This window comes from Macaca nemestrina, chromosome 1 (genome assembly GCF_043159975.1).
Source record: "Macaca nemestrina isolate mMacNem1 chromosome 1, mMacNem.hap1, whole genome shotgun sequence".
In the NCBI taxonomy this organism is placed as follows: Eukaryota; Metazoa; Chordata; class Mammalia; order Primates; family Cercopithecidae; genus Macaca; species Macaca nemestrina.
Window position 1 is genome coordinate 84,878,491 of NC_092125.1, and position 143,382 is coordinate 85,021,872.

General features: G+C 48.4%; 1 protein-coding gene and 1 long non-coding RNA gene across 4 annotated transcripts; one reads left to right on the forward strand and one right to left on the reverse strand.

Moving 5' to 3' along the window:
* Positions 1–3,831: 3,831 nt before the first annotated feature.
* Positions 3,832–9,060, forward strand: LOC139359142 (uncharacterized). Its single transcript, XR_011614936.1, has 2 exons — positions 3,832–7,164; positions 7,468–9,060. It is a non-coding gene; the product is annotated as an uncharacterized lncRNA (long non-coding RNA).
* Positions 9,061–13,259: 4,199 nt separating this feature from the next.
* LOC105478632 (inositol-trisphosphate 3-kinase B) lies at positions 13,260–121,030 on the reverse strand. Of its 3 annotated transcripts, XM_011736143.3 has the most exons (8): positions 120,731–121,026; positions 117,198–119,331; positions 30,421–30,520; positions 28,911–29,124; positions 23,724–23,928; positions 21,308–21,409; positions 19,222–19,293; positions 13,260–16,462 (listed from the first exon to the last, which is right to left on the reverse strand). In XM_011736143.3, the coding sequence occupies exons 2-8, from the start codon at positions 119,124–119,126 to the stop codon at positions 16,247–16,249; spliced, it is 2,838 nt and encodes a 945-aa protein (XP_011734445.2). In that variant the 5' UTR covers positions 119,127–119,331; positions 120,731–121,026; the 3' UTR covers positions 13,260–16,246. The 3 variants fall into 3 exon arrangements, 1 of the variants encoding a protein (XP_011734445.2); XR_011614923.1 differs by lacking the exons at positions 13,260–16,462; positions 19,222–19,293; positions 21,308–21,409; positions 23,724–23,928 and adding an exon at positions 29,297–30,122 and having other exon boundaries at positions 29,039–29,124; positions 120,731–121,029; XR_011614926.1 differs by lacking the exons at positions 13,260–16,462; positions 19,222–19,293; positions 21,308–21,409; positions 23,724–23,928 and adding an exon at positions 31,583–31,876 and having other exon boundaries at positions 29,103–29,124; positions 120,731–121,030.
* Between the last annotated feature and the right edge of the window lie 22,352 nt (positions 121,031–143,382).

A 143,382-nucleotide genomic window follows, 5' to 3' on the forward strand; every position in this document is an offset into this window, starting at 1 on the left:
TTTCTGCATTTATTAATATCATATGTATTTTTTAAACAGTTGATATGATGAATTACATTGATTAATTTTCAAATCTGGAACAGTTTTATATCCCTAGGATAAAGTCTATGTAGTCATAAGTTGTTATCCTTATTACATATTGCTGGATGTGATTTGCTGATATTTTGTTAAAATTTTTTATTTCTATGTTCATGAAAGATACTGGTCTGTCATTTTCTTATAACATGTTTGTCTGGTTTTGGTATTAGGATAGTGCTGACCTCATAAAATGGATTGGAAAGTGTTTCCCGCCTTCTACTTTCTGGAAAAATTAGTATAGAATCATATAGAGAATTATGAATAAGAACTTTTTATGAAAAATACATATTGCAAAGGAAAAAGTAAAATTTTCTCTATTTTTAGATGGCATTATGGTCTACTTAGAAAATCCAAAAGAATTATACAAAAAAAAAAAAAAAAAAGCAACTAAAACAAGCAATTAGTAGAATTTATCAGTGAAGTCATCTGGCCCTGGTGTTTTTTCTGTGGAAAGATTTTTGACAATAAGTTCATCTTCTTTAATAAATACAAAACTATGCAATTTATGGATTTCTTTTTGAGTGAATTTTGGTAGTTTGTGTCTTTGTCCATTTTATCTGAATTGTTAAATTTGTGAGCATAAAATTGTGTCTAATATATCTTTATCATTCTTTTTAGGGTTACACTGTTATTCTTATTGATAGTTACCATAATCAATTTTAGAATATTGCACCACCCTAAAAAGAAACCCCATACCAATTAGCAGCTCCTCCTCATTTCCTCACAACCCCCCAGGCCTAGGCAACCACTAATCTGCTTTCTGCCTCTGTGGATTTGCTTATTCTGGACATTTAATACAAATGAAGTCATACAACATGTGGTCTGGATCTGTTGTGTCTGGTTTCTTTCACTAGCATAATGAGTTTTAAGTTCATCCATATTGTAGGATGTATCAACGTTTCATTTCTTATAATTCCCAGATGATATTCAATTGTATGCATATACCAGTTTTATCTATCCATTCGTTAATCATCAGATATTTGGGTTGTTTTCACTTTTAGTCTATTATGAATAATGCTGCTAGGAACATTTGTATTCAAGTTTTTGTGTGAACATATATTTTCATTTCTCTTTGGTATATATCTAATAGTAGAATTGCTGGATCACATGGTAATTCTGTGTTTAACCTATTGAGGAACTGCAAGACTGTTTTCCAAAATGACTGCACCATTTTATATTCCCACCAGCAGTGTATAAAGTTCCAAGTTCTCCACATCCTGGCCAACACATTGAATTATCTTGGCACCCTTGTCAAAAGTCAATTGAACATAAATGTGAGGAATTATTTTTGGATCCTCAATTCTATCCCATAAGGATATATGTTGGTCTATATGTATATCCTTATGCCAGTACCACTTGATTACTGTAGCTTTGTAGTAAATTTTGAACCAGGAAATGTAAGTCCTCCAACTTTCTTCTCTTTTCAAGATTGTCTTGGCCATTCTGGGTCTTTTTGTTTCCTCGTGAATTTTAAAAACAGTTTGTCAATTTCTGCAGTAAAGCCATCTGGGATTTTGATAGAGATTATATCAGATTTGTAAGTCAATTTGACATATATTGCCATTTTCTAACAATATTGCATCTTCCAATCCATGAACATGGGATATCTTTTCATTATTTAGGTCTTCTTTACTTTCTTTCAGTAATGTTGTATAGTTTTCAAAGGTAAGTTTTGCACTTCTTCTGTTATATTTAGTTCTAACTAACAACTTCATTTAAAGAATACTTAACGCCATTTTATCACAAATTCTTCCTACAAATACAAAAGGAGGAAACGCTTGCCTCCTGCAAGAAGGAACTGGCCTCTGCGGTCCTTGGGCCCATAATGATCTATCCAAGTCAGAGGGTCCACCCAGCACCCTCTGCGGAGCAACCTCTCATCCAGACCACTGGACCCTTGGCTCACTCTCACCTTTGCTCCTATTCTTTCCTTCTGGAGTTTTCTCATAGACCTGAGCAGGGCTGGAGACTCCTCAGCCCCCAGGTGGACCCGAGCACTGCTCTGCCTGCTCTGTTGCTCTATCCCAGCCACACAGAGGACATCAGCGGGGCTGATAACCCCCTACTTCAGTTGGTAACCCACACTCCAGTTGGCGACAGCCAGGAAGGCCCTCTCTTCTCTGGGTTCCCCAGACCCTCACATCAGGGGTTCATCATTGTGTCTCCCCCACCCCCTTCCTAGCCCTGGCAGGCAGGATGCAAGACAGGCAACATTCAAGCTCTCCCCACCCTCGGCAACTCCAGTGCTGAGATGTTTACCTGTGGGGGAGGGGAGAGGGGAAGGTATTTGAATGCAAAGAAAGCACAGAGAGGTCATTGAGCGCCACTGACAAAGCTCCCAGGAGGCACGGGGGCCTTCCCCAGCAATGAGTGAGGTGGCTCGGGGATACTCCCATCTGTGACAGTGTGCTGTGGTTTCTCGGGTCCTCTGAGCCTCTGAGTGCCTGTCTGACCCCCTCCTCCACCACCCAGGCTGCCTCAGGCCTGAGCCCCAGTCCCGACAGACGCGCAGGCCTCGGAAACTAACACCTGAGTAGACCCCAAAATCTCAAATGACAAATGCTGTTCTCAGAGACGACAATGTTTGGCGGCACAAGCCCGAGGGAGCTGGGCCTGGGGATTGCGAGGCCCCACACCAGCAGCAGGGGAGCTGCAAGCCCCCAGGCCCAGCAGGTGGCAGGAAGTGTGCGGGAAGGAGGTGGGGGAAGGCAGTGTTCCAGACAGCTTTGAGGCGGAGAACGTCGAGGAGGGTCTCTCGCTCTATTCTAGGAGCGCCAACAGAATTCCTGTCCACCCGTCTGGGCCCTCACCTTCCAGGTCCAGCACTCAGCCCGCAGGCCCCAGAACAGCCCATCCCTCCCTGCCCTCGGCACTCCTCTGCTCCCTGGCCCCGCGTTGTTTTCAGTACCGCTCGCCTCCGGTCGGTTCCCCGGATACCGGCCTCCCACTCCCCGGGACCCAGGTCCCGTTTCTTCCCTTAGATCGCACCCTGGGCCACTTTCTGGCTGCTCCAGGTGGTTCCTGGGGTGACCCGGGCTCGGGAGTGAGACCCAGAGGCCCCGACTGCGGGCTCCAGGGGAAGCCATGCACAGGAAATCCTTTGTGGCTGTGTAGGGAGGCCCTGCTGGACTTCAGGGCTGCCAGTCACCCAGAAGGTGCAGGGGGCTCCCTCCTTCAGGGTGCCATGAGCCTGAGGTTATCCCCATAGCACAGGGAGCGAGCCGAAGCTCAAAACCACAAGGCGCAGAGCGGCTCCAGGGCACCACATCACATAGCCGGTGTGAGTCTTCTCGCACAGGTCAGAAAAATGAGGCGGCCAAGAACTCGGGCAGGTGAGGGCCAGGGGCTCCCCGTGACCCCTCCATCCCTCCCTACCTTCCCATGAGACTATCTAGTGTCCGTAGGTCCACCTGCTCCAAGAAAATGGGAGTCCTCAGCTAGCTCTTCCCATGACCCATTCATGGGACTGCAATGAAAAGAGGCAGAAACGTCAGACACTGCACAATTTCATTCAGAACAAAACCATGCGAAACGAAACAATGAAACAATTCCTTCATCTTAACTTTTTCTTTTTCTTTTTCTTTTTAGACAGAGTCTCGCTTTGTCACCCATGCTGGAGTGCAGTGGTGCAATCTCAGCTCAATGCAACCTCCACCTCCCGGGTTCAAGCAATTCTCCTGCCTTAGCCTCCCAAGTAGCTGGGACTACAGGCACCCGCCACCACGCCCAGCTAATTTTTTTTTTTTTTTTTTTTTTTTTTTTTTGTATTTTTAGTAGAGACGGGGTTTCACCGTGTTAGCCAGGATGGTCTGGACCTCCTGACCTAGTGATCCGCCCACCTCGGCCTCCCAAAGTGCTGGGAATACAGGCTGAGCCACTGCGCCCAGCCCATCTTAACTTTCAAGAGAATCGGTTAAGATACAACAAACAGGCTGGGCACGGTGGCTCACACCTGTAATCCCAACATTTTGAGAGGCTAAGAGGAGAGGATCACTTGAAGCCAGGACTTCGACACCAGCCTGGGCAACACAGTGACACCCCCCATCTCAACAGAAAATAATTTTTTAAAAATACCCGGGTGTGGTGGCTCGCACCTGTAGCACCAGCTATTGTGAGGCTGAGGTTGGAGAATAGCTTGAGCATGGGAGGTTGAGGCTGCAGAGAGCCATGATTTCACCACTACACTCCAGCCTGGACAGAAAAAAAAGATACAACAAACAGTTGTGCTGCTGCTAGAAAATGAGAGAGGTTACTTCTTTTTTTTTGAGACAGAGTTTCACTATGTTGCCCAGTCTGGGGTGCAGTGGCACAATCATGGCTCACTGCAGCCTCAACCTCCCAGGCTCAAGCAATCTCCTCACCTCAGCCTCCCAAGTAGCTAGGACTACAGGCTCACCACTAAGCTCAGATTTTTAAATTTTTTTTTAGAGATGGGGCTCTCACTATTTGTCCAGGCTAGTCTTGAACTCCTGGCTTCAAATTATCCTCCCACTTTGGCCTGCTTTGGCTTCCCAAAGGTTACTCCTTCTGAGCAGAACTTTGTTTGAAAGGGGAAAACATACCATTGATATACAGTGGTTTACTATATATCTTTGGCTATAGCCTGTGATAAATTGTGTCTCACTACTATTTATCTTACTCTATTAATTTTTTCATATAGGCAGTACCTAGAGGTTTGGTACAAAACTAAAAGTAACAGAAGGACCCAGTTTGGTGGGAGGAACTCCACCTCCCTCCTCCCCAATTCACCGATGGGTCTCCTTTCCAGAAACAAGGGTCCTTACTAGAGAATTCCTTGCCATCACAAACTGTTACCAACCTAGCTTTTTTTCCAGTTAACAATACAACCTGGGGTGTGCTCCTTCTCAGTGCTGACAGCTGCTTCATTCATTTAAGAGCTGCACAAGGTGGATGTATGTATTTAACCAGCCCCCACAATGACACAGAGGTCATCTTCAATCTTTTACTGTCCCGGAAAGGAACATTCTTGTACCAATGTCATTTGACCTGTGGGTCATGGTATCTGTAAATAAAAAACCTGGATAGTTTTGCTGGGCCACTGAGTATGTGCTTAAAAAATTTCGAATGCTGGCCAGGCACAGTGGCTCACACCTGTAATCTCGGCACTTTGGGAGGCCAAGGTGGGCAGATCACCTGAGGTCAGGAGTTTGAGACTAGCCTGGCCAAAATGGTGAAACACGTCTCTACTAAAAATACAAAAAAATTAGCCGGATGTGGTGGTGGGTGCCTGTAGTCCCAGCTACTCAGGAGGCTGAGGCAGTAGAATCGCTTGAACCCAGGAGGCAGAGGTTGCAGTGAGCCAAGATCGCGCCACTACAGCCTGGGCAACAGAAGTGAAACTCTGCCTCAAAAAAAAAAAAAAAAAAAAAATTGGAATACTTATTGTCAAATTGTCCCTTACAAAAGTAGCATAGCTTTTTAAACTGGCTCACTGATGTATGTGTTGATATATTATTCGTTATTGCTCCTTAATTCATGAGTTTTAGCATTCACAAATAGTTAGATTTTTTTTTTTATATAAACAGATTTTACTAAGAATTTGTGAGCTCCATAAACAGCAAGTCACTGCCCCTGCCCAAGCCCAGATGCTGTTCTAATCCTGACAAGGGCACTGTCATGGATCCTGGGTGATGGGGAATGGAGGTGATCCCAAGGCCTCTCATCTGCTCACTGGAGTACATGGGCTGTGGTAGGCCTTCTAAATTCTATTTTTCCATTCATTTAACTAACATTTTCCAAGTTGCCACTATGTACCAGGCCCCAGGCTGCAGCTGGGGACGCCAAGATGATGACTACTTACAGTGTGGAATAAGTGCCAAAAGAGACGGGCTCGGGGACACGGAATGGGAGCCCATCTCTGTCAGGAGGATTCCGAATGATTTGGGCACAAAGCAGTAACCAGAACAAAATCCTTACACATGTACATGCTTCTGATTATGAAAGTCAATTATGCTTGTTGGGAAATTTTTAAGTAAGCAAAAAACTGTAAGGTAGAAAAGAAAAACCTTTGGGAGGCCAAGGCGGGTGGATCACAGGAGGTCAGGAGTTAGAGACCAGCCTGACCAACATGATGAAACCCCATCTCTAACAAAAATTAAAAAATTAGCCAGGCGTGGTGGTGGGCGCCTATAATCCTAGCTACTTGGGAGGCTGAGGCAGGAGAATCGCTTGAACCTGGGAGGCGGAGGTTGCAGTGAGCCAAGATCGTGCCACTGTACTCTAGCCTGGGAAACAAGAGCAAAACTCAGTCTCAAAAAAAAAAAAAAAAGAAAGAAAGAAAAGAAAAACCACTCATGATCCCATTATCCCATCACTCAAACCAATCTCTGTTAATAATCTGATGTTTTTCTTTTAATTCTAAAACTTCAGGACTCACTGGCACATCCACTTCTGAATTCTGCATTTCTCACTGAGCATGGCAGCGTGTGTCTGCCTGCCTGCGGCGCCCCTGCAATCCTCTGATGCTATCCCCATGACTCCTGCCAAGGTCTGTCTCCTGAACTCCAGGCCCACATGTCCAGCTGGCGTCAGAGGTGGATGTCCCACAGCCACCTGTAACTTGATATGTCTAAACTAAACTCATTCCTGCTCCCCTGCCCTCCAGTCCTGCCTTTCCTCCCATGCTTCCAGCTCAGGGAGGGCCATTCCCATGCTTCTGGCCTATCAGTCAGTCATTCTCGGGGCACCCAGGCCTACCCTGTCACAGCCACAGTGGAAGGGCATCCGTGCGACCTCATCAGCATCTCCCCTGCTCATGGCCTTAACCTCACTTCAGGACCCCATTATCTCTCCTCTGCTTCACCTGACCTCCTCCTAATGAATCTCCTCGCGTTGTCTTCCTTTCTTCTAAGCCACAGGCAGCCAGAGTGACCCCATCACATGCAAATGTGATCTCATCATGCCCCACCTTGACAACCTCCAAGGACACCTGCTTGTCACTGCAGGAAAGTCCACGCCTCACCCTGGCTCCCCAGGCCATGATCCAGCCCTGACACCCTTACCAGCTCCATGAGGGTCCTCTGCTCCCACTGCCTGGAGCGGCTCCAGAAGAAGCATGCTCTAAAGGTGTGTCTGTGACTTTCATGTTCTGCTCCATCCGCCAACCTCTTGGTGCCACATCCTCTGCAAAGCCTCCCTTGAGTGACCTTCTTGTCCCTCTCCTTGGTCAGGCCTCCTCTGTGCCCCGTGGAGCCTCATGTTTACCCCACCATGGCCCTCTTCACACTGCATGCTATGTGCCTGCAAACCTGACCACTGCCACGCCATGCCCTATATCTGGGTTCTCTAATCCTGGCTCTGGCATTCACTAGCTGTGCAAACTTGGTCAAATTATTCAATCTCTCTGAGCATGTTTCCTAATTTATACAGGTATTTATGACAACACTAATAGCACCCCCTCAACTGGCTGTTGTACAGATGAAATAAAGTAACCTGCGTACAGTGCGCACCACCCTGCCCAGCACACAGGAAGCCTTCCCTAACCTTTGGTTTTGGTGATTCCTTCATCATTGCCATGGTCACTGCCTTTCTGCCAGGGCAAAGATGTAGCCAGGCTGGGAGAAGCCACGAAAGAAAGGGAGCTTTCTCTTCTCCAGGACGTCGCTGAGCTCCCGACCCATCTTCCTTTTCTTCGGGCACCTTGTAATGCACCAGACCGTCCAGAAGGGGGCAGCCTCTGCAGGCGGCGCCAGGCTATTTCAGACGTCTCTGTAGGCGGCGGTCTTGATCTCACTCCAGCACGTGTTCTCAGAAAGCATGACTAAAATTGGGCATTTTTTTTCCCATTGAAATAAAAACAGGGCTGCTGTCGACAGCAAACTGGCTCTGTGAGATACTGTTTGTCCATAATTTGCAGAAGCTATTTTTAAAATAACCCAAACACGTGTTGCCACATTGAAAGTCACAGAAATTAGCATTGCACCCCCCCCCCCCCGCCCCCCGCCTCCGCAAAACTGCTTTACTCATTCACAAGCTTGAAAAGGTACAGGTTGGAAGTTAAAAACCATCCAGGATGTTAGTTAGCAACAGATGCACCATTATCAACTGAATGTTTGTGTCCGCCCCCTACCCCAAATTCAAATGTTGAAGCCCTAACCCCTCATGTGTATTTGGAGATGGGGCCTGTGAGGAGGTGGTAAGGGTTGAATGGGTCATAAAGGTGAGGCCCTAACCCAATAGGGCTAGTTGCCTTATAAGCAGAGGAGTGTGCTCTCTGCAGTGTGAGGACGTAGTGAGAAGGTGGCTGTCTGCAAGCCACGAAGAGAGCCCTCTTTAGAAACTGAACTAGCCTAGCATCGATCTTGGACTTTCCACTCTCCAGAATGGTGAGAAAATACATTTCAGTTAAGCCATGCAGTGCGTGCTGTGTTGTTACGGCAGTCCAAGCAGACTGAGACAGGTGTCTGATAGCACTTTGGCCCTCTCTTGTATTACTATTATTATTATTATTTGAGACAGAGTCTCACTCTGTCATCCAGGCTGGAGTGCTGTGGCATGACCTCGGCTCACTGTGAGCTCTGCCTCCTGAGTTCATGCCATTCTCCTGCCTCAGCCTCCCGAGCAGCTGGGACTACAGGTGCCCACCACCACGTCTGGCTAATTTTTTGTATTTTTAGTAGAGACGGGGTTTCCCCATGTTAGCCAGGATGGTCTCAATCTCCTGACCTCGTGATCCGCCTGCCTTGGCCTCCCAAAGTGCTGGGATTACAGGCATGAGTCACCACACCCGGCCCCTCTCGTGTATTATTGTTGTCATTATTACAACAACTAGTTATTTTCTTGTTTTAAAAAAAACCCTGCAAGCCCTCACATCTTGCTAAAGCATGAAATCCATCTTCTCATTCCTGGTTTGCCATCCCCTTTCACACTTGTTTGTTGAATTTGTCATCTCAGGCCCATGCATGGCACTTGAAATGCCAGGAGCAGGCCACAGTTGTTGCAGTAAAACAGCAAGAAAAATGACTTGTCTGCTGTTTCGATGTGTTTGTGGGAACTAGGATAATGTTCCGTGTTTCTGTGGGAGGGCATGGGAGCTAGCCTGTGAGCTAAAGAGTAAACTTGGTTCTGCACAGTCAGTCTGTGGTGAGGAGAGATGACTGGGGTATGGGGGGGTGCCTAGGCTGTGCTGCCCTGAAGGGTTACAGAGATCCCAGAACAAACAGTGCCTCCTTAGAGAGACCCAGGGTCCCCACCTGCATTAGTCCATTTTCACACTGCTGTAAAGAACTACCTAAGACTGGGTAATCTATGAAGAATAAAAGGTTTCATTGGCTCACAGTTCTGCATGGTTGGGGAGGCCTCAGGAAACTTACAATAGTGCCAGAAGGCAAAGAGGAATCTAGGCACGTCTTACATGGTGGCAGGAGAGAGAACGCAAGGCGGAGAACTGCCAAACACTTTTAAATCATCAGATCTTGTAGGAACTCACTTATTATCATGAGAATAGCAGTGGGGAAACCACCCCTATGATCCAATCACCTCCCACCAAGTCCCTCCCTCGACATGAGGTGATTACAATTTAAGACGAGATTTGCAGCGGGGCACGGACACAGAGCCAAACCATATCCCCACCCCACCCCAACTCCCCCAGTCCTACTGGAGAGCAGGTCCTGCCAGTTGATCTTGGGGGCTAGAGCCAAGGGTTGCTGCAACTCAGCTGTCCATACTTCACAGGGCCTGGCCAGGTCTCAAACGAGGACTCAGCTTGACAATGGCTGTCTCAGTAATCCCAGAATAGTGCTGGTGCTGGGGCAAAACCCGCTGCTGGGGAGACCTCCTGGACTGCTCAGGAGTAAGGTGCAGAGTCATGGAAAGGTTTTGAACCTTGTTTCAAAGCCTGCATCTGTTGCCTACCAGCTGTGTGATCTTAGATGAGTTACTCACCCTCTCTGTGCCTTTGCTTTCTTACCTACAAAATGGGGTCGATGAAGCTCATCATAGAGTTTTTTATAAAGATTAAACTACTTAACTTTAATCACCTGGAACGGTGCCTGGCACAAAGCAATCCTTAATTGTTACTGGTTGCCATTATTCTCAGGCAGGAGTTGGCAAACTTTCTCTGTATAGGGACAGATAGTAAATATTTTAGGCTTTGCAGCCGTGCAGTCTCTGTGACAACTACACAATTCAACTCTGCTATTATAGTACTAAAGCAGTTATAGACCAAACATAAGTGAATGGCATGGCTGTTTCCAATAGACTATTTAGGAAATCAGGCAGGCCGTATTTCTAAGGTGACACCTGTTCAGAAGCTGGGCGGTTAAGGGAGTGGAAAAGAGGGGGCTAGGGGCCAGGCAGGTCTCTGATGCACAGAGATGTCACACACTAGAGGGAGCAGGGGAAGGGGCCACTCGTCCATGATGTCTTACCAGGTAGGGTTATTACAAGCCAGGGCCCATACACCATCTGGGCATTTACCAATGGACTTTGGAGGCTGGGGGGTGTCCGTGGGTCCCTAAATTTGTACATAGTATCATTTGTGTATATGCATATGAGTTTTTCTAGAGAGATTTACAGCTTTCTCTAAATTATCTAAGGGATATGTGACCCAAAAGGTGAAGAACTACCATGTTAACACAAGCCACCATCTGGATGTCAGTGAAGACCTCCCAGAGATTGTGGTGCCCTAGCAGATGTGGGGAGGAGAGGTCACAGGGCTGACCTGGCCTACAAGTGCTTAGAAGCAGGCGTCTCCCAGTGCCTCTCCCAGGGTCTTCTCCTCATCGCCGATTCTCAGACTGGTTCGAGGAGTGTTGTTCTGGTGTGCCCTGGTATGGAGATGGCCTCCCCTCAGCAACACCGCTGAGCACTCCCCAGTCAACCTACCGTGGCACCCCACAGAGCTCCTTTATTCTCAGCTTCTCTCCCCTCCCCACACCAGAATTGGGGGGCAGTCCCATGTGACCCCAGCCTCCTGCCCAATCGAGTAAAAGGGTGAAGCCCTCAGTCGAGGACATACAAGGGGCAGAGAGGACCGGCAGGGGCTGGGGGCCGGATGGATGCTGCCCTGCTGGTGTTTGCTGGAAAAGGTCTTGTCCAAACTTAGTTTACACAACGTGCCAGACTGCAGCCACCCAGCCACGGCTAGTATGGTGCCTGTTGGTCTTGAAACCACATCGCCAATGCTGCCACCACTGCAGGGACACGTTATGGGGGTGTGGCACCTGTGCACAGGCTCGGGGCCCCATGGTTACTGGAGAGGCTGATGGTGCCACCCCAGAAATCACACCCGCCGGGAAGACTGACCACTGGGAAACAGAGCCAGCGGGAGCTAGCACAGGTATTTCCATCCCTGCCTCCCCTAGGAGGACTGTCCCCAGACACGGCAGTTCACCCAGTGTCTCTGAAGACATCCCATAAGACTAAGGAGTTGGTCACACTTGCTGCCAAGCAGTGGCCATGGTGACCGGTTTCTAGGGGCCCAGGCTAAGGCAATTGGTGCCAGCAGTGGTCCTGGAAAGCAACTGGTGACTGACCATCCAGGTTTGCAAGGACACAAATGGGACAGCTCATCTGCTTAGAAAACAGCCCGCAGGGTGGAATTCTGCAGTTGGATGGCCCACCAGTCTGAAGGCAATAAAGGGCTCCATTGCTGGACATTGGTTGGCACCTGCAGAGCTGGTTGCTGTGGCATCACCAACAATACCATGTAAGTGAAGGCACAAAAATCTGGAGGGAGCATAATTACCGCATGCCAGTCTGGGGAGAGCAGGTGAAAAGACCCTGTGGCTTTCATCATCTGTACTCCCAGCCTATCACCTCTCAAAGTGATGATAAAGGAAGGATGCAGCCAGGCGCGGTGGCTCATACCTGTAATCCCAGCACTTTAGGAGGCTGAGGTGGGAGGACTGCTTGAGGCCAGGAGTTTGAGACCAGCCTAGGAAATATGGTGAAACCCCATCTCTACAAAAAATGCAAAAAAGTTAGCTGGGTGTGGTGGTGCATGCCTGTGGTCCCAGCTACTCAGGAGGCTGAGGTGGGAGGATCACATGAGCCCAGGAGGTGGAGGCTGTAGTGAGCCGTGATTGTGGTACTGCACTCCAGCCTGGGCAACAGAGGAAGACTAAAGAAGGGAAGAGAAGGGAAGGGAAGGGAAAGGAATGGAGGGGAGGGGAGGGGAGGGGAGAAAGAAAGAAGAAAGAAAGAAGAGAGAAAGAGAGAGAGAAAGAAAAAGAAAGGAGGGAGGGAGGAAGAGAGGGAAAAAAGAAGGAAAGAAGGAAGGAAGGAGGAAGAAAAGGAAGCAAGGAGGGAAGGAAGGAGGAAGAAAGAAGGAAGCAAAGAAGGAAGGAAGGGAAAAAAGAAGGAAAGGAGGGAGGGAGGGAGGAAAGGAAACAAGAAAGGAGAAAGGAGGAGAAAGGAGAAAAAGGAAGGACCTCCATCTCCAAATAAAGAATTCTGAGTTCTGCAAATGAAGCCCCCAGCAATCCAGAGCTAGGGAGAGGCCTAAAGGAAAGTGCACAGTAGCAGATGATGAAGCCATCACGATGTGTGGCAAGGGCTTTGCCCCCAAAGGTCTTTTCTGGACGCCCCAGCCAAGCAGCCATGAACTAGTTCTCCAGACCCTCCCTGGGCTGCCACTGTGTGCCAAGTAAGGGGCTTAGAGCCTGGGATCTGGGCCAAAGATAAGACAAGCTCTCTGCCCTCCAGACACTGCTCCCCATCCCAATCCCCACCCCCAGTTAGGAGGACGACAGAATTGGTTTTCAATCAACGCACATTCTAGATTCAAATCCCTGCTTCCCACTTAGGTCAAGTTGCTTGATCTAAACCTCAGTTTCCTCATCTGTAAAACAGACACTATAAATCTTTGTTCAGGGAATTGATCTGGGTAAAACAGGAACTTTGATGGGCGCGTTCAGCCCCAGTCTAGCTTGGAGTAAGGCCCCAGAAGCGATCGCTGCACCGGAGACCCCCGGCTTGCGGGCAGTGCTTCTCGGTTGATGTTCTAGTCTCTGAGCTACTATTTCAAAGTTTTGTAAGGGTTAAAAAGACTCGTTTTGGAGAGTGGTTTATATTCTTTACAAGTTAAAATGTTATCCAATCTGACACCCACTCTCCTAACAGCCCCCATGCAGGCCCTCTAGCTTCCTAAGACTCCCCAGCCTGCCCCTCAGCCAGGTGTCAAGGGTTGGGGGCCTGAAGGATCACACCACAGACAGCGCTGGTCTCCAAGGCTTTATTCAGGAAGGTTTGCATCTGTTTGACAGGCACTGTGCAGGGGGTTTGTAACAGTTCAGTTTTCTCCAAGGTCCCATGGGGAGAGGGGTGCAGAACAGAAAGAGCCTCTCGGCAGGTGTTGGGGGGGGGTCCTCTCCTCCAGAACAAAGGCCACTGATGAGGTGAACACCCCAGAGCCAGGGGCTGGGTTATATACAAAAGGGGTGGACAGATGCAGAGAAACTCAAAGCTAAATACAACTGAAGGAGGAAAGAGTCCATCTCATGGGGTCAGGGCTTCTTCTGGGCTCTTTCTACCAAGTGGAAAAGGAAGTTCAAAATAAACGCAAAGCTTTCAAGGAGAAACAAGTCCAGCCTTTCGGTCTTAGTGTTCTGTGCAATTTTAAAACCCAACAAAATAAATATAATTTAAAAATGCCTTACATGACACTAAAGGCAAGCATGGGAAAAGCAAGCAGTTGAGGAAACCTTCCGAGAATGCTAAGCAGTGCTGAATGCCAAGAAGTCCCTGGGCACCCTGGAGGACGGGGCAAGAGGGCCCAGCGCCCATCCACCTGGGCACAGGTACACAGAGTTTGTCCTGCCTGCTGGCACCTGCACTGCCAGGACCCAAGGAGTCCCTGTGGCGATGAGGGCTGGGCAGGCATGGTCTTCCAGGCTGTCAGGGCAGAGGTTCTGGGAGATTCCATTTCAGAATCCATCTATCCCACTGAGACAAAGGGAAGGGCCAGATGGCAGGGAAGCAGCTGGCAGAATGGCTTGAGAGACAGAGTAGGTGTGGAAGAGAACTAGCATGGTAAACACAGAAAAAGAAAAAAAAAAACAAAACCAGAAAACAAAAACCCTAAGTAACAGAATAACCCTAAAGTGATGCTATTTCACACACTTTCACATATTTAAGGTAACCCACAGCAAAGTATTGCCAGTAAGAGGCCCCATGGGCCTCCATTAATAAGCACATCATTTGCATATTAGCACATTGTTTGCAAACAACTGGTGTCTGCCTAAAGTGCTTGGAACATTTTGTTCTCTTAAACAGGCCCCCTGTAATTTTCGTTCATATCATGATTTGCTTTAGCAAACTTCTTTCACAGATGGAAGAGGATAACTTTTGGTCAGTCCATAGTCATATAATCTTTACGTCTGAATTAATGATGCCCCTGCCCTGCAGATGGCTGAAGCACAGACCACCAGGGTCCCTTCTAGCCCAAAAGTCACTACAGCTCCAGAGGCCGAGTTGACTTTGGCTCCCCAACGCCCCCGTCCTGCTGCCTCCCAGATCACATGCTGCCACGAGGTCTCTCGTGCTCCACCGGGTGCGGGTGTGGCCTTTAGCAAGTCAGCCCACACAGGAGCTCACCACTGTTTTAAACAAGAGCCAGGAAGTTTAAGTGATTTCCTTTTTTAAAATCTGTACTTATACATCCTCATGTGTCCCACCCTCCACCCCCACCAAGTGTCACTCACACTTCCAGCACAAAAGGGGAAATGTACGTGGGCAGGCTGACAGTTCCCCAGAGACCCTGGGGCGGTGGGGTGGGCAGTGGTTACTCCAGACACACACACCTTGATCCACAGTCTCCCTCTGTGTCCCTAGCTCCTGGACTCTCGCAGCTCCTGTACCTCTGACAGCAAAGGAGTCGGTGGCAAGCCCCAAGGAGCCTGGGACAGAGCTTGGGGTTTTGTTCTTAAGAAATCATGTGAATTTTACATTCCCCTCCATAACAGACTCACTGGCTTTCAGTTAAAATTGGGCTTAAATAGGTCTTCCATGAATCTTCAAAAGCAAAGACTTCAGGAAGAGGTGCCTGGAGCACGCCCTGGCATCCACTACATACCCTGCAAAATACCCACACTACATTGGAGAAGCAGGAATCTAAGCCCTTTAGGCGGTTAAGACTTATTTCAGAGGCAGTAACAAATGATGCCAGGAGGCCACCATGGCATCTCTGGAAGCCAGAAGCCTGCCTTCTTCCTGCCTGGCACGGACCTGAGCTCCTCCCCTATTTCTAGATCTGCAAGGGACTCTGGGCCCCATGACAGGAGCCCACATACGCAAGCAGGGTTGACCAACTAGCATCAGGTAGGTGAAGGTCAAGAAAAGTGTGTCCCTCCCTGGGGCCAGGGCCCAGAGACTCTATAGGTCCCATCTTCCCCTGGTCGCACCCCTGGAGCTCAGCGTGGCACAATGTGCCTTCTGAACTCACGGGTTGCAATTCCAAATGGAAGAGCACAGCTTCTGCTCGCCTCCTCTGGGAAGGCCTAGATCAGAGAACACAGCCAAGCTGGCTTCAGCCTTCTCCTGGCTCCTGGGTCTGGCCTGGAGCCGGCGGTTTCCATACCAGATGGGTGGGGGGCCTTGCCTGAGCAGCCCTGGAGAGGCCACCAAGGCATCCCTGAGGCTGCTAATTGGAAGACACTTTGCTCACAGTCAACATGTGGTTCCCTGATGGTTTTGTGCCCCAACTACCAGAAAACCCTGCTCCCAGCCAGGCACCAGGAACCCGGCCGGCCCCCTGGGCTCTCAGGTGGGGAGGCCCTGGCAGAAACAACACTGTGCTTGGCAGCACTCTAACAGCACTGGCCGCCAGGGGGCAGCAGGCCTCCGCAGGTGGTCGGTCCAGGCTGGCGCTTCCTAGGGGGCTCCCAGAGGCAGGGCTCATCTGGTAGGGTCCCCTCAGCACCCAGGGACCCCCTTCAGTTCTACACCTGACCCACCTCTCAGACGGGGCATTTCTCTTCTAGTAGGTGACCCTCTCTACAAAGAGCAGTCCAAACACCACCTCCAAGCCCTGAAGTTAGGAAAATGACTAGAAACTCTCATCTCTTCTACAAAGTGTCTTGTAGTGCAGTTCGGGAGGGTCAGTTCTGGGTTTGAGCCCAGGTGGAAGTGAAGAAAAGTTAGGAATGAGAAAGGAAGCACAGGGGGAGGAAAGGAGGCCCAGGCGAGGGCCAGGGAGGGCGTGGGCAGCTCAGGCAAGTGGGGCATCCTGGGACATTTCTGTCAGGATGTCGATGAGGTTGTTCAGCCCCGAGAGGTAGCCATCCTCCCGGTTCCCCTCCTGCCAGGGGACGTCATGCTGCAGGGTCTGGCCCTCAGGCAGGGGTGTGGTTTTCCCAAAGTCGATCATCCACACTTTGGCCTGTTCCTTCTTGTCATGGATGAAGAGGAGGGAGCTGCCAATGACCTGAGGGGAACAGGGGGGTGAAGGGTGAGCTGGAGCCCCACCCTGCCTTTCCCACTGCGGCCTGGGGCTGGGTGACCAGGTGGGGAGGCTCGCTCAGGCCGGCGCCTGCAATTCCAATCCCCATTTTCAGCCAGGCAGCAGAGCTGGCCCAAGAATGGCCATGCCTGGGCAGAGGGCACTGGGTTCCAGGGTTGGTGACCACCCTTCTGTGTGGGCAGCAGCAGGCACCCCTTCATGCCCCGACTCTGGCCTGCACACTTTCCACTCCTTCCCTCTTTCTTTCCTTCCTTCCTTTCCTTCCTTCCCTCTAGACAGGGTCTTACTCTGTCGCCCTGGCTGGAGTGCAGTGGTACAACCTCCCGGGCTCGAGCGATCCTCCCACCACAGCCTCCCAAGTAGTTGGGACTACAGGCATGTACCACCATGCCTGGCAAATTTTTTGTTTTTCATTTCTGTAGAGACAGGGTTTCACTATGTTACCCAGGCTGGTCTCAAACTCCTAAGCTCAAGCCAACCTCCTGCCTTGGCCTTGGAAAGTGCTGAGATTAGAGGCATGGATCACTGCACCTGGGCAAAGTTTCCACTCTTTCTAGACCACAACCAAACCTGGGGCCTCGCCCTTCCCCCTCCTAGAACCTGACTCCTCCCAAACACTCTGGAGGGAATCACAGTGAAAGGGAAGGTGCCCAGAAGAGTCCAAACTCTCCAGGGGTGGGGGTGGAAAAGAATCCATTTCAAATGCACACAGCACCCCACCGCAGCAGCACAATCCCCTGCAGATTCAGGGCGGACAGGCCCTATAGGGCCTTCCCAGCCTGGCCCAGGGACAGTGGGCACCAAAGAGCCTGCCCCTCCTGGGAGAGCTCAGAGCCTCTGCGTGGGAGCGAGGCGCTTTCCCAAATACGGCCACACATACCCCTGGGTCACCTGAGTGGGGCCAGAGGAAGGCCAGGGGGCACAGAAAGGGCTGAGGTGATATTCCAGCTTCCAGCAGTGCAGGGCAGGTGGGGCCCCTGGCGAGGCTGAGCCCAGAAAAGGGGCTTCCTCTTTCCAGGTGGAAAACAACAGACCCCAGCTGATTTGGCCTCTTTCCAGACCTTAAGGGAGACTCCAAAACGTGTAGAACAAAATGCTTTTCCAAGAAATGAAAGCAGAAGTGTTGAAGAAGGGTGGGAACGGCTTTGAGCCAAAGCTCTGTGGCCTGAAGTCCTCCGAGGCTCGGCCCCTGGGGTCAGGCAGCCAGGCAGCACCCCCATCCTCCAGAAAGGCAGCTGGGACAAAGGGGGCTCTGGCAGGAGGCACGAGGATGCTTCATCAAGTGGAAAGGAGAGGCCCCAGGAGGAGCTGAGGGTCGTCTAGGGGACGAGGAGAGCAAAGAACATTCTGAGAAGGACCGAGCTCCCTGCTAGGGGCAGATCAAAGCCTGAGTCTCCTCTCTAGGTGTGCCACCCCCCTCCTCGCAGCCATCCTCTCCAGGTGCCCCGAAGGGAATGACATCCAGGAGCAAGGTAGGCCATCTGCCTGAGAAGGGCCGGTGGTGTAGTTTGCAGAAAGATGCACCGCCCTGCTGGGTGCCCCAGGGCTGACCCTATGAGTTCCTACTACTGGCTCCGCAGCCTTCTCTGTGGGCAGGGCATAGGCTGAGGCCACCTCCATACAAGACCCCATACAAGAGGGCCTCCACAAGACAGGCCAGTGAGAGGGGCTGCTTTCCTGAACCACCTACACAGCTGCAGGGAGCCACAGGATCCCACTTCACACCCATGGGGTTAGGCAGCCTCAACACTGCAGCTGTGTGTGTGTGTGTGTGTGGGCGTGTGACTGGTAAAGGCATGCATGTTTGTGTATGAGTGGGTGTGCACACAAAAATGTGTATGTAGATATATGAATACATGTGTGAGTGTGTATGTAGATATATGAATACATGAGTGTGTATGTGTATGACTTGTGTCAATGTGTGATGTATCAATGTGTGTGCATGCATGTGACTGTGATTTGTGTGTGTGTGAATGTGTGTGTGATTTGTGAATGCATGTGGGAATGTGTGTGCATGTAGGGTTTATGAGTGTGATCTGTGAATGTGTGTGAATGTGTATATGCACGTAGGGTTTATGAGTGTGATCTGTGAATGTGTGTGGTATAGGATTGATAAGTGTGGGATCTGTGAATGTGTCATGTGGCTGGGGACCCGGACTCCCCATGTCAGGGTCTCATACCCCTCCAGGGAACCTGCCGATGCCTCCCAGAGCCTCTCTCAGGTGTCTCAGTTCCCCACCTGCTGCCCGCCTCCCCTGCCAACCAACATATGCAAAGGTGGGAGGTTCCAGCCCCGCCCGAGAGTGACACCTGAAGACCTGCCTGCCCTCCTCAGGGTCTCATCTGAAGATGTAGGTGGTGGTCGGTGGGTGCCCGGCTATTCTAGCAGCTCAGAGAGCTTCTGCCCTAAGACCATGGGGTGTGTGGGATAGAAGTCCTGCCACAGCTGCCCAGAATGGACAAGACTCTGGAGCTGGAAGGACAAGGGAGGAGAAAGGGGGCAATAGCCAGGGGTCTCAGGCAGGACAGCCTGTGTGGTCACCCTAGGGAGCATTAAGACGCAGCTCCCCCATGCAGCGAGGGGGCTGGTCCCTGATGGCCTGCCTCTGGCTGCACCAACCTGAAAATGCCCGACCCCACCCCGCCCCGGGCTTCTGAAAGAAGAAGGCCTGTCGGCATGCACAGCATTCTGCTCAAGAGGGCAAAAGTTTGCCAATATCTACCTCGTGGCACTTGAAGAAGGGAGAAACTTCTAGAGTGGTTCGAATGGCCTTCAGCCGGTCCCGATAGGCGATCTGGGAATAAAAAGAGGACCATTTTTAAACACTGCGTAGGGGGAAGGGGTGGATTTTAGTCCATTTAGCTCATTAGAGTCACCTACTGTAGAAATGGCAGTGACCTTACACCCTGATCATTTATTCCAACCTCCTTATCTACAAATGAAGATACTGCAGCCCAGAGGAGGGGCTGCAGCTGGGGCTCCGCTGCCGCCCTTTCTCCCACCAACCTTTCTCCATGAACAGGAGGCGTGGGGAGGGCAGTATCAGAACACCCACACAGCCTCTAGCGGTTCCTCCTGTGAGTGTGGTTCACCCTGAATGCCGGACGTCTAGACGCATCTTCCTGCAAGCAGGGCTGCTATGGCGACTTTCTCAGCATAAATGTCAGTACCCTTGACTTTTGAAAGGACAGAGTAAGAGGGAGAACCACAAATATCTCTCCCAGTGGCCTCTCCATGGAGCCCTATAAACTCGTGTCAAGCTGTGTTGGCCTTGGGGGTGCCCCATCCTCCCCAGAGGCCAGCTCTGTGGGTCTTACCCGCCGGCTGCGTTGGGAAGCCCGTCATACACAGGTACAGAGTTCCTCAATGCCTGCTGGAAAGCAGTGACAGCTGGCAGGGCCAGCCGAGCAGCCCCCGGAGTGTTCAGCACCAGGAACAAACCCCTGTCGATCTCAGGCATAGGAGGCATGTTCCATGGTGGCCACTGCTAAGGGGCTGAGATCCTCCCCTGCAGGGGACTCAGGAACTGGAGGACTTGGGCTACGAAAGAGTCAGGTGCATTCCCCGTGCCTGCAGCCTCAGAGCTTGCCAGGAGCCAAGGGAAGCCTCCCCAGCTTGAAAAGGAAGATTTCCCAGTTCCAGTCAGTACTGAGTCTCCTTGGAGAAACGGCTACCTGGTCCTCCCCTACTTGTTCTGCAGCTGCTGTGGCCTGTTCAGAAGGTGCTGTTCACAGGGGCTCTAGGGCCTGTGTCCCAGATGTGCCTGGATCTATGACTGTCCCGGGGAGCTGTGCACTTGGGCCACAGTGGCACAATATTCCCTAATTCAGCTGGAAGGGTCAGTGCTCTGGTCCCAGTGGGCAGAACGTCTATCCAGCCTGTGGGTCGCTGCAGCAGCAATACACAAGACAGAACTTTGTCATGAACTTGCACAACCCACACCCCCAGACTTGGAGACAGCATGCCAGCTCTCCCTGGCAGGGGGCAGTGTGACCTTGGGCACACAAGATGGGGACAAACAGGTCTACCCACAGCAGGTCTGCTGTGAAGATTTGCCACACACTTGGCATGACACCTGGCAGACGGCGGGCACTGTGGAAACCCAGCAGTTCTCTCTCAGGGGATGGGAAATGCTCTCTGGAGCTATGGGGCCGATGGCTAAGGGAGAGTCAGTGAGTGTCCACCAAGCTTCCCCGCCTACCCGACGCGTGCCTGGGACAAGCACATTGCCTTCCTCTTCACTTTCCAAGCTGAAGCCTGGGGCCAGGATGGATACACACTTTCCTGGGTACAAACTTCAGTGCCTTTGACCTTTTTTTTTTTTTTTTGAGACAGTTTCACTCTTGTTGCCCAGGCTGAAGTGCAATGGCAAAATCTCAGCTCACTGCAACCTCCGTCTCCCGGGTTCAAGCAATTATCCTGCCTCAGCCTCCCAAGTAGCTGGAATTACAGGCATGCGCTACCATGTCTGGCTAATTTTTGTGTTTTTAGTAGAGACGGAGTTTCACCATGTTGGCCAGGCTGGTCTCGAACTTCTGACCTCAGGTGATCCGCCTGCCGTGGCCTCCCAAAGTGCTGGGATTATAGGTGTGAGCCACCACGCCCAGCGTGCCTTTGACTTTTGAAAGGGCGGAATGAGAGAGCCACAAAAGTCTCTGCCAGCGGCCTCTCTACAGAGCCCTACAAACTCGGGTTGGGGTGTGCTGTCCCTGGGGGTGCTTTGTCCTCCCCTTAGGCACCTCCAGAGTAGACACAGTTGTCCCTTCCTGGCTGGCTGGAGAGACCCTCTCTGGAGGTGCCAGACTCACCAGGATGTTATGGTTTCCTTTAGTGAACTCTCTGAAGGCCTCGGTGACCTGCTCCCTCGTTTTGGTCTTCTTGAAGTCCCGGTTCACGGTGCCGTCTTCTTTCTGAGAAAAAGAACAACACCCCACCCCGAAGGGGGTCAGCAGGGACCCTCGGGCAAAGACTGTTCTCACCCACCCAACACCACAGAGCAGGCGAGCCCCATCTGGACCCGGGGGAGGGCCAGCGGAGGCACCCAGGTGTCCGCATATGGCGCATGGAGGTGGCATGCACAGCAGAGGGGAGCCTGCCCTGTGCCCAGACACAGGGGAACACAGAGGGTGGCACTGACATCCCTAGACAAGTGAACAGTGGTAGGAAAGGCCCGGAGATGTGAGGGTCATCTGGGCCAAGGATGGAGTAGCATGGCCAGGGTCTGGCCCGTCCTGAGTGCAACAGCAGGGCCGAGACAGAGGGTCGGCCTCAACTTCCCACTCCGGGGCCTGGGCCCTGAAACCGGTGCCCAGAGGTCCCTGCCCTCCAGAGGCACCTCCCCCCAGCACAGGCAGGAGAGACTTGCTCCTGCCCTGAGCTCAGGTTGACTTCCTTTATAATCTATCATCTCTTCTTTCAGGTTTTCTGAAAGCCAGGATCCAATACAGCCCTGCTCATCTCTGCTCCCTCGCCCACCCCACTCCCATCTTCTTGGCCCCAGCACTATCTCCGTTCAGTTTGTCCTGGGCCCGCATGTGGGGCTTTGCTGACCTATGAGGAAATTTGTTCTTTAGGGACAAAGGGTGAGAAAGGAATGCTCTGCCAGGAGTCCCAACAGTGGGCCGTGTCTGCCCTCAGGCTGGAGATTACTTCAGCTGCGTCCTCACTGTGGCTGCCTTTGACAGGACTGGCAGGACCTGGGGACGAGAGAGCAGCCCTGGGTGCAGAAGGGGCCGAGAGCGGGGGACCACAGGCAGCGCACCCCAGGCAGAGCCTCTCGGCTAAGGCTGGGGTGGGCAGGTGACGGTGAAGACAGCTGGCTTCTCTCTGAGCGGGAAGACAGGCTGTTGGCCGTTCTGATGGCTGGACAATAGGCAGAGACCAAGAGCACATCCTGCTTGAGAGGGAGAGGTGAAGGGAAAGTGGATTGTTTCGAACAAATAAAGTAAGGAAAGCAAGTGCTAAGGAGAAGGAAGAGGGGTACAGAATTTGCATCCAGTCTCAGAGCTGGATGCAAAAAAGAGGGAAAGGCTACAAAAGACAAAAAAGGGGGCAAATGCCTTTCTCAGCCCAGAGCTCGCAAAGCAGCTGTCCCGGGGGAAGGTAAAAACTTCCCCCACACGCCACTGTGGGCAGCGAGCCATTGACAACTTTGGAAGCATACGTCTAAATGCCATCTGAAAGGAGGCTGAGGGGAACCTCCCACCAGGACCATCGGCTGCCCAACCCTGACTCCAGGCTGGACCCTGGAGATGATGTAGACCACGAATGGACAGAGAATGGGAGACCTGACAACCCCACAGGGACTGCCATCTGCTCTAGAGGGACAGCTTCTGAGACCCTGAGGGGCTGGCGCCCCAAAGCCCTGCTCTTGCAAATTTAACAGCAAGGGTGCACGCAGGGGCCCAGGACAGGGAGGTCAATTCAGACAGTGCCAGTGATCAATCCAGACAGTCATCAATCCAGACAGCGCCAGTTCCCCAATTTATTCTGGGGAAAGTAAACAAACGTTTGAGCATAATCACATATAGGAAGCTTCTGTGTGCCCATAGCCAGAGTTAAGAACTTTTCTGCCAGATACACATAGGTATAAAGGGATAGAAGGGAAAGAGCTATCATTTTGTAAACCACGAACACAAAGTAAATATATTAATTAGGGGAATATTACTTTTACTTACAAAGTTTGTCATGTTTATTTGGGGCTTATGTTTCTATTTCTGTTCCAATAAATATTTTGAAATTTCAAAAAAAAAAAAAAAAGAAGAAGAAGAAGATCGAAGAGCAAAGAGGAGAGAATGCGGTTTCTGAGGGACCCTGGCTCCAACATCAAAGGCGGCCAGCATGCTCCTCCCTTCCCTGAACTGTCTGCCAGTCCCGGTCTGCAGCCACAGCAGAATGAACCAGCTCCTCCACAGGCATCCCGTAGGCAGCTCTCGCCTGGCTCTTGGTGCCAGGCACCGTCTGGGCTAAATGGAGAGTCCTCGGCAGAGGGCTGACAGCTGGGCAGGCTGGAAGCCACTCTGCTCTGAGGCCTGAGCCCCCTACACAGCTATCCTGCCTGAGGAATAGGCTGAGGTCTCCAAATGTCTGGCCTTGGGGCGGGCCACCCACACTCTGAGCCTATGCTTGGAGAAGCTTACAGCTTCCAAAGGGCCCTGAGAGAAGCCAAGCCCCCCGAGGTGGGCACGGGTGGGGCCTGAGGCTGCGCTCACTTGCCGGCCTCACCTTGATTCCCTCGATCCTGAACCCCAGGGTGGCCGTGGAGCTGATGGTCTCCCGCCACTGCATGTACCGCGGCTTGGTCACAGCCCGCTGTGCTTTCTCCTCCTCAGTGGGGGCCTCGGGGTCCACCTCGATCATCTTCTGGTACATGTCCTTCCGCAGGCTGGGCTTCTTCCGGGCCTTGGTGAGCTCCTCCTCCAGGTAGGTCCTGTGTAGGAGGGGAGGCGACATGAGGGCTGCGGCCTGGGGCAGGGCTCACCAGCAGCTCCTTTCCCGCCTGGTGGATGAACGTTCGGGGCGTGTGTTGCCCGACAGCCGCAGTCAGCTCAGCGCCCTGAGTCAAGGCACGACCTTGGGAGGGGGCGGCAGACTCTGTTCCAGCTGGGGCTGGCTCTAATTTTTTTTTCTTTGTTTAGATAATTTTTTTAGTAGATAGGGGAGTCTTGCTATGTTGCCCAGGCTGGTCTCAAATTTCTAGCCTCAAGTGATCCTCCCACCTCGGCCTCCTAAAGTGCTGGGATTACAGGTGTGCACCACTACCCAGCCTGGGGTTGGCTCTTGATCCAGGAGAAAAGGGGCAGCCTCACTGAATCGGACTGCCTTCACTCAGAGCCTCCTCAGGAGACCCCTCCTCAGGAGACCCCTACAGGAACCGGCAGAAGAAGGAAGACGGAGGCAGGGCAGTGGGGCGGGGGGCTTGTCCTGATCCTGCTGCTACAGTGGAGCTGAGAGAGGGGACTTGGGGGCAGGGTCTACTCCGGGTTCCACTGTACCCCCTTGGCTGCCTGGGCCCTTCCATAAAGTGAGGGCTTCCAAAGCCAGAAGCTGTCCTGGCGGGAGAAGTCCGTCCTCCTCAAGCCCCAATCTCTGCTGCTCTCAGGCAGCCTGAAGGCTGAGCCTGCCCGTAAGTGTCTCTGCTCTTTCCAAAGAGGGGAAATCTTCTGGAGCACAAAGTTCAGGTCAGAAGGTGGTTTCGGAAGGGGCCCCAGTGTGGATGGAGAAGCCCGTAGTGTGGGGGAAAGGCAGGGAGCTCCCTCAGCCTCTGCTCATCCTGGAGACATGCTGGCACACCCCACCCCATCGACACCAGGCCTCCTCATAGGTGAGCCCCCAGCCCAAAAAGCCTGAGAAAATGCTTCCAACTGAACTGCCTCATGGCCCTGGCCTCCACACAAACAGCTCCAGCTGAACTGGCGGGGACCACCTAGAGACGGGGAGGTAACAGGGGCAGGGGCAGCAGAGAACCTGAGCAGCCTGGGGCTGAATCGCTGGCCCTGAGCTACCGGGACACAACCCCTCCCCCAGCACACACCTCTGTGCTTCTACCTTCTCCAGAGCAGAGGTGGGGTGAGTCATCCCACCCCCGCTCCCCTGCTCTCTTTTTAGAGCCCCAGTCTCCCTACACAACAGGCTCAGAGGCTGCCCACAGCCCTTGAGGAGGCAGAAATCAGCAGTGTCAGTTGCAGGATGGGGAAGTTTTCTCCCCTTTGCCCTGTGTGGGTGGGAGCTGCCCACAGAGGCCCCGCCCACCTGCCCTCCACCTGACCCTCCACTCTTCCCACATCTGTCTCCCAGGCCTTGTTCCAACACTGCCCACCAACTTCTCCAAGTTGCTGGTTTGGGACCCAGAACAGACTAAACAAAAACTACAGCGTCTTAAAAATGACAGGCTTTAGAAACCACTGTATTAACTGAAATTTGCAGTGAAAGAAATGGGAAGAAAAAAACAAATCCTTTGGGTGTGAACTTAGGCCTGGCTGGTTAGGACCTTCCAGGAGGTGATGAGGGCTAGAGGGGGAGGTCAGTAGCTTTGGGTTGGGCCCGGGCATGCACACACACCCATGTGCGCACATACACACACACACATGCTCATGCACACACATGCACATAAACACGGACTCCTGTGCACCACTGCACACACAGGTGCACCCATGCAGGACACGCACAGAGTATACCCCTCACATCCAGAGTCAGGTCAGTGGTGACGGGGGCGCTGAGGCAGAGGCTGCATGTGCATCCGTGTGTGTACCATGTAGAAAAGGGGCAGCCAGGCTGGGGGAGGGACTCCTGAGGGTGCTATAGGGGCCCGCATGGTGGGTATCTGCACTTCTGCAAAGAGCTCTCAGCACCTCCTTAAACAGGAAGCAGACCTCAATGTGAAATCCCTTTTCGCATGGCCTTTTCTCCAAAAAGGGCCCCCGTGGCTCAAAGAGCTGCCCAGGAGAGGAAAGGGGCTGGGGGGGAGATGCCCACAGGGGGTGCCAGCTGGATGGTGGAGCGGGAAGCCCACAGGGAGGTAAGGTAAGGCTCAGCTCCTCCCCACACTCCCCTGCCTGCCCGAGGCAAAGTCAAAGCTCCAAGCCATGCAGAGAAGCAGAGACCTGCTCGCCCACTCACAGGACGCTGGGGGAGGAGGGGACTCAAGACCAGGTGGAGGAAGTACTCCTTTGAGACAGGCCAGCCCAGGGAGCCAACAGGTGGCAGACAAAAGCCACCCAGAGCTCCTAAAGGGCAGAGGTGCTAGGGATGGGCTTTCACCTGCACTCCCCAGGCTGCTGGTCCCGATGTCAGGAAGACAGTGCTGACTCTCCAGGACAAGTCACAAACCTCAGAGCATGCCCCAGAGCCACTGAGCCTGTGTCGGTGGGAGCCAGAGTCCCAAGAAGCCCCGAGGTGCAGACACCACCAGCAACTGCATCACATTCTCCTTAGTGCCACCCCTCTGCCCCCGCCATGCCCAGGACTGTTTGGTGACCAGCCCTTCCATTTCTCTGTGACATGTCTCAAACCCTTGTGCCCTGGGACTCAGCATTTGAGGTAGCCCTGGGCTCCAGCCTCCTCACCCTGTCATGGAAAGGCCACATTCTGGAGGTGACCATGAGCGGCCAGTCTTGGGAGAGGCTCTGCAGCCAAGAGTTCTGGATGAACGCATTTGGGGGAAGGCCACAGTCCACAGCCCAGATGGAACTAGCCTGGCACCTCAGGGAAATGCCATGGAAGCTGGGTCCCACACAGCTCCCTTGGGAAGGGCTGGGCTGCAGCTGGGGGCCTGATTTGCAGTCAAGCAAGCCTGGTGCAGAACTGCACCAATCTGCTGCCTGGTTGGGTGGCCTTGATGAGTCACTGAACCTCCTGGTGACAGAATCCTCCTGCTTATACTGGAACATGACCCATCTCCCAGAATGGCAGTGAGAACCCAATGGGATAAATAATGGAAGCATCTAGCACAGCCCTTGGAAAAAGAAGGGTCCTTAGGATTTGTGTGCAGAAAAGATGGGGCTGGGTGCACCCTGCTTCTGGGGAGACCTTCCTCTTCCCCTCCACACATACTCTTCTCTCATCCTGCTCCCTCTGCCTGCCAAGATGGGTTCATGGGTACCATCCACGGTCACTTTAGGTCTCTCCTGAGAGCGCTAGGGTGCAATCAGTGAGAAGCTGTGGAAGTCAAGCGGGTGGGTGGCGGCAGCCCTGGGGCAGGAAGCGGGGCTCCTGTCCCCAACAGGAGCAGGCAGGTTCTGGGGTAGCCTGGCCCTGTGCTTGGCTGGCTCTGTCCTTGGGACAGCCGACTTCCAGAAATGCCCAGCCAGTGTTCTTCACACAGGCCATACATTTTTGGCCAGGTCTGAGTGGACTCCAGTTGGATTATTCTCTGTGTGGTCATCTGAGAAGTCCTGCTGCTATCTGGGTTGGAAGGAAGGGCTGGGCCTCCCCTGAGAGGACACATTCTGGTGCGCCAGGGGATGCCATCCTGGGTCAGGAACCAGACTTGGGAAAAGCAATGGCCTTGGGCTGGCCGGGGGCATGTTCTGTCTCCTCCCTGCCCTATCCCAGGTCCCTGTGGGCTAAAGATAGTAAGGAACTTGGATGGTGGGAGGGAGGTGGCCAGAGATGGCGCAAGAGCAAAGAGTGGGGCCTGTGCTTCTCCATCCCCCATTCTTTCCCTGTGGGTGATGGTGAGGGAACACAATAGTCAGTGGCAGGGGCTGATTTTAGGACAGAACTCCCAGGAGGAGAGAGAAGGAAGGAAAGAAACACTGGCTGGCTTAGCCCACTTCTCTCTTGGCCTCTCTCTCTCTCACACACCCCTCTTTCTCAATCTCCTCTTATGAGAAATAATCCGGTTAAACCAGTCACAGTGGACACAGCCTTCTGCTCTGAGCTGAGTCTCGGTGCCTGGCCTCCCAGACAGCCCTGCAAGGCAGCATGGAGGGGCCCGGCATGTGGCCATCTAGCCCAGGTGCTGCAACCGGGGCCAGCCCCAAAGCATGAGCACCGCACGCTGGACACCACGGGGGCCAACAGCCTTAGGGAGGTTCACCAAACCCGCAGAGGGGAGAAGGAGCCATGCTGTGGATGACTCAGGGTGGAAGGGCCGCAGTTTGAGAGGTAATGAGAAAACCCGGCCACCTAAAACTGAGCCCCGAGATCAGGGCAGCCACCCTCAGGCATCCCCGTCTGCTCTCTGCCCTGCCTCCTCAAGCCCACTCTTCCTTTCTCCTCTTCCCTGGAGTCCTCTCCAGGCTTATCCCCTGGGCAGGTGTCAGGGTGAGCCTGAGCCTGTGTCAGAAACCTGGGGGTGGGAGTCAGTCCTGCACACAGGCCCAGTGACTGCTCCAGGCTCACCTTGGGCCCCTGTGGCACCCTGCCATGTGGGTTTCTTGAGCTCCGTCAGGGGCTTCCTCCTCCTCTTAGGCAGGTACAGGTCTTTGTTAGTAAACCAGCATGTTCTACTAGCCACTCTCTCTTCCCACTCACCAGGGCTGAGGAAATGGAAAGACCTCGATTCCCATCTCCCCCGGCAGCTCACACAGCAGGAAGTCACCATCCTGCGACCTCCCTACCTAGTGCTCCCCACATCCCTAGTGATCCCACCCGAACCAAGGGCAGCTCTCTCTTCCTTCTCTCTAGGGGGGCTCAGAACCCAGCCAGTGCCCTTTTTCTGATTCTGCCAGCCCCTGGCTTCTGCTCACTGGAGAAGGAAAGGGGCCATCATGGGCAAAGCCCAGGTCCCGGAACCCTCTGCACATAATGGGAGATTCCTGGGGATGGGGAGGCTCTAATTGGTCCAACAGCCTCCTCAGCCTGCCCTTGCACCTGTGAGGCCTCCTGGAGGCCCTGAGTGCTGTGCTGTGCACTTGGCACGTGGCTTGCAGCAAGGCAGGCATGTGAGGTGTGAGGAGCCTGGCTCACCTGATGCCCATCTTGCAGTCCATCACACAGGGCGAGTCAAAGTCGGCCAGCAGGTCGTCCATCTGGTTGTAGCGCTCCCCGTCCTTCACCACATCACCGTGGTAGGCAGGTACGAAGGGCCTCAGCACATCCACCATCAGCCGGTCCAGGCAGCGCTGCTCTGACTCACAGTGCTTCTTCAGGATCCTGCCATTGGCAGCCGCCTTGAAACTCCCTGCAGAGCAAGTGCAGAAGGTTCTTGGTCCCCAGCTGCAGGCAGCTGGCAGAGGCACCCTCCCCGGCACAGGGCCTGGGCCTCCCTGGGGATAGCTGACGGTGTGCCTATGTCCCTGCTGTGGACTGAGCACCTTAAAGGGAGTGGGTTAAAGACCCAATCCCGCACTCACTAACTGTAGTTCTGGGCTGGTTCCCCAGCTTCCTTGACTCCAGACTCCTCCTCACCAGTGTTCCCTGCTGGAAGAGTACAGAGCTAGGTGAGAGACCAAGGTGCCATGACTCAGTCAGTCCTTAGTGTTGCTATTTTCATCCTCACCTCCATCATCAGCCCTGCTTCTCAGCAACGAAGGTGTCTCCTGGCCTCAGTAGAGAAACCCTGATTGGACAGGATTCAGAGCCAGGATGGGGAGATACAGCAGGCTAAGAAGTGGGGCGGGGGGGGTCTAAGGCTTGGCCCACCTGGGCGGCACTTCTTCTGAGCCAGACCCAGTAAGTATTCACACAGGCTGTTCATCCAGGTGTCTTGGGTTGGGCCAGTGTGGTCAAGGAGGTAAGCGAAATGCTGGACCCAGTGCTGGCCTGCAAAGGACCCACAGGCTGGTGAAGTCATGAAGGCCAAGTCCACAGACAGCTCCTGACATGTCTCCAGATGACAGTGCTTCCAGAGGGTCCCACGTGTGGGCTGGATGGCTCTGGGGCCTTGGCTCCAGATGTCCCTCCTCCCCGGCCCTGCCTGGTCTCAGCTCCTGGCCACCTTCCACCCAACACCGCACACCGCCCTGCGGTTATGGGGTGACTTGGCCACATCTTCCACCAGCTGCAGGCTTCCTCGGGGCAGAAACTACGTCTCCATTAATGCTGCAACCGCCAGGACCATAGCAATTTGGGCACACAGTAGGTGCTCAATGAAGGGGTTAGCTTTGCCTCTTTGTCCAGGGTGACAAATGGCAGGTAAGCTATAAAGACTGATGGCTTCATCTGTCTTATTGAATACAACTGCAAGAGAGAGAGAAAGAGAGAGACTGGAAGAGACAGAAATAAAAGCCAGAGACTGAAAGAGGGAAGGATGCGTGTTTTGGAGGAACGGAGTGACACAAACTCCAGAGAGGTCAGTTGTCTATGGCATTTACAAGGCATTGGTAAGGCCGCAGCCTGCAAGTGTGGCTGCGATTTCAGACTACAAAGTCTCGGAGGGAACTTGCTCTGGAGCTTTGATCCCCAGAATGCAGCATCCAGGGCACCTCCCCAGAGGGCTGAGCATCGTGCCAGGAAAGTCCGGGAGACCTGTGTCTACCTGCGTGTCCTGCCAGCTGGATCCAGGGGTACTTCTTCTTGAAGGACATGACAAAGGGAGACCAATGCACCATGTTTTTTATTTTCCTCCATGATTTGCTCTAGAAACAAACAAACAAAAAGCTCTACATTAGAAAGACAACCATTAATTTCTGGTTAGGACAAATTCATTGCCTGTGGCCACAAGATGGGAAGGGCCCTTGGTGGGCTCCGAGGACCTTACCGGCACCATCACCTATGCGGCACGTGGTGGGAGGTGGCTTTACCCCATTTAACGAACAGCCTGAGCAAAATGCTCAGGGGAACTCCCCTCGTCCCAAGAGCAATGACCTCTCCAAGGAAGGCTGGAGAGGACACGACCACCCAGCCGCACCACATTAGTTCATATTCAATTTGTAGATGCGGAGGCAACAGAGGCACCTCTTGCCTGCGAGTGGTTTGGAGACTTGAAAGGAATTCCTCAGAACAGAACCTGCACCAATGGCTTCAGATCACACAGGAGGGAGCAAGTCCACAGCTCTCTCCTCTGCACTGCGCTCCGCCCTCTCAGGATGTTTCTTCAGTGAAAACAGCCAGGGCTGGGAGTGTGCGTGTGTGTGTGCATGTGTGTGCATACGTGTGCATGAGTGTGTGTGCATATGTGTGCATAAGTGTGTGTGCATATGCGTGCGTGATATGTGTGCGTGAGTGTATGTATGTATGTGTGTGCATGAGTGTGTGCATGTGTGTGATATGTGTGCAAGAGTATGTGTGCATGAGTGTGTGCATGAGTGTGTGATGTGTGCATGAGTGTGTGTGATATGTGTGCATGAGTGTGTGCGTGCACGTGTGTGTGTTTGGGGAGAGCAGGCCCTTTGGGCAGAAAGGAGAACTAAGGTATATTGAGCATCTTCTTATTTTACTTTTTCAATGAGCATGCAAGTCAGTTCTTTCTATTTCCATCTGGTGGAGCCTGAGCCTGGGAGAGGTAAATGATGAAGCTGGGATTTAAGCATTCATCTATACAACTACTTGAAAATAAATAAAATTCTTTTCTTTCCCAGCAAAAAAAAAAAAAAAAATTTAGAAAAAATATCCTTAAGTGAACTTTAATAAGAATAGGCTGCGGAGATGAAGATCAAGTGTCCCCAAAACACACCCGCCCTGAGGGGGGCGATGAGAACCTGAATGAGAAGCACTGTGAGTTCCTGAGAAAGCAGATCCCGGACCAGCTAAACCACGGAGAGCAGAAGCCATGAGGCTTGCAGAGGAGATGAGGGTGGTCCCGCCTGACAGGGGGACACGCTGAAGATGTGGTTCCCACTCCTTGCCCTGAAGCACCCAGCTGCAGCAGCCCTCAGGGGTCAGTGGTGGCTGCTGGGTCCCCAAGGTGAAGTCAAGGTGAAATCAGCTTCCTTTGTTTTTTCTCTCTTTGCTGAGACTCAGCCGCTTCTGTCATCAGGTTTTCAAGTTAAAATCTATTTAAGGAGAGGAATTCTTCCTTACTAAACCTGGTAATTTTTATCCCCATCCCAGAAACCCTCACCCCACCGCCAAGACCAACTCTATTCTTAAGAGAGGGCAGCACCCCACGAGGCCATGTGACAAAAGGGCCAAGGCTTTACTGACAACGGTGTTTTTCCTAGATCCTTCTGATGGAGATCGCCAAAGAAGGCTAAAGCCAGCAGAGGCATTTCTTATCTAAGCACCCAGAAGGCTGCATAAACAATCAGGGCACACAATGCATGAGGGGAACAATGGAAAAACCTCATTACATAAGATGAGCCAGCAGTGGCTTGTGGGGGATGCCCCTGCTCAGGGGGAAGCCATTACGGTGGGTCCAGGGGGAAGGTGCATAGCCAGTCACCACCCCACCTGTGGGTCACATCCCCACAGCAGAGCTCAGAGAGGACAGGGGCTGACAGGCTTCGGGGATGGTGTGGGAGGAGGGGAGCCCAGAGTGGTCTCAATCCAGCGCTCGCCCCATCCCATGCCATGTCTCCACTGGGAGAACCCACACCGCACTGCTTCACAGCCCCTCTTGGGGCCTCAGTTTCCTGTGTCCGGTGAGGAACAAACAGCTGATATACCAGTCTCCTTGGATGGATGGACACTCTAGGGCCCTGGAGAGTGACCTTCCCTCATCCCAACAGCAATGGCCCCTCCGAGGAAGACTAGAGAGGGCCACTCTCCCAGCTGCAGCAAGCCACTTTACCGGTTATGTATACAGGCGGAGGCAAATGAGCATGCATGGAGGAAGGGTCCCAGCATCCTAGAGGGGCCGTGCAAGGGCAGCTCACTGCGGAGAAGGAGGGAGCTTATGGAGGCTGCACCCACCAGAGACAGTTGGGGGCCAGACTCAATGGAGAGAAAAAGAAGACTGCAGCTGGCAGCGGAAGTGTGGGGACAAAAGGCCCGGGGACTGGGACTGGGAGTGGTTGGGAACCAGACCTGCTATGGGCATGGGGGCTGCAGGCAGAGGGAGACAGGTGAGCAGGCGAGGCCTTGGGAGAGCGTGGGGCGGGGAGGAAGGCCAACCTGGGCCCGAGAGCCGGCTCCCCTTTTCCTCCTCAATGACTGACCTTGAACAAGTTCTCAGTCCTCGCTTGTAAAAAAGACTGACACATAGATTCCCGTTCTCCCAGGAGACAAAGTTGTCAGAAGATGTGGGTACAGGGGTGTCTGTGGGAGGGTCTTTAGCCCTCTATGTTCAAGGAGGGGACCCAGGTGTCTCTGAAGTTACTCCAAGAATGGTCAGTCCTGTGCTAGGCGGAGTTGCCGGCCTAGGTTCTGAACAATAAAGACCTTGGAGCCTGGGGCAGGGTCAGGCCCACCCTGTTGGAGTGCAGCTCTCCCGAGACCCACAAGACACAGTGAGCAGGGGCCTGTGACCCAGGAAGGTGAACAGATGCCGGGCAAGACAGTGTGGCTCAGCCTCTGCAAGGCCATTTGAAGCTAAGAAACTTCTAGTTCTTGGACTTCTCCCAGAGGCTAAAGACCAGGGGTCCAGAAAGGAGGGGGTGCTCCAGGGTGGGGGTCTTCTGACAGTTCAAGGGATCCACAAGCCTCTCACATTGCTGAGCTCTGACGAAACCAGGCACCTTTACTGCTTGGCTGCCCTCTGCCCACACCTCCTCCATTTCTTCACCATGAAAACAGGTCCCACGTGGCCAAGGCCCTGAGAGTCCCCCGATCCCAAGGCTGCCCTGCCTGGATGAGGGCCGTGGAATATTCCACTTGTGAGAATGCCATGCACTTGCACTACAGACCTCTTTTCTCTCTGCCAGTGGCAGCACACAGGGTTTCCCCGTGGTTTTTAAATAGCAGCACCCAGGCACTGCCTAATGTCAGTGCCAAGCAGTAAACAGAAAAAGCCATTTCCAGGTCCAGGCTTGGGGAAGGAGGGCTGCAGGGTGACCCCAGCTGCCCCAGCCCAGCCCCTAGGAGCAGAGAGAAACTAAAGGATGGGAGGAGAGTCCAGAGAATCAATGTCCTTGCGATGATTGGGGAGACCACAGCACCCACCTTAGGAACCAAATCCACTCCAGGCACACGCCACTTTCCAGGAGCAGCCAGGCTAACAGCCCTCCCTCCGAGCATGGTTGGAGGAAGCCCCAGTCCTCAGAAATGGACTCCGGGCCTCATCCGCCAGCTAAGACAGGTAACAAGGCAAGAAAGGAGGACAACCCAGAAGAATCCCGCCCGGAGGGGTTTATCTCCCGCCCCTCCGGCCCTCCCCTGTGGGAGATATTCAAGAGTGAGCTCTCCATGGCAGCCTCTGTCTCTTCTCTGTCTGAAATCAGACCCAGTCCCAGGTCTTCAGCCTCTCAAACCAAGCTCTAGGAAATACAAAAGCAGCCTTCAAATGCCTTGAACGTGGTGTGGCAAAGGGAACCTGGTCCCCCGCCCAGGGCAGAGCTGGCCACCTGCTCCTGCATCACCTCCCAGTCGTCAGGGGAATCGGGACATCCCTTGTGGACCCCTCCTGGAGTGCTCCCAAAGCTCTCTGTGTGTGGCAGGTCCCTGCTGGCCTCCTGGGGCTGTGAACTGCTCCTTGGCAGACCCGGGGCAGGTGGCAAGCTGACTGTGGCCAGCCCTGCTGTGACCCTTACTTCCTCACACGCAGATGTGGGGCCGGCCTATCCAGTGGATGTGCTGGGTTTCTTCCTAAGCTAGCTGAGTAGTACTGTGCAGGGGGACTTGCTGCTGGCTGGCATTGCTTTTGTCATCTCTTGGGGAGATGGGAGGGCCCATTTCTGCAGACTTGCCCCAATACCATGGCACGGTGTGTGCACTCATACCTGTTACCATTTATGGGGCTCTCGCTATATGACAGGCCCTGGTTAGCACATTATGGCCTTGTTCCTATGTTCTAGTTAGGAGCATTTTCTCCATTTTACAGATGAAAGAGTCTGAGGCTCGGCAAGTTACTTCCCCAAAGTCATCCCATTCTATGCCCTGCCAGTAGGTACCACGCACATGGGGAGCCTCCAGCCAGTTTACCCACTTCCGTGCCTATCAACGAGTGAGGGCCCACCTCCAAGTGCCCCTTCCAGTCTCAAGACAGCCGGATGAGGGGACAAGAGGCAGAAGGCTGGGCAGGAAGGACAAGAGCAAGATTCCTCCAAGGCGGTTCCCCTGGACAGTCAGGATGCCAGCCCAGGAAAGTTTTCTGGCTGCTCTGTTAGCAGAGGAGCCCAGGGCCTCTGATGCCCCTAAAGCTGGCCCCCAAAACCCCAGATATGTCCCTCTCTGGGGCTGCTCAGGTGCCACTTCCAGTGCAGCTGTCAGATGACACAAGGTTTAAGCTCACCCACGTATCAGATCAGAGCAGCCAGACACTTCTAGACTCTGTGGATGGGATTCTGCACTTGTGATGTTCTTGGGGACACTTTGGTGGAAAGGAAAGCACCACGATGCAGGAGTGCCCCTGGGCAGGTAAAGGGCAGTGGAGTGGGCTGGAGACACACAGCTTTTACTTTGGTTCTGGGCAGGGTGGTTAAACCAACTGAAGACCAGGCATGAGGTCTTTCAGGTAACCTCCGGCCTCACAGGCTTGGATGCAAACCAGCTGGGGAACTCCCTAGGTGGCTGCGCTACTGGTTACATGAGCACTAGTCTGAGCTTTGCTTAGCTGCTCCTCTGCAGGCAGGGTGGGCAGTGCCTGCTGCTGACTTTGTCACCCCTGCCTGTTGCGTCCTGGACCCTGCTCTGTAAGAGGGTCTCGTGCTGAACTCCAGAAGCACAGGGAAAGATGGAGCTTCAATTCACTCAGAGAAATGTGGAAAGAAAAGATCAGAAAACAGCCAGACCAGGGTGAGGGAGGGGTGGTGGTAGTGGTGGTGGTGGTAAGGGGAGTGATTTCTTAAAACTCAGAGAGGCCTGGAGACCTCTGGTGTGGTTTTGTCCCCTGGCACCTGACTTGAAGGAGCTAAAATATTCAGAGAATGTGGAGAGATTTGTAGTGGGAGGGAAAAAATCTGACAACAAAACCCCAACCCTCCTTGCGCTGGAGGAGACAGGAAGTCAGAGGCGAAGGGAGCTTGAGGAGCTGGCAGACAGCAGCCACATTCCCCCGCAACAGAGAGAAGCCTACCCCAGCTCCCAATTCTGCTCCCCACGTCACCTGGGAGTAGGAAGCCCTCGCCTTTGGGAAGCTCAGGGCACACCACGTTTTGTCTCCCTTTTCCTCTTCCCCTTTTCCCAGAAGTTCCTCTGAAGAGCAGATAGGAATCTACTCCCTGGAGGCCAAGGCCCACACAGAACCATCTCCTCCTGCTCAACACACACAGCCATAAAACAGACCCGGGGTTCTGTGGCAGGGGGGTGTGGAGCCTTCCTGGGCAAGCAGTTCCTCCTCCCCACCTCCAGCCCATCCTTGGAGCTGCCCGGAGCCAGTGGGGCTGCCTGGGCAGGGTCTGATTCTGTGTGTTTTTCTGGATCAAGTTCCAACCCTCCTGTGATGCTAACGGTTCCTGGGTGTCGCCATCCTCCCCGGGTCCTTCCCATCAGGCATCCTCAGTCATGCTGTACGGAAACACTGCCTTCAACAAATCAAAGGGCAAACGGGCATAACATCCAGGTCTAGCCTTTGTCGTTCATAAGGCAGGCAAAAAAGGACCGCTGGGGGCAGGGAAGGAGGAGGAAGGAGGAAGAGGAAGAAGAGGAGAAGAGTAAAGGGGGGGAGGAGGAAGAGGAAGAGGAGGGAGGAGGGAGGAAGCAGAGGAGAGAGAAGGGAGAGCAGGAGTATAGGAAGAAGAGAGGAGAAGGAAGAGGATAGGGAAGAGGAGAGAAGGAGGAAGAGGATAGGAAAGAGGAGGGAAGGAGGAAGAGGAGGAGGTTGGGAGGAGAGTAGAAAGAGGAGAAGGAGGAAGTGGAGGGGGGAAGGAGAGGAGGAGGAGGAGGTGGGGAGAAGGAGGAGAGGAGAAAGAGGAGGAGGAGGAGGGGAGAAAGAGGAGGGAAGGATGAAGAGGAAGAGGAAGGAGGGGAAGGAGGGACCCAGGTCTACCCTACTCTAGGCTGTGGAGATGTGTGGGCTTCTGGCCACCCCACTTACAAAATGCTTTAACTATGATCAGGATCATCTACATAACATGCAAAACGAAAATGAGGGGCCCCTTGTCCAAAATTCAGTAAGAATGTCATGATGGGGAAAGCAGAGCTTCACCAAGCTCGGGGTCCTTCTCAGGCCCTGTGACTGCTCAGCCAGGAAATGAGCCCTGCCTCCTGGGGAGGAAATGGCCCCCCTGTTAGGAGACAGCAGGTGACGCCAGGCCTGCAGGCCTATGTGGCCTGCTTACAGGCAATGACCAGAGGCTCCTCAATCCTTGGGCAGGGGAAGGCTCAAGGCCGCAGGCACCTGTGGCTCTTCTTTCGGGGCTCGGAGAGGTCTCCTGGAAAGGCTGGGCAGGAGGGGTGAGGAGGCAACTAGACCTCAGTCTTCTGCATGTTCTTCAGAGTCTGGCCTTGCTTCCTGTCCCTGCAGTGCTGTCTGAGCCGGTCAGCGGCCACTTGCCCAGCCCAGCCTTCCCCACCGGAGGCCAAGCCACCCAGGGCCAGCACTTCCGATCCTCAGCTCAGCCCACACGCCCTGCCAGGGTCTACTTCCTGTCTTCTTTCCAGCCACTTCCCGCCCCTCCAAACCAATGTTATGTTTCTCAATGCAATTTGGGATGGGTGGGAGAAGAAAAAGTTGTGATGCTGGGGGCAGACACTTGTGTGTCATGAGGACTGCATGTCACTGGCAGCCCTGGTGACATCCACACATGGCACCATCTGCAGCACACCTGGGCTCACATTCTCTCGGGCCTGTGGAGCTCTGCAGGCAACTTCTTGCTCCACACACCTGTCCCCATGCCACCTTAGGCCCACAAGGGTGTCAGCTTCTGCTATTAGGGACTTTGCAGAAGAATGACTGTGGATGCTCAGGGCTTAGCTAACTCCTGTGTGGACTTTAAAATGCAACCCAGATACCCTCTTCCCAGGAAGCCTTCCCTTGCCTCTCCTGGGTGCTTCCAAAGAGCCCTGGGCACGCCTCCATCCCAGTTCTCTTTGACACAAGAAAGAGACCTTGGTTTACCCTGGTGGGCCCTCAGAGACCCCCAGCAGGTTTCCTGAGTGCCTGGCTGGGCAGGTGCCAAGCCTCACAGGATCCAGGAGGAGGGAGATCAAACTCAGCAGGTGTGGGAGGGGCTGTACTTGCCCATCAGGAGCCCAGTCAGAGGCTCCTGAAGAAAGTTCACATTTTGGGCAGGCGTGGGCTCCACTCCATTTCCTTATCAGGGCCCTGACATTCCTCTCCTGGAAGCCACAGCTGTGCTGGGACAAATTCAGAGAAGCAACGAGGACTTCGGGAAGGCAGCTCCTTCCAGTCCCAGCGTGTACCCCCAAGACAGCTGCCCTTCCTCCAGCCCCCTTCTTGCTGATTTTGCCAGGCCCACAGTGGTTTCATCACCTTGCACATTAAGGGCTGAAGCGACATACATACTTCTGTCCCCCTCCATGAAGATCCTAAAAGGCAGCCCATGGAGTTGGATGCTGTTCTACAAGACAGGACGATGACGCAGAACGCAATTCAGGTTTAGAGGTTGGAATGAACCTTTGTTCTGCCGCCTTCCAGCTGCGGCATAGGCAAACCTCAGTGTACACTGGGCACGGCAGGTACCAATGCACACACCCTGCCCTCCCCATGCAGTCACTGTGAGAGCCTGAGCAGGTGACAGGCACAAGCAGCTGCTCTGTAGACTGTCACGGATAGGCAAACCTTCCAGGCTCACTTCGGTTTTTTGCTTCTGTGTCTATTTTCTTAAATTGAAATAATTTTTTCCTCCAAGGCATAGCAGATTGGCAAGCATCCAACTAGGCACTTTCAGAGGGCCTGATGGTGGCCAGTGGCGATCAGATGAGTTAACTGTGTGATTAATTGCTTACAAAGCTTCTCATCCATGCCCACGGCAGCTCTGAGGATTCATGGGGGCAGTTCCTCAGGCCCCCAGATGTGTAACTTGGAAAGAGTCAGAGCCCTGGTGAGTCAATATCAGTTTCTGGTTCAAGTCACTGACGTTGCAAAAAGAAGAATGATTTCCCAAAGCATCTTATTTCACATATGTGGAACTCTGCTAGGCACTGCCAAAGAAAGATACTTTCGAGGTGAATAATAAGATTGCTTGGCAAATTTCATTTTCTAAAGTGGGTTTACATTCTGTTCTTAGCCTCCTTCTCACCTGACTTGTTCCCCCAAATTGCTACTTTTTCCTCCAGCACTTCTCTTTTTATTTAAACAGTTTGATCACTTGGCTTTTATTTTTAGATAATCATAAAGAAAGAGTCTCCGTTTGTTGTTGTTTTTGAGTAAAGAGATGAGGGGAAATCTCTAAAATATCAGAAATGGGAAATGATCTCTAGACCCTCTAACACTCCAAAAACAGTATTGCCAGCCTAACTCTGCTGCGTGTGTGCAAAGAGATCACGTTACATGTCTACCATGATGTTAGATACTATACTAACAGCTCAGGTAACTCTCACAACACTGATGCAGTTGTCTCCATTTTGCAAATAATGAAACATGTTCAGAGAGGTTTAGTAACTTGCAAAAGGTCACACAGAGTCCAATCACACAGAGTCCAGGTTTGTGCCACTTAATTCCAAGGATTTTGTTTCAGCCAAGGATTACTGGGCTCCTATCATCTCTCTCGGACCTGGGGCTATCTGCTTCTCCCCTAGTTATAAAATAGCCTCACATAAACAGCAAGGGCTTTGTCAGAAGAGTGACCTTTCAGATGGGGGAGGCCTGAACAAAGGCCTACTTTCCCCTCCCTCCAACTCTGTTCCCAGAACGTCCTTACTGACACACACTCAGGGAAGGCACATTTAACAAAGCCCCGAAAGTGGATGAAGAACGCCCCTGCCCGGGGAGAATTTGTTCTGTGTCAAAGTCTTTGTTCTGCTCTTGCAAAAGTCTGAGTGAGAGTCATTGAGTTTTCCATGTTTGGAAAAAATCCTTTTTTCCTTCCTTCTTCATTTGGTCTTTCTAAAAAAGCAGTTAGGGTTTCCCTAGTGATCATTATTTCCTTCACTGGGGAAAAGCCCGGTGCTCCTCCTAGGCTGCAGAGTGGAGGCGGTCGCCAACTTTGTTCATTGTATTCCCCCTGGCAGGGCCCAGCTGGGTTGGCGGCAGCTGGGTACAAGCCCAGGCAGGTAGGGGCCCCTGGCTCAATAGCTCCCTCCTGTAGCCCTGCTTAGAAACCTGGCTGGGGCCAAAAGCGAAACCTGTCCCTGCCAAAAAGGAGCTGGGAGGGGAGGAGGGGAAGGGCTTTCAAAACCAAGACACCAAGGATCGGAAAAATTAAGCCCAAAGACTTGGCAGGACAGGTAGCTCCGGCTAAAAATAAAAGTCTGGATTTAAGACTAACTGCCTTTCCCCCTTTAGCAAACAAGAAAATCCCCCTAAATGCCAAATGCAAAAGCACTTTCAGAAAAGACCGGAGTAAGGTTTTATTTCATCCCCCGTCTCCACCCACCGTGTGATGTTCCCGCATGCTGGATGGCACAGAACATCCTCCATAGCGCTGCTCACCAGGCACGAGGTTCTTCTCCCCCGCCCTTTATGGAACCCATGAGCGTAGGGTAGGGATTACTGAGAGCTGTCAGGTGGGTGAAGTCCCTCCTTCAGAAGCAATTGCTGGGCCTGGGGCAGGAGAACGAGTATGGTGGGTCCTTACCAGCCCCTGCAGACCAGGAACCCCTGCAGGGGCCAGGACGCGCAGGGGCCACACGAACCAGCTCAGTGAACTAGCTAAACTAGCTCCAGGTAAGCGCTCTGTCCTCTCCAGGCCCAATCAGGTTGTGAGGGCTGCCGGGCCCCTGGTTTGCAGTGTGTAGACCTGGTCAGGCTGAAAGCTGGAGCTCCCCACCTGGCTGACCCTTTTTGAGGGATGCCACCATGTTCAATCAACCCCTAGCAGCACATTCTGGCCAAAGCCGGGAAAACCCTGAGTGACTGCCCAGCTGTCTCCTGTTTAGCTGCCTTCTTCCTGTTGCAACTAGAGGCCCAGTTTCTAGGCCAAGGGCAGCACCCAGACTGGCACCCAGGGGGCCTCCATTATGGCCACTCTTTCTCTTCCACCATAAGCCCTAAACCCTGCCAGAGGAGGCTGCCCAAGGCCCAGCCGTCAAGGACAGGGCTCCAGGAACAGCCCAGGGCCTCACCAAGGCTCATGACCACCCATAAGAGGGAACAGGGTCCCTCCAGGATACACAGCCACCCCCAGATACTGCCCCACACTCACTCTCTGGTGTGCCCACTCCAATCTGTCAGGGCAAGACATCCCATACCTGCCCCCCCTCCAGGTCTGCTGTGCAGATGCTCTGCCCAGAAAGCTCTCCCTTCTCCCTTCTGTGTATCCACATCCTACCTCTCCCTCCAGCAGATCCCCTGGAATCTGCAAGCTGGCCCTACCTTCTCCCTGAAGTCTCTCGGGCCACTCCAGCCCCATGCCATTCCTGGAATCCTCCCTAAAGCTGGAGGGAGATGCAGGATGTGGATATGCAGAAGGGTGGAGGGAGAGCTTCCTGGAAGGGCACCTGCACAGCAGACCTGCAGGTGGGGCAGGGAAGGGACAGGAAGCTGGAGTGCTTCGTGATTCTTGTGTGCCATACCACGTCTCCCAGTGGCAGGAAGGCTCCTGGGGAACTGGGGATTTGTCCTAAACTTCTGTATGTCCCCCAGGCTGGACAGCCAGCGGGAATCCAATACTCCTGGCATCTGGCTGATAAGAGGACCCTGCGGGCCCACCACATGGTAAGCGCCCAGGCCTGGAAGATAAAGCACACCTACACCAAGGCTCACACTGCTTTATGTTCACCTGTCCCACCTGGATTTTTCTAGAGACTTCTCCAATCAGCAGGAGGGGGCATGTTTGTGGGAATTTCCTGTTTTGTCTGCCTGGGTTTCTCTCTAGGACCCCATGGCTGGCAGCCTGGCTGGCCCCGGGCCTCAGGGTTCTTTTTCACTCAAGGGTTTGGAGGGCAACCTTTCACTCAGGTTAGTCACTGTTTGTTCACTCTTCCATCCCTCAATCTGGGATGCCCTTGCTGGCAGGCAGGGAACATCTCTTCGTGGGTGTCCCCAGTGTCCTGCAGGAGCCAGGGACACTGGAGACACCAGCAAAGAATGCTCTTCCGTTAGCGACTCTTTCAGGTCCCAACTCGTTCCCTCATCCACACTGTATAGGAGCTGGCATCAAAGGGGCCCGCAATCTTACTAAACCAGAGTCTTTTTTTGATTACTCAAGAATCGAGGTGTCCTTCACCCAAAATGGAAATGTTCCTAACCTTCCCTATTGGGCAAGGCCCAGCAAATGCTCCATCTCTGGTGAGAAGGTCATTAACTTGGCTCTTCCCTCCTCCTCCCTCCTGGATTCCATCCCCTTAAGAACTAAAAATAATGAAGGGCTAGAGGAGAGAGGCGAGAGAGGAAGAAGGCATAGGAAATGCTGTGCTGAACAGAGGCCTGGCAGAGCTCACACTAGGAGCCTCACAGAGCTCACACCAGGGGCCCCTCCAGGCCTCAAAGGCTGCTGGGTCCGGAGGCTAGGACAGGACCAACAATAGGAGGAAACAGGGAGTGGCCAAGGGGGCTGGGGAAGAGCACGAGGAGGGTGGGCAGCCTTTCCAGGCTGACTTCCTAATGGATAAAGCTCAGAGGACAGAAGGGCTCAGCCTTTCCTCTGGGAAAGGGCGCCTAGGCTCTGCCCAGCCGGTTAAGGGCCACCCCTGCAGCAGATCCCCTCCCGCCCTGCGCTCGTTCACTCCTCCCCAGAGATTTTATTTTTACTTTTGTAAATGCAAAACAAGAAGGCCAAGTTACAGAGGGTGGAAATTTACCGAAGGCCTTTACTGATCAGCAGACAATTGGCACTGAAGTTCTGGAACCTCTGAGCACCCACAGACTCCATCTTGGGCCACTCTCTCAGAGGGGCCATCCAGGGGACTCAGCCCCATCCCCACCCCCTAGTCTGGGGAGCTAGAGTTGCTTAATCCTTCCTTTATAGCCCACAGAGAGGTAAGCAGGGCAGGAGCGCAGCCCACAGCATGCGAGCTGTTCTAGTGTCAGTTCAAGAAATAGCTCCTGTGCTATTTCTCCGCCAGACACAGGGCTGAGTATTTGCTATGGGTATGTGGTAAGAGTCTCTCAACCTATCACAGAGGTGCTGTCACTGTCCCACTTTACAGATGGGAACACTGAGACACAGAGTCATGAGACAACTTGCCCAATGTTCTGTACATGTGTAGTCAGGCAGGCTGGCTGCCGGCTCCAAGCTCTTCATCATTCTGCTGGGCTGCCTCATTTCCTGTCATGTGGAACAGGTAACATTATGGCCAGATAAACTCAGATTTAGATCCTGCCTCTCCTGGCTGGTGGCACTAAGCAAGTTACTAAACCTCTCTGAGCTTCAGTTTCCTCATCTGTAAAGTGGAAATACCATGTATCCTGAAGGATTGTTTTCTGGGTTAAATTAAATTCTCTGTATGCAGTGCCTGGTACATATACAAGAGCACTCAACAGAGGCAGATACATATTGCATACCTCTCACGTATACTGTCTGGTCTGACCCCCTCAAGGTCAAGAGCCTATGGGTCAGATGAACTGTACGGGAGGCAGCTCTGTATGGGCCCAGCAGATGTTAGCAGTAGGGTCTGACCACCTCCTCCTCTATCCCTGATCCCAGCCTTGAATCCCACCTTTCCACAAGGAAAGGGCAGAAGGTGAAGGCCACAGCCAGGAGGAAGTGGATCCCCAACAAAAAGTCCTATTTCCTGCCAGAAACAGTCTTTCTGGAACTCCAAAACGTCCAGGAGCTACTTTCTAGCCAGGTGTGAGAGGGAGTGCATGGACGATGAGGCAGCCTGGCACGGGAGCCACCAGAGGCTCTTGTGTTTCCCGAAAATCCCCTCACCCAAACCTCCCGCAGGGAGCTGGGATCTGAAATAAGGAACTCTGCCTGTTCCCCGGGAGACTGCGCTGGGCAACAGGGACACAGGCAGCTCTGCTAGGTGGCCACAAGTGGAAACAGACGTTTTCATCCCATGCTGGAGGATGACATTTACAAAGCCAGGAATCTAAAAGGAAGTTTTCTGCAGAAAGTTCAAGAATCTAAAATGCCATCTTCTCTCCCCCAAGCTCTCTCAGGCACAGCCCTGCTGAAGGAAACACACTTACTTCTGTGTGAGCAGCTTGCTAGTAACCCCTGGTACTTTTTCAGAGATTCCTGAGATTGAAAAAACTTCAGGTTACACATTTTAAAATCTTAGGATACTACTGGATATAGTAGAAGGGACAAGATTTCCTCAACCTCCAAATGCTAAAAGTTTACCTCCCTAGGCCAAGAACATTAATGGACAAAATACTGCCTTTTAAGTAGTTTCTGGGAATGCAAAAAAGATCTTGTAAGAGATTTGGTTAAGGGGGTCACCCTGGTCTAACTCCAAAGCCAAGAGTTTTGGGAACTCCCACTTAAGGAATTTCTAACACGGAAACTTTTGAGGAAGGACTTGAATACCATATGATGGCTTATAAGCAGTTATCAAGCTACACTGGAACAATTCATATTTCTGACAGATTATGCTGATTTGCCTGTGGCTAAATGGCACTCAGTGAGTGAGAATGCAGACTTGCAGAGAGAACCAGAAACCCCAAGCTGCTTTCCAAAGAAGCGTCTGCAGCCCTGCCCCAGCAGTGGCCAATGCACAGCTCTGAATTCTGCTATGAGTCACCCAGCTTCCCTCTCCTCACCAGAGCTGTTCAGGGCAGAGACCCTGTGTCTCAGTTCAGCAGTCATGCATCTGTTCACGTGCAGACCTCTGGAAGCACAGGAAACAGGTTGCCAAAAAGGGACACCAGAGAACCCCCAAGTATGAGCAAGACTCATCAGCTCTCAGAGCTCAGCTGTCCCCCAGGTCATCTTGACGGTATGTGTGACGGCATGTGTGATTTTCATAAACAGATTGACTCATCGCCCTTCCCCGTGCATCTCTGTCAACCAGGCCCTGCTAGTGGCAGTGGGTGCTTACGTAGCACTTTCCCCATGCGACAAGAGCCTCCCAGGGCTCCTGAAAGGCAGGCACCAGTCTCGCCTCCAATTCCCAGAGCGCAAACAGGGGCAAAGGTGTGCCCCCAGGTTTGTGTCCCAATCCAGGGCAGACCTTGGGGTCTTGCCCAAACTCCTACCCTGGAAGCCTGCACGCCCTCCTGCAGCCAGGTTCTCCCACCCACCAGGCGCAGGGACACCCTGAAACTGTTTCCTTCACTTCTTGCTTCAGGCTACAATGATTAAACATTTCTTCCTTTTTTCTTTTTTATGAGACAGGGTCTCGTTCTGTCTCCCAGGCTGGAGTGGAGTCAGTGGCGCAATCATGGCTCACTATGGCCTTAACTTCCTGGGCTCAAGCAACCCAGCAATCCTCCTGCCTCAGCCTCCCTAGTAGCTGGGACTATACGCATGTACCACCATGCCTGGATAATTTTTCTAGTTTTTCGTAGAGATGGGGTTTTGCCATGTTACCCAGGCTGGTCTTGAAGTCCTGGACTTAAGGTGACCAAAGAAGTGATCCACCCACCTCGGCCTCTCAAAGTGCTGGGATTACAGGTGTGAGCCACCACGTCCAGGTTAACATTTCTTTTATATTGAGGTCTTTTGCAGCAGCTTTTGGGATCATTACAGACAGCATGGGTTTTCACAAAAGTGAGGTGAGGCTCTCCTATGAGACAGGGGCAAAGAAGGGCTGCACCTCAGGTCCTTCCTGTCTTCTCTCTCAGATTTACAGAGAAGCAAAACCAAGAAACAGAGCATCAACATCCGTAGAGGCTGGTCCAGTTTTCTATCTAAGGGATCTTAAAGCTTGGCCCCCACAAAAGTCACTCTCTTGCCTGCACAGCTTACAGAGGCTTCTGGTTCTCTTAGACTTGTTTCATCTCCTTCGTACTGAGTTAGAGGAAATGAAACATTATTGAGGGAATGCAAGCGGGTTATCTGAAAAATGTATTCTGGAATGATAGAGGCTGAAGAACGGGCTTAAATGACCTCTGGGAGTCCTTCCAGTCAGTGAGCCTGAACACAGGCACGAGAGAGGCACTTGGAGGAATGGTCTGCTTTGTGCAGTCAGGGTTTAGGTCTCACCAAGCTTGGGGCCTTTAGGCTCAGGAGGCAGGAGCTGAATAAGAGCCCCTGACCATCTCTGAAGAGAGCAAACCTCCTTTGAAATGTCCATCTGCTGTGTGCCAGGGAGTACACGTGTCCCGCTGGGATGAGGGGAGAGCCTTGGGGACTCTGTCCCAGGGAGAAGGACTCCAGACTCTAACAGTGACCACAGCCCTCTTGCAGGCTCAGTCCCTCCAAGGTCTCCAGGGAGAGCTCACATTTAGGAACTGTAACATCATTTCTAGGGAACAGAACCAGCTGGCTGACTTATTCCCCTTAACTTTCAATGTTATTATTAGGGCACATCTGTCTCAGAGTGAAGTCACCAAGGAAAAACCCAGCTGAAGAAAATATCTTCAGGCAGTCGTCATTTGAATCTTCGGAAAAGGAAGTGAGCCGATAAACTGCCAAAGAGCCCCAGGATTCAAGGTGGCCAAAGAGGCGCATGGAAAGTATTTGCCTTGGGAATGTGGGCAGCTGAGCTATTTACACAGTGTGTGGCCAGCACGATGCAAATGGACCAGAAGCTCCTAGAACTGTTTCCTCTTCCCTTTCCTCTCCCCCTTTCCCTTAACAGGAAAGCCAGCCAGCAGAGGGTCCCCATAAGCCTGAGTCAGAAGGAAAGGCCATGGGTGAGTGACCAGCAGCCGGGTGATGTAGGACAGAGGCCAGCAGACTTACTTTGTCGGCTGCATTTTTTTTTCTAAATTAGCTGCCAACATTTAAAAATCAGATTGCACACAAAAATCCGAATTCCCAATTTCTCTTTCAAATTCTGGGCCTGTAATCCCGGACAGTGGCCCCTGCCTGGGGCTGAGCAGCAGCCACTTAAAATGGGGCCTTCTCTTCCCGTCACTAGGCCCCGCTGACACAGGTCACCTGCCTGGCCCCTGGTGGCATTTGAGTTTGAACTGCTGGATTTAGAGACAAAGGGGAAAGTGCTGAGGAAAACCAAAGAGCTCAACTGTAGTCTACTCACTGGTCATGTCAGTGCGGGCAAGTCACCTACTTTGCTGAGCTGCTGTTTCTCCCTCTGCAGAGATGAAAAAGGACAGCAAGGCCTCAACCCCAAAACTGTAGGGAAGACTAGTAGGAAAACAAGGGACGTGTTTGAAAACCTGAACACACACCATGCATGGTAAGATGTGGCCCTTTGGGTCTAAAAGACGAAACAGAACACCAAGACAAAATAGGCCTCTCTGATGAGATAAGTAGCAGAGGAAACGAAAGTACACACAAAAGCTACCTCAGTGGTAACCTGCAGGGGCTGAGATGGAAGCCAGGATTTCTAAACCATCCAGCTCCACCAACCTGGCCCCCCCTGCGGTACCACCTCCAGGAGAAGCAGAACATCACTGTGGTCGTGGCTGAGCAGTACCTGACTCTGACCAACCTCTGCCTCTAATTAGTTAGAACGCAATTTAGAACCGGGGATGGTTGGCATTTGGGACTTCTAGCCATGGCCCAGCCCAGGTGAGGCGAGGAGACACTTATGGAAGCATCTTTGGTGGGGCCAGGAGGAAGCCTAGCATCTTGGCAATGAAACTCAACACTCAAAATGCTAGGAGCACATCACAGGGCACTGTGGCCTCTGAGGATTTCACAGTGTAGTGGCCAACTGCATTCTGAGGGGTGACCCAAAAGCTCCTGGCCATCTGCGGTCTTCCCCACCTGCCTGCCTAAAAATCAAAGAAATGACAGACATGATTGCAGAGGGCTAGCTACCAATGGGCTTCTCAGAAGATGAGGAGAGGTTTAAGTGATAAAGGCATCTGTCCTATAGCTGCCCCAAAGCCCTCCCTAATGCCACATGTGGAGAGTGAGCAGCTGTGATACCAGAAGGGGGCACATGGCATGGTGGGATCTGGTGCCTGTGGCCGTGGCAGCAATGACTCAGGCCACCCAATCAGGGCATGACTTGGCAAGCTCTGCCAGCTCCCATCAAGCCATAGGAGCTCAGAGGGAGAAGCTGTAAGTGCTTGCAGCTCTCAGGAACAAGAGGTCATCTTGCTTCTTACCAGCTCCTTACCAAAGCATCATATGTGGCGGACATGGTTGCCTGATGGCCAAGGGCTCCAGGGGCTCTGGGTAGATAGAGCATGTGCAGTGTCATGCCCCAGCAAACAGACCCCACAGACCTAATGGGACCACACTGAACATATGAGGTCACAAATTCCATGGGAGACCCAAAGATCTACCCTCAGGGACAGCAAAGGAGATTCTGGAAGAGGGCTGCCAAAACATCCAGTCAATCATCAAAGTTCCTAATTTACCACTCTGACAACTCTCCCTATGGCCAGCACCCCTTGCTCTTCCTGTCTCTCCAGGATGACAACAGCCTGCCCTGCCTTGGGTGTGCCTTCCTGCAACCCTCATCACTCATCAGCCTTGTAGACCTTTCTAAAACATCAATCTGGTCATGCCAATTCCATCATGTGTCTCCCTGGCTTTAAACCTCCCGTGGCTTCCCTAAAGCCTGCAGGACAAAGGCCACAGACCACACAGGGACTCCCAAGGGCTCTCGCTCTCTCCCCACCAATGCGTCCCTTCACTCCCTGGGCTGTTGCAAAACTGATCTGGTTGTGTTTGCCGACCCACACCACACTGCTTCATGCTCCTGAACCTTTTGTGCTGGCCCCTCTGGCTGGAAGACCCTTTCCCTAACCTACCTAGAGAACTCTTTTTCATTCTTTACCATTCGCAACTATCACCTCCTCTTTGCACTTTTTGCCCAATGCACTCAAAAAGGCTAATTACTTCTCCCCTATACCTCATACATGCTTTTGCTTCTCTGCTGAGAGCGCATTCACATGGTCTGCTGATGACATGAGTGTAACCCCTACTAGAGTGAGCATTCTCTGAGGGCTGGAAATGGCCAGTTCACTGCTGAACCTCTAGGCCCTATCTGGCACACTGCTTTCCCAGGGTTGAGAATCGATAAATATAGGCTAACATAAACACGTGGGAACCCCGCCAAGACCCAAGAGTCTGGCTGAGAAAGCAGAAGAGTGCCCAGAATGCCCAGCCGTTATTGTGGGGTCTGGCTTAAAGGTGGGGTTTCTGAAGCAGAAAGGTAAGTTGAGTAAGGGTTGCCTCACACCCGGAGGCCAAGAACCAGAGGCAGCAGCCTCCAGACTCAGCGAGGTCCCACTACCAGGGCCAGCCTATCAGAGAGACAGACGAACAAGGAGAGCTCCGGAACCAGGACCCAGGCAGGTAACCTGGGCTGGCTCCTGGGCTCCTTCGTCCAATCAGGCCACCCACACTTTCTGACATTAGTGCTGTCCCTGGATGCACTGGACACAGCTGGGAGCACTTTCTCCTTCAGATCTGGGATAGGGCTACAGGAATTCAGAAGAGGAAGTTATTACTTTGGGAGAAAAAGGGAAAAAATTAAGGAAGCTTGATGGAAAAGGTGACATGTAAGCTAAGTCTTAAAAGACGAGGAAAATGAGGGGTGTGTGCGTGTGTGTGTGTGTATGTGTGTGTGTGTGTGTGTGTGTGTGAAGTGGAGGTTGGTGTTTCAGGATTGAGAAAAGCATAAGCAAAAGCCTAGAAGCAAAAAAGCACCAACAGCACAGCCAACAGCTTGGCATAGCTCCGCTCAGCTCAGCACCAAGGGCCTAGCACAGAGCAGTCTGCCCCAGAGGGAGGCAATAAGAGGGAAAATTGCCTGTAGGGAATTTAAAACAATACTGAAACTGATGGGCTTTTTATCATGACCATGAGCTGGCAATTCTAATTTAAACATAATCTAACACCGCCCCCACCTCCCCCCCGCCCCACCCGCCCCTGCCAACAACCTTTTGTCGAATTCTAAACAATTGCTGCATTATTCTTGACTTTTAATAATACATGTAAGCTTCAAATTCACACAGACTAATTACCTTTCAATAAACATTATATTCTCTATGGAAGTTAATTCAAAGAACTCGTATTTTGGTTGCAAAGCCAGCCCCTGACACCCGTGGACTCAGCTACCCATGCTTCAAGAGCAAGTTCACAGGATTCGGTATCATTGGCACTCATTTTGGGGTGGCTTGTCCCCCGAGTCCTGTGGTACGATGTGTTTCTAAGCTTGAAGACCAGACCAAAAATAAAGGCTGGAAACAAAGTCACTGTAAAGACAAAGAAATAGAACCTGGGCTATTCCATCCTCTCATTCTACCAGACCACTTGGGAGTTTTTATTTATGTTTCTAACTTTTCAACAATGAGATATTATTCAGTCCTGAAGAAATGAGGAACAGGACTTTTTCGCAATGTCTGGAATTTACTGTGAAATGGGATTGTTGTGAATTTCTGCCAAATTTTATGTTTAAGATTTATCCTGTTTGTATATCTGCTGTTTCAACCAAAAGAAACTTTTCAAAATTAACAGGAATAAAAAGCGCTCTGCGACCAGCTTTGAGGGAAGATAGACCAACAAATGCAGCTTTGTCTATTGATCATGATGAATAGGCAAAGATCAGTATTTGCGAAGTCTGATCAGTTTACAGAAGACTCAAAACCAGAAACCGTAGAGTTTTATTCACTACAGACCACTACGAAAGTGTAACCTTTCCCTTTTTTCAAATAAGCATTAGCGTCACTAAATTCATTACTCACCGCCCCCCTTTTTTTATTGCTGGCATCATATACACAAAATTCAAAAACAGCAATGTTTAACTGTCTGAAATTCTTTTCTGGTCATCTTCATCATCATTTATTTCTTAATTACTGAAATAACTTTCTTACTAGAGGAGGGGAGTATTTTTAAAAATCTACTCCTGAGCTGGGCGTGGTGGCTCCTGCCTTTAATCCCAACACTTTAGGAGGTCAAGGCAGGTGGATCACCTGAGGTCAGGAGTTCGAGAACAGCCTGGCCAACATGGTGAAACCCCGTGTCTACTGAAAATACAAAAATTAGCCAGGCGTGGTGGCGGGCACCTGGGCTGAGGCTGGAGAATCGCTTGAACTCAGGAGGCGGAGGTTGCAGTGAGCAGAGATCGCGCCATTGAACTCCAGCCTGGGCAACAAGAGCGAAACTCCATCTAAAAAAAAAAAAAATTGTAGTCCTGGTGTAATATATGCTAGATGCACCACTGATTCACCTTCCTAACAAGAAGGTCCTAAGGGAACAGAAGGTGAGGCTTCTGGAATAACAAAGCCTACACAGGTCTCAACCGCCAGGCTAATGAACTTGGACTACAGTCTCTAGGTAAATAACAGAGAAAATTATAAAGAACTTTGACTATCCAAAACGTGAAACCTCAAAGTATCTAAAGCAAAGACACCTGCAAACCAAAGCACAAGTCAAATAAACTGGAGAAAATATTTTACAAAATAAAGTATGATTGAAGGGTTAAGTTTTATATACAAAGAACTCAAACAAATGGGTAAAAACAATCTCAGGTGCCAATAGATAACCTGGCAACATACATATAATTCAACATACATATAATGAAATAACAATATACTGTTTGCCTATTAGCAAAAAAAAAAAATTGTGTTTTGTTTTTTGTTTTTGTTTTTTGAGACATTGTCTCACTCTGTAACCCAGGCTGGAGCGCAGTGGCAGGATCCTGGCTCACTGCAATCTCCGCCTCCAGAGGTCAAGCAATTCTCCTGCCTCAACCTCCTGAGTAGCCGGGACTAAAAGATGCGCACCACCATGCGGGGCTAACTTTTGTACTTTTAGTAGAGATGGGGTTTCACTATTTGCCCCAGCTGGTCTCAAACCCCTGACCTAAAGTGATCTGCCTGCCTTGCCCTCCCAAAATGCTGGCATTACAGGCGTAAGCCACGAGCTCGGCGGCAAAAAAAATTTTTTTTAAATAGTGAATCCTAGTGCTGGTGAGGAGGAGAGTAAGGTGTGACACATACCAACCCACTGCTCGGAGGCATCCCCAAGGCACATGACCTTTTGGGAAATCAGCCCAGGAATAAGCTACAAGGGCCATAAAAATGTTTCAACCTTTCAGTTAGTTATTTTACCTCTGGAAATCTACTTAAGGAAATACTCCAAAATATGGAAAAAGTTACATGCATAAAGATGTTAATTACGCCATTGTTTCTAATAACAATAGTAGTGAAAATAGCCCAACTTCCAACAATAGAGGAATGATTAAACAAATTAGGGGCACATCCTTGGGATTGATCATTCAGTCCTTAACTATAAGAGTTAAGACAGAAACGTGGAAATTTTTGCTATAAGATTAAGGGGTGGGGAGCAGAATAAGCTATGAAAAATATACAGACTTAGGCTAAGAAGAAATATACCAAGAGTAGTTATAATAGTATGCATTTCTGCACATTAACTTTATACTGGCTTTGATAAACAATTTGACCCTTTGCTCTGATTTCTCAGTTATATTCTGTTGTACTAGATGCATATTTGTTTTAAGTATCCGCAAATCTTTTAAATAAGGTAGAATACAAACTAACCAATTAATTAATAATTCATAGAATCAAGCTGTTTCATTACGATGGTAGGGTTATGATGATACCCATTCTTTTTCTTTATTTTCGAAATTTCTGTAGCCTGGTTAGTTTGCTTTTACAATGTAAAAAATATACAGAACACCAAATAAACAAGTAACATAAAGAAACTGCTGCCATATCTTACACCTTCAGTGCTCCTTCCTGTATTTGATCTGAGAACACAGCACTCTCCAAAAGGTCACTTCAGCTAAGGGAGAAATAGGGCTTTCTTCCTGTAGGTTCTGTGAGCTGAGGACTGAAAACTGTTCCCTGAATGGGTTGACTGCTCCGTGAAGACCCCAAGGAACTCTAGAAGCCCAGGAACATCAGGGTAGGATCATTCTGATGACAGACAGCAGCTAGACTCCTAGGGTGGAGGGGCCTTCCCAAAATTCAAACAGCACAGGTAAGAACAGGATCAGAAAAGAGACAGATGTGGGAAACCCTTCCACAAAGAATAGATCAAAGGAGTGAGCCCCTGAGGGCAGGGGCCGTAGTTGTACTCCTTGCTACAAACGTGATGCCTAGTAAAGGAACCCAATAAATGCTGTTGCTAATGGATTCATGCATGCGTGCACACATGCATTCATTGTTTGACAAATATTTACAGATGTGCCACTGTTCTAGCTGCAGGTTATTTAGCAGTGAACACAATGAAGTCCCTACACTTAAAGCAGCTTACATTCTAAGTGCGGAGAGGCAGATGATAAACAAATAAAGACATATTGCATCAGGCAGCTATGAGTATCCTGAAGATAAATAAAGCCAGGTAGGGGAAAAGGGAGAGCCCCGGGGAGGCAGGGAGAGGGGTGTGCTGGCTTAGCTGACCACGGCCTTTCTGCAGGAAGTGAGGGGCTGAGCCATACACAGGTGGAGGGTAGGGCACTGCAGGCACAGGGAGCAGCCAAGTGCACAGGCTTTGAGACAGGTGTGTGGGCAGCTTCAAAGGCCAACAGGAACAGCAAAGTGGCTGGAACAGAGTAAACAAAGAGGAGAACATATCACATATGAGGTCAGTTCTTGCAGAGTTTTTTAGGCCGTTCTTAGGACTTCGGATTTTATGTCAGTGAGACAGGAAGCTGCTGGAGGGTTTTGGGTGAGGAGTGTCATAGTCTGGCTTATGTTCTAAAAGGCTCACTCTGCTTATGTATAGAGTACACCTGGGGAACAGAAAGCAGGAGAGAAAGGGTGAAAACAAGAAAGATCCATTTTGAGGCTGCTATAATTGTCCAAGTGAGAGAGGAAGATGGATTTTTTTTTTAAACTCTCCACTTTAGACTGAGAAAGAAAAATGTTTTATCTGAGAATCCAAACCCCCTTTAATTATCAAACCCAGAGAGGCACCGAAATGTGACAGCGATCACGTCTCCCCGCTTGAGCTAAATAATCACCTCCTGAAGCCACTTGCTATGTGAGCTCTAGACTAACTGATGCTAAGTAGCCATAAAATGACATATGCTGGACACCATCACTCGTACTATATAGTTCAACAGTATAGAGCAATCACTATCCAATGTTATCTCTGTAAACCGGGGAGGATTCCTGTCAAACAACTTTGTCTCAGCCCACTTCCTTGTTCCTTTTGCCTTTGAAAACCTGCTTGTAACAAAGGCCAAACAGAGCACTCCCCAAGGCAACCTGGAAGTGTGTCCCAGGCAGCTGTCCTCAACCTTGGCTCAGATACTAGGTCGACAAGACCAGGACTGTCTTTCGGTGTGAGGGGCATGGTTTCTTCCCACCCCCACTCTAACCTGGAGCTGCAATCCCTGCTGAAATAATTGCCCTCTAAAGGACTAAGGATCTCAGCAACAGGGAAGTGGGAGGAATCTTCACGCCAGAGATAAAGAGCCGGTCCTTGGGCATGCGTGGGAAGCACTGAGGTGGGGCGAAGAAATCTATCTCCCGGGAGGTGTTATCACTTCATAAATCCCAGATTTGATCAGGCAATGTAGCCATCTCACTATTTCAGGCTGCAGCTCCTAAGACAAGTGTGAACTGGGCAGACAAACAGGAAGAAGGTCCCAGGTGGAGAGCCTGCATTTGGCTTCTGTACCCCAGTTCCAGCAATTAACAAAGCAAAAACCTGCCACACTCAGAATGATGGCCCTTCCCAACCAGAATTCTGTTTCTGACAAGTGGCAAAGATACTTTAAACTGCACCAAGTGTATGACAAGGACAATCTTCTGGATATTCCCATTTAAACAGGGATGGGCCGGATGCAGTAGGTCACACCTGTAATCCCAAAACTTTGGGAGGCTGAGGCAAGAGGACTGCTTGAGACCAGAAGTTCAAGACCAGCCTGGGCAACATGATGAGACCCCTGTCTCTACAAAAAACACAAAAAATTAGCCAGCTGTGGTGGTGTGCACCTGTGGTCCCAGCTACTCAGAAGGCTGAGGCAGGAGGATTGCTTGAACACAAGGGTAGAGGCTGCCATGTTCGTGCCACTGCACTCCAGCCTGGGTGACAGAGCATGACCGTGTCTCAAAAAACAATAAATAAAATAAAACAGGGATGAACTGGAGAAACTTCATCAAACTGTTCAGGATGAACTGGAGAAGGTATAGGTGCTGTCTTGCTTAGAGGTGGGGATGATTTAAGGAAGGCTAACACAAGGGCCTTGGTTAGTCTAAAGATAATCACAGCAACCAGGTGGTGGTACCAGGAACTAGTCCACCAAATCTCAACCTGCAGTCAAAGAGTCTCAACTCTCACCTATAAAGGGATCTTCCCAAATTCTCTAAACGTATGGAAATCTTTGACAGGTCTTCTGAAGCCTATAGTCATAGAATAGATATAGATAAATAGTGTAGATATTGTATAGCTATAGATTGACATGTACATATGCCGTATACATTAGATACATGCTATATATTTACATTTCTTGGCCTTTCGGCTTTATTATCTATCTCCACAAAGTAGGACACAAGACAAGCTTGTTTCCCGTTTAAGTTTTTCTACCTGGACTGTTTTGCAAATCTGCCAGAGAGCTGCAGGATACTCCTGCTATGGAAAGATTTCTGCCAGACAGGCTCAGAGACCTGCCCTGTTACTGTTCTATTTAATAATGCATGCACACAAACACACAAATGGGGGACTTTCTTCCCCATGACTTTCACGGCATGGCTGGGGGCAGAGCTGGGAGGTTTTCATGGCCCATTTATCCTCAAACTGCTCCATTTCCCCCTTGATCTCAGTTGCCACCCGACTAACTCCGGGATGATTCAGCTCCATACCACAATCATCTCCTGGTGATAGAGTTCCATGGATTTAAAAGCTGTAAGAAAAACTGAGACAGATTCAGAAGAGATTCTAGTAACCCCAAACCAGCAATTACAAATATTTTTTAAGGATTCATATATATATATATATATATATATATATATTTTTTTTTTTTTTTTTTTTTTTTAATTTTTTTGAGACAGTCTCACTGTTGCCCAGGCTGGAGTGCAGTGGCGCCATCTCAGCTCACTGCAATCTCCAACTCCCGGGTTCAAACCAATCTCCTGCCTCAGCCTTCCGAGTAGCTAGGATTACAGTCACCTGCCCCCACACTTGGCTGATTTTTGTAGTTTTAGTAGAGATAGGGTTTCACCATTTTGGCCAGGCTGGTCTTGAACTCCTGACCTCGTGATCCACCTGCCTCAGCCTCCCAAAGTGCTGGAATTACAGGCATGAGCCACTGCGCCCGGCCTAATTTTTTTATTTTTAGTTAGAGGCGGGGTTTCACCATTTTGGCCAGGCTGGTCTCGAACTCCTGACCTCAAGTGATCTGCCCGCCTTGGCCTCCCAAAGTGCTGGGATTAAAGGCATGAGCCACCATATCCAGCCACAAGTTTTCATATATTTTTAAGTATCTAAAATTAGCACCTCTCTTTAAACCTTTTACTCACCCTTTCCTGACCCCTTCCTTGTATCCCCTATTCCCTTTCGGTTTCTTCACCATCCCCATTTGTCTCCTTTTCCTCGGTACCTACCCACCAAGTCCTGCTCTGTTCCCATCCCACTTCAGATTTTCGTGTCTATTCTGTAACACCCTTAATGACCCACTGAGGCTGTGAGCTTCCTGTTTACCCACAAGCGTTTAGTGGATCCAGCAATCCTACCAAGCGTTAAAGATGCTGTAGTCCTACTGTGCTGCCTCCAACCCAGTTCCTTCCAAAACAAAGCAGGATGACAAGGTGACTCCACAAGAACTGCGTTTGACCTCTGTGTGGGTTTTGTTTCCAAAGCCACAGCAGGGTACTCTGAAAACTCTAAACCAGAGGGAAAGGAGACCTAGCCTTCAGAACTCTGTGTGTGTGTTTAAAGGCAGAAAAAAAAAAAAAAAAAAAAGGAACCAATGAGGTTGTCAGAAGGGGATACTCTGCCGTAACTGGTATTTACCATGACCCACCGGGTGCTGAGGAGGAAGTGGTTGCTATAACCCCAAGGGGGAAATGCTCGCTTGAAACAGGAAAATGGAACTCTTACAACTTTCCATTAGCAGCATTCGAGAAGCCGGCCACACTGGGAAACGCTTGCACAAGCACTCCCCAGAGTCCCTGAGATGAGTGTCAAGACAGTCCAATCACAAAGCACAGATCAGGACACAGATACAGGTCCATGTTGTTTCCAGAACGTCTCAGCACTGGAAAAACTCTTATGATCACTTCCCTTACCTCCAGCAGGCTGAACTTGTAAGGAGCTGTGGGGAGGAGGAAGAAAGGGGGAAAAGGCAGGATGACACATTGGAAAGAACGCTGGGCCCAGTGAGGATCAGAAGACCTGGGCTTTAGTCCCAGGTTCTGCGATTTACTAGTGGTGGAACTTTGGGCAAATTACCCACCCTTCCTGCTTCTCGATTTCTACTTCCTCTATAAAACAGGGATATTGTTCACTGCTTTGCTCACATCCTCGGGCTGCTGTGGGAATCATATGAAATCCTTCATAGGATGAAACTTGTATGTGCCATGCAAATGCTTGTTATCACTGTAAGATTCGAATCTGCATAAAGCTTTCTTGAGTCCCAGCCTCTTGCTCCTCAAACGCATCCTCTCTGCTACACTTCCACCTGAGCACTTCCTCAACCCACTTTACTTGTAATTCTGCCCACACTGCTGCAGAATTTCAGTAGAAGATCCCATAGTCTGGTCAGAAGAGTATAAGCAAGTCTAAATAACCAAAGTGGGGGGAACTCAACCAAATCACTTGACTCTGGGCTCCGTGTTCCCACATTCTCTCCTCTCCAGAGATGAAGATTTCATCCTCAATGGCTAATTTGCCTGCTTGGAGGCTCAGATTGGCCCCTGTTCTGAGTCATATTTTCCATTTAGTAAAATGAACATCTGGCTGCTGCACGATGCCTTTTGTGTACCGTCACCTACGCCACAATTATCTGCAAGGTAATTCATGCCACTACAGCACGGTGCAAAAACAGGGTTGGTTTGGGATGGTGAAAGTCAGCCATCTTAGTTTCAATCTTACATGCAAATTCTAATGAAGAAAAGCCACTACCAGCAGGTCCACACACACTCACAAAGAACTCATAAATTCTTTTAATCCAAGTGTTCAAAGGGATCTTGGGTCCCAGGAACCATCCTGCTGTTTCATCTCAGTGGGAGGCAAGATGGTTAAGGAAAAACAGCTCTAGTTTCCTCCATCCCCCCAGTCCTCCTATCGGTGTGACCTTGACCAGGCCATCCAACCTTCTAAAAACCTTGGCTTCCTCATCTGCAAAATAGGGGTAATAACAAGACATGTCCTTCCCGGCTCCCAGGGTTATTATGGCAACCAAGTGAGAAAACAGATGTGAAAGTGCTTTGCAAACCGCAAAACACTGTCCAAGTGTGAGGTATTGTTATCTAGCAAAAGTGCCTTGAGAATAACACAGAAATCTGGAAGCATTTTAATTTGTTAATGGACTTATACCACACCTTGACTTAAAAACGACATAGGGTAACTGCCTGAAGGAATTCTGAAATAATTTCTAACTAAGTTTATCCAAGCAAGTTGCCAAAACAACCCACTGAATTGGGTAGTAGCCTTTTGGATAATAGGAAAACTGCAGATCGCTGTTCTTCATTCTTATTTCACCTTTTGAGCTCTGGAAAGAACTGGAAGGACCATATTGCGTTGCCTTTTAGGGAAGAACTAAACAGTCTCTTCACACCCTCCACACCCTCCCTATTATCACTTCCATCCCCTGAGCACCTGGGAAGCAGCTCCTTCTCCAAACCTACAAACCTTCTTCCCAGAGCCCAGGCTAGCTTGGAAGCCTGGAGCGATTTGAAACGCTGTCCTAAGATCTTGAGGCCAAAGGCATCCCCATCATCCTTCCAAGAGGGTGTTACCCCCAGGGACAGCAGGAGTTTCCAGAACACACAAAGGCTTATTCTGCTCACAAGGATATTTACCAAATCAGCCCCACAAGAATTTGCCAGGATCAGGGCGAAAGAGCAGAGCTGGGACAGCCTTCTGATTCACAGCCTGGCAGATTCACCCTTCTCTATTATTAGCAACCCAGGCACGATGCCACCAGGGCTGAGGAGAGACCTTGGTGTCAGGGTAGAGAAAGCAGGAAGAGGTGTGTGTGCAGCGGGGGAAATATGCAGAGTTGCCTGAGGTTTCCTCCAGAGAGAGAGAGAGAGCAGAGGGGTTGGTTAAAGCAATCTCCCCTTCCTCCTTAGTTCTCTAACCTCCTGTGAATCTCAGACAAGCCCAGCCCCAGGATCAGAAGCCCTGGAACCCAGACCCACTCTGAATGTTGCTGGAGGTGCTCCCCCTTACCCTTCTGGGCCCAGCTCAGAGGTGCACAGCACTGCCTCTGCTGGGTACCACTGGACTCTAGGCTGTGCCAGAGGCTGCAAGATGGAGAAGCATAGAGAAACCGATAGGAAAGGTGGAGAATCTCTTTTCCCTGCGAGTTGCTGCAGCCCTAACACACATTATGTTCCCTCCTCGTAACAATGACTACCACTGAAAGAGCACCCATTACATACATCACAGGGCATTCACCTCCTGTTATAGACAGGAAAACAACCGTGTGGAGGCTCAGCAGGCTGCCCTGGAGAAGAACGTGGCTAATGCTGATTGAGAGGGACAGGACTGAAGGAGGAGATGAGTAGCTTCACCTTCATGCATCTTGTATTATTTCATTTGTATAGGTATTTCACGTGTATTATTTAACTTGCTTGTACAGGCATTACTTGAATACACTGAAAACCATGAAATGAAGGAATTGAAAAAAAAAGAAAGACATGTTGCCAATCAATGGTAGAGTCTAGATTTGGACAGATTTGTCCAACTCCAGAATATACTCTCTGGCCACACCTTCACAATTTGTCCAAATACTAAACCAGGACATGGACGCTAACAAAGACTATTTTTCTAATGTTATTCATATGAATAATTTTACAAAATAACCAATAACCAAACGTTTGGTTATTAAATATGATAAATGTGGCCTATGGAAAATAAAATGACACAAAATGAAAACTGGCTGCCACGCAAACTTAGGAGAGGGCAGAGGAGCCACGGTGACCCCAGACTCACTTTCCATAAAGGGGGAGGAAAATCAAATCCCCTGCAGATGGCTGCAGACCTCAAATAGAGTTGCTGCCATCGAGGGCAGAGGCCAAGCCCCTGGAGCAGGCTGACTAGTCTAGTCTAGTGGTTAGGAACATAGTCTCTGGAGCCAGGCTAAGTGTGAATTCTGGCTCTGAATTTCATAGCTGTGACTTCAGGCAAGCTTATTTGTGCCCCATTGGTTTCCTCACCTGTGAAATGAATTTGGGACATTGTGAGGACTAAAATGTAAAGTATCTAGCACTAAACACTACCTAAGTGTTCGTTATTATCATCATTATCAGTCCTGGTCAGAGAGAAAAAGGGCGAATGATCTATTCCAAAAGGAGCCAGGACTGGGATAAGGCTCTGGTGAGCTTTTTACGTGGTCTTGACAACAGTGTTCATGATAGGCTTATTCTAGGCTGCTCTCTGCTCTCAGGAAGGTTTCCTGTGTGAAGAGAAGGCCTCCCAGGAAGTGACAATAGAGGTATCAATACTCCCAGCAAGAGAGCCATAGGCCCAGAGTGGATGTCAGAAAGAGGGGCATCTCAGGGAGCATGCCTCCACAGAGGGCTACTGATGAGGAAGAGAGCACATGGTTGCCCAGAGGGCACCTGCAGGGAAGCACTGACACCAGCACCCAGGTTAGGGGAGTCCCGGTGTCAAATTCTGCAGAGATTGGCACTTATATCCCAAAGAACTGGGTGTCTCTCTAAGATATAGCTCCCCGCCTCCCAATATCTCTTCCTGCAGGTGTTTTGTTCCAATGGCTGACAGCGTCTATTCAGAATTTTTTAAATGTCACTTTGTTTCCATTTGTAAGAGGAATTAAAATGTACCAAAATTCCAAAGAAAATTGCCCCTTTTCAAATGTGGTTGCCTGTCTCCCCTCTTCCCTTTTCTGCTTTTGATCTTATTTAAAATCTCTGACCTAAAAGTGAACTCTGATATTCCATGCTCCTGGAGTTTTGGGAGGACCCTGACTTCAGAGGCAGAACTCCTGAGTTCTTCTGGTTCCAGCTCTGCAGCTAATTTCGAAACCCCAAGAAAGTTGTATCACTTGTCTCAGTCCAGACAATGGAAAGATTAACCACATAAACTCAAAAATACTATCTGGCTCTGAAATTCTGTGTTCTTGGGATAGTCTCAAAAAAGCTGAGTTGTGGGGACTAACCTAAGTCGATATTCTACCCTTTTGAACTGGTGTTTAAAGGAGAAAGAAGATAAACGAATGTTTTCCTCATCAGTCATTCAAGACTATACTTAAAATTACATTTTGCAGAAATAAAAGCAGTATTTTTAATATCAGGAAAACGTCTAAAAGGGTGACTACGGGTGATTTTAATTTCTTTATAGTTTTCTGTATTGACCCAATGATCTACAAACTGGACATGTCACAGTTTAAAACTCAACTTAAAGGTTATTGCTTTAAATTCGATTTTTGCTGGGGAAAGAGTTAGGAGTCTGGCTTCTAAAAGCGTCCTTTTCACCAGTGAAACTGCCTTCACTCCCAACCCTGCAGCAAACCTGGGAAGAGTTAAAGCGCAGGCCAGGCGGAGAGGGCGGGGAGAAAAGGGAACTGTAAAAAGCCTCAACACCCAGTAGATTTCCTACTGCTGCTGACACCTTGGCCCAGCGTCTGTGCCTCCGACCTGCTTACGGAGACCAACCACACCTCGATCCTAACACATCACCTGTGAGTGCAGGGTCAGCTCTCAAGCGGCCTCAGACGGCCTCAAACTAAGCTCTGGGCGGGGTTTTCAACCCCGAAAGCCCAGAACTGAGCCTCCAGGCAGCGCAGCGCCCGTGACCACGTGAGCACGGACCCGCCTCCCCCGCCTTTCCATGACGTGACTGCTGGGGCGGGGAGGGGGGCGGGGCACACCCAGCTGCCCAAATCAGCGCGACCCCAAAAGAGCAAGCGAGTTCCTGAAATTCCTTGAGGTTTGAAAGGCAGCTTAAAGATTCTAAGTCCCTTTTGGCGGAGAGGTGGGAGGTAGGGAAGCCTGAGGGCATCCCAGAACCAGCATGAGGAACAGAAATGTGTCAGCTCCTTCCCCAAGAGAGTCAATGCTGAATGTGTTAGGTAGGGTCCTTTTCCGGGACCAGCTGGTGAACCGATGCGTGGAGAGTCAGCTCTAATATGATTACTTGTATTAAGTTACCCACGATTCTTATGAAAAAGGAAACCAAATATCCCACAGTACAAGAAGGAAAGAAAAGGGGGCCCCAGGCTTTTCAGCAAGGGCGTTTGGAAAGAAATGGATATTGATGATAGGGACTTTTCAGAGACCAGGCTCAGCCCAGTTGGGATGCAACTCAGGAAAGTCAGATCGAAGGAACTAAACCAAGATACTGTTGGCCAAGATAAATTTCAAACGCTTTTTCTCACCAGGATTCATGAAGCCCTTTTGCCTTGAAGCCCACAGGGCACAAGAGAGCTACCCTGTCCCTGGGACAAACAGGAAAATGTTCAACCCCATCTTGGGTAAATGCAAGACCTCTGCCAACCCCAACACATACGCCTTGTGACTACCCTAAGTGGATATGCTCTTTCACATTGCTAAGAAAAAGTCTGCAGCTATTAAGTGGTCAGCCTCTGAGGTCCAGTCATTGCCCTGACAAGGCTTTGAGATGCATGCTCTCTGAAACTCCCCTCCCTTCACCTGGCAAAAATTATTCATGCCATCCTTAATAGCCTCTCAGCTGAGTGCTTTGGTCAGAAAATTAACCACCTGCCTCTTCTCACCATGTCAAACCCAGTGGTCTGGTGAGAAAACCTAACGTGGGGTGCTTCTCAGTCCACAGACAGTGTTGCTGGTTCCCAGAGGCCAGATTGTTCCTTTCTTCCTAGCCTGTGAATGACACTCCCACCTAGAACCAGACCTTCTGCTCTTGAGGGGTTACACTTCATTTACCTTTGATTTAGCCAGAAAGTTTACCTTGCAGACACCTCCATCTGTAAAATTGAGCAGAGAAGGCAGGGAAAGCAATTAGTGAATTAGTGTGTTGCGTGTGTTCTCTGAGCCTACCATTATGCAAGAGAGCTTGTGTCCATTCTCTAAGATGGTCTTCACAACCAACCTGGCAAGGGCACAGAGTTGCTAAGTGCAAAAAATTTGATAAATCCAGAGCCCAGATGCAACCCAGGCCTTCCCTATGCCAGGCTGCTTTCCTGCAATTGCCTGGGGCATACAGAAAAATACCTACATTGAGGTAAAAGGTTTGATTTAAAAATTAAATATAATCATTTTCTTTTAAAGCCCAATTTGCATAATTTTGCATTGTACAGATTTGGATCTGTGCTTCATCCTCTCCCATCTGCAACAACATTTAAATGCCTCAGCCTGGGCACTAAAAAAGGCAGCAAATGCAGGTCTACTAGCTGGCCATGTTTTTGGTAACCCTGCAAAACAAAATTTCCAGCTCTCCAGATGATACCCCCCACCTCCTTCAAAACAAATGCCTGTACTCCAGCATGTGTCACTCAGGAGTCCAAGCTGCGAGTTCAGACTCAAGCTGCTTATAAGCTCATAGGCTGAATGAGGGCATTACATAAAAAGGCTCAGAGCTATGGGGAAACAGTGTAGGAGCAACGTTGGCAGTCCACCTAAAGGCCTGGCTGAAGAATTTCTGGACCTCCTAAAGGATCCCCAGGCAGCTGCCACCATCTCATCTCCAGTAGTCAAAAGCCCACCACTAGCTGAAGGCTGGGAGGGCAATGCAGTGGTCCTTGACTTTGGCTGCACATCAGTATCACCTGGGAGTTTTACAACCATTGTTGCCTGGGTCCCCCCCACCCCGAGATTCTGGCTTAGTCAGTGCGGAGTGTAGTCTAGCACAGGGATTTATTTGTTAAGCTCCCACATGTTTCCAAAGTGCAGTCTTGGCAAGAACCACTGGGCTAGTGTTTGGTCAAAGTGGCCCAAAAGAGCTAGGAAAATGTAAATAACATTCAGCAGGCCATTCAGGGTTCTTGAGAACAGAGAAGGACCAAAGGGACTTCTGTGTACTGGCAGTGAAAGGCGAGGTAGCGAGATAGAGCAAAGGGTTTGGAGCAAAGCAAGCAGAAATTTGAGTCCTAGCTCCAGCATTTTGCCCACCATGTGACCTGGGTAAAGCCACTCATTCATTCTGAGCCTCAGTTTCCTCATCTGTAAAATAAGGCTGCTTCCCTTACTGGGCTGTGCTAGGAATTAGCTGCACTAGGGCATTGCCTGGCACATACAAGGTCTTCTGTAAGTGACACTTATGATTGTTAATAAACAAATTGCACCTGGGATTGACTTGTGTTTGGTATTTAGAGAGGCTGTGGGCTGATGGTACCCTTCAGAGGGGACCCCTTTAGTGAACAAGATTCAGACTTCCTTGGGGAGGAGCTGTGGAAGATAAAAGAAGCTGAAAGTGGTATAGGAGACAGGCAGGGCAGCCACTCAAGCATCTGGGGCATCTCCAGCCTTTGTTCTCTATCCCTAGTCCCTTTTTCTCTGCAAGTTGAGTCTCAGGAGGAGGTGTATATTTACAGGGAGACTCCAGCTATATTTGGCCACGTTCTACCTACCAAAGTGGGTGGCAATCAGACTGGATTGTGTCATCCCAAGCAGCTCTGCCCAAGACAGGTCTGTCTGCCCACAGACTCACACCTACCTTCTACCTCATACTTTACACCATGATGCTCTGAGGGAAGCCAGGCCCTAGAGGGGGCAGCCAGCACTACAACCTGTCACCTGTGCTGTCCACGCTTGCATAAACCTGGGTAGAAGACACAGACCCTGGGAATGTATGACAACTGTCCCAAGGCAGAGAGGGCTGGGGAATCCCAACTCTGCAACACTTCCCCCTTCATGCTTTGAGCAGCCCAGCATAAAGGAACCCACTGCCTACATGATTCTTTCTGCTTTTCCTTTTCTCTCCTTTCTTCCTTAATACCTGTAGAGTTGATGGAGCTCTTTCTCATCCATTATTTCTTATGATGTTCAAAACAGCCCTGTGAGGCAGCTGATTACAGGGACTAAGATGACCTGGATTCACCAGTAAGAAAACAGAGGCTCAGGCAGATGCCATGACTTGCTCCCGGTCACAGGACTCATCAGAAACAGGATGTGAACCCATGTCTATGTACCAAGAACCCATTCTTCTCCACCATGCTATGCCCCATGGCCCCCGACCCATGTCAAAGGCCCTCCTGCTTGCTGTGTAGTATAAGCCATCTGTGAAGTGGAGACAGTGGCGGGGGAAGGGGAGTGTAGACATGCAACTAATCTAAGCTCTAGCTGAACTCAGAGTCCCCCTGACTTGATGCTCCATTCTAAAACTGAGTTTGAGCAACACATCATTCCATCTCTCCTTTCTCCATCTGAGAAAATGGCAAAGCCAGCTACCCAAGGACAGGCTGGACGAGTCAACCACCAAACATCTTACAACATCTGTGCCTCAGAACACAGCTTTCATCTTACCAAACTTCATTTTAAAGAAATGAAGGTACTTCATTGCAAAGAGATTTTGTTCAATTGCTGGGCCAATGTGGGAAATATTAAATTCCAGTCAAAGAAGGCATGGATATCCTACTAATTCCCTAAGGCATGTTCCATATTGACAAACCATCTGGCTTTCTGAGTGTCAGGGAAATTTCCAATCCAAAGAGTAAATGAACTTCCATAAGTAGAAAAATAACCTCTTCACAGCACCCAATTCTCACCTGCCAAGAATTCTCTCACCTTTCGCGTGCAGCACTGATGTTGGGGCCATTAGGAACAAAACGAAGGGGAAGGAAATGGCACCAGGTCAGGTGCTACCAGAAGGATATGTGAAAGCAAGTGTAGAATCACCCCCAAGAAACTCAAAGTAGGAGAAGCACTTGCTCATCTGTTACCAGATACTCACTCTCCAGCTGGCCGGCCTAGTGCACGCTTCCAGAAGGAGACCAGCACCAGCTAGGGAGCAGAGCAGTCAACCTGTGCACCCCAACATCCTCCCTCGAAAGCCTGCATGGAAGGCCTGCATTTGGATTCACAGACAGCTATTCTTTCAATAAGCACAGGTGACTCACAGGTCCTACACAGGGAGAATGGAATGGGGTCAGGAAAAAACATTGCTTTCCTTTTCCCTTTGAATGCCTGAGTAGACATTGAAGCCAAGGTGGGGAATGAAGGAGGTGGCCTCTGCCCTAAGAGGGAAACAGCCCTTTAACGGGAACAACACAGTAAGAGATTCATCCAAGAGTCCCTGTCTTCAGAGCTACCTCCCTACACCTCCATCTGTGGACACCCCTTTCAAAACTCAACCTGTCCTCTTGCCATCCACAGGATATTTTAATTTCCTTAGAATGTGGCACTTCAAAATTCAGCTCGTGCTGAGCTCAGTGTTCAGCACCCTGGCTCCACACAGGCCCGCTCTGCCCCACCCCTGCCCCTAAGTCCTAGCGACATCGACCCACTCACCATTTCCCGGTCCCGCCACATTCTCTCAGTTCTCCTGGCCATTGCTCACGTGGACCTTCAACTTGGAATCGTCTTTCCTCCCTGTCCAGCCACTAAGGTCCAACTCAACAGTAAATTGAAGTCCAGTCACTGAAGTCCAACTCAACAGTTATTAACTGTCCCTTCTCCCACAGAGCCTCCACAGATGAGCTCTGCGCCTCCCAGCAGGCCCCAGGGCAGTAGCTGTTCCTCCCTGTCTGCACCCACACAGCATGGCCCTGCCCTCATGGGCCTCCCTGCAGCCTCTACCCAATGACTCTGTGATCTGATTGCATGTCTCTGTGACCAGTGACATCTCCAGGTCCTCAAGGGCAGGCACCAGGGCTTGTTGGGCTGGAATGTTCAGCATGTAACAGGTGTTTAATTCATTGTTCATAAAATGGACACATGAGTTAACTAATTAAAAGCTCCACAACATTGTACAAGGAAAAAAAATTCCACTTTCTCATCCATGAAGCTCTGGAGCTGGAGAAATGAAGTGGCTGGCTGCTGGGTGCCAAGACAAGGAACTGATGACAGGGGAGGAAAGGAGAAAGAGTGAGGGAGAAGAGGAGGGGGATGATGACGATTCCAACCTGAGACATTACTGCAGAAAGCAACCCCAGGTTAACAAGGCAAGTTGCTAAAGGGAATGGCAGATAAAGCCCTTGCCTCCCCCTGCCCCCCCGCCCTAGAGGGTTTACCAGGACACTTCAGCAGAACCCAAGGGAAAGCCATGTGGGCCAGCAGGCTTCCAAACCAGTTTTGTCTGCTCTAATGAGGCCACGGGGGTGGGCGGGCAGGGGCAAGTCACAGAAGCATCTGCTTTTGAATCAACAGTGAGGCTCTGGCTGGCTGAAGAATGTCTCCAACTCCCTAGTCACCCAGTGGACCTAATTTCATTCCTGGACATGTCTAGTATAGATTGAAAGAGAAGCCATAGTCAGTTTCAAAAGGAAGTGGAAAAATTCCCTGGGGTTCACTGAGATACCATGATTAGATTGGGGTCTCCAGGAGCATTTCTTGTTAAGTGCCAAGTCCAGAGCTCGGCCTTTGGGGAAATGGGGGAAATTCAAAAGGATCAAACCCCCAAACTCCCTTTAGCTCAGTGGGAAAAACCCAAAGCTCCTGCGCTGCCTCTGTGTGTCCTCTGGGGCCCCGAACCTGCGTCAGCCTGTGGTGTAACGTGCCCTCCACCCCAGCACAGACATAACACAACATAAAACTCATTAAAGACCAGAGGACTCCATAACTATCTGGCACTAAAAGGAGATCTCCTGCCACATGTTTCCCATCTAGGATTCTTTCATGAAAGATCATGTGTAACTGTGCACAATGTCGAAAAAGGACTTCCCAAAGGGTTTGGGTGTGTGTCCATTTTTCCTAAGGGTTGTCCTGGGGTGCCAAGTGCACATCTGCCACCGTGTCCTGGGGGCGATACGTGGCTAACTTTTCTGGCAATGGGAGGGGATAGAGCAGAACTGGAGGTAGAGAAAAACGTGCAAGGAGAGTGGGTTATTGCCAAGAGGATTTGACTGTGCTGTGACAACAGAAGTCCCCTGGGTCTTCAAGCCTCAGGCTGGGATGCTATAATCTGGAAACTCCAGGGAGTGACATCACCATGTGCTGGCAGGGACCAATGCCCTGCCTCACTGATGTGGCACAAGTCATTTGCTGCCTTGGGTCTCTAGTACTGTATATTTGTAGTCAGTGAGCAAAAAGGAATATTTTAAAAAGGAATCTTTCTATAGCGTCATTTACACTTGGGCCAAAATAAGATCAGAGTGGAATAAAATAAACTCTAATCAAGAAGAGAAGGCAGAAATAGTGCAGAATGCTGCCAGATATTTCCACCATGAGCTATAGAACCGTAAATTATTCGTAAGAGAGCTCTTCAGAGTCATAAGTCTATGGCTTCCATCCTTGGATGAAAACAAAAATCTCACCCACTATCCACAGTGAAGCAACCAAAAGTGGGCCTCGAAAGGGAACACTAGGGTTTGGAGTCTTCTATGCCATCTGCCCTGCCACATCACACCCTGATCCCTTGTTTCCAGCCTCCAGCTCAGAGGCCAACATAGAAAGAGCTTCTACCCTCTGTCCCTGGAACAGCTTTTTCCATTGAGACCGAGGGTGCTGCCCGCTGTAAAGGAACATGAATGAGCTCAGAAATCACATCTGCTTTTGCACTTGTCAACTTGAGGCTGGCAAAACTGAGGGGTTCCATGAAACTGCAGCCCCAGCAGTTCCAGCACTGTAGGGAGCACTTAGAGTCACAGTGCCCTCATGCCCTCCTGTGGCCTTGCTTGGCACAGAGGGGGCCACACAGATACCAGCTGTGGGCAGGATCTCTAGCTGGGCAGCATCACCATTGCTCCTCATTGTCAAGGGGCCTTTTGGGTGCGGCTCTCTACTCAAGACCACAGGGATGGAGTTAAAAACATTAAAAAGATACTGCTTCTGAGTTTCCTCAAGGAGCTCACCAACTCCCCCAGGCCTCTGGGGAGTAGGAAAGAGCAGCTCCTACCACCTCAAGGATCTTTGCCAGGACCAGCCAAGGGAGTCTCTGTAACAGCTACTTTTAAAAAGAAACAGGAGAAAGCTCCCAATCACCCTAAGTTTTGCTTAGGATAAATACACCCAAAGTAGAAGCCATACCAAGTCTCAGGCCCGAGCCTCTGGCAAGAAAAAACAAATGGGCTTAGCATTTCTGATAGGGTTCACACTTCTGATAGGGTTCAGCAATGATAAAGCCATTATGAAATGGCAAATAGTGACATTATCATACAAGAGATCCCTGCAGCCCTTGAGTGTTCTAGGAAAGAGCATAGCCTTTTAAACTGCAGCCCCTGTATGTGGCAGGTACCATGCTGGCACTGGAAATGCAAAGACAAATTAGACCAAACCCCTTGGGGAGCTGTTTTGCAGAGCTGTTCCTGGAAACTCAGAATGTAAACCCCCCCTACTCCTAACCGTCCCCCATCAGGATTGTCTCATGTGTTCAGGGTCCCACAGAACCCAAGCCAAGAGTCACTTCCACTCTGCTATCTTTGGCATTAGATAGTAATGAGGGCCAAGAGGAGAGGACAGAATGGGAGGTCCTCCATCTGCAAAGCAACCCTTGGCAGCAGCAGCCCAGCTGCTCGGGGGCCACTGCCCAAAATGCTAATGAAGCCAGTCACAATCAGCAGGCTACTCAGGGGCTGCCCAGACCACAGAGCTGCTGCCACAGTCAGCTGTGCCAGAGCCGCCTGCTGGGTCCCAAGCAGAGCTTTTATGCTAGAACTTTCTCCTTTCCCTTTCACCTGGCATTTGGAATGCCACCAACAGTCTTTGTACCCTTCTCTCTGCTTGACCCACAAAACCATCCAAGGACGCTGGTAGGACTCTCATTGATAAAGACAAAGGCAGATGGGTAGGGATTGGGATGGGAGTTGGGAGAAGGGTCCAGAAAAAATGGACTGTTTTTGCTCCCATTACCAACCACTCCATTTTCCCCCAACAAACAAGCTCTTCCCCACTTTACTGACATCTGGATTCCACTGGCTAGTTCCACTAGCTTGGGAGCAAGTTTGTTTTCTGGCCTCTTTAGGGTATTCAGCAGATGGTGATCAACACAGTCCTCTCCAAGGAGAGACGTTTAGTTTTATGAAAATTCCTAAAGAAAGCCACTGGGATATGTTTTTGTGCCAAGACATCTGACAACTGGCCTATTTTTAAAGTTCCAACCAATAATCTCTCAAAAGCACTCTACCCACAGACAAAGGGGCAATGACGAAAAAAGTAATGAGGCCAGTATTAGGTTTTTGTTTTTCAAACAAGCCAGAATTTACCCATCCAAATAAATAATATTATCTTCAAAGCCCGCCCCCTTAGAAGGCTCTGTGCTGATTCCACTGGAGCTGTGTTTTCTCAGAACATTTTTGGAAAGTCTTGTTGTGGAACAGCCTTTGTTTCCCAGAGAGCGTCCAGGATAAAGTTAATAAGCATCCAACCAGCAGCCGCTACTGCAGGCCAGGTACTGTGGTAGGCCCAGGGAAGGAGAATCCTATAGGTAAATACAACAAGGTCTCTCCCTGGCAAGATGCTAACTACCCTGGTGGAGAAAGGAGGAGAAAGTTTTTGTGGGTCTTTGTGGGAAGGTTTTATTTGTGTGTGTGTGTGTGTGTGTGTGTGTGTGTGTGTGTGTGTGTGTGTGCATGCATATGTGTTTGTGTACTTTTAAGTTCAGAGGTACATGTACAGGTTACCTAGGTAATCTTGTGTCATGGGGGTTTGTTTTACAGATTATTTCATCACCCAGGTATTAAGCCTAGTACCCATTAGTTATTTCTCCTGATCCTCTCCCTCCTCCTACCCTCCACCCTCCAAAAGGCCCCAGTATTTGTTGTTCCCCTCTATGTGTCCATGTGTTCTCATCATTTAGCTCCCACTTATAAGAACATGCAGTATTTGGTTTTCAGTTCCTGTGTTGGTTTGCTGAGGAGAATGGCCTCCAGCTCCAACCATCTTCCTGCAAAGGATATGATCTCATTCCTTTCTATGGCTGCATAGTGTTCAGTGGTGTATATGTACCACATTTTCTTTATCCAGTCTACCACTGACGGGCATTTGGGTTGATTCCATGTCTTTGCCATTATGGAATAGTGCTGCAATAAACATACATGTGCATGTGTCTTTATAATAGAATGACTTATATTCTTTTGGGTATATACCCAGTAGTGAGATTGCTGTATTGAATGGTATTTCTGTATTTAGGTCTTTGAGGAATCGCCACAGTCTTCCACAGTGGTTGAACTAATTTACACTCCCACCAACAGTGTATAAGCATTTCTTTAAGGAAGAGAAGATGTTTTGAACACATACCATAAGCCAGGCACCGGGCAACAGCTTTTGATATGTTACATTAAATACGGACCCCAAAATCCTCTTAGATGTAGACAACCAGGCTCAGAAAAGTTAAAGTGACCTAGCCAAAGTCACACAAGAAAGAAATTCTGAGACTGGTCCTGATCTGGGGCTCTCAGGCCCCCAAACTGGTCCTCTCATCCCTACAGCATCCTGCAGTAAACACACTTTCCAGGGCAGGAGGCTGAGGCAGAACTCACTCCTCCTACGTCAAGCACTCACCTCCTGTTTACCCTTTCATCAAGAGGCTCTGACAAGCCAGTGGGCAGGGAGAGTTTCTTCAGATATAAAACAGGACTTTTCATAACCCTAGTATTTACGTCAACTGAGAAGGACAGACACTCAGACACAGTCGCACACACTTCACTCACACAGAGGACCGTCAATTCAACGCGTCCACCTACCTCACAAGCAGGCAGGGAAATCAGGCCTGCATCTCAACACGTCAAAACTGGCTTCCTGCAATAGCCAAAAGGTGGAAGCAAGCCAAGTGCCATCGGCAGATGACTGGATAAACAAAATGTGATATAGACACACAATGGATTATCATTCAGCCTTAAAAGGGAAGGAAATTCTGACACATGCTACAACAGGGATGACCCTTGAACACATTATGCTACATGAAATAATCCAGACACAAAAGGACAAATGTTGTATGACTCCACTTATCCCAAGTACTGAAAATAGGCAAATTCACAAAGACAGAAAAGTAGATTAATGGTTGTAGGGGCCTAGGAGAGAGGGGAGAGGGATTATTTAAGGGTAGAGTTTCAGTTTGAGAAAATGAAAACGTTCTGGAGACGGATGGTGGTGATGGCTGTGTGACAGTGTGAATGGATGTAATGACACTGAACTGTGCACTTAAAATGGTTAAAATGGTGAATTTTATGTTATGTACACTTTGCTACATTTAAAAAAAAACTCGTTTTTTCTCTTTGGAAATATGAATGTGTAATCTCTTCCACAAACAAACTCTGGGCACATGCATATGACCAGTGTCTTCTATTCTCTTCCCAGCCTCAGCTCATGAGGCTTCAGATGAGAGAGGCAGGAGCCATGCTGGGATGGGGCCTGACTGGGGGGGCTCTGCACGCACAGTGAGCAGGCATTCTAAAATCAGCCCCAGAAAATCCCCCAAATGCAGCACAGAACGCCTTAGCCCGGCCTGAGTCAACAGCAGGAAAGGGAGGGCCCAGAATGAGCAGCCGCATCCCCTCCCCTGAAATTTGCAAAATAGTATTTTGGCTAGTGCATTTGGCCCAATATAGAGCAGAGCAAAAAATTTTTACGGAGGAACACTGAAAAGAGACTGCTAGTCCTAAGACTGAGGTCTTTAGGAAAACTTTGTTCTCTGACCAATTTCAACTTTCCCTAATAAATAACAATGCTATAATGCTGAGCAGTCTACCATGCCACCTTAGCAGCTGTGCTCTGCTCCCAAATGTTCTGTTTATGTCTCCCCATCGTGTCACTGTGATGGGTTCAATTTTAAACTACCCCAAGCTAATAGCAAATCCCCCAGAGCTCTGGAAGCAGCTCTGTGTTGCGTGGGTCCTAATCATGAAGGTGGATTCAGTGGTCACCCAGGGCCCACCTGGAGTCTGTAGCACTCTTTTTCCTCTGGGCTCCCAGGTACCTGCTGAACTCCAAATGGGTGCCTACCAAGGACCAGTGAAGAAAAGTTAAGAGCCCCAGAAAAACAAAGATAAAATGCCTGGGAGGGAATCAGTATTTATCAAGGGCCTACTACATGCAAGGTGCCATGCATTTATTTTTCCTGGAGTCTTCGAAACCCTGTAACTTTCAAGTTTTATACATGAGGAAATGGAAGAAATTCAGCAATATGTCCAAGGAGCAGAGCTAGGGTTCAACTCTAAGTCATCTGACTCCAAAGCTTATACTCTTTCCATTACACTAGGCTGCCTCTCAAGATCATGTGGGTTTTTTTTTTTTTTTTTTTTTCCTGGTTCTTGTTTTTTATAATCCTGCTTGCCTGGCTTTTAAACTTGTCCAGCTTTTCCACAGGCCCTAGCCCAACTTTCCATTTGGGTAAAAAGAACATCATCCCAGCTGCTATGTCCCAAGTCACATGAAATGGCGGGAACAGATTTCATAAACACAAGTTCAAAAGCCCCTTTAAATAGGAAAGTAGAAATTATTTTTCAGGGGGTAAGCTTCTAAAGAAAGCATTCCCATTCTGCAGCCCTGGACTTCTTAACATAAACCACCAGGTCCAATTCTCACCCTACACTGCCATAGAACAGCTGAGGCTAAACTTGGGCTCCAAAGCCTCTGTCTTCCGCCAGAGAGCCTGGCAGTCTGTGTCAAAAGTGTGCTGGCTATTTCTGAGCCGGCCACTAAAAGGTAAAGCCACCCCCAAGTCACCACTCAGTTTAGTCCCAAGAATGAGAGCTGAAGGTAGCATGTCACTAAGGGGATTTATTCTTCAAATGTAGAATTGTTAGTGCTCAATATATAAATACTCAGGTTGGAAGAATAGGCCAACTTCTTTAAAAAAAGAAAAGGGAGGCCGGGCGCAGTGGCTCACGCCTGTAATCCCAGCACTTTGGAAGGCCAAGACGGGTGGATCACGAGGTCAGGAGATTGAGACCACCCCGGCTAACATGGTGAAACCCCGTCTCTACTAAAAATACAAAAATTAGCCAGGCGCAGTGGCGGGCGCCTGTAGTCCCAGCTACACGGGAGGCTGAGGCAGGAGAATGGCGTGAACTCGGGAGGCGGAGCTTGCAGTGAGTGGATATCGCGCCACTGTACTCCAGCCTGGGTGACAGAGCGAGACTCCGTCTCAAAAAAAGAAAAGGGTAAAAAACTCCCCATGCAACTGTGAATATACTCTCATTTCTCCTCCTTCTCCTTTCCTGACAAGAGCGAACAATCAGCAGACAACAAAATCTCAACATCTGGCTCCTAAGTCCACAGCTTTTAGCTTTTTCCTGGGCCTGGAAACTCTTGCCTCAAACAAATCCCGGATGAACTGCTTCAAGTGTGATGGTAATAAAGTTCGGTTGCTCAGGAAGCAAGGCAGGCATGTGAGTCCTGGCTTGGGTGCTGCTGTCCTCCAGGGTGGTCCAGAAGCCTTCAAAGGTAGCACATTACAAGAGTCACTTCTGGTCAACTTCGGTGAGCAGACAGCACCCAGCTCTGCTTTCTCAGGAGCAGGACTGCAGTTTCTGTTGGGAATAGTGACAGCCAAAAGCTCAGAAGAAGAACACACAAGACACTGAGCTGAGATCTCTTCGGGCTTCTGGAAGCAGTCAGACCCTCCACCATTCCCTTCCTTTCCCTAGCTGGTCTAAACTGCTGTCCAGCGATGCTGGGCAGCTCTTTGCACACAGATATTAGGAAAACCCCTGCCTAAGAGTCATTGCTTTAGAATTTAATTTCTAGACTTTAGAACCACTTCCTATTGGGTCTGTAGCGATCACTGCCTGTCCCCCGACCGACATGTTTTGTAAGCAATCTAATTTATGGTATGCTCAGTATATTCTTCATATACACAGACACATACAACTGAAAACAAAAGTTTCACACAACAGTACTTAACATTTCTTTGTGCAATGAATTCTGTTATTTTCTATTCTACTCTATCATATTCTATTTTATTAAAACATATTGGTTGTAACCATCTAAATTGATCCCCATTTGAAGATCACAATCTGTACTTTTAAAACTGCTACGGTCATAGGAGCCAGTCCCACGTTTTTGAATTATAGCCCTGTGCTGACACCATGGGTCAGAGAGGTGATTTGTACCTTATTCCCCTTTCCTGGATAACTCAAGTTTACTCAAAAAGCTCCACATCAACGCTTTTAAAAAAGAATTCAAATGATCCATGCGGCCCCACCCACAATGGGTTCTCACAGCACACCTTGTCTTCAGACATAGCTCTGAAAGAACTCAACTCTGCATTCACAGAACCATTGCTAATAACCTTTAAGAGGTGTCAGAGGACTAAAGATGGGTAACTATTTGCCTAACATTTTGCCAAATTGGATTCTGAAAGCTTCAGACTGGTAAACATAGGGCTGGATTACTGAACAAGTGATTTGTGAGCATTTACAGGGAAAGGTAGAAATCACTAAAAGTCTACATGGGTTCATTAAGAAAAAGTCTCAACAAACCAATATCATTTCTTCTTTTGATGCAGGCTACAAAATCAGGAAGAATGCCATAGAGAATATGTTCACATTTCACCAAGGTGCATGAAAAGATAGAAAAAGAAAATATGTGTCCAAGTATGGTTGAACAGTTTTGAAGCTGTTAAAACAATTGTACCCCTAGAGGCTATTGATAACAGACCCTTAAGAACATTGGAAATTGCTTTTATTAGGACCCTAGAAGGTTCTTTCCTGAGTCTGATCCTAGTCAAACTTTCTATGACTTCTTTAATTAGTGATAGCAACATTACCAATTGGTATGGCGTGTCCTCAATTATAACTGATCAACTGATGAACTGGGCACCCACAGAGCACTGTGCAGTTTTATCAGGTACTTTTACACATCTTATCTCATTTGAGCCTCCAAGTCAGGGAGCCAGGTATTATTATATTCATTTTGTAGTAAAGAAACTCAGGCTCAGCCATCAATGTTTCGTAACCTCAGCAATATGAACATTTTCAACTGGGTAATTCTCTGCCATCCTGTGCACTGGAGGATGTCGGCAGCATCCCTGGCCTCTACCCACTATGTGCTGGGAGCACCACCCTTACAGTTGTGACAACCAAAAATGTCTCCAGACATTGCCAAACATCCCCTAACAGCCAAAATCACTCCTGGTTGAAAACCACTGGGTAAATCAAACTTTGATCTGGCTCGATCAAGGTCCACAGTTAAAAAGTTACCAGGACAGTATTTGAATTTAGGTCTCCTCATTTTTCCAACTCTTTCAAAAAGCTGGAAGGGGTCAGGCACCGTGGCTCACACCTATAATCCCAGCACTCAGGGGAGCCAAGGTGGGTGGATCACCTGGGGTCAAGAGTTTGAGACCCGCCTGGGCAACATGATGAAACCCCATCTCCACCAAAAATACAAAAAATTAGCCAGGTGTGGTGATGCACACCTGTAGTCCCAGCTACTTGGGAGGCTGAGGCAGGAGAATTGCTTGAACCCGGGAGGCGGAGGTTGCAATGAGCCGAGATTGTGCCACTGCACTCCAGCCTGGGCGACAGAGGGAGACTCTGTCTCAATAAGTAAGTAAATAAATAAATAAATACATACATAAATACATAAATAAATAAAAGCTGGGAGAAGATAGTGAACAGGATAAATTACAAAAATCAAGAGTCAAAATTATCTTGATTAACATTCTAGGCCAAAACCACTAATAAAAGACTGAAGGTCCATATTTTGGTTTTAAATAAATCAATTGTGCAAAGTGAGATTGGCACTCACGGCATTTTATGGCAGTTAATGTATGGAAGGGTGGGGAAGGGGGATCGGTTAACTTTCAGCCCAGGGAGTGGCAGTCCTGCATGACTCCACAGACGCCAACACGATCTTGGCTGCACTGACAGGGCAAGCAGTCCAGGCATCTCCCACACTCTCACCCAGGCCAGCTGCCCGAGCATTGACCCCGCCATCCTCTCTCTCTTCTCACACCTGCAGCAGACCTGACACTACCTGTGGGGCCTCCCCCTTCCCCTATAGAACATAGCTCTGCCCCATCCCACTCTGTCCTCTGGCAGCAGCAGCAAGAATCGGTGTGCAGCAGAATTGGAAGACAAATGGCAAGAGGGAAGAGGGGAAGGACAGGAGGGAGGGGATATGGGGGAGAAGACAAGAAGGGAAGTGGATAAATTATGGCAGAGCCCACAATGCCACTGTGAGCCCCCCAAACCCAGGAGGCAAGACAGTAAGATGAGGGAAAAGAGAAGGAAGTGGTGAGGAGGGGGAGGAAACAGATGCAGGGCCAGCAAAGGGAAGAGGAGAAGAAAAAGGCAGAGCAGAGGGAAAAGACTAATTACTCCCAGCCCTCCAATATGCACTTACATGCTGCTTCTTCTTCCATTCAGCTCCTTCCTGCTCCTTGCCCAGGGCATCCAGCTTGGCCTATTAGTCACCCATTAATGCCCCTACCTGGGAATCTCTGGAATTCACTATGCTGGATTAAAACCCTGGCTCTACTAGTCACTAGCTGGGTGAATTTAGACCAATTACTTAATCTCACTAAGCCTTAGTTTCCACATCTGTGAAATGGGCACAATAATATCTATCTCATGGTTTTGATATGGGATTGAGACTTAATTTTAAATATATACACACATATATATATACACATAGATATGCATGTGTGTGTGTGTGTGTGTCTCTCTCTCTCTCTCAACACAGATGCTTGGCACATATAAGGTGCTCCCTGGTAGCTAGTTTTAGTTATAATGTACATCTCCGGCACATAGATAGCGACTTATTTTACTATCTTGGACACCGGCTTCCACTTCCAACAAAGCCAAAGCTTAGAGAGGAAATGGCACATGCCCGGCCCCTGTATTTTCTACTGTTTCCTGAGAACATCATTTCTAGTTAGAGTATTAATTACTAGCTTGGAGCATTATTAGCTGCTGCTATTTCTCGGGGTCCCCTTGGAGACCAAGCAACTGCTAAGATGGCTGGCCTTCTCCATAGAACTCATAGCTAGCACTAGCAGTGAGGAAACACACACACACACACACACACACACACACACACACACACACAGTCTTTACATCTGGTTAGGGCTCCGAATATTTCCTGTCTCATCACGCTTACTAAGGCCTGAGAATCTCAGAGCTGACAAACTGCAGAGGTGATGTAGCCTAAGCCATTCCCTGAGGCCTGAGTGTCCTCTGCAGCACCCGACTAGGGGCAGGGGGGTTAGCACAACCTGTCCCCATTCCCAGGAAAAAACCCAGCACACAGATCACACTCAATGATGTCAGCTTCCTACAGAAAGGACAGGTACAGCGTCACTAATTAAAAAGAGGTCACAACCATGAAGTTCATTCATCCAGGCCTCATGGGAACAAATCATATCAGCTACCACCAAACAAACGGATTCATGTTAATTTGGAGGTGTTCTTATCTGAGAGCAATAGGACATAGTTCACCAAAGCAGAAACCTGGGCAAGCGTCAACTAAATGTTGGTAGGTCCAGGAAGAAATCCACTGATTCAGGCTAGGTGCCTGTCACAACTTGGTTAACCTTTCTGAATCTGTCTCCCTCTCTGAAAGATGAAAACAGTAATAGTTGTTGTGAGGAGGGATTAAGATATGATGCATTTAGAGGCACGGTACAGTGTCTGGCAAAGATTTGAGAAACTTTAGGCTCTTTCCCCTTTCTGCACCAATAAGCAAATCTGAAAAGATCATGAATACACAGTGCTGCAAAGTAAGAAATAGAATTTCCCCCTTTAGACAAGAGAGCACTGTGATGCAGACACAGCCCCGGCATCAGCAAGGAAGGCCTTAGTTCTCCTCCTCATCATCCCTGGAGAGATGGGTGTCCAGAGGTCAGGTGAGGGAATCTCTTTGTGCTTGATTCTCCAACTCTGCAAACAACGGCTGGCCATTTCATCTGAGGAATAAGCTGAAATCAAACATACCTGACAGGCGAACTGGGCTTTATGCACTCCCAAACACTCTGATGAGCACTTAAGTCACTTTTCCTCACCATGACTATGGGAGCTAGAGAAGGGAGGCAATTAGTGGTGAAGACACTGGGGACCTGCCCCAGGTGGCATAAGTGAAAGAGACAATTCTCTAGGGTCCTCTGTACCAACCCAGAACTCTCCTAGGAACACCTAGAGCTGGCCCTAGGAACACCACAGTTCTGTGGCCTACCCTGGCAGATGTGCCCTCATATCTGGGTGATAAGGGGTCCCCAAGAGGACCCAAACCCTCTTGGGGCAGCCCTGGTCACAGCCACAACTGGCTGCCCACAGGCTGGGAGTCACTCAACTCAGAGGCAGGGTCCTATGCACTGTGCTCTCCAGACAGATGGAAGGACACTCCCCCGGGGCAGAACACCACTGTAGGCTGAAGGGCAGCTTTGAATCTGTCTGCCAAACCGGTTCAAATCTTGTTTTCTGTCCCCAGAATGTCACCAGTGTAACTGTCAAGGGGCCAAGGGGAATCACCCAAATTGGACAGCACCTTAAGGGCAGAAGCTCTGTTTGGTTTATCTTTTGTTTCCACAGCACCTAGCCTAGTGCCTGGCATAGAATGGATCTTCAGGAAATTTCTGTTCCTGTGAAACATGAGAAAGGTCACAGACTCCTTAAGATCCCTAAAGCAGCTACGACAGCTCATTTCTGAACTGACCAGAGCTGACCTTAGAGGCCAAAAGGGCAGGGCTAGGGATGCTGACTGCTGGGGTGATGAGAAACCTCTCTTAAATCAGAGTATGGAGGCACTGAGCCAATTAGAGAAGGACCAACCTTTCAGAATAGTAAGACTGGAAAGTGTGTGCCTTCACGTTTCATTTTGCCTCTCCCAGACTAAACCAACTAAACCAATTCTGGAAAAGACAGAGGCCACGGTGACAGGTATTGTTCACTTATATATGAATGAGTCATTACTAAGTCATCAGAGGCTGGAGAAATATGGAAGACTCTTTTCCCCAGGTTGACTAGGAAGAGGACAGGCATGATCTGCAGGAGGTTATGGAAAGCAGCATCCCAAATGGGGCAGCCCTACCTGCTCCAGGCCACTGGGCTAGAGCTCGGCTCTGCACCTGGCCTCTTATCCCATCCTGCTGACTGCATTCACACAGATCTGCTGATAGTCTCCAGACAGGGCTAGCTCTGCTACCCTGGTCATATCTCAAGCTGGTACCCTCTCCAACCTGTTGCACACATTTGCTTAAAATTAAGAGGGCTGAGCTGGGCAGTGCAAGAAAGAACTAGAAAGCCAGTCTCACCTGGAAACTACCAACTGCTGGGAAGAATACAGGGAAGAGCTGGCAGGCAAGAACAATGCCTTAAGTTTTCTCTTGGTTCCTTGAACTCTCCACGGCCCTCTGGCCTCCTCTCACCCCCACTACCTCTCATAAGGAAGCAGCCCTGGCTTTCTAGTATGCTGATAATAAGGTACTATCAGGCCATCTGAGAAAAGTCTCATCTAGAAGGAAAGGACTCAGTGGGCCATCTGTTCTGTAGGAAGGCTTAAGGCAATGCCTCCTGGTCACAGCAACAATGCTATAGAGAAAGGAAAGGTGCAAGGGCAGGACAGAGACTGGAGGATGATCTCTGAGGATCTCTGCACCGCCAAGCACCCTCCGGGCTGCTGACGACACTCTTAGATTCCCCAGTGTGTTATCCTATACTACAGCAGTATAGATTACAGCAGTTAAGAGCCCAGATAGTGCAGCCAGGCAGGTCTGGGCTCTAAACTGTGTTCACATACTAAAATTTTCTCAGACAACTGAGAAGTCATTTAACACCTCTGGGTCTCAGTTTCCTCATCTGCAAAATAGATGTATTAATAGCACTTACCTCACAGGGTCATTAGTAGGATTAAACAAGCCAAAATATTCAAACCACTTAGAACAATGCCTGGAGCATATTAAGCATTCAGTGAACATTAGTCAGTATCATCTTTACTGTCAGCTTTTTGAGAATAGTCCTTTCTGGGATATTCTCCATAGCACCCAGTACAGCAGAGCTTCATTAATTAAAAAAGAAAGAAAGAAAAACAAACACTAAGCTACTGTATTAGTCAGGGTTCTCTAGAAGGACAGAACTAATAGGATAAGTAAATATATAAAGGGGAGTTTATTCAGTATTAACTCACATGATCACAGGTCCCACAATAGGCTGCCTGCAAGCTGAGGAGCAAGGAGAGCTGGTCCAAGTCCCAAAACTGAAGAACTTTAGAGTCTGATGTTCAAGGGGAGGAAGGATCCAGCATGGGAGAAAGATGTAGGCTGGGAGGCTTGGCCAGTGTAGTCTTTTCACGTTTTCTTGCCTGCTTTATTTTCTAACCACGCTGGCAGCTAATTAGATAGTGCCCACCCAGATTAAGGGTGGGTCTGCCTTTCCCAGCCCACTGACTCAAATGTTAATCTCCTTTAGTAACACCCTCACAGACACACCCAGCATCAATACTTTGCAACTGGCTGGACGCAGTGGCTTATGCCTGTAATCCCAGCACTTTGGGAGGCTGAAGCAGGCTAATCACAAGCTCAGGAGATCGAGACCATCCTGGCCAACATCCTGGCCTATCTCTACTAAAATACAAAAAATTAGCCAGGCGTGGTGGCACACAGCTGTAGTCCCAGCTACTTGGGAGGCTGAGACAGAGGAATCGTTTGAATCTGGGAGGCGGAGGTTGCAGTGAGCCCAAATTGTGCCATGGCACTCCAGCCTGGCAAGAGAGCAAGACTCTGTCTTAAAACAAAAAAACAAAAACAAAAGCAAAAAAACCCAGAACTTTGCAGCCTTAAATCCAATCAATTTGATGCTCAGTATTAACCATCACAGCTATTAATATGATTTACTATATATGCAAGGCACTTTACCCACATTGCTCAGTTCCCACATACACCTAATGCCGAAAGTGTTTTCACAGAAAATAAATACATTGCCTAGAATGATACTAGTGATTGGTCAGGCTAGGATTGAAACTCAGCCTCTGACTCCAGAGCCTGCTTCTTCTTCCCAAAGGCTACATTGCCTGCCTGCAGAACACCACCTTCTGAGCCCCTCTACACTTATCAGAATGAGAAGGAAGTGGGACGCAAACAAAATTCAATCAAGAGAGGAAGAGAATACAAAAAGAGATGCTGGGAAGCTCAGAAGAAATTCACCACCTTGTCAAGGGCTGTGTCTTTTTCTGGATCTGGGTTTGTCATCTTTTGCAGCTTTTGCTTTGACTCTGGACATTAGATTACATAGAGCACTACATGGAGCACACAGTGCCTTCAATGAGAAACCAGCAAGCAGTCAGTCTGAAATTGTTTCTACAGACATAGACAAGACTTCTCACAATGTCCCAGCTACCTGATGACACTGATTCTTTATGCTAACACACCTCCAGGAACTTCAAATGCTTTTGGCACTCTGACCAGAAGCCAGCCACGCAGGGTGTGTGTGAGCTGCAGCGAGGCTCCCTGCTATACAAGCCCAGAACTCCAGCTTTTGGAAGAAGTATCATTTCAACAGAACAGAAAATGACACCCCAACAGGAGAATTCCTACAAACTCTTAAGTGTGCTAACATCTTCCTAACAACAGTCCTACTTAAAAACTTCACTTTACCCATTTTCTCCAAGGACTTACTCTTAAGCTCCACAGATCCATGGAGCCACACAGCAAACTGCCAGCACACAGGGAGTAGGAGGGGTGGGACAGTCTTCCCGAATTCTGCTGCCGACTGTGCCTGAAATGAGTACACACACTTCAGGGGCGCTCACTAACCCACCCAGTTGTGACTGCAGATGTCATGATGACTGAATCCTTCTGACTCCTTGTCAGCATCCAGTGCTCCCTAATTCTGCAGAATAACTGGTACCAAATAGCCATTTCCTGCTCACCCATGGCTCCCTTAACAGAAAACTCCCTCCTCCTTTCTCCCCTAAGTCCCATGCACACACAGGGGATCAGAAAAGGCAGGAAATACTTGCCTAAGACCAGAGAAAATGCCAGGGAAGAGAAAGAGACAAGAAAATGCCACCAGATCTGTGTTGAGCAGGCACATGATTCCCCCAAGAGAAAAGTTCAACCTGCCCGGCGCGGTGGCTCACGCCTGGAATCCCAGCACTTTGGGAGGCTGAGGTGGATGGATCACTTGAGGTCTAGAGTTCAAGACCAGCCTGGCCAACATGGCAAAACCCCATCTCCACTAAAAAATACAAAAATTAGCCAGGCGTGGTGGTGGGCGCCTATAATCCCAGCTACTCGGGAGGCTGAGGCAGGAGAATCGCTTGAACCCAAGAGGCGAAAGTTGCAGTGAGCCAACATCACGCCACTGCACTCCAGCCTGGGCGACACAGTGAGACTCCCTCTCGGGAAAAAAAAAAGAGAAAATTCAACTTGACGGCTAGCCCTATTTCATCATAGTGAGATACAGAAAAACGATTCCCTTCTGCAGGGCTGCCTATCCTCCTCTGATGGCCTCATTGTGGCTACCTGGTTACAAAGGCAGGCAACAACTGGCTCTAAGCCTAGAGAGAGATGACCAAAGTTGACTACGCTCGCACAGTAAGGGACTAGATTTAGTCCAATCATTCGGCTCCAAGAAATGCACGAAATACAACTACTGGTATTCTCTTTATTTGGCAGATGGCAATGAAGACCCATTGGGAGGGTGCCTTCCCATTTTGTCAGTCTAGGACCCGAGTGGAGCCCCAACTGGGAAGCCTGGGGCAGTGTGCTAAACCAGTAGCCAACAGATACTGCATTCCAATAGTGGCTTCTTGGACCCCTGGCATTTTTTGTTTTTACCTTTAACTGTTCCTTGCCTAAGCTCCCTCCAACCTCAAGGAGCTAAGAGAATTTCATTCCTTTCTAATTAAATATTTTTTCCTCCAATAGATAATCCACACTGACCCTATCGAGGGAAAATCTGAGCTGGTGTAACTGCAGGAGGTGGTTTATTTTCATAACAGTAAAATAAACTAAATATGCCCTGTGTTTCAGAAGCTTAAACACTTAGCTCTGACAAGAACCCAAGATTCCGCTTTGCCTGCCAAGGGCTAAGTGTGTATGCTGAAGCGAGAGAAAGTGATTATGAGGAAAAATGGGGAACGTCTGAGTGGGTAAAGAAAAAAAAGTGCAAGATATTATTAGAAAAACCTAATTGCACACACAGTCCTATCCCTTATGCAGGGGAAAGACCAAGTATCAGCACCCTGGGTGTGAAAGCCTGCACCAGGGGACCCGGGGGAACCAGGCCTGCCTCCATTTCTCGCTCGACTTGTTCACAATTAAAGGACGGCGCTGGAGTTCCTCCGCCCTCAGCTCAGGCCCGGTTCCCACCGCCCGACGCTCGCTGGTCGAGGCGGGGGCGCCGCGCGGGGATTTCGGGCAGGGCGATGGAGCAGGGCCTGCTCTACAGGGGTCTTTTCCTCGCCGCGGTTTCTTCCCCAGTCGCTGCCCGGCCCCCACCTCCTCTCTCCTCCCGCGCGCGCCCGGCCCGCCGCCCACGCGCGGAAGCCCGCGGCGGGGAGGGGGCTCTCCCGGCATGCTCGGCGGCGGCGCCCGTCACGTGATGGGGAGGTGGCCGCCCCTGCCGGCTCCGCCAGCGCCGGCGGCCCCGCAGCAGAGGCAGCAGCGGGGCTTGAAATGCTGTCTTGCACGGCTGGCTTGCGCCCCCCAGGCGGGAAAGACAAGGGGGCTGCTGTTGCTACTTACGAAAAGAATCTCAGCGCTGCTGGCTGCCAGCTCCCGGCTTGGGATCAAGGATGTGTTTCAGTCTGGGTTTCCTCATTTGTAAAATGGGTATACTTTTTGTAGAGTTGAACTGTAGGTCAGGAGGCTCCCAAATCCTGTCTTCCCTCGTCCCCCTCATCCCCAAGAGTAACAACTTTTGATTAATTAATTTTGTTTAAGAGCTAATTAAAAAAAAAAATCATTTCTTTGGATGACACTGCCCAACTCCACGGACAGCTTGCGGAGCATAGCGGTTCTGCCCGAAACCCATCCGCCCAAGGCTTTTATTTTCCTAGATCTCAGTGAGAGCGTCGGACTCTAAATACTGTTTGTTTAGACCCCTGAAAATTTTTGATAATTCAATCTTAATCTGAATTCCGTTTACCTTTACAGTATGAAAAAAGGGTGACTACAAAACTAATAAACATGAATAGTAAAAGCACTTCAGAAAAATGTTTAGCATGCCATAAAATACCAATTACAAAGCATTGTTAACTCTCAATAATTAGACCTCCGATATAATTATACGTGACCAAGAAAGTAATAACACTACTTATCTTTAAAGACGTTAATATAACCAAGGCTACCCACATTCCAACAGGTATCATAACTGCTCAACTTGAGAATTCCCTGTAAAAAACTTCTTGTGTGTGCTAATGAAGATGTGTGAGAATGGAGAAGAACTCAGCTAGTTTATTTCATGGACATTTATGAAAAACTGAATTGAGCGGGCAGCAATGAAAATTGTCATTCTGGGTAATGCAATATTTTTCCACTCTGGGGAAATGAAAAAGATGTGACAAAAGCAGTGGAGATAAAAGTGACACTGGGAAAAGCAGTTTACAGTGGCTAGAAACAAAGCAGTGCATCATTCTGCCAACTTTACAGCCAAGCTTTTTTCAGAGATCATTGGCTACTTAAACAGTAAGTAATGGACGTTCAACAGTGCTGTGCCCAGTGTAAAACTAAGAGGCTTTTATCTCTGCCGATGACATGAGAAATCCTGTGACTACACACAGCCTCAACTTCATTTGAAATCTTGAGCTGGAATGACCTTTCTTAAAGTCAGAGGCTCCTTTGCACAGTGGAACAAACTCCTCATAAAATTTAGAACTTGAAAGAAGTATTGACAAAAGCTTGTACTTTTTAAAAGAATCACAGCATTGTTCTTGCTTGGCCAAATGTATTAAATGTTCAAAGATGAATTCCAGAAGAGGTAGGAGATAAGAACAGCATCAGTAACTGGGATAAAATCAGAAGGGCGTAAGAAAAGTTATAGGTCAGTTACTCAAGGGCTCCCTACATTCAGGCCACTCTCCCACACAGCAAAATCATCCTAACATTATGTAAAATATTTAGGTGCTAATTCCTTTATCCCTCATTTCACATTTTTCCATAAACATTCTGATGGCCAGAGGAAGAGAGGAGAGTCCAGAAACAAAACTGATGTCGATCAGGCGCAGTGCTCTCACGCCTGTAATCCCAGCACTTTGGAAGGCCCAAGGCATTTAGGTCACCTGAGGTCAGGAGTTCGAGACCAGCCTGACCAACATGGAGAAACCATCTCTGCTAAAAATACAAAATGAGCCGGGCGTGATGGTGCACGCCTGTAATCCCAGCTACTCGGGAGGCTGAGGCAGGAGAATCGCTTGAACCTGGAAGGCGGAGGTTGCGGTGAGCTGAGATTGCGCCATTGCACTCCAGCCTAGGCAACAAGAGCAAAACGCCATCTCAAAAAAAAAAACCAAAAAAACAAAAAAAAACTGATGTCAAAGCTTCTGATTTTCTCCCTCCTTCCCCAAGCTTCCTGGGTCAAATTCAAATATGCAGAAGTGCCTATGGGCACATACAGGCCTGAATACCTTCAATTTCCCACCAAGGAGACTTGTATCTGTGACTGCCTCCACCCCATTCCAGGAGGCTAGGCTGGCCTTGTCCACAGCTGGAGGTTGCAGACATCCCCTCTCCAACTATATCAACTTATACTGCACATTTTCTCCTGACTCCTGAGGAAAGATCTTGGAGGCCCGAATCATTTGTTAAGACTCCCTGTCAGGCAGGTCATTTGAGGAATTAGAAACTCTGAAGTCCCTGGGAACTGAAGCAAAGCCTCTTAGCCACGCAAGCCCAGAGTGCTGGGAAAGCACTTGTAGAGCCATCAGAAGGGATTTCCCCCCGCATCTTCCACCTCCCAAGCATCCATATGTTCACATAAACATCAACCCAACCAGTTTGTTGCCTCTTGTTCCAAGCTGTTAAAGGGCTGGGAGAGGAGGCTGAGGGTCAGCAGGCAGAGGCTAATATCTGCTGGGAATTGCCAGAAAGATGATCCCCCTTCCTGTGAGGTGAAGGTCAAAGTCACTTGAATCCCATTTCCACTCCACAAACCTGTAAGAGTTCAATTGTTTCAAAGGCAGTATGAAATTTAGAAAGATTAAAGTGATGGGAAAGAATGTGGTACCACAAAGTAGAACTCAATCCTGGAAAATAACAAATGGTAAAACAATAAATAAAAATACCTGATAGTGAAACCCATTGGGCTGGACAGTGGTTTCCTCCAAGTTAAGAGACTTCCTCCAAGAGACTTCCTTTTACCCATTTCCATACCTAGGGTCCTTGACAGAAAACTTTCTAGAATGTGGGTTTTCTGAACTAAGAGGGACTTCAGAGATCAACAAGTTTTTGGGTTCTAAACCTGAAGACCGTGGGCTAGGATCTAGACAGGCTTCTTGTTATCAATGTCCTGAAAGTGCAAAATGGCCTGTGAAATGTGCTTCTCTCTGGAAAGAGGGTGTGTGGCTTTCTACCACTTTCCAAAATGGCATAAGACCCAAAAGGGGTTAAAAACCACTGATTCGGTCCAGCTCTTGGATTTCACAGATAAGGCCCAGAAAACTCAATTGAGTGCTCCAAGTGACAGGGCAAATTATATGTCACCTTCTAAAGCTGGTTGGGGCCTGTGGGAGGAGGAGGAGAATACCACTCGAGCTAACAGGTCTTTTCCATTTCTAATTACAAGGATTCCATGAAGTTTCCAGCCGCCAGTCTGTCTGGCTTTCTGGGCCTGGGTGTGTCAGTTGCCACTCTGCTGCCGAGGTATACAGATGGCCAGGGGACTGGGGTGGCTGGATATGGCCAGCAGCCAGCTGGCTAGCATCCAGGCATCAGCTCTCAGCCAAATTGCTTCCTGGGGGCTCAAAAAGGGGTTTCCAAAAAGTCCAGTCCACAGAATGAGGCACAGTTCAATCCTCTAGGGACTCATCACTAAGGGTGGTTGCATAAGAAAAACTACGAAAAACCATCACCCTCCAGTACCATATGGGCTCTATTTCCAGGTCAGCGCAATTAAGAACAATTTCACAAGGCAAAAAAGGGACCTAGTAGAATAATTCGGAATAAAAACATCATTGCCAAATAAAGTACACTTGCATTTTCTTTTTTCTTTTTTTTTTTTTTTTTTTTTTTTTTGAGATGGAGTTTCGCTTTTTTGCCCAGGCTGGAGTGCAGTGGTGCCATCTTGGCTCACCGCAACCTCTGCCTCTCGGTTTCAAGCAATTCTTCTGCCTCAGTCTCCCAAGTAGCTGGGATTACAGGCACCCGCTACCACACCTGGCTGCTTTTTGTATTTTTAGTAGAGACGGGGTTTCACCACGTTGGCCAGGCTGGTTTCAATCTCTTGACCTCAGGTGATCCACCTGCCGTGGCCTCCCAAAGTGCTGGGATTACAGATGTGAGCCACCGCGCCCAGCCAATAAAGTACAATTTTAAGAGAAAAACGTGGAATGGAAAAATATTTGTACATTAAGTAACTGATAGCTTAAAAAATACTATCAACATGTTCGGGCAGTGGTGGCTCAATGGGGATAAATAAGCAGCGTACACATGAGTAATTAAAGGCCATCCTCACAAGGAAACATGTAGAGTCCCTCTTGAAAACTAAAGAATTACAAATTATAACTTTAAGGGACAGTAAGACAATATCAAACTACAAACAAAATCCAGTGGTCGTAGGGAAACTGCAGCACTTAGACTTTGCAGATGACCCCGTAAATAGGCTCAGTCTTTCGGGAGAGTAGCGTGGGAAGATGAAATATGCTATACATCATTCTTGGTATTGGACATTGCCCCAGCAGTATCACTGAGGGGAACACTTCCCAAGGAAGTCACTAAAGGGAGAAAGAAAAGAGGTCGTTTTAACAAAAATGCTCATGCCTGCATATGGCAATAGCTGCAACAAAATATGGAAACTACCCACCCAAAGGTAGAAGTGAGATGACGTAAATGGTGTAGTGGCTGAAAGTTCACACTCAGGAATCAGACCACACAGTTCATTACTATATACTCTGTGCTTCAGTTCCTCATCTGAAAATGGGTCGCCACGAGGATTACAAGAAATAGTCAATGTAAGACACTTAGAACAATGACTGGCACATCATGAGGACTTGATAAAAGTTAGCTGCAATTACTCATTTAAAATGGCAAGCAGGTGACCTGCATCAATACATGAAAATGAAAATATAAAATGACGTTAAAACAATAAAAGATAAAACTAGTACAACCAGACTGCAATTATGTAAAACAAAATTAGGTAGTCGAAGACCAAATTGGATTTACAAAGATTGTAAATACCTAGAATGAGTTAAATCATTCATTTAGTCGTGGTTATCATTATTTAGTTGTGGTTATCATTAGCTTCTTTCTCTGTAATGTTTAAGTTTTTGTTAAAAACCAAAAAGAACAAAGAAAAAATAAATCAAACCTGCCTCAAGCTGTTGGCAGAATGAGGTAGGGAACAGTTCAAGGGACCTAATTGAGACCCACCCAAATGCATGCTCCTTGGAGCTACTCCCAGAGTCAATACTAATTGTTACAAGCCACTCCCATGCTAGAGGCTGACTTAGGCACGAGTATATGAGACATTCTGGTCAATGAGACACAGGGGATATCTGCTGGGAGCCGTCTGAGAAAGATGTCTCGGCCTTAGACACCATGAAGAGCCATCCCCACTTTTTCCTCCAAGGGATATTATCATGTCCACACAGGACACGAGGCCCTGCAGCACCCATCCAGAAACCATGAGGAAAGATGAGTCAACACGTTGTGGGACAGAGCAGAGAGAGACAGACAGAGGACACAGGTCTTTCAGTAACTCTGCTGTGCTGATGAATTAACCAATGCTAAAACTGCCTATGCTGGGACTTGTTGACTAAAGTGAAATAATGTGTTTTATTTATTATTCAACTCTACTGGGTTGCAGTTTTCTGATACTTGCTGCTGACAGCATCTTAAGTCATGAGGCAGGGAGCCTGAGCAGCTTTCTATTGGAGGCCTGGCAGACCATGCTGCCTTAGGCCAGGATTCTGCCAGGCCCCTCACTGTATTCCATGCTGAGGGAGAGCCTAAGGGAGGTGGAAGAAGACACTAGTATCTCCATCCCCACTGAACACGAGCTACACCAGGCCTCAGAACAACTCCATATGGCACAGCAAGCAGGTGGCAGCAGTGGGCAGCAGAGCCCCAGACGTCTGGCCCCTTAATAGGAGATCTCCAGAGGCCTCTGGGCCACCAGCTCTTTCCTTTCTGGATTCACCCATTTCACAAAGGCTGTGACAAAACTGCCCTCCGGGTTAGGGCTGCCAGAAAAAGTACAGGATGCCCAGTTAAGTTTGGATTTTTAGCTAAACAACGAGTGACTTTTTAGCATGAGTATGTCCCATGCCTTTATTCTGGCTGCACCCCCTCCCTGGCGAGGCTAGGAACATCCAGAAATAAAGATGGCCTCCCCTGCCCTGGGCTGCCTATCTGGGCTGCCATGGGTGTGTCTGGCCCAGTGGTAGGAGGATGTCCAGTGTCTGCCCTCTCCAGGTCTCCGATGGGTCTAGGAATGTCTGATGTGCATTTTATAGTAACAGACAAGCAGTGGCTAACACTAAAAATGTATGGGTGGGGTGGGCGTCACTGCGGTCCTGGGACACTTGGAAACTATGCAGCAGGCTGTGGAGGGGACTAGGGTAGAGGCAGGCACAGTGGCTTCTGACATCCAACTTTCCCCCAACAAGAACTTCCTAGATAAAGCAGAAGACGTGATATTTCCCTGACCCTCCTCTGTCTAAATATGAAACTTCTACGACTAGGGACCAACGATGAGAAGCGGCAGGGGCAGGGCCTAGCCCTCACCTGTCCCTGTCTACAGGCCCATCTGACCTGCAATTAGGTTTCCTCACTGTCATTCTCCCTTGGGCCATGTCTTACGGCATGATACTCCTGCCCAAAGACAGCGCTTAACTTGCAGCACTATCTTCCCACTTGAAAAGAGTCCCTTAATAAAGCTCACTAATGAGAGCAGAGCCTGGTTTCTTGGAACCTTGCTTTATGGTTCCCTGTCTAGTATCCTGACAGCATCCTGCCTGGAGCCAGCACTAGCTCATAACTGCCTGGGAAGAAATCACTCCCCAATGGGAAGATTCACGACCCACCCACCACAAAATTCAGCCACATACCAGTACCACATTCCCCGCCCCTGTCTCCTCTCCCCTGACTCACAGCCTCCTCCAGAAGGTGCCATGCTAACAAGTAGCATTGGAAAAGAAGTCTGGGGTGGGGCAGCTGGTGATTGGCTGGTGATCATGTCCCTCAGAAGAACAGAAAGGGGGACACAAATGGAAGCACTTGTGTTCATGGTGAGCCATTTTAACTAGTTATTTCTTTTTAGAAACTGGGAGACAGAAAATAAACAGAAACTGCAGGTAGCAATGAAGTAAGCAAGTAGGGCCAGCTACCTAAGTTTCAGGGTCCAGTGCAAAGTAAAAATGTAGCACCCTTGTTCAAAAAACAGGAAAAAAGTGCCATAAAAGGTACTAAAATAAACTGTTTCCTTCCTTTCTTCAGCAGGGTTTCTCTCAATTTGATACAGTGTTTCGTATTTGCTATTTAATGAGTGCAGAGTCTCACAGGACTCTGGGAGCCCGCCCCTTGACTCTGGCCACTCTGTCTACTGCGTTCCTCTACCTGGCAGCCAGGCCAGGAGCAGAGAGGTCTCCTCTTTCCACACACCTGCCTGGGCAGACCCAAAGTGATTGAACACTCCGTGCTGGGACACCCACGGTATTTGGATCCGGAGTGAGCTGAATTCTCACGGAGTTGCCTACTTTTTGGCCCTGCCAGCCTGGGGTGGGGATGGCCACCACACCCTACCTTGGGACACCAGTGACGCGAACCCTGTCCCTCCCTGAACCTTCACCCAGGCCCCTGATGGGACCAGAAGAGTCAGTAGTTGCCAGGGGTGGGGAGAAGGAAGCCAGGTGGGGCTGGAGCCCAGGGAATTCATGCTTCATTGTCTTACTGGACTTCACTTACAAAACACCAACTCAAAGAATTATCACGAATTTCAAGGCAGCAATGGCCAGGCATTCAACCCCAAAAGCGGGGCCCTTCTGAGCATGCGGCCGGTGCAACTGCATTCATGAAGCCGGCCCCACAGGTAATAGTGCTTATTAAGAGACATCTTATTAAGACATTCTTATTAAGAAAAAGTGAAAACAAAACCGAACAAAATGCACAAGATTCTCCAATTAACTGTGAGTGCTCGTCAATTGGGTGCTCATAAATAGGACCAAAAAAATGAAACTTCTTCACTTAAAAAAATTAGGCCAACACCCTGTCCAAGCTGACAGGACATTTCTTAGCCTAACATCGTCTACCTCCTTCCTACTCCACCTCCCCAAAGTCCTTTAACTCCAGTTCGATGTCCTCTTGAGATGTTGCCAAGATAAGTAATTCCTTGCGGTGGTTCCTAACCAGATGCAGTACCTGCCTCCAGCCCTAGAGGGTGTTTTTAAAGAGTGTGTGTGTATGTGTGTGTGTCTGTGTGTGTGTGTATGGTGTGTATGTTGCACAATGGCAAATAGTTCTCCAGGGCCCAGATGCTCAGTGTCCTTCAGTGTGCTGGACAGTCCCAAACAATCGGGATCGTCTTACCCAAAATGACAATCATGGGCTGTTTGAAAAAACTGCCCAGGGAAATTGCAAGGAACCAATACTTAAATGGAAACCTCCCAACCCGGACCTCCCATCATTTGTCATGGCGATGACCAGTGCTGAACAGAAGTTCCTCAGGAGTGTTGCCCATCCCCATCCCCTCTGGAGTTTGAGCTGAACCCACTAGGGTGTCTGCTCATACTTAGCATCCCTCACCACCACGTCCATCCCTGACCCAGAGACTCCATGTTAAAAGGCAAAAGGGGGAAGAGGAGGGGCTTCCCTGTGGGCTGGTACCATGTTGGTCCCCAGCTCAGCTAGTGGGAAGCTCACTAGGGTGAGGCTGGGCATTTGCCTGGACATCTTTATTCTCCTCCCCCTTCTACAAAAGGCCTCCCTGCGGGGAAGGTTTTCTCTCTCTCAGAAGGCATCCCTCACTCTGGCCCCAGAGCTCCAGGAGAAGGGCTTCAGGAAATGTTCTCCCCGGTGGTGTACAGTAAGCCGCGAGGGTGGAAACTTAGCAAGAGTGAGATAACAGTCTTAGTTTTATATATAGCACCTGTGTCTTCCGGAGACCTCAGAGCATAGGATAAGGACAGGGTTTCAACCACCTTCCCACCGTACTAGAGATGGGCAGGGCTCACTGTGAGGCAACCCTCTCGCTGAGTCCTGCTGCTGCCCCCTGTCCTGGCAGCCCAGACCCCCTTCCTGGGAACTGGCAGGCCCTTGTGAGGTCCATAGCCATCTGGCTCTCCAGGCTTCGTGGTCACTGCAGGGACAGTCCTGATCCTAGGATATGTGAAGGGTAAGTGGGTGTTCACAGTTACTCCAACTGAATGGACAACTGACAAGGTGAAGAAAGCCGAGGCTGTGTGCGCCACCAACAAAGGGCCTCCTTTACTCAAATTCCCAGAGCCTGGGCACTTGCAAACACTCCCTACACAGCTGTATGCAACGTGCCCATTTTACAGCCAGGAAACAAAGGCGTTGAAGGGAAGGTTGAAGGGAAGGTCACGGTGAAGGGAGCAGTCGGCTGGAAGGAAGTGAGCTGGTGTTGCCCTGGCCCTGCACTCCCCAGACGGCCTGTGACCTTGTTCAGGACCATCTGTTCTGGCCCTGAGCATTCAGGCTCCTCTTACATTATCTGGTCCTGTGTGTCCTACTTAAGCACCCAGAAGGGCAATATTGCCCTCCGAAGGAGAAAATAACAATACAGATTGCAGGTGTGAAAATATTAGTGTCCCGGGGCATCACGGAGCGCCCTGAGTGTCTGCTGGGGGAGGGAGGAAACACACAACTCAGATTAGGCAGCTATCAGCAAACCACAGGATGGTCAGTAACACTCATGCAGCTGCACACAGCTTCCACTGCAGGGGTGCATGCATGTGCACACCCACACATATCTACACACCCACATATCTACACCCATACACGCATGCATGCACATACACACACATACACTGCACACTTACCCATATACACACATGCATGCACACACAAACACACACGTGCATATGTGCAAATACACACACACATATATACACACACACATACACACACACTCATGCTCTGCTAAGACACCAGAGGCGAGGTGACTCTGGACCCAGCTGGCTGTTCGACCTCTTCATGTCTCTAGAATGCCCCCGTTCCCGGTTCCCAGATGGCTACTAATTCTGCCTTCCTTTGAGTTGCTGCCTATGTCCCATTCCTCCCACTCCCACATTTACACTGGCTCCCTACACACCATGCGGCAAAACAGTTCAGAAATAGAGTGGAAACCAGGTTTGGAGAGAACACTTTATTGGGGAGGGAAGTGGCAAACAATTGCTATTTTTATTTCTGTTTTTCTAAGGCCTCTGTGCCCCCTCTGTCAAGGGGCGACAAGGACAGCGTCCTCCCCACAGGTTTCCGGTGTCATCCCGTTTTAGATCCACTATAGCCAGGCACCCTCTCTATCTCCTAACCCCAGGGCCAGGGCCAGGGCCAGAGTCGTGGTCTGGAGGAGTTTCTAACAAAGAGAATGCTCCTTGGTGTTTAAAGGAATGTGTTTGGGGTTTCTAAAATCATCCAGAATGTTCTCAGTCGCTACTGTTGGCATCTCTTCTCAGACACAGCCCCATAAATTCAGAGTTCATGAAGGACACCCTCCTGCTGCTTGACACTTGGCTCAGGCTTTAAAACTATTACAGTGACAGCCAAAGAAAGCATCCTGGGTGTTCAGATAATGATCAGTGTCCTGAACAACTGCCCCTCCTCGTAAAACAATCTACCACATCCAGACTGTATTGACTTCAATCAATTCTATCACTCCCACCCCAACATCCTGACTCTTGAAACTGAGGGCTTGTGACCTGGTCCCACAAGGACTTTCTTTAACTTATTCAGATAATTGCTATTTTTAAAAATCTTGACCATCTATGGCAAAGGGCCCTTCTTGAAAGCCAAGCTAGGAGGCTGTCAGAGAGCAGATGATGAGTTGTGTGTGCTTGAACATTTGAGGTATGGGCCTCTGACATCTATGGTACACCTGAGTGCTGCCCCCAAATATTTCCAGTTCTCCTGGGCACATGGTAGGACTCTACTCCCTTGCCCCCTTAAAATTAGGTGAGGACAGCAGACTTGCCTGGCCAATTAAATGTGACCAGAAGTGATAAGTGTTACTTGTCTGGAATGCAGCTTTAGAAGTCAGTATGTGATTCCCCATGTTCTCATTCCCTCTGTACAGTAATCAGCACCATGAGACCACAGCTGACCCAGATCAGGTATGTGGCATGAGTAAGAAATAAACCTTTCTTGTTTTCTGCTGCCAATTCTGGGGCTGTTTGTTACTGCAACATAACCTAGCTCATCCTGACTAACACAACACCTTTGATTTGAAGTAAGAATGACATAGAGAGCTGCTGTAACCCTGGCTTGCTGCTTGAACAGAGGAAACAAGAGAACAGCACTGAAGAGGGAATTAAAGGGTCTACAGAAAACTACCCGCCATCCGCAAGGTTGCCCTGCTTCCTCCTGCTGCCGTGCTCTTGTGCATGCACATTCCTCTACTCCAGATAGTTTTCCTTTTTCTCTGCCTTTTTTGAACTCTCTGGAGTTCAAAATTCAACCCCAGTGGCACCATATCTGAGAATATTTCTCTTCTCCACCACCCTAGGTAGTGTTGGCATCTGTCCTCTGCTGCCAGCAGGAATTGGGACTTCACATTGTAAACATGCTTATTCTCTCCCATAGCACTCACTCATCTAGGAAGACAGTACAGAGTGGTGGGCACAAGAGCAGGCTCTACAGCAGTGCTTTTCAATCAGGGGCGATTCTCCCCACAGGGGACATTTGACAATGTCTGGAGACATCTGGTTGTCACAAATGGGGGGAGGTGCTACTGATCAGAGATACTGCTAAACATCCTACAGTACACAGAGCAGCCCCACACAACCAACAAGTATCTGTCCCTAAATGCCAATGATGAGAAACCCTAAGAATATCTTGGTTCATAGCCTGACTCTTCTATTACTGTGATTTTAGACATGTCACTTAACTTCTCCTTCAATACCTACCACATAATAAAAGTATAATAGGTATTAGGTATTACAATCTGCCCCCTCTACTAAACTTCAAATCCGTAAAAAGTAGGAACTAAGCTATGCTTATATATGTATCCCTACTGCCAGAACACCATAAACGTTTGTGAACTCCATGAGTAAAGCATTAGTTCACTCTTTCCTGAAAGCTAGTTAGTCGCAGGTAGTAGATAAAACCCTCTACCTTGTACCAAAAAGACAAGGCCTGTGCGTGCATTCTCTTTAGCAAAACTTCTGCTGGTTTTAATAGAAAGTATTTATTCTAGTTCATTGCGAAGCACAAATGCAAGTATAGTATAGTAACTCTGACCCAGAATATTTAAGAAACCAGAAGATCACAACCATCCTGGAAGAATGTAAGTTCATGGAAATTAAATTTTATAACAATGATGCTATCTAGAGAAGTAACTTGAATCAAAATGAACTAACTACTCACCAATGGCTATAACATATTTTATGTATTCAAACAAACCAAACACAAATATCAGATTTTAATTTGAGTCAGGAATGTAACAAGAGGTTTTTGTATAGCAATATTTTCTGTTTTATTTTTCCCACTCAACATCAATTTTCTAGGTATTACAAGTTTTCTTTCTTTATTAAACCAAGCCATTTGAAACCTTCAAAATGTGCAAGATTTCCTGATTAATACTGTAATACTCTATTGCTTTTATTTTTGTGTATTTATTTTTGAGATGGAGTCTCGCTCTGTCGCCCAGGCTGGAGTGCAGTGGCAAGATCTCAGCTCACTGAAACCTCTGCCTCCCAGGTTCAAGTGGTTCTCTTGCCTCAGCCTCCTGAGTAGCTGGGACTACAGGTGCCCGTCACAATGCCTGGCTAATTTTTGTATTTTTAGTAGAGATGAGGTTCTGCCAAGTTGGCCAGGCTGGTCTCAAACTCCTGACCTCAGGCGATCCGCCTGCCTTGGCCTCCCAAAGTGCTGGCACTACAGGCGTGAGCCACCGCACCCAGCCCTCTAGTGCTTTTACATGCCATTTTCTGAGCTTATAACATGTTCATACACTTCTAATCAGACAACTTAAAGTAGTGTGGTTGATGTGAAAAATACTAAGAAATCCCAAGTTGCGGCATGCAGTAAAAATGCGTAAGAATAGTTTTGTATATCTCACATAAACCCAAATCATTTTCTGCCAAAAATTGCTCTACCCAAAGTATTTCTGTTCTTCCCATACTCTAAAAAGAGATTTGGTGGCTCTAAAATCTTTTTTTCTTCTTTTTTTCTAAAAATCTTCTCTTTTTATTTTCTTTTAAAAAGTTTTTATTTTATTTGAAGTTCTAGGATAAATGTGCAGTTTTGTTACATAGGTAAGCAAGTGCCATGGTGGTTTGCTACACCTATAACCCATCACCTAGGTACTAAGCCCCACATGCATTAGCTATTTATCCTGATGCTCTCCCTACCCCAATCCCCGAAAGGCCTCAGTGGGTGTTGTACTGTAAGTTTTTTTAAAAAAAATATATTGAACAACTACAACCAGCATCAAACCTAGGTTTTAAAAATGTACCAAAATGGAAAAATATTCTGAACCAAACCATCATTTGATTCAGTTCCAACTTTGGTCTTGAGCCCAATCAAATAACCACTGAAACATGCTGGACAATTCTAGTGGGCCACGGGGACTGGGTGGAAAGCCTGTGGTCATCTGTCTCCATGAGACCATTTCCATTCCCCAGGCTCAGGGAATACATGGGAAAATCCTCTGCCCATTTTCCAAAAATCCTTTAAGCCCATATAGAAAACAATACTTTCTTTGTGATAGATTGTTTATACAATTTCACCAAAGGAGATTTTGCAAATATTATATAGAATTCATCATACTGAGGGAGAAACAACCATGCCTTTTAGTTTCTTCTGATTCACTGAAATAAGGACTAAGATGCTTTATTTCACACACTACCAGGTTCATGTATATCAATGGGCAGAAAAACAAACATAAACACCTTCGTAAGCAGATGACATCTTCCCCTGTTTCTCGATGGAGACCAAACCCTCCAGCAGGTACTCAAACTAGCAGCAATCCCATTAACTCTCAAGACCACTTTCTGCTGCCCCAGGAGTTAAAAGAAGACAAGGACATGGCCAAGCGGCCTAGGGTGCAAGGTGAAATCCAGTGCTAGCTCTAAAGAGAAAATTCCTTCCATCGCTGCGGTTATGAGTAGTTCTAAATTACATACCCAATGTTTCTTTTTTGGTTTAATTATAATAAAAAGGGGAAGCATCTCTGGGACCTTCAGCATGACTGTTGCAAAACTAAACCCAAAGCACAGGCCCAGGCTGCAGAGAGACAACGGGAAGCACCAGTGGCGGAAAGGAAGCCTCGCCCAGAGCGGGGCCTGGTCCTCAGCCACCATCTCAGAGGCGCCCAGAGGGAGGTGGCAAGGAGACACTCTGCATCTGCTTCTTTGTTTTTATTTTTATTTCCAGGCCCAACAATCAATAAACAACTTTCCTTAAATAATACAGCACCTGTGAGTCAGCCTGGGTAAGCTCCTGTGGAGACGGGGCTGGGAGGTGATGGCATGTGGGCAGGGGCCGCCGTCCTGGCCTCCTACACACCACAGCTCCTGCCGAGGCTGCCTGCCAAGGGGCATGACTGTGTCTTGGAGTCAGAGAACACTGAGGGCAGGAAGGGACCTCAGAGATGACCAAGCACCTTCACCTGAAGCCCTGAGAGGCAAAGCCCAAACCGGAGGCCAAGGCTTTTGACACCCTGCCGTTTTTATAGCACCTCTGTGGAATTTTTCTTTTTCTAAGCCAGATCATTCCACAGAAGGAGACAGTAAATAAGCCAATGAAAAGTTGACATCACCAGCCATTAGAGAAAAGCAAGTTGGCCAGGCACGGTGGCTCATGCCTGTAATCCCTACACTTTGGGAGGCCAAGGTGGGCGGATCACAAGGTCAGAACTTTGAGACCAGCCTGGCCAACATAGTGAAACCTCGTCTCTATTAAAAATACAAAAATTAGCCGGGCGTGGTGGCAGGCGCCTGTAGTCCCAGCTACTTGGGAGGCTGAGGCAGGAGAATCACTTGAAACCAGGAGGCAGAGCTTTCAGTGAGCCGAGATGGCATCACTGCATTCCAGCCTGAGCGACAGAGCAAGATTTCTTCTCAAAAAAAAAAAAAAAAAAAAGAGAAAAGCAAGTTAAAACTACAATGAAGGCTGGTGTGGTGGCTCACTCCCATAATCTCAGCACTTTGGGAGGCCAGGAGATTTGAGACCAGCCTTGGCAACATAGTGAGACCCCGTCTCTGCAAAATAATTTAAAAATTAGCTGGGCATGGTGCTGCACACCTGTCGTCCTATAAATAGCTACTTGGGAGGCTAACGTGGGAGGATCCCTTGAACCTAAGAAGTCAAGGCTGCAGCGAGTTATGATTGCCCACTGCACTCCAACCTGGGCAAGCTACAGATCAAGACCCTGTCTCAAAAAAACAAACAAAAAAAAACCTACAATGAGATGGCCTTGCATACCTGCATACCTACCAGAGTGGCTAAAATAAAAGTAGTTACTCAGCTACTAAATAAAATGCTGGCAAGGATGTGGAGAAGCTGCAGCACTCATACACTGCTGTGGGATGTAAAATGGTGCAGCCACTCTGGAGAGCAGTGTGGCAGTTTCATAGAAAGTGAAATAAATATGCAACTACTGTACAACCCAGCAACTGCACTGCTGAGCATTTGTCACAAATAAATGAAAGCTTACATCACACAAAAATGTGTACACAAATGTTCACAACTGCTTTATTCAAAATAGCCAGACCTGGAAATGACATAGATGTCCCCTCCTAAAAAGTGAATCGGGGACCGGCACTTTGGGAGGCCGAGGCATGCGGATCACTTGAGGCCAGGAGTTTGAGATCAGCCCGGGCAACATGGCGAAACCCCGTCTCTACTGAAAAATACAAAAAAAGTAGCCAGTTGTGGTGGCGTATGCCTGTAATCCCAGCTACTTGGGAGGTTGAGGTTCTAGAATCACTTGAACCAAGAAGGTGGAGGTTGCAGTGAGCCAAGATCACACCACTGCCCTCCAGCCTGGGCAACAGAGCAGGACAAAACAAAACAAAAAATTAAATCAGAAAATCTGAGGGTAGCATAGCAGAGACTGAGAAATCCAATTTCAGTAAGGAATCCTGGTGGTCACTCCCTGCTGACTGCCTGTGCCCTGTGGTCGTTCACTTGCCAGCCCACATGGCCTTCACGATGGAGGCCACAGCCTCACCTGGTGACTGCAGCTGTGCTCCTTTCCAGGGAGCTGCCACAGCATGCCCAGGGTTCACACCCTTCAGTCCCACCTCTATCACCCATTGAAACTATCACCTATTGAAAGCCTGGGCCTCCTGTCTCCTTTAGGTCCTCACCCATGTCTCCTAATTTAAATGAGGATTTAATTTAATTTACCTGCAGGCAGGTAACCCAACTTGATTGCATTCAATGCCTACTTAGGTACTGACATTATAAGCCCACAACAACTTGTACCTGTTGGACTCATGCCCAGGCCGTGCAGCTCCAGGCTGCCTGGGTGCTTCACAGTACAGCAGTACCTAGCAAGCCCTATGCAGTCAAGAGGCCCACGATGCTCTCTCTGGGTGGCCTGAGGCAACTGGACATGTGCAGATCCGTGCTCTGTATCTGCTGCAACCCTCTGTCCTGTGGGCAGATCTGCCCTTCTTCTCCCTGTGGGAGGCAGGCTGAGTCCCTGGGGACCCGGATTGCAGAGTGAATGCCTTGGGGTGCTCCCCTTTTCTGCTATCGGGAGCTTGTTGCCCTGCTACCGGGAGCTTGTTGCCCTGCTACAGCTGTAGCAATGAGGAGCTTTAACCTTTTCCTGCCCTTTAGGGTTAAGAGTTCTCTTCCAGTTCATCAACCTAAGGAGGCAGCTCCAGGGGCTCACTTTTGCTGCAGTTGCATCTATTACATCCCTTTTTTAAACAAAGGCCCTTTCATTTATAAGGAAAAGAATCCTCTCTTAGTATAGAGGATTGATCTCTATTTGATCCCCTCAAATAGAGAATTGATCTTTAACCAGACTAAAACGCTACTCCAGGGAACCTATGTCAACAACTGTCTTTCCCCCAGGTCCAATATTTCCACAGCAACAACCAATCCTAATTCCCTCAGCCACCTCCCAGGGCTGTGGTTCAGAGTCCCCATCGTTCCACCCACCCGCCTCTGCATTCAATTCAGTCAGTCCCCAATCCCCCTAAAGCAAAAGGCCCAGAACTAAATTCAAAGCCACCTTCCTCTGTTCTCCAGGTGACAGCTGATGGGTGGCAGGGAGGACAGGGTAGGAACTTGAGAGATTCAGATGAGTTAAAATCCCAGCCCTGCCCAGCTGTGGGCTTGGGACTAACAACTTGTATGTCTCATCCTCATCTCTAAAAGGAGGAAAATAATGAATGCCTTGCAAAAATTACATAAAGTATTTGATGGAACATGCCTGGTACGTAATAGGCACTTCTGAAATCATTGCTGCTATTATTTTTATTATTATTGTGCATCCTAAGACTGCTTAGTATTTTTAACAGCCGCACCACCTGTTAATTCATATTGAACTGATAGTAAAATTATAACTTCCAGTGAATTTCAAAAGAAATATTGGCTGGGCACGGCTGGATGTGGTGGTTCAGGCCTGTAATCCCAGCACCTTGGGAGGCCGAGACGGGCGGATCACGCAGTCAGGAGTTCAAGACCAGCCTGGCCAAGATGCTGAAACCCCACCTCTACGAAAAACACAAAAATTAGCCAGACGTGGTGGCACGCACCTGTAATCCCAACTACTCAGGAGGCTGAGGCAGGAGAATTACTTGAACCCGGGCAGCAGAGGTTATAGTGAGCCAAGATCCCACCACTGCACTCCAACCTGGGCAACAGAGCAAGACTCTGTCTCAAAAAATAAAATAAAATAAAATAAAATAAAATAAAATAAAATAAAATAAAATAAAAAGAAATATTGGCCGGGCGTGGTGGTTCATGCCTGCAATCCCAGCACTTTGGGAGGCTGAGGCGGGCAGATCACCTGAGGTTGGGAGTTTGAACTCAACCTGACCAACATGGAGAAACCCCGTCTCTACTAAAAAAAAAAAAAAAAAAAAATACAAAATTAGCTGGACGTAGTGGCACATGCCTGTAATCCCAGCTACTCGGGAGGCTAAGGCAGGAGAATCTCTTGAACTTGGGAGGCGGAGGTTGTAGTGAGTCGAGATTTCGCCATTGCACTCCAGCCTGGGCAACAAGAGCAAAACTCCATCTCAAAAAAAAAAAAAAAAGACATATTGATGAGCTAGGACTCCCTCCATCCTATCCTATGTGCAATTGACTTTTAAATACCTTTATGTGGAACTCATGTTCCCTTTTACGATGTCTGGTCATGGGGTCATACTGAACTATTTTCTTTTTTTTGTTTTGTTTTGAGACGGAGTTTCGCTGTTGTTGCCCAGGCTGGAGTGCAATGGCGCGATCTCGGCTCCCTGCAACCTCTGCTTCCCAGGTTCAAGCAATTCTCCTGCCTCAGCCTACCAAGTGGCTGGGATTACAGGCATATTCCCCCACGCCTGGCTAGTATTTTGTATTTAGTAGAGCCGGGGTTTCACCATGTTGGTCAGGCTGGTCTGGAACTCCTGACCTCAGGTTATCCACCCGCCTCAGCCTCCCAAAGTCCTGGGATTACAGGAATGAGCCACCACACCTGGCCTTTTTTTATTTTATTTTATTTTATTTTTCTGAGATGGAGTTTTGTTCTTGTTGCCCGGGCTGGAGTGCAGTGGCACGATCTGGGCTCATTGCAACCTCTGCCTCCCGGTTTCAAGTGACTCTCCTGCCTCAGCCTCAGGATTAGCTGGGATTACAGGCGCCTGCCACCACACCCAGCTAATTTTGTATTTTTAGTAGAGATGGGGTTTCACCATGTTTGCCAGGCTGGAATCAAACTCCTGACCGCAGGTAATCCACCCACCTCAGCCTCTCAAAGTGCTGGGATTACGGTCATGAGCCACCGCATCCAGCCATAAAATATTTTTCTGAAGGTGCTCAAATCTTCTTTCCAAAGTCAGTGTTCCCAAACTACAGTCAGAGGCCAGGCTCATGGTCCTTAGCAATTTGCCACCTGGTACATTCAGGGCACCCCCACTTCAGGCACAACATGGATCCTTGGGGCTTCTCGCCACTCCAACTCCTAGGAGACGTTCCTGCCCTCCCCTGGGAATATGGTATTTGAGGCCAATGGTGACAGACCAGAAAATCTAGCCCAGTTCAAAATGCCAAAGACAGGATGCCAGGAAGGACCCCAGGACCTGCAGGGCTCCGTTCAGCTTCTCGGTGTTAACCAGCAGTCTGCAGAGGCGGGAGACGGCTCGGCTCTCAGGAGAGAGCAGTTGATTTTTAATGTACAGTGTAATACCGCAAGGTAAACAGCATCCCAGACGCTGCTCCATATGCCTTTACCCTGAGATCGAAACTAATTACCATTCTGTGTATATTTCCAGGTTGGGGCAATAAGAGAGTTACTGTCCAGCACATTTGCCATCAGACCACCTCTGAGGTCAACACTGCCACATGCTAACAAGCTCCTTTCGTGGTTTCAATCCTCCCAGACATCAGCCCCTTCATACTGCAAAGGGCAGAAAGAAACTGGGGCTTGGGGAGGTGTTAGGGCATGCTGAGCCTGAGACATATACGTCTGGAAAGGGGCACAGTCTCAAAACTGCATATTCAGAGCCTGGAAGCTCTGTACAGATGCCTCATGGGTCCTGGGGCTAGAAAAGGCTTGAGTAGATCACCCTGGACAGAAAAGATGCAAACTCCCAGGGTCAATCCTGCCTGCTGCCTGCCCACCCCCGCCCCTCCCCCACCCCTCCCCCGCCCCCCAAATTACAGCCGAAAGGAAGGAGAGAGTTCCATATCACACATCCAGTGTGTAGCAGAGTACAGACCGGGGTTTGGCAGGCAGAGGTGCCCAGGACTGTGGTGATGCCACTCTGTGCTGCTCAGATGGAACCTGTCGCCATCCAGCTTGGATCCTGCATGGGTTCCAGTAGGCCCTCTTGGGACTTGGAAGTGAGCTGGTGTGCTTGGGGTTCATCAGGTCCGTCCAGTCACCTGACTGGCTTTTCCTTCCACTCCACCATCCCAGCCCAGATGACAAGAGCACAGCATGGCCTTGTGACTTGGTAAGTGCTGGGTAGGTTCTCTGTGGCTCACTTCAAGAGGAAGCTATGGTGATGTACAGTGTGCTTCAGAGACCCCAGAGCCACATGGACCTGAATCCCTGTGAATGGACACTTGACGGGCCTCACTGGGTGTGCAGTAAAATAAAACATCTCCTTAATCTCAGAAAGAGCCTGTGTTAATAAGCACGTGCCTGGCCTGGCCACCAGATGCGGCACAGAGAAGAGATGAAGGCTAATTAAATCACACACGTCCAGAGACCTCCTTGGTAAGAAAAGTCACAGCAATACAGAGTAGTGTGTGTGTGTGCGCGCAGATATATATATATATATATGTGTGTGTGTATATATATATATATATATATATATATATATATATATATATATATCATTGGCTCTCTTATGAGCTACAGTGACTCTAAAAGATGCACCAAGAAATCAGAGGAACAAGAGGAAGGGAGGGAAGGGACGGCCTTCACACCCCAAATGCTGGGTGTTTTGTGTCTGAATGACCTCAGCCAGTTTCCACCTACAAAACAGAATAAAAAGAGGCTGGTCCCCAGGGTGTGTAACCTGACACCTCTTGCCAGCAGCTGAATACAGGGGATTGTTTTTTTAAACTTCAAGTTCCAACCCCTAGTAACAAACTGAGGCCTCTCCTGCAACTGAAGAACCTCCTTGGAAAAATAAATCCTGCTGCCTGTTTTGTCATCATCTTCGACAATTAGCTGTACTTGGGATGACGCGACTCGAGCCACTTGGTGAAGGCGATTAGGGAATCCACTTAAAAACACTCTTCACAACTGGAGGAAGGGTGTCCTCTATTCCACCCCTGTTCTGCACCCGGCACTTGAGCCGCATTATCTCCTTTCATCTTCACAGCAGCCCCTGAGAGAGGCTTATTATCCTCATGTTAGAGATGAGGAAACTGAGGCTCAGAGATGTTCAGCCCACACCAAGGTCTAGGACGGAGGGAGGGTGTGGGTTCAGGTCTGGCTGGCTTGGGCTCCACGCTCCCCAGCAGACCATATTGTTTCCGTGCTCAGCAGAGCAGCCTCCTCCAGCACACACTTGCTACAAACATCAATGTCAAAGAGCTCCCAGACCCCATGACCTCTCCTCTTCCAAGGGAAGAAGGCAATACTGCCTCAGGCACCCTTATTCACTCTCAGCCAGTCAAAGGGAATGGTGGAAGTCGCAGGTTCAGCATAAAATGTTAACGAATGGCACCACAGCTGCCTCTGAGGTCCATGCTATTGTATCGAGCATTTAGTATGTCCAGACGCTGTACTAGGCATTCCCCACCTTACCTTGTTTAAGGCTCACAGCCTTAAGGTGGGTATTATCAGTCACATTTCACAGATGATGCAACTGAGGGGCACAAAGTTTTCTCTAGGGTCACACAGATAGGAAGTAACAGAGTTTAGACTCAACCCAGGACTACCACTCTCAGGGTTCTCCCCCTCCCCCTAGGGCTTTTCCACAGTTAAGGCTCCATAATGCGTACTAAGCAGAAAAACCCCTGCCGAGCTCTCCTAACCAAGTCCTGGTCAATCGGGGTCCTCCCGAGAGCACAGCAATAGTGCAGCTGACTGGGCTCTGCACCGTGCATCTGCTGAGCATCAATTTGTGCAGAATCCAAGACTCCAAATCAAGTCCTGGAAGAGGGGTGCCCTCTTTCATTCCAGTCTCCACGAGCCTCTGGATCCAGAACAGTCTCTTTGATCGACCACTTCCAACAGAGGGAGCAAATTCCTCAAGACCTTTACCCCAGACTCCTTCCCTAGAGGCTGTTGCCCAAATCCAACTCCTTTACTCCCTGTTCCACAACACGTACTGAAGCTTTCTGCATTGTGCATGCCAGCACCGATCCATTACTTATTAACTCATATTTAACGAACATGCTTGCTCAGTGGCCATACAACTTGTTCTTCAGTTTCGCAAATCTCCAGTATGTCTGTTGGCATTAACTTTGTCTTAGAAAGCAGATCCCCAAGGACAGGGACAGCATCCGTTAAGCCGTTCTTTTCAGCACAGGTGTCTACAGACAAGGGTATTAAATAAATGCCTACTATTTGGGCCGCCACTGGGTGCAAAGCGCACTTCTTAAAGTGGGCAGCCACCCGAAGGGAGATCCAGCTCTGTGAGAAAGGAGGCGGTGGTTGCCAGACCTAGCCCAGGGCCTGGCCATACAGAAGAGGCACCAAGTATGTATCTGCTGAATGTAATATCTGCATTAAAAGCTCAAGACTTTGTTGAATTCCCCTCTTTCACTTTCCATGACACAGAAGAGAAAACCACTACATGGTACTAGGAAAGTCTATGCCCCCATTAAGTACCCTCAGACTCTAGAGTGCAGTGCAGTCTCCCTGTCATGATTCAGCAGCTGGCGGCCCTGTTCAGGGAGCATGAGACCCCTGCTTTGGGGCCCCCTTCTCGCTTGCTCCAGCCTTCCCTGGTGTCTGTCACATCTGCATGCCCACTGACAAGTGGGCAAACTACAGCCAGAGGAGGCTGCATCCACAGTCCACAGTGGCCAAGATGGGCACACAGGCAAGAGGAGACAATGCTGTGGCTGAAGTGAAACCGGGGCATTATCCAGAATGTCTCCTCATCCCAACCCCGACCTCACTGCTCCGTCCACTTCAGAACTGGCTCTGCTGTGGATGCAAAGATTGTTTTTAACATAGTCCTTAGCGATTTCTCTTTAAGCAAGGTCAGAATACTCTTCATGAGTGAGTGCTTGCCCTTGTCCATCCTTTTTGTAAAAGTTTAAAAGCAAAGTCATCATACTGATAATTAAAAACTCATTTAGGCAGGAAATAATTCACTCTCCCCAAATGACTATATACACTGCCTCATTTGGACTCACAAAGACCACATGCGGTAGGAAGACTATCAATATACCCATTTTATAGATTGAGGATACCCAAGTCCAAAGAGGCCCAATGAGGTCAAGTGCTGGATCTGAGAGTCACAAGTCTTTCAAGCATGTTGCACTTGTAAAGCACAAAAAACATTCTCAGAGGAGGCCTTGTCTCCTTGATTACTTGCAATTAGCCAGATGGTGAATATTAATGCGTGTTTAATGCTGTGATGACTATGATGATGATGAAGGAGAAAGGTTAAGAAAAAGAGAAGGCCAGGCTCAGTGGCTCAGAGCTGTAATCCCAACACTCTGGGAGGCCAAGGCGGATCGGGAGGCCAAGGTGGAAGGATCGCTTGAGCTTAGGAATTCGAGAGCAGCCTGGGCAACATAGCAAGAGATGTCTCTACTAAAAAATAAAAAATTAGCCAGGCATGATGCTATGAACCTGTAATCCCAGCTACTCGGGAGGTTGAGGGAGGATCTCTTGAGCTGGAGAGAGCGAGGCTGCAGTGAGCTGTGATTACACAACTGCATTCCAGCCTGGGCAACAGAGTGAGACTCCGTCTCAAATTAAACAAAGTTTTTTGTTTTTGTTTTTTTTAAGAAAAAGGTTTCAGCGGCCTCATATAGACTAAAATATCAATTATAACACATTCAAAATGTCCCCTACACTGGCGAATGTTTAATCTGTAAGGTTTTTTTTAGCAGTTTCTCAGTGACCTTCTCACTTCCCAGCTGTAACACATAGCAACCAATTTTCCTACCCTTGGCTCAGCAATCTAGGTCTCAGGATTATTCGTCCCTAACAAAATCTCTTAGCCATGTCTTAAGCTACTGGCAGGTAGTTAGATTTTCCACTTGACATTGTTAAGAGATTAAAACTGTTTATCTCATTGTCATACACAGGCCTTTTCAGTTTCCTGCTAATAGATTCAGGTTAGATAAGGATTACAGAAGTGATACTCCCGAGTTCCTCTCTATACCAGCCGGCATCCTTTCCCTATAAGATTATGAGGTGTATTTTATTAAATCTACCATTCAGATAGCTAACGTGTAAGAGCATTATATAACGTATAAAAAGCATTATACCTCATGCATAAGCAGAGGCTTAGACAAACACCAGCTCCTATTCAGCTGGGCAAGAAGCACTTCACAGGAGATCCTGCTGAATTACAGTCAGTCATCAATTGCCATAGAGAAGATGAAAACAAATTGAGTTGAGCCCAGAAAGAATGTCAGTGAAATTGGAAAAAACACTTGCTGGGAACTGCCTGGGGGTGCAGTGACCTCCCTTGTAATTGCCCAGGTCCCACCAACTCGGCAGCATACCAAGAGAGATTGCGGACTGAGCTGGGTAGATGGTCAGTCACCAGGGAACCAAATCCGTCTCGCAGCAGGCTGAACGCTCCCTGTAGTTCATGAAAATATTAAGCACTGGTAGTATAAAATGTGTTACGGCTTCTTTTTGGAAAACAGTAAAATCAGTTTATTCATTCTCATTTAATGGGTGGGGGTGGGGAGGGGACAGAATGCAGAGAACCTTTAGAAGGGCCAAGAAAGAAAACTGCTGTCATTGCCCCAAAAGTCAGAGGTAAAAGCACCTCATTTGCACCCCGACCCCTCAACACCCTGGGACCAACTTTATAAATGTGAGCAAATGGCCCATCCCTTTAGAAGAGTTCTCCTTGGCCAGGGGCCGGCCCTTACCCTGCATTATTAATACATATTATCATCTCTGGGTTAGGCAAACCCTAATCTTGGTCACCAGGTCAACGGAAATAATCTTGATGCCTATGTTTGAGATGCTATATCATTTCATTTTCCCTTTCCACCCAGAATCTTACCGCAAAAGTAAAATGCTAGATTAACAGGATAGCAGTGAGCTTCATAAGGGAGGATTCCCTTTAGCTGAAAATTCACCACCACCACCCCAGGTTGCGTGAGATGTTTTTCTACTTATTCAAAGACGGGGAAATAAAAACATCTCCCACTCCAAGCGAAATCGCACATAAATATGAATTTCAGAGGTTCGTTCTGCTTCCTTATTGTCTATAGCTCCTACTTTTTGCTTACTTATAAAACTTACCAGCTGATGTAGGGCAAAATAGAAGTAAAAATCTCAGGAAATAAAAAATGCTGTATTGACTAGTGGCCTGAAGAGATACTTTTTGTTAATGGGTTTCTATTAAGTGATATCAAATCAATAAAATGTCCAAGTAAAGCTCAACAGAGGAGAAAAGACCAGATTTCTAAGAGTGAATTCTTAATGGAATTGTTGAGAAACACACCAGACAAGTTAGTCAAAAGTCTGAGTGTTGGCTTGCCTGTGAAATGATTGTAACACGTCATTCCTTATCAGACAAAGTTGGAAGACCCTGCCTTTAAGTAAGAAACATCAGAGTGGTCTTCCCTGCACAAACACTTTGCAAACATGTGTCATGGTTGACCTTGTCCCTTGAGGCCAGTGGACAGTGTGCACTTCTGCTGACCAAGCAATTCATTCCTACCGCTTTGAGTCTAAGCCTTAAAGTAATACCCAACCCTGCAACTGAACAAAAGGAAACCACTACTACTACACCCCTACTATGTATCAGGTACAGTGCTAGGCACTTTTGTAAACATGACATTGAATGCTCACCACTCCCTGAGGTCACACTAACTCTCCCCATTTTTCAGAGAGCTTGCTGGCCATGTGTAGACTGGAATTTCACCCAAGTCTCCTAAACCCAAGCCTAGCACCCTTATCCCTGTGGCAGCAAAGTCACAGGAATAAGCAACAAACTTGCATTCCAAGGGCTTGATTCTCTTTCTTTGTTCTTTACCTTCCAGATGGTTCTGCATTTCTTTTATGGGTAGATAATACGGCAGAGATTTTTTTCTCTCCTTCATTCATTCATCTATTCCTTTAACAAATGCTTTAAAAGCATGTACTGTGTTCAAAGCTGAGGTGGATCTGCAAAGGCGAGTAAGGAGCTTATCCACTGAGGAAGTCTGTTAGTTGAAAAGAAGGGTGTAACCATGGGTCCTGTAATGGTATTGACTATTTTCCACCCTTGCTTTCCTCCTCTGTAAAATGTGGATATTAAAGGAAATGAGGCTAGGCGCAGTGGCTCACGCCTGTAATCCCAGCACTTTGGGAGGCCGAGGTGGGAGTATCACAAGGTCAAGAGATCGAGACCATCCTGGCCAACACGGTGAAAACCCATCTCTAGTAAAAATACAAAAATTAGCAGGGCGTGGTGATGTGCGCCTGTTGTCCCCGCTACTTGGGAGGCTGAGGCAGGAGAATTGCATGAATCCGGGAGGCAGAGGTTGCAGTGAGCCGAGATCATGCCACTGCACTCCAGTCTGGTGACAGAGCGAGACTCCATCTCAAAAAAAAAAAAAAAAAAAAGGGAAATGAACTCTAAAGCCTGTCCCAGACCCAGATTTCGATACTGTTAATTATGGAAGCTATCAAAAAGTTTTTGTTTTGTTTTTGGTTTTTCTTTTTGAGACAGAATCTTGCTCTGTCACCCAGGCTGGAGTGCAGTGGTGCAACCTCGGCTCACTGCAACCTCCACCTCCTCGCTTTAAGTGTTTCTCCTGTCTCAGCCTCCTGAGTAGCTGGGATTACAGGTGTGTGCCACCACGCCCGGCTGATTTTTGTATTTTAATAGATTTAGTATTTTTAGTAGATGGGTTTCACCATGTTGGCCAGGCTGATTTTGAACTCCTGACCTCAGGTGATCCATCCACCTCAGCCTCCCAAAGTGCTGGGATCACAGGCATGAGCCACCACACCCTACCTAGTTTTTGTTATTTTTTAATAGCAAGCACAGAGGCCTAACTTCCTAATGAGATCATATATATTTATGGTGTCTTTCAACCAAGGAGACTTGAACTGTATTTAAGATAATAGTTTACTCCTGGAAAAATGGATCGGGGCTGCTGTCTTCACTACAAAGTTGGGGTGAATGAAGGGGGCCCAGTGAGAAAATTAAGAGCTGTCTGGCAGAACTTCAGCGAGTCAAATTTGACTAGAAGGTCAAGGGACCAGGTCAGCAGATTCTTCCAGATCACCCAGGTGGCCCTCCACAGTCAGATGGATCAGACCCATGGGTCTGAAGGAGATGCTGATTGTTTCTGCTCCATGTTGTTTGGGATTGCCTGTAGCACCATCGTCACTTGGTTTGGTAAGTTAACACAGGAAGGGCAACCATCTTAGAATTGGTCATACAAAACCCCAAACAGGCAGCTGCCACTCCACTTTTCAAATTACCGAAGAGTTCAAAGTCGGGTTTGGTGTGATTTTTGTTAACAATGAGCTCCCCTGATGGCTGAAAAATACATCTTTCACAATGCCAATTCTACCCAGTGAGGAAAAAAAAAATCACAGCAAGGCCTTCTTGTCATGGAGTTGAATACCATGTGCATAAACCTATGATCCCAAGGTCTCCTCTCCCACCAAAATCCACAGAACCCTCTACACTGATGCTGTGATCACAACACGCTTTAGAAGAGTTCCAGTTAATTCTGAATCACCTCCTGATTATCCAAAGTCTGTAGTTTTTTTCACCAAGATACAAAATTCTTTCCATTAAATACCTTAAAATTCTACCTTTAGATAACTAAATTGAAATCTGACAAAATAAAATAAGCCTAAACAATGTTATCAATGCTCCTAGGAATATAAATAAACTAGCCAGTACTAATCTAATCTGGAACTGCATTTAACAGGTATGTGCCAACAAAATCAGAAAAGTGACTCCACAGCAATTCGGCACTTAAAAACAAAAATTCTGAAAATGACTTATGTAACACCTGAAATATATTTCTCTAAAAACACCAACTGACAGCTTTAATGTTTTCTTGTAGTACCTAAAAGCGGGTAAGTCTTGAGCTGTATGTTTTGCAAAGTCTAAGCATTTGCATGATAAATTGCAATGCTTAGAATCCATCTTTCTTTTTCTGTATACCTCACCTTTACTTGAAAAGGTTTTAAGCTGGCTGAATACTTTTATCTTTGATAAGACAAGGTCTTTGAAGTGATGTTTTGGCTCTGTGTGGGCAAGGCCTCTGTTTCTAGACTTCAGTGTCTGAGGGGGGACAAAGCCCTGCTTTTTGTTTTTAAACAGAATTAATCTTTTTTTTTTTTTTTTTTTTTTGAGACGGAGTCTCGCTCAGTCTCCCAGGCTGGAGTGCAGGGGCGCGATCTCGGCTCACTGCAAGCTCTGCCTCCCAGGTTCATGTCACTCTCCTGCCTCAGCCTCCCGAGTAGCTGGGACTACAGGCGCCCGCCACCACGCCTGGCTAATTTTTCTTTTTCTTTCTTTTTTTTTTTTTGTATTTTTAGTAGAGACGGGGTTTCACTATGTTGGCCAGGATGGTCTGGATCTCCTGACTTCGTGATCCGCCTGCCTCCGCCTCCCAAAGTGCTGGGATTACAGGCCTGCGACACCGTGCCCCGCCAACAGAATGAATTTTTTACTGTTCAGGTTAATGTTCTGGCATCCTACCAGCAGTCTCTACCACCAGTCTAATTATTAATGATAATCTTAGGTATTGTACTGATGATTTATTTTGATGGTACTTTTTCAATGTGAAATTACAAAGAGCCATTCTTTTGGCAAAAAGACAGAAGATAGACAGATCAATCAATCGGTCTCAAGCAAAAGCACAAAAGTGAAGGTGCCCAGTTTTGGCCTCAGTGCCGGAAATCCACACCTAACAAGTCTTGTCACATTTCCCGATACCCTAACACAAACACTAGGTTTTAAATCAGATGTCTTCAATTACATAGTCACAGACAGAACTGGATGACCCCATGAGATCGATACCATGCAATACCCACATTTTCAGAGAAGAAAACTAAGCTAGAGAAGCAGAGCCCATGAGTGTGTCCTTGGTTCCCTTTGACTTTCTGAGTGCTTTGTTTCCTCATCCCCAAACAGATCAGAGTCGTACCCCAAACCAAACATAAATGACTCAGGGTCCTCCCAGATCTCAAAGCTGCTGAGGCCTTGCCAGAAAGATCCGCTCCATGTACCTGAGAGAGAAGAAGGGTACCCCATCTTCAGCAAACAGCATGTGCAACTTGAGCTCATAACCCCACGAATCTGAGCTTTCAACATTCTCATCTAGAAAAGAATTTTCCACTTAAAAGTATTCACCAACAGATGCAGTTTTTAAAGTGCCCCTCTAAAGCTTTTACATTTTAGTTTGGTTTACCCCGAACTAAAATTTTTACACACTTTTCAAAACCACATAAAACCATGTTAAACTGTTTGGATTTTTCACTATGTGTATGAGTTAGTTTTTCACTCAGAAAAAAAAAGACAACAAAACTAGTCAACACCAAAAAAAAAAAAAAAAAAAAGGCTAAAGAAACAAAATTCCAATGGCCCTTAAAAAACAGTACGCACCATGAAGCCAAGGGTTTCGTACTACACTTCTTTATACATCCCCCAAGTAACTAGGCCAGTGTTTTTTGTTTTTGGCTTTTGTTTTTTGTTTTCTTTTGAAACGGAGTCTCACTCTGTCGCCCAGGCTGTAGAGCAGTGGTGCAATCTTGGCTCACTGCAGCCTCCACCTCCAGGGTTCAAGTGATTCTCCTGCCTCCCACTCCTAAGTAGCTGGGATTACAGGCACCCAACACCACGCCAGCTAATTTTTGTATTTTTAGTAGAGACGGGGTTTCACCATGTTGGCCAGGCTGGTCTCGAACTCCTGACCTCAAGTGATCCACCCACCTTGGCCTCCCAAAGTGCTGGGATTACAGGCATGAGCCACCGTGCCCTGCCTTCTTTTGTTTTTTGTACATATAATTGATAGAACAATTTTGAAATAAATCAATAAAAATCTATTTTTAAAGTAAGGTACTTTTATATCTTAATACAACATTTTAAGCCTGGTGTCTCAATGGTCCAGATTCTCTTAAACGGAATTATATAAGGAAGTAGACAACTGCTGGTTAATTTTTAGCTGTCAGAAAGAACAAAAGAGAGAGCACTATCCTTGCTCAGTGCAATTTGATTTTGTTCAGATCTCAGAGAACAGTAAGCATGAATGTGCCTGAATTTCAGGCATTGCCCACTGGGTGTGTAATGCAACTACTTCTGAGCAAATTGCAAGTGTCTGATCCCTACTAAGCAGATATACTGTCACCCCCTGCCTGCACACCAAATCATACACACTCGTATTCCTCAGCAAGGATGAAGAAAGTGCCACAGGAGGCCTGAGAGGTTTAACTCTGTGGGAAGGTAGGGCAGCATAGAAAAAATCTGTGTCTAGTGTGGGTCTGAGGGCCAGGGGTTGGTTATGTGACTGGAACACTGAACATACCATTTCAGACCTGTGTGAGTGGGGTGAGCAAGTGGGAGCCTGTGTGAGCACAGGAGGGTGAATGTGAGCGTGTGTGAGGGTGAGTGTAAGCAAGTGTGAGCAAGCATGAGAGTGTGCAGCTGTAGCGTAGTGCAGTAGCTGTACAGACACAGCAAAGTCCAGAAAAGAGAATGCTGCATCAGTTTGGTAGAACCTCAGACAGAGCTGGTGGGGCTTTTATCTATCAAACAGAAAGACCCAGCCAAAAGGCTCACTCCATCAAGATGTCTGGGCTTATGTAGACAAAATATCAATCGCAGGTAATCAAGTGATTTTTGACCCTATGAGCTGATGTTCGGGTGTCACAGATAAGGCTCCAGCGTAACAATCTGTACAAGAAGAAAACTTTGCTTATCATGCAAGCACTCAACCAAAGCTCAAAAGTCCCTAGGATCCCATAATTTCCAGTTGGTTACCCACCCTTACCCCCCTACACACACACACACACACACACCCCACTTCCCACCAGTCTCATGTGATTTAGAGAGCAAAGCCGGCAGGAGATTTTTCCCTGGCTCTGCTCTGCAGGTATATGAAAACCTGTTTAAAGGTGGGAGGTAGACTGGACAACAAGCTGGCCTCATTTCTACCTCTAGATATGTTCACTAACTTAAAAACACCACTTAACCCTCTGGTTTCTCAAATGGCATCCTTCTAGCAAATGAAAAAAAAAGTCACCTGTCGTTATTGATCTCCCGGTTAATTCTCTTCTAGACAAGAGCCCTTTTCAAACATCAGGACACAAACTGTTTTGACAACCAGCCAATAGAAGTTGCTAATATACCACTAGAAAGGGTGAATGGACAGTCAGGGAACAAGTTAAAGTGACTTTGGCTGTTCTAGTTATGCTTCAGGAGTTCAAAAGCAACTGGGAGAGGTGGGACGGGGGAACATCTCTTATTCAGTAGGCCTCTAACTGCTAGACAGAAAGACAAATAAATCTGGGCCATGCCTTCAGAAAGAAGTAATTCCCACCTGCCCTTGACCACTATCCCGTTCCAGGTGGACCGTTTCCCCTTCTAAAGGTGGTGTGCCTATGCCTGACAGCAGGTGCATAATGCCCAGGGGCCCTGTCCTAGCCACAAAATGCCAGGCTGATTGGGGCGATTTTGCATACACATTTGCCTCCAGATCATCAGCAGAAAGCAGAGTTTCATGAGAAGGAATGCCTGGTCTTCAAAAATCCAGACTGTGATTTGTGAATACGGAATCAGAGAGGAGTATGTTTTGTGGTCCAAAATACCTTAGTGAAGAATGCAGAGTAGAAACATAAAGCTCCCAGTCATGGTGGAGAAAGTTATTGAGGTACAGTGAAGAGTATTTGATATTCAAGATGAAATCGGAAGGCTACCTATTATAATAAAATGCAGACTCCCCCAGTGTAGCACAACCACCCCTGGCACGCTGAACTAGGAAATTCCCCATGCTCTCTGGAAAAGCTAATAGAAAGTCCAGACCTTTTCAGAAGTGCTAGCTTTAACTCCTATGTCTTCTGTAAGACACTGTGATCCTCGTAAGAGTAAAAACAGCCTACACATTCGATTAACCATGTAAGAGAAATAAACTCCTGTCTAATGCCATAACCAGAACAAGATGTCAGTGTGATGACCCAAACCAGAGGCATGTGAAAACATACCTGAAATGTCAACTTGTACCAACTGACATGTACATCCATTAGGAGGTACCTACTCTGGAGATACCACCCAGGTGCCTATGATACTGAAGAAACCATCTGCTTAGCTCAAAGTATCATTTTCATTTAATTCATACATCAAACTGCACCTTGGTTACGCTAACCACACAAATATTGCAGTGGCCTGGCTTAACTTACTGAGGCTCAGTGATTCCTCACCCAGTTGACTGGCCACAACCACATCTACAGGTTTCAGGGTCCTGTCATAGACTCACATCACTCATTTTCCTGGTTTATTAGTAGAGGCTAACTTAATTTGATGACATCCTTGTCAATTTTCTTTGGCCTGAATGAAACACAGAGTTAAGTGTTTCACCTGATCAGACAAAAACTACACTCAGTAGCTCCCTTCACTATCTTTGGGGATTAGTACAGAAGTTTTTGGTGACACTTATGAATATTATTTTCCCAAGAAGCATGGTGACCTACACGAAATACTTTTAAAACTTGTTATTTAAGATGTGCGTGGAAATAGTAGAAATGACTCAGATTCACTGTCCAAGCTAAAATGCATGGTCAGTGCCTCTGCTTCCACCTCAGCAAACACACCTGGACAGAATTATTCACTGTGACTGTCCCAGGGCCCTGGTTTGAGTTTTCATGACTCTGTAGAAAGTAAGAAAAAGGGATGCATAGGGTATCAAAAGTCTGCTGAAATCAGCATGAGTTCTGGGCAAATCTCAGAGCAAGACTTACCACTCTAGGTTTCTGCTGGTCCAGGGTATGCAGGAAGGCTGAGTTGGGGTCCAGGGTGCGCTCAGGGTCACTGGAGATGTCCTCCTCTGAGTCTTCATAGGATGAGGAGAAGCCCGTGGAGGAGGCCGAGGAAGAGGACAGCTTCCTCAGGGGCAGGTTGCCCCGAGGGCTTCCCTGCGTCTCCTCCAGGGCCCCGTCCTCCTGGGTGCCCATGTCTGTAATGATGACGGCAGGTATGTTGCTGGGGCTGCAGGCCTCTCTCAGGAAAGGCTTGTCCTGATCTTGGGGTAGCAGCTCCGGACTTGGGTGGGCATCTCTGTCCTGCCGCTGGCTTTCCCAAGTCCCCTCTGATTGCACCCTTGTGCCACACGTCCAAGCCAAACCGACTTCCTCCATGGTGCCCTGCCAAACCCTGGAGCTCCCAGGCTGCACACCCACCCTGTCCCCAGGAGGGCACTGAGGTTCTTTCAGATCTTTCGCAGTGTCCCAACAGGGCAAAGGCTCCAGCATTCTGCCAGAAGGAATTCCCGCCTCCACATCCGGGGTCCCCGGCTGTGCTGAGGGGCTGCCCCCAAGCAAGCCCAGCGTTGGGGACCCTCCCTCCACTCTGTCGGAGAGCTGCCAACGCCCCCTGCCCACAGGGGCCCCACTTCGGGCCTCCTCAGGGCCTACGGAGGCCAGGGCTCTGGGCAGCCTGGACCAGCTCAGGGCATCAGAGGACTCTGCGCTTTGCACGCTCACAGTCGTCTCCTCTGGCCTTTCGCCCACTTCAGGCGCCCCAGAGCCCGGCATGCCACAGGGCAGATTTCCTTTCCCCATCTTCCCAGGGGGTTCTCCAGCGCGGGGCCCGCCCCTTTCTGGGGCTGGGCTTGTCTCACTGCCCAGAAACTGCCCCTGCCTCTCCACCAGGGCCTCTCGGGGCTGCGGGTCCTCAAGCTCACGGGCTCTACCAGACGGCTCAGTGAGGGCAAGATCCTGTGGACGGTGTGGCCCAGTAGGTGTAGCTCTCGCTGCCACTTCTGTGGCCATCGTTAAGCTAGCTCCGACCAGCCCCAATGAGGGAGCTAGGCAGCTGCGGGTTCCCGGGGGAGGAGAGACCCTTTTGTCAATTTCCATAGCTGTGGGTGAGTCACAGCGGGGACTGGCAGAGATACCCTTCTCCATCCTTACAAAAGGACCCCAGGCCTCTGATCCTGTAGGGGCACCCCGGCCAGGAAGAGGTGGCATTCCTTCCTTCACCTGCGAGGTGCATAGGCCGGGCCCTCCTTTCCTCCTGGAGTCGGCTCCTGAAGTCTCTGGACATTGCTCCCCCCAGGACTTTGTCCTCCGTTCCTCGATCCGGGCGCCCTGAACCAGGACCCTTCCAGGGGGCTGGCTGCTGCTGCGGAGAGGGCACGGGGAGGGCGAGCGAGCTCTGCCCAAACGCGGGCTGCGGGGCGCTTGAATGGGGGAGCTCTGTGCCTGGATGTGCGCCTCAAACATGCCCACTTTCTGGTTCACCTGCACGTTCTGCAACTCGCGCTGCAGGATCCGCAGCTTCCTCTTGGCCTCCTCCGGCCCCGGCGGGGAGAGGGTACCGGCGGCCACCACCTGCTGCCCGTCCCCTCGCAGGCGACCAGCCCAACTTGGGCTGCTCACGCTGCTGCCGCTGCCACTGCCGCTGCCACTGCCGCTGCTACTATTCAGCCTGCGCCGGCCGCTCCGCCAGCCCCCGGGGCTCCGGGGCTCCTCGGGCGACAGCGACTCGACTGGGGGGAAGAGGAAAGAGGCGCCTCTCCCGGGACTGAAAACGCTGCCGGGGCTCAGCACGACCTTCCCCGTGGGCGGGGGCGTCTCGCTGCCACTGGGCCCGGGGCCGCCGCCGCTCTTCACCTCGTTGGCGCTATTCATGATCACCAGGCTATTGAGCGCATAGCAGTACACAGCCATAGTACTGGGTCCCGCGCTGCCCGCCGCCGCGGCTCCCGCTCCTGCTCCGCCGCCGGCGCCTCCTCCTCCCGGCGCTCCCGGCTCAGCCCCGGAGGCCCGGCAGCCGTGGCTCTGCGCGCAGATGGGGCTGCATGACCTGGGCTGCGGGCTGGGGGCACGACCGCGGGTTCAGCCCCCGCCCAAAGCTCCATAAACAACCGTGCGGCTGTGGAGATACAAGGAGAAAAGTCAGGACCCTGGAGGGCGCGAGGGGATTGGGGGTCGCCTGCAGAACCCAGAGGGAGCCCCGGGAACCCAATCTATCCAGGACCCGGCGCCACCGGACATCTCACCTATGGGGACGGCGAGGCTCGGCGTGGGAATGCCCCGGCTGCCTCGGTCGCCAGCGCGGTTACGGGTGTGCTTCCCCGCCCCCCACCCCGCCCCAGACTGCGATGCGCTTTATGAGGTCCCTTCAAATCCTAGTCCTAACATTCGTCTCCGGAGCCACGCGGACCGGCGAGAAGCGAGGTCCAACTCCTTGGCTCCTAAGTATGCTGTGCGCGGGGCGCGGCTGACTCCCAGCTTTCCCGGGCTGAGGACATCCCAGTCACCGTCTCCGGGTCTCCCCAGCCTGAGCAAACATTGGCTATAGAGGGCAACCCTGCAGCCCTCGCCCTGGGCTTCAGGGTCTCCCTGCTCCACCCTCTCGGGGCATCAGAGACCGACCCGCTCGGAGGGAACATGAGCGGAACCTGCCTTCCCCCGAATCGCTGCCAGCGCCCGGATCTAGGAGGGCGCCCGCGTGCCCGCCGTTTACCTTCCAGACCCTGGCCTTGGGGCTGTGTCCCTCGGCCTAGGAAGGCCTGGGCGCGCGGCGGGGCCGCAGCCGAAGCATTTTTCAGCGCTGGCCTTGTCGCCTATCCCTAGACAAGTGTTTTGTGAGTGTGGGCGCACCGAGGTTCTACACGTCCCCTCTACCGGAACCAGTACTCGCTGCCCTCCTGCCGTCGTCCCCTATGGAGGGGTGTGTGACTGTGTGTGTATGTGTGTGTGCGTGTGCACGCGTGTGTGTATACGCGCGCGCGCGCGCGGAGCGAGTCCGCTCTCAGCGCGCCCTGTTGCCGAGGACTCGGCTGCCCCTGCGGGCTCCCGGACCCGCGCCCACTCGGAGGAACTTAGGGGCGTGCATGGCTGCAGCCGGGCAGCAGCCCTAGGTGCACAGAGCCTCTGGCTCTGCAAACCTCCCTGGAGCCGGCGCTCTAACACCCCAGGACAGCGCCGCAGAGCGCAGGGCTTCTCTGCATCCCGGGCAGCCTCGTCCGGCGCCAGCAGAGCCGCCGGGAGACCCCAGCCTGGGGACTCCTGGAGCGCGCTGGGGGAGGCGGCGCGGAGTGAGCGGCCCGGAAGGCGGGTAGGAGAAATACGGGGACCTCCTCTCTCCCGATTTTCTCCCCACCACCACTCCATGTCACCCTCCAAAATCAAACCCCCTTCCCTGCCTCCCCAGCCCACCCCTTTGCCCTACTTCGGAACCAGGAAGGCCGAGATTCGCTCCAGAGCAGAAAGTGAGGGGAAAGAGGGTTGTTCAGAGGCGAGAGCCATTAAAAGGCCGCCAAACTTACCTGCAATTTCTCAGATTCTCAGGTCCTGTGTAGACTACATGCCCAGAGGCGCAGACCTCGTAGGGACGAGATGGTTTTAAAAGTAAAAATGTTCAGAAATTGTTTTCTCACAAGCTATGGAAGACAAAAAAGAGGAGTGCGAAACAGAGGGAAAGCTCTTCGGTTCAGGGGCCCGGCGATCCCGGCAGTTGCGACGCCAAGCCGGCCCTGCACACCCTTTTCGGCCGTGGAGATACTGCCCCTGTCAGTGTCTGTTCCGGGCTACTTCAGTGTTTGTTCAATGTACGATTAAAAAAAAAAAAAAAAAAGAAAGAAAGAAAAGTTGGGGGGGTGGAGGAGGGAGGAGGGAGAAAGGCGGAGGCTTGGGGGAGGAAAGCAGGAAGGAAGTTGTGAGCCTGTCTGGGGTTGAACTCAGCGGAACAAGTTTTTCTTTTCTTCTTTTTTTTTTTTTTTTTTTCTATTGCTTGGCAAGACGAGGGAGGGAAACACTTAAAAAAAAAGTTTCCATTGTTAGCTAACCAAAAAAAAAAAAAAAAGCCTTTTAACTTCTGCGGTTTAAAGATACACAATTCATTTTCCACCCCTCAATCGAGGCTTGCTGATGTGTCTAGCTTTATGAAACTAGTTTTGAAAAATGTTTTTAATAAAGTTTTGAGTGTATGTCTTAAACAAAGCAAATCATGGGGACCTTTTTAGCATTTAAAAAAGGCTACAATCCTATATAAACGATTTGTGTTCTTGTACACAATTCTGCAAATTCAAAGAAGGTACATTGAGGTCACCTTCATGCAGAGTTGCAGATTTTAAGTGCATCACAGTAGTATTTTGGAAGACTGGTTGGTCTATGAGCTGGGGATAGTTTTGCAGTGCAATTGGTAGATGTATAAATACACCTTTACATATCACGTTTATTTATAAATGCACACAGTACATGTGACATTCGCAAATTTTTGCACTTAATTCTCAGAATTATTTTAAGAAAAAGCATAGTCCTGGAACTAAGAAGGCTTGGCTAATGTCTGAAACCCCTCTTGCTCCTGTAGACCCTTATAGACTGTCTCCTGTATACTGGATCATTTTCAAGAACCTTTTTACTATCAGCAAAAAAGGGAGAAAGAACATGAGCAAACATTACTGGGCAGAGGATCCTGCCCCTTTTAAGCCCTGGCACTGCCAGTGTGTTTTACATAATTCTCTAAATCTTAAACTACAGCATTTAGTGAAAAGAGGGAAAACACAGCTGCACAGCTCAGGAGACTAAAACATCCAAAGCCTGAATTGGTCCTTATATCATGATTAGCTGAAATTCAGATGGAAATTTTGACTTTGCTTGTAGCACACAGATCTCTTGCTTGTTTATGTAACAATACTGTTAAGTGAGCAAAGTAACCTGCTGCTCAATCAGGAAAAAGCTCATGCTAAATCTGAAATCAAGAGATCTTCTAGCCAAGAATTCCTGAGAATCACACACTGTTGAAAACTTTCTAGTTTTTAAAAATTAGAAATGGAAGAATTGAACCTAATTCCCCTCCTACCTTCAATGGGACTTTTTTTAAAAAGCCCAATCCCAGCACTTTGGGAGGCTGAGGCAGGCGGATCACAAGGTCAGGAGTTCGAGACCAGCCTAACTAACATGGTGAAACCCTGTCTTCACTAAAAATACAAAAATTAGTCGGGCGTGGTGGTGCACTCCTGTAATCCCAGCTACTTGGGCAACTGAGGCAGGAGAATCGCTTGAACCTGGGAGGCGGAGGTTGCAGTGAGCCAAGATCATACCACTGCACTCCAGCCTAAGCGACAGAGCGAGACTCCATCTCAAAAAAAAAAAAAAAAAAAAAAAGAGCCCAGAGTTATTCAGGGCTCTGAGCAGTTATTCAGGATCTGAGCAGTTCCTAAGAAAGAGAAGCCAGCCCTCTCCTTGACCCTAATTTGGTTCTCTAGGGGCAAAAGAAACGAGTTGCCAGTTTTCAGGAGACCCACTCATTGGAGTTTATGTCTGAGGGGCCTTTGTTCTAGTAGAGGCCAATACCTATGTCAGGTATCATGGTGGAAGCAACTGAGGGACCTAGCAATGCATACATTAAGCACAGACACTTAGCTTTCCAATCCCTGGGAAACCTCACTGTCACCTCACAGCCTGATATCATCAGGCTTCCGTAGCTGAGAAACTCAGACTTCTTGAATGTGCAGTCAACCTGAAGAATTATTGGTCAGAAGGCAGTCAGCAGCTGTCAGGTGTGACATGCAGAAGGAATTTCTGCCTTGGGCTTGAGGTGGGGCTAGCTGATGATTCTACCAGTCTAAAATTCTAGCTGTGCCACCAAGAGCAGCAGGGGTTGGGGAAAAGACAGAATAAAATGCATGTCTGGAAGCTAGCATAGTGGGCTTGCATCCTGAGACAGAATCTAGTTGCCTTCCATGATTGTGAATGAACATGAGAAGAATATTTTACATAGCACTTATTTGAGAGACACTGTTCTAGACACATTATAAATATTTATACATTTTTATCCTGATAAAAACTCTATTAGGCAGGCATCATTATTATCCTTATTCTACAGATGAAAAAATGAAAGCGCAAATAAGTGAGTTGTTTGTCCCCAAATCCCATTGCTGGTAAGTGGCAAAACCAGGATTTGAACCTGTGTAATCTGGGTCTAGAATCCATGCTTGTCACTAATTCTCCACATTGTATAGTTATTATCTATAACCATAGGGAAGGTGTGCCTAACTTTTCAGTTGTTCTCTATAGGTGTAGGGAAGGTTTGCCTAACTATTCAGAGTACCCATTTGCTTGCTTTTGAAATTGAAGTTAAAAAAATCAAAGCCATGAAACTAGGAATACAAGGAAACTTCTTCAACTTGATAAACAGCATCTACGAAAAACCTAAAGTTAATATCATACTTAATGATGAAGTACTAAACACTTACCACTAATATGAGGAACAATGGCCAGGCGAGGTGGCTCATGCTTCTAATTCCAGCACTTTGGGAGACTGAGGCGGGTGGATCACTTGAGATCAGGAGTTCAGGACCAACCTGGCCAACATGGTGAAACCCTGTTTCTACTGAAAATACAACAATTAGCCAGGCGTGGTGGCACGCACCTGTAGTCCCAGCTACTCAGGAGGCTGAGGCAGGAGAATCACTTGAACCCGAGAGGCAGAGGTTTCAGTGAGCCAAGATAGCACCACTGCACTCCAACCTAGGCAACAGAGTGAGACTTCAACTAAAAAATAATAATAAAATAAAACAAAATTAGGAATAAGGTTAGCATGTCTGCTCTCACCATTGTATTTGAAGTCCCAGACAGTGCAATCAGACAAGGAAAAGGAATAAAAAGGCATCAAATTGGAAAGGAAGAAGTAAAACTATTTATTTATATTATGTAATTGTCTATGTGGAAAATCCTGGGTCTATAAAAAAGCTATTAGAACTAATACGTAAGTTTAGTAAATGTATTAGTTTGCCAGGCTGCCATAATAAAGTACCTCACACTGGTTGGCTTACAACAGAAATTCTGTTTACAACAGAAATTTATCTTCTCACACTTCTGGTGATTAAGAATAGTAGTAGTCTGTAGATCAAGGTGTTGCAGGGCCAGTTTCTTCTGAGGCCTCTCTCCTTGACTTGTAGATAAGTCGTCTTTTTTTTTTGTTTTGAGAAAGAGTCTCACTCTTTCGCCCAGGCTGGAGTGCAGTGGCGCAATCTCAGTTCACTGCAACCTCTGCCTCCCAGGGTCAAGCAATTTTCCTGCCTCAGCCTCCCAAATAGCTGGGACTGCAGGCACCTGCCACCACGCCCGGCTAATTTTTGTATTTTTAGTAGAGACGGGGTTTCACCATATTGGCCAAGCTGGTTTCAAACTCCTGACCTTGTGATCCGCCTGCCTGGGCCTCCCAAAGTGCTGGGATTACAGGTGTGAGCCACCACACCTGGCCAATAAATCTTCTCTATATATGTTTATATGGTCTTCTCTCTGTATAGGTTTTTGTCCTAATCTCCTCTTCCTGTAAGTACACCAGTCATATTGGATTATGGCCCATCCTAATGACCTCATTTAACCTTAATTACCTTTTTAAAGACCCTACCTCCAAATAGTCATATTCTGAGGCATCATGGATTAGGACTTCAATATATAAATATGGAGGGAAACACAATTCAGCCCATAATAGCAAAGTTGCAGAATACAAGATTAATATACCAAAATCAGTTGTATTTCTACATACTACCAAGAAATAATCAGAAATTTTAAAAAATTAAATAATAATAATACCTTTAAAATAACATCAAAAACTATGAAACACTTAGAGATAAACATGACAAAACGTTTGAAGATCCATAGCGAGAAAATTATAAATCACTACTGAAAAAAAAGACCTAAGTAAATGAAGAGATATACCATGTTCATGAATTGGAGGACTCAATATTGTTATGATGTCAATTCTTCCTCAAATTTATCTGTAGATTCAATTCAATCACAATCAGTATTTCAGCAAGTTTTTGTTTTTGTTTATTTTATTTTGTTTTTATTTTCTTAACTTCATAGGGAAATGCAAAAGATCTAGAACGACCAAAACAACTTTGAAAAATAATGCAGTGGAAGGACTAACACTATCTCATGTCAAGACTTATTATAAAGTTACAGTGATCAAGATAGTGTGGCATTAGCATAAAGTTCAAAAAATAGATCAATAGGACAAAATAGTCCAGAAATAGACCCACATATATATGGAAAATTGATTTTTGACACAAGTGCAGAAAAAGTAGAGAAGTCTTTTAACAAACAGTGCCATAACAATTCAGCATCCATATCTAAAAAGAGGAAATTCAATGAATATCTTATATAATATTGTACAAAAATTACTCAAAATGGTTCACAGATCCTAATTATAAAGCCTAAAACCAAGAAACTTCTATAAGAAACATAAGAGAAAATATCTGGGAACTTGGCTTCCCGTTTCTTAGATGTGATACCAAAATTATTTGGACTACATCAAAATTTAAAACTTCTCTTCAAGGCCAGGCACAGTGGTGCACACCTGTAATCCCAGCATTTTTGGGAGGCTGAGGTGGGCAGATCACTTGAGCTCAGGAGTTTGAGACCAGCCTAGGCAACATGGTAAAACCCCATCTCTACAACAAAATAAAAACAAAAATTAGGCCATGCATGGTGGCTGATGCCAGTAATCCCAGCACTTTAGGAGGCAATGTGGCCCATAACTGTAATCCCAGTACTTTGGGAGGCCAAGGCAGGCAGATCACTGGAGGTCAGGAGTTTGAGACCAGCCTGGCCAACATGGTGAAACTCCGTCTCCACTAAAAATACAAAAATTAGCCAAGCATGATGGTGCATGCCTGTAGTCCCAGCTACTCAGGAGGCTGAGGCAGGAGAATCATTTGAACCTGGGAGGCAGAGGTTGCAGTGAGCCGAGATCACACCACTGCACTCCAGCCTGGGTGACAGAGCAAGACTCTGTCTCAAAAAAAATACAAAAATTAGCTGGCATGGTGGCACGTGCCTGTATTCCCAGCTACTCAGGAGGCTGAGGTGGGAGGATCAATTGAGCCTGGGAGGCCAAGGCTGCAGTGAGCCATGATCATGCCACTGCACTCCAGTCTAGGTGACAGAGTGAGACCTTGTGTCCACAAAAAAACAAAAACAAAACACCCCACTTTTCTTCAAAAAATACTGAAAAGACAATGCACAGACTGGGAGAAAATACATGCAAAGCATACTGTTCATAGCAGCTTTATTAGAATTAGTCAAAAATTGTAAAAAATTCAGAAGTCCATCAAGAGGTGAATGGATAAACAAATTGTGGTATATAATGGAATATTCATTAATAGAGAAGAAATGGACATTGATGTACATACAACATGGATGAATCTCAAAAGAATTATGTTGCATGAGAAAAATCAAACAAGAGTATCTACTGTATGATTCTAAATATGGAAAATTCTAGAAAACACAAACTCATCTATAGTAACAGAAAGTAGACTGGGTGGCTGCCTGAACATGGAGGCTGTGGAGAGCGGCAGGAAGTAGGAAAGATGAAGGGACATGTGGGACATTGTGAAAGTAATGGGTACTTTTACTGTCTTAATTGTAGTATGATTTTATGAGTGTATACATAAATGAAAACATATAACACTGTAAAACATTAAATATGTGCAGTTTGTTGTATATCACTTATAACGTAATAAAGATTTTTTTTTTTTTTTTTTGAGACGGAGTCTTGCTCTTGTAGCCCAGGCCGGAGTGCAATGGTGCGATCTCAGCTCACTGCAGCCACCCCCTCCCGGGTTCAAGTGATTCTCCTGCCTCAGCCTCCCGAGTAGCTGGGATTACAGACAACCATCATCATGCCTGGCTAATTTTTATATTTTTAGTAGAGATGGGGTTTCACCATGTTGGTCAGGCTGGTCTTGAACTCCTGACCTCAGGTGATCCACCCACCTCAACCTCCCAAAGTGCTGGGATTACAATTATGAGCCACTGTGCTCAGCCAATAAAGATATTTTTAAAAACATAGCTGTGGATGCTTATAGCCTTTGATGAGGATATTATGGGCCCCATTCCTAGTGTCAAGCACAGTGCTTGACATATAATATCTCTTCTGGGTTAAACGTTCTGGGTAAATTGTTCATTTGTTCATTCACGTGTTTCATGGAATAACTCTGTGTTCCCTTTTTTCAAATACAACTTGTTAAATTATCACAATTGTTCCAGCTGTACCATCTGTCCTGCAGTGTCATCCTCTTAGGAATCCTCCTCTGATGGCCCAGCCTGCAATGACCTCCTCTTCCTCGCACGTGGAGACTCTGCATCAGCACCCTTCACTCAGCATCCCTCCTTCTGCCTCGCAGTTAGTAAGCTTTTCATGCTGTCTCTCATAAGGTCCTTGAAGGCAGAGAGCAGCTATGGCTTTTCTATGAACAACCCACCTCCCCTAGCCACTTAATACCTTGTCTTACATATATTTATTCATGATTAATTCCTTAGTCATTAAAAATACTATTTTTTAAAAGACAGGCTTATTTATTTAAACATATACATACACAAACACAGTCTTGCTACCCTCTGCCACTAGTCATGAGGCACATGGTCTGGAAGAGCAAAATGAAAACAGCAAATGTTATGATTCTAGGTTGATATGGAAAAGAGAAAGTCCATTTTTACATTTTCCCTATACACCTGAGCTTTAGCCCTAGTTTCATGGCTTCCTGGGTATACTTCACTATTATAACAGCTTATTCTTGATGTCTTCATTCATTCATCAAACGCTTACTAAACCCTTCCCTCCCTCCAGGCTTTGTTACAATGTGCTACCTTTTGCCTCCTCCTCTTTGAGGACTTATTCCCATTTGCATCTGCTATGTCTGGTGTAGCGAAGGTATTTCATCATATTTATTGAATGGTCATTGTCCCCAACTCAGGCAAGAGCAACAGAAGTATTTTCTGCCTCTCCTTAATCCAGAGGCTGCTTTGTGGTGGTACTGGAAAGGGAATACCAAGCTGATTAGGATGATTTCTGCAACAAAGTGTAAGATACTTACAGGTATATTCCATTTACATGTGGACACTGAAACAATTATCTAGTTTCAAACTGACTTTTCCAGCCATCTAAACAACAGATTGGGTTGGCTCTGTTGTAAATCTATTAAGAAATTATGCACAGAGACTCAAAATCCATAGAATAGCCATGATCTGAGCCAGTGGTATAAATACGTGTATTCACTTAGCATCAAAAATGTATATATACATTTTTTCATTGTCTGTAATGACAACCGTGAACTGATAAGAGATGGACTGAAAAAATGTGATCCTGCTTTTCGTACCTAAATGTGACTTAGCTAACTTAAACACTCATGTTGAAATGTGGTGTCAAGCCCAGGTGCAGTGGATTAGCACTTTGGGAGGCCAAAGTAGGAGGTTTGCTTGAGGCCAGGAGTTCAAGACCAGCCTAGGCAACATAGCGAGACCCTGTCCCTACAAAAATTTAAAAATTAGCCAGGCATGATGGCATGCACCTGTAGTCCCAGCTACTTGGGAGGCTGAGGCAGGAGGATCGCTTGAGCCCAGGTGTTGAGGATGCAAAAAGCCATGATTATGCCACTGCACTCTAGCCTGGGTGATAGAGTGAGATCCCATCTCAAAAGAAAAGAAAAGAAAACATGTGGTGTCAAGACTTTGTTTTAATTGAAACCAAGTAATTTGCTGTCAGTTTAAGTTGCTGACTCTCTATGGCTTTGCACTAAACCTTTCTCCAGGGATCCCCTCCTACACACTGAAAAGGCTGCCTCTGCTTTAAATCCTAAAAAGTGAAGGGTGGGCCGGGCACGGTGGCTTGCACCTGTAATCTCAGCACTTTGGGAGGCCGAGGAGGGCGGATCACCTGAGGTCATGAGTTCGAGACCAGCCTGACTAACATGGCGAAACCCTGTCTCTACTAACAATACAAAATAGCTGGGTATAGTGGCGGGTGCCTGTAATCCCAGCTACTCCGGAGGCTGAGGCAGGAGAATCGCTTGAATCCGGGAGGCGGAGGTTGCAGTGAGCTGAGATTATGCCATTGCACTCCAGCCTGGGCAACAGAGCAAGACTCTGTCTCAACAACAACAACAACAACAAAAGAGTGAAAGGTGAGGAGCGGCCTTAGCACCTTTCTCTGGATAACTGGATTCGTGTGACATCTGTGGACCCTTAGGACAAAAATAATTGGTGAGAAAGAGCATTGGAAACGTGCAAGTTACAGGACATTCACAAAATATTTTCTCTGAGGTTTTGATACAGTGGGTCTTGTGTTTGAATAGCCTCCATTAGGAAGTTTAGGAGAGCCAGAGAAGGACTTCGGTCAACCTTGATCCATCATCTAAGATTTTAGGAATGAAAAGAAAGTGTTAAGTTTACATGCTTGGTATGTAAGAACAGAGTCTCAGAAAAGGTCACCATATAGTGTTCTAACACAAAATAGACAGCTGTCTTTGGTAGAAAAGGGAAGTTTCTCTTGCCTCCCATTTCTCCTTTCCCTTACAACAAAGGGACAGCACCAGCAACAAGAGATTATATCTATACTGCTTGCAAACCACACTCAGTCCATGCTTCAGGTGTCTACAGAGCTTCTGCTGGTACCCACTAACGCAGCCTACCTCGCTGTCGTTTAACCCATGAGCATCTCATTTCAGCTTTGGGTATCATTAATGCCATTCATTTACTAACTATGACTGGGTTTTCTAGGCAGGGGGAGAGGGAAGAGAAGGATATGAAGAGGAGTTGTACTCATCTTTAAAGAACTCACAGACTAGAAGGGGGACCAAGTGGTAAAATAGTTATAATTATTTTTATTTTTATGTGATAAATGGTATAATAGCACTCAAATTACCAAGTGAGAACAGTGGTAGGGCTGACCTTGGACTAGGGGAGGAGATGGGAAGGCTTCAAGAAAGGGTGATCTTTTGGTGGACTGTAAAGGCTGAGTAGGAGTTCACCAGGAAAAGAAAAGAGTCTTCTAGGCAGAGGCACAGCACACACAAGTCCCTTGACCCATGGAAGAGCAGGTTTGAGGAGTGTTGAATCCATGTGGCCAGAGTATATGGTAGTGGGTGGGGGGAGGGCAATAGTCGGGGAGAAGAGCCTGGAATAACAGTTTGGAGACAGGTGGTGAAGTTCCTTAATTACTAAGCTAATTAGCTTGGATTTTCATTAAAAATGATAGGCAGCCACTGAGGAGTTTTAGGCAGAGAGTGACACAAATTAGCATTTTAAAAAGATACCTCTGAGGCAGTACGGAGAATATATTGGAAGGGAAATAGAGACCAGGTTCCGTGGGGGCACAAACCTTACAGAGTTCCCGGATACCGGGCCCTCAGAGATGAGTAAAACATGCAACACAGCCCTACCTTTCAGGAGCTTGCAACTGCATAAGGGAGCATATTAATTACCTGTTGCTATCCCAGATTACCAGAAACTTAGCAGCTTGAAACAACATGTATTTATAATCTCACAGTTTCTGTAATACACAGTGTGGTTTAGTTCAGTCCACGGCTTCAGACTACACTTAAGGTGTTGGCCAGGACTGGGCTTCATCTGATCCTCAACTGGGGAAGGATCTGCTTCCAAGCTCACAGTGTTGTTGGTGAGATTCAGCAACTTTCTGGCTTTGGCCAGAAGCTTCTCTCACTTCTTTGCCATGTGAACCTCCTCAACATGGCTACTTGCTTCATCAAAGCACGAAAGCTTAGAAGGCAACAAAGAGCATCTGCTTACAAGACGGAAGTTGCAATCTTATGTAACATAATCACCTCCATTGCTTAGATTATAATCCTATCACCTCTACTGCTTAGAAGCAAATCGCGAAGCCCACTCACACACAGGGCCATGAAATGCCTGCAGGCAGAAATACTTGAACCCATCTTAAAGTCTGTCTCTAAGGACAGAGGCTGATCTTGAACTATCTCAGAAAATAAGGGAAAAATAAAGTAGCTGTGTTCTCCAGGGGCTATACAATCAAAGAGAGGTTGTCTGGACTGATCTGGTGATTAAGGGAATACTTTCTCAAGGGGCTCAATTAGAATGCCATTACTGTGGTCCTGGATTAAGATGTTGAAGACCTGAAATTTCCCTATTCATCAGTTAATTCTTTTTTTCTTTTTTGAGACGGAGTCTTGCTCTGTTGCCAGGCTGGAGTGCAGTGGCGCAATTTTGGCTCACTGCAACCTCCACCTCCTGGGTTCAAGCAATTCCCCTGCCTCAGGCTCCCTGGTAGCTGGGACTACAGGTGCATGCCACCACACCCGGCTAATTCTTTGTATTTTTAGTAGAGATGGGGTTTCACCATGTTGGCCAGGATGATCTCGATCTCCTGACCTTGTCACCTGCCCTCCTCAGCCTCCCAAAGTGCTGGGATAATAGGCGTGAGCCACTGCGCCCGGCCTCATCAGTTAATTCTTATTATCCATTGGGCCCTTTGGTTAAAAAGTCTATGGTGGACAAAGGTTTATTTATTTAGTTTTTTGTTTTTGTTTTTGTTTTTTGTTTTTGAGACAGAGTCTCACTGCCATGCCCAGGCTGGAGTGCAGTGGTGTAATCTCAGCTCACTGCAACTTCCGCCTCCCGGGTTCAAGCAATTCTCCTGCCTCAGCTTCCCAAGTAGCTGGGATTACAGGCACCTGCCACTACGCTCGGCTAACTTTTGTTTTTTTTTTTTTTTTTTTTTTTTTTTTTGAGACGGAGTCTTGCTCTGTCACCCAGGCTGGAGTGCAGTGGCGCGATCTCGGGCGGCTCACTGCAAGCTCCGCCTCCCGGGTTCACGCCATTCTCCTGCCTCAGCCTCCAGAGTAGCTGGGACTACAGGTGCTTGCCACCACGGCCGGCTAATTTTTTGTATTTTTAGTAGAGGCAGGGTTTCACCATTTTGGCCAGGCCGGTCTTGAACTCCCAACCTCAGGTGATCCGCCCGCCTCAGTCTCCCAAAGTGCTGAGATCACAGGCGTGAGCGACTGAGCCTGGCCTGGACATGAGTTTCAATCCCGGCTCGGCCACTTACAGCTGTGTGAACTTGAGAGTTAGGTGGCCTCTCTTCACATCACTCTCCTAATCTGCAAGATGGGGATACTGCTGCTTACCCCATAGGGATCTTAAAAGATTAAATGACATGGTATATATGAAAGACCCTAGCATGGGCCCTGCCACATTGCACCTTAGCCAGTAACTTAGGCCATATCCTAAGCAAGGCTGTATTGAAGTCACAGGCAAAACCAGCTGTGAAAGAGCCTGGTTCTCAGGCTTCTCCTTGGAGGGCAGCCAAGACTGTCACAGACACATCCCACATCAAGGCCCCCTCAGTGGTAAAAGCAAGAGGACCTTGCATCTCCATGCTGTGGACACTCCTTTTATTTGGTGACCACCTGATAAACACTTGCTGACCCTCCAGGACTGGGGTTCCAGGGCTACATCACCCATCTCTAGCAGCTCTCTAAGGCCCTGAAATGAGAGTGTTTCCTCCCCTTCGAGGTCTCCTCCATCATCCATCCAATGGTTTAGCACTTGATTACTCTAAAAAAAAAAAAAAAAAATAGGATCTTGCTCTGTGGCCCAGTCTGGAGTGCAGTAGTGTGATCATGCCTCACTATAGACTGGAACTCCTGGGCTCCAGTGAATCTGCCACCTCAGCCTCCTGAGTAGCTAGGGCCACAGGCATGCACCACCATGTCCAGATAGTTTTTTCACTTTTTTGTAGAGATGGGGTCTCCCTATGTTGCCCAGGCTGCTCTCAAACTCCTGGACTCAAGTGATGCTCCCACTTCAGCCTCCCAAAATGCTGGTATTACAGGCATGAGCCACTGTGCCCAGCCTAGACTGCTTTTAAAGGTAATTATCATGTGCTCATCTCTGTGCTAAACTAAAACACCTGATTGGGATGGAAGGCTGGGGTAAACAGAAGCAGGGGTGAGGGAAGGAGCTCATCTTGGGCTGAGGCTTTGGTTTTCTGTCTTAGAGGCCATGTGCTCCCTGCTAAGGCAGAGCTGAGAAGCTGGGAATAGGCTGGGATGCTCTTACTTCACTTGGTCTCCTGAGTACAGTCTCCATGCTTGTTGTTACATAATTTATATTAAAATTCCTGGAAACGCAGCTAGAAGAGTAACTCCCAAAGGAACCCTGAGGCATGAATGCTGAGGTTGAAAGCTTTCCATCTAAACTGTGTCTCCAAGTGCTGACAATGCCAGCCTGACTCACATCGTCATTGGTGACAATGCCAACCCAACCAATTCACGTTGTGTGCAGGATTCCCAAATGCCCAGCAGCTTCAAAAATAGACATCTTCTCCAAAGAGAGCAGATACGGTGAAAGCACAAAGATGAATGACTTCAAATTATGAGATGCAAAGAATGCCAACTTGCTTACCTTAAGGTAAAGGTATAATAGGTTGTAGGGGGTTAGGAAGGCATCTATGAGGCTACTGTTTTTCCAGTGGTTCCTGCATGCCCCCACCCTGCTGTGCTTATTGCCGTAAAACATCACAGAGCACGGCCCAACAGTGGTCAGGGTGCTCAATGGCAAGCAACAGAAACTGTGTATTGCTTCTATAAGCACAAGATAAAGTTATAATAAAGATATGGGGAATTCATAAAATCATCAAGAATGCCAGAAAATCAAGCTTGGGAGATGGGGCAGGAATGGGGGAGGCTCCCCAGGTCAAATCACTCCTGAGAGTTTGTCCAGTGCCACATAAGGTGTTGTCAACACAGCTCCTGCTGCAGCACTGATACTCCTGGAGCCTGGACATGGCCATGCTGCTGGCACCATTACACAAAGATGGCTTCTCCATGGCCCTGCTTCTCTGTGTCAATGTCCAGTGGGTGTGTCTGATGGGCTGAGCTGAGGTGTGTATCCATACCCACCCCTGGAGGCTGGGGAAACAGGCATCTCAGGCTTGGAGGCTGCTCAGCTAGAGCCCAGAGGGTCCACTGGAGCCGCAGGGCTGACTTCCAGGCAAGTGAGCAAATGAGTTCTCACAGCATCTTTTTCTTTCTTTCTTTCTTTCTTTCTCTCTCTTTTTTTTTTTTTTTTTTTTTTGTTTTTGTTTTTTTGAGATGGAGTCTTGTTCTGTTGCCCAGGCTGGAGTGCAGTGTCATGATCTTGGCTCACTGCAACCTCCACCTCCCAGGTTTAAGCAATTCTCCTATGTCAGCCTACCACGTAGCTGGGATTACAGGTATGTGCCACCATGCCTGGGCTAAGTTTTGTATTTTTAGTAGAGACAGGGTTTTGCCATGTTGGCGAAGCTGGCCTCAAATTCCTGACCTCAAGTAATCTGCCCGCCTCAGCCTACCAAAGTGCTGGAATTACAGGTGTTAGCCACCATGCCCAGCCATCTTTATCTTTAAATAATTAAAAAGTGATTAAAAACCGGGCATGGTGGCTCATGTCTGTAATCCCAGCACTGCAGGAGGCTAAGGTGGGCAGATCACCTGAGGTCAGGAGTTCGAGACCAGCCTGCCCAACATTGTGAAACCCCGTCTCTACTAAAAATACAAAAATTAGCCTGGCATGGTGGTGGCCACCTGCAGTCCCAGCTACTTGGGAGGCTGAGGCAGGAGAATCACTTTAACCCAGGAGGCGGAGGTTGCAATGAGCTGAGACAGTGCCAGTGCACTCCAGCCAGGGCGACAGAGTGAGACTCTGTCTCAAAAAGAAAAAAGAAAAAAAAAAAGCGATTAAAGGTAAAAAGGGAAGAAGACAAATTCATTCAAAAAATGTTACTAAGCAGTTATATGTCAGGCAGTATTCTAGACTGTAAGGATAGAGCAGGGAGTCACACACAAGTCCTGACCTCAGAGAGGCTTCACAGTAATGGAAGATGGGAGTAACAAGCCTGTGTGTGTGTGTGGTGTGTGCATGTGATGTTGATAAGAGCCGTGGAGAACAATACAGGCAGGGTAAGAGGGCCTTGGGAGTGCTAAGTAACTTTGTAGAGGTGGCCAGGGAAGACTTTCTGCCTAAGATGATGTCTGAGCAGAGATCTGAAGGATGGAGGACGTCATTCACACACCAGGGAGGAGTGTTACCCGCAGAGGGGACAGCCAGAGTAGAGGCCCTGAGGCAGGAGCACACCTGCAGGGTCAAGGAAGCAAACAGCCATCGTGGCTGGGGCAGAGTGAGTGAAAGGAGCGTTGGAGAGAATAAGATCAGGGAGATAGTTAGAGCTTTCCCTAGGGCAAGAAGAGACACTTTTGGAAGGTTTTGAACAAGGAAGTAAGACGACCTGACTCACATTTTAGAAGGAGCCCTCTGGCTGCTGGTGGGGAACAGAGGGTGGAGGGGCAAGAGAGCAGGCAGGAAGAGCATTCAGGGGGCTCCTGTGGGAGGCCAGACTGGAGGAGCAGGGGTGAGGCCAGGCGGGAGAGCAGAAGTGCTAGAAGGAGGCAGGCTCTGGATGCATTTGAAGGTACAGTCACCAGGTTTGATGCATCGGATGTTTTATACTCTTGTTTCTCTCTCTCTCTCTCACTCTCTGTCCCTCTCTCTCTCTCTCTCTCTGTCTCTTGTTCTCATACACACACATGCATGTGTGCATACATATACAGGAATATCTACTTTTATTCTGCTTCACAGATATTCTTTTTGACAAATTGAAGGTTTGTGGCAACCCTGCTTCGAGCAAGTCTATCTTTTTTTTTTTTTTTTGAGATGGAGTCTCGCTCTGTTGCCCAGGCTGGAGTGCAGTGGCATGATCTCGGCTCATTGCAACCTCCACCTCCCAGGTTCAAGTGATTCTCCTGCCTCAGCCTCCTAAGAGTAAGTGGGATTACAGGCGCATAGCACCATGCCCTGCTAATTTTTGTATTTTTAGTAGAGACAGGGTTTCACCATGTTAGCCAGCCTGGTCTCGAACTCCTGACCTCAGAAGATCTGCCCACTCGGGCTCCCATAGTACTGGGATTACAGGCGTGAGCCACCTGTTGTTTAGTGTATCTACCTTCATCACTTATCTCCTTGGGTCTCTCTAGTCCTTGAGAAACAATAATATTGAAATCAGGCCAATTAACAACCCTACAATGGCCTCTGAGTGTTCAAGTGAAAGGAAGAGTCACACATCCCTCACTTTAACTCAAAAGCTAGAAATGATTAAGCTTAGTGAGGAAGGCAGGTAAAAAGATGAGATGGGCCAAAAGCTAGGCCTTTCATGCCAAACGGTTAGCCAAATTGTGACTATACAGGAAAAGTTATTGATGAAAATATAAAATGCTATTGAGTGAACACACAAATAACAAGAAAGCAAAATAGTCTTACTGATGACACAGAAAAAGTATTGTGGTTGGGATAGAAGATCAAATCAGCCACAACATCCCTGTAAGCCAAAGCCTAATTCAGAGCAAGGCCCTAACTCTCTTTAATTCTGTGAATGCTGAGAGAGATGAGGAAGCTTCAGAAGAAAAGTTAGACACTACAAGAGGTTGGTTCATGAGGTTTAAGGAAAGCAGTCACCTTCCTAACATAAAAGCGCAAGGAGAAGCAGCAAGTACTAACGAAAAAGCAGCAGCAAGTTATCCAGAAGATCCAGCTAAGATAAGTGATGAAGGTGGATACACTAAACAACAGGTTTTCAATGTAGATGAAACAGCCTCTATCGAAAGAAATTAATAACTAAGACTTTCATAGCTAGAGGAGCAAAGTCAATGCCTGGCTTCAACGCTTCAAAGGAGAGGCTGACTCTCCTGGCAGGAACTAATGCAGCTGGTGACTTTAAGTTGAAGCCAAGGCCCTTAAGAACTATACTAAATCTACTGTCTGTGCTCTGCAGATGAAACAACCACGTCTGGATGTCAGCACATTTGTCTACAACATGGTTTACTGATTTTTTTTTTTTTTTTTTTGAGATGGAGTCTCGCTCTGTCTCCCAGGCTGGAATGTAGTGGCACGATCTCAGCTCACTGCAAGCTCTGCCTCCCAGATTGTAGCTGGGACTACAAGCGCTCACCACCATGCCCGGCTAATTTTGTTTTTGTATTTTCAGTAGAGATGGGGTTTCACCATGTTAGCCAAGATGTTCTCAATCTCCTGACATCGTGATACCCCTGCCTTGGCCTCCCAAAGTGCTGGGATTACAGGTGTGAGCCACCGAGCCCAGCTGGTTTACTGAATATTTTAAGCCCACTGTTGGGACCTACTGCTCAGGAAAAAAAAAGATTCCTGTCAAAATATTACTGCTAATTGACAAGGTACCTGTTCACCCAAGAACTCTAATGGAGATGAACAAGGAGATTAACATGGTTTTCATGCCTGCTAACACAATATTCATTCTGCAGCCCGTGGTCAAGGAATAATTTCGACTTCTAAGTCTTTTTTTAAAAATTATTATTATTATTATTATACTTTAAGTTCTAGGGTACATGTGCATAACGTGCAGGTTTGTTACATATGTATACTTGTGCCATGTTGGTGTGCTGCACCCATCAACTCATCAGCACCCATCAACTCCTCATTTACATCAGGTATAACTCCCAGTGCAATCCCTCCTCCCTCCCCCCTCCCCATGATAGGCCCCAGTGTGTGATGTTCCCCTTCCCGAGTCCAAGTGATCTCATTGTTCAGTTCCCACCTATGAGTGAGAACATGCGGTGTTTGGTTTTCTGTTCTTGCGATAGTTTGCTGAGAATGATGGTTTCCAGCTGCATCCATGTCCCTACAAAGGACACAAACTCATCCCAAACTCACTTATAATCCTGCTACACAGAGGTAACACAATATTGTCATAGAGCCTTCCAGTCTTCTTTTCTCTGCATAAATCTACACACTTAGCAAAAAAATTGAACTATACACACCATCTTCTACACTGATTCATTTTGCTGAGTAATGTTCTGAAAGGAATACCACAGGATTTAAAAATGATTAAGAGAGTGGATTTACAACTAGAACACAAGGTTAAGCAATTCACTGTTCCACCTTTAAAGGAAAAGTATTCTTGAGAAAGTGTCTCCCAGTATTGACAAACTACCTTTTATTATGGGGTTACTGAGATGTGTACAAACACAAAATGCATGTGTGTAAGCTCCTCATTATTAATTTTTATTTTTATTTCAAAATTATACAAATTTTGAAATAAAATCTCCCCTTTTCTCACTGGCTCCTACTCTGTAGACAAGAAGCTTTCAAACCTTTTTAAACTGATGGCCAGAAAGAGATCCATTTTACATTATTTTTCAGTATATCCTCAGGTCTACAATGAAGTATCTATAGTGATAGATATGACATAGATACTCTATAGATTCTATCTATGCATAGGCAGAATCATAAATTCAAATCAAGTCTTCATGGAACTTACCCTTATTAAGTGTGAGGCACTCTGATACTTTCTTTTCATTCCTTTAGTTTTTTTTTTTCATAATGCTGGTCGGATCCACTAAAGTTGTTTTCACCTCCCTCTAATGAGAAGTTTTCCTCTTTAGAAAATCTTGTACCTCTGGAGGCAGAAACTGCGCCTTTTTTGTCTCTATATCCTCAGCACAGAGGTTAATGTTAAAGTTTATTGAAAGAAGGAAGTAGTAAATGAAACTCAGTTCTACTATTTTCATTTTTAGAAACGTATCTGGACAATAGAATTCAGAGAGGTTAATTGACTTACTCAAGATCACACAGCCACAGAAACATATTCGAACTCAGGTCTGTCTGGAACTAAAGTTTATACTCATTCCAATGTGGTAGACGGAGTTCACAAGAAACAGAACGTAAGACAGGGTCTGCAACATGTCATTTATGAACAAGGTGTGCTGGAGAGAAAGGGGTGTGGGAGGGAAGATAGGACAAGGGAAGGATGTGAGGAAAAGGCTGTCATCTTAGCTGGAGACTGGTTTCTTCAGCCGAGTCCCATGGGGAACTCCAGAACATGAATGACACCACAGGGTTTGTTCCACCTCGAGGCAAGAAGGGAGCCAAGTCAGTACCTCTATGTGTCAGTGAGTCATTGGCTATGGGCCGCAGATATTTTCCATTATGTTTCAGAATATCCCTAGGTGGGGCAGGAAGGGTACCCTCCCAGGTGAAGCAGCTCCCATTTGACCAAGGGCAATTCTCTGGAGAAGACAGGCAGCTGTGGACAGTACCAGCCAATGGTCACAGTCACTGGAGATGAACCCATGCTGTGGGAAGGGATCTGGATGGGACGTTAACAAAATCTATTGCTTTCACATTGCATCCCCCGTCACTGACTGAATGAATCAATGAATATACATGTTCACTCAGTAATAGAAGTGATAATATGTGTTTCAGGGGATCGTTATAAACAGGAAATGAGATAATGTGTATAACTCATTTAGTTTAGTGCCCAGCACATTCTAAGCACATAATTAAGAAATTATTAGCTACAGTAAAAATTAGTATTAATTTAGCAGTAATTATCCATTCATGCTACTAGCGAATATAATTTTATTTTTGTGACAATTGGCAATAAACCTTATTCTGAAGTCTCAGCTAGTTGACTGAAGAAAGATGAAAGTGTGTAAAACACGAATTCCTGTCTGCCTGAGGAGGGCAGTCCTTTCTGGTTCAGACCTGCTTGCGGCAATTCAGTAACTAAAGCCCCTTGGAATCCAAGGCAACTCCACTTCAACCTAAATTCTCCAGTGTTCTTTCTTTTTTTCTTTTTTTGAGACAGGAATCTCACTCTGTCATCTAGGCTGGAGTACGGTGGTGCAATCATGGCTCACTGCAACCTTGAACTCCTAGGCTCAAGTGATCTTCCTGCCTCAGCCTCCCGAATGGCTCAGACTATAGGCATGTACCAGCATACCCAGCTAATTATTTTATTTTATTTTTATTTTTTTGGAGATGGAGTCTCGCTCTGTCACCTGTCTGGAGTGCAGTGGCGTGATCTCGGCTCACTGCAACCTCTGCCTCCCGGGTTCAAGTGATTCTCCTGCCTCAGCCTCCACTGCACTCCAGCCTGGCAAGAGAGCAAGACTCCATCTCAAAAATAAATAAATAAATACATACATACGTACATACATACATACATACATACATACATACATAAATTGTAGAGACAGTGTCTCACTCTGTTGCCCAGGCTGGAGTCAAACTCCTGGCCTCAAGCGATCCTCCCACCTCGGCCTCCCATAGCACTGAATTGCAGGCATGACCCACTGAAGCCAGCCCTTAATTAATTCCTATGACAATGCGTAGGGATTGTGGTGGTCAGTGCACCCTTAGAGAATGAACTTGGAGATTCAGAATGAAATCATCACCTGAGCCCCCAATAAGTCCAAGGATGTTGGATAGAGGGGGTGCAGGTGGGGGACAGGGGTACAATGGGAGATCATGGAATGTTTCCCCAGCCCACAGTCTCCCCTCCTAACCAAGAAGAGAGCAGACGCAATCTCAAATCTCATGATTTATGTTGATGTCATTGTTTCCAGACCCTGCGTCATCACAGAGGGTAACCTTCCCAGGCTCTTCCTTTGGGCTACTGTCTGACACTCAGCATTTCCTGCTGGTGCTTGTCTGCCCCCATCCACCTTGGCTCTACTGGTTGAGCTATTAAAATGCCTGTGTATGCTCTGCTGAATTTTCAGAATTTCACATGACTCATCCCATGCACTTCAGTGAATGCAAGTAGAAGTAAACCATTCCCACTGCTAAAGGCAGTTGTCTTTATGCTTTCTGAGATTATATAAATCTGAATCTTATTTTTGCAACTTTGCAAAGAAATATTTGATGGGGGAGTAATGAGGGTAAGGGCAGGATGGGGAAGAAGGTGAAACAGAAGTTACATTGGGCACAAATGCGACATGCATCGGCATATCTTTTTTTGATTTATTTCTAAAAACATTTTCTGGGGCCTGAAGCCTCACAGAACCAGATTTCTTTGCCTGTGACCCCTCCCCTACTTTAAATACGGATCAGTGCCTCACTTCTCCGCCTCATTCTCTTTTCTTCTCTACTCTTCTAATTCCACTGCTTAAACTTCTACCTTTGCTGATGCCTCCCCAAACTGCCCAGCTCTGTTCTCTCCTGAACATCAGCCTTGTGTTTAAGACAGCCCAATGTTACCAAAGCCAGCAAGTCCAAATTAAACCCAGTATGATTGGCCCCTTTGGTGTTTCGATTCTCAGTGAAGGACCTAACCACAACACCTGTTCATTAAGCTACAAACCCCAGAATCTTCAGTTTATCTTAAGAGTCTGGCTTTCCTTCTTACTCATTGCTCCTCACTCCACCTGAGTTAGCAAGCTCTTTCCATTCTACTCCAACTTCCAATGTGCCTCAAAGCTACCCCCTCCTCTCCCCTGCTGCCCCACTGCTAAGGCCCACCCTGTCCCTGCTTGAACTATGGTGAAAGCTTCCTCATCAATTTCTTTGCTTCTTCATCCATCCACCCATTGGTCCTTCACATACTTATTGAGCACCTACAATATGCCAAGTATTGTTTTAGCATCCAGAGACACAGGGATAAAACAAACCAACAAGACCCCTGCCCTCATGAAATTTACATTCTAGTGGAGTGGCCAGATAACACACAATAAATAAAGAACTTCTTAACTAAGACGGCAGTTTGAAATTTTCTCATCGTTTGATATGGTTTGGCTCTGTGTCCCCACCCAAATCTCATGTTGAATTACCATTTCCAAGGTCAGAGGTGGGGCCCGGTGGAGGTGACTGGATCAGGAGGGAGGTTTCTAATGGTTTAGTACCATCCCTCATGTCCTGTCTCGTGGTACGGTTCTCATGAGATCTGGTTGTTTGACAGTGTGTAGTACCTCCCCCTTTGCTCTCTCTCTCTCCTGCAGCCATGGGAAGACAGACTTGCTTCTCCTTCATCTTCTGCCATTATTGTGTGTTTCCTGAAGCTTCCCCAACCATCCCTCCTGCACAGCATGTGGAACTGTGAGTCACTTCAACCTCTTTTCTTTATAGATTACCCAGTCTCAGGTAGTTCTTTATAGCAGTGTGAGAATGGACTAATACAGAGTTTTGGTCTGCCAATACCTCAAAAATAGCCCAAAGAAGTAAAAAAAAAAAACAAGGCTGGGCACAGTGGCTCACGCCTGTAATCCCAGCACTTTGGGAGGCCGAGGATGGTGAATCACTGGAGGTCAGGAGTTTGTGAACTGGCCAACATGGTGAAATCCTGTCTCTACTGAAAATACAAAAATTAGCTGGGCATGGTGGCATGCGCCTGTAATGCCAGCTACTCGGGCAGCCAAGGCAAGAGAATTGCTTGAACCCGGGAGGCAGAGGTTGCAGTGAGCCAAGATCACACCACTGCACTCCAGCGTGGGTGACAGAGCAAGACTCCATCTGAAAAAAAAAAAAAAAAAAGAGAGAGAGAAGTAAAAATAAACAAGAGAAATTCACCAACAGCAATCAAATAAGGAAAGAAGCAATAAACTTTGAAAATTGTTAGCCATGAAAATAAGCAAGATTCTGGAGTAGAGTGGAGAAGCCTGACAGGACTTGGCTCCTCACCTGGACCCCACGCCCCCTGTAGCTGCAGTGGAGAACCAACAAAGTCCTGACAATTGTCATGAACATCCGCAAAGCCGAGAGAAGCCAAGCACAAAGGTTTATTTATCCATTTCCTTCTCTGACTGTAAATAAAGCAGCAGAAATGCCTATTGAGGAGAAATGTGTAAACTGGAGGAAGTGAACAACTGGGCTGATTCTGACCACAGTGAAGGCTCCAGGGCTACAAACTGAATTTCAGCACTGATGCAAATGGGACTGGTGTGTACTACCTGGCCTGGCGGAGTAGATCCCAACACGTCTCCTAAATCTTGCAGTGGGCAGAGCAGAGCCCAGACGTGCTATCCCCCGACACTCTGCCCTCCCAACCTTCCCTGCCCTTCCCACCTGGTTCCCTCAACTCTCCCAATGAAATTGAGAGAAGAAAACAAATAGAAGAGGAAGAGCGTCAAGAAGTCACCCACACGCTATCAGAACAAATAAAACGAATGACTGGAATTCCCCAAACATGAGCAAATGAAAAGAAAAAACACGGCAAGTGTAAAACCATCCTGCAGGGTGGAAAAGGCAATGGATGATGAAAATGACCAGAAACCCAAATGAGAGGAAACCTGACTCAAACAATGAAGGTAATTCCTCCCAATTCTGCAGGCTCTACTGCTTAGTTAGAAAGTGAATTAGGTGAAAC

What these genes read in the sequence shown, in the direction of transcription:
- LOC105478632 (XM_011736143.3), bottom strand. Translation starts at nt 119,126, where the DNA reads ATGGCTGTGTACTGCTATGCGCTCAATAGCCTGGTGATCATGAATAGC. An exon ending in CCAGCTGGCAGGACACGCAG is followed by an intron (nt 29,125 to 30,420) that starts GTAGACACAGGT and finishes CTTGCTCTGCAG; the next exon opens with GGAGTTTCAAGGCGGCTGCC. An exon ending in AAGGAAACCATAACATCCTG is followed by an intron (nt 19,294 to 21,307) that starts GTGAGTCTGGCA and finishes TTTTATTCCCAG; the next exon opens with ATCGCCTATCGGGACCGGCT.